The sequence below is a fragment of the Mustela lutreola genome, chromosome 3, assembly GCF_030435805.1.
Source record: "Mustela lutreola isolate mMusLut2 chromosome 3, mMusLut2.pri, whole genome shotgun sequence".
Classification (NCBI taxonomy): Eukaryota; Metazoa; Chordata; class Mammalia; order Carnivora; family Mustelidae; genus Mustela; species Mustela lutreola.
In genome coordinates this window covers 8385405-8527383 of record NC_081292.1, presented here as the reverse complement: position 1 = coordinate 8527383, position 141979 = coordinate 8385405, and the positions used below count along the sequence as shown (strand labels likewise).

At 52.6% G+C, this 141979-nt stretch overlaps 1 protein-coding gene and 1 long non-coding RNA gene across 6 annotated transcripts; one reads left to right on the top strand and one right to left on the bottom strand.

Moving 5' to 3' along the window:
- The first annotated feature begins 26513 nt into the window (after positions 1 to 26513).
- Positions 26514 to 33698, top strand: LOC131827994 (uncharacterized). 2 transcript variants are annotated; one of them, XR_009352169.1, is made up of 4 exons: positions 26514 to 26644; positions 29674 to 29753; positions 32361 to 32514; positions 33417 to 33698. It is a non-coding gene; the product is annotated as an uncharacterized LOC131827994 (long non-coding RNA). The 2 variants fall into 2 exon arrangements; XR_009352168.1 differs by lacking the exon at positions 26514 to 26644 and adding an exon at positions 29224 to 29377.
- Positions 33699 to 45638: 11940 nt separating this feature from the next.
- On the bottom strand, positions 45639 to 135160 carry ST3GAL1 (ST3 beta-galactoside alpha-2,3-sialyltransferase 1). 4 transcript variants are annotated; one of them, XM_059165563.1, is made up of 10 exons: positions 134840 to 135160; positions 116998 to 117151; positions 84017 to 84071; positions 63608 to 63850; positions 62940 to 63521; positions 55070 to 55266; positions 53980 to 54159; positions 52721 to 52766; positions 51181 to 51300; positions 45639 to 49977 (listed from the first exon to the last, which is right to left on the bottom strand). In XM_059165563.1, exons 5-10 carry the CDS (start codon positions 63249 to 63251, stop codon positions 49804 to 49806), a joined length of 1029 nt encoding a protein of 342 aa, XP_059021546.1. In that variant the 5' UTR covers positions 63252 to 63521; positions 63608 to 63850; positions 84017 to 84071; positions 116998 to 117151; positions 134840 to 135160; the 3' UTR covers positions 45639 to 49803. The 4 variants fall into 4 exon arrangements, with proteins under 4 accessions (XP_059021546.1, XP_059021550.1, XP_059021548.1 ...); XM_059165567.1 differs by having other exon boundaries at positions 117077 to 117151; XM_059165565.1 differs by lacking the exon at positions 134840 to 135160 and adding an exon at positions 134175 to 134810.
- Between the last annotated feature and the right edge of the window lie 6819 nt (positions 135161 to 141979).

Sequence of the window (141979 nt, the reverse complement as noted above, 5' to 3'; positions counted from 1 at the left end):
GGACAGCATCTTGGCTCTAGTGGGGTGTTATTCTGTAGGTTCCCCTCCATGATTCCCTCATAAATTCACATCGATGAAAATCTGGGAGGAGCCCAGTGTTTGTGTAAGACTCTGACCTCGTCCTCCTCACTCTTACGAAAGTAGACTTGTTAAGAAACAGAGGGAAAAATGAAAATACCTCCTTCAGTTTTCACCTCTTTTTCTTTGTCTGAATGTTTGCGTGAAAATTAACAAGAGCAACAAAAAGGAAAGAGAAGATGAGAAAAATTCATGGTGCTGGGAAATGAATGCTTCCTAGAAGGAAAAACAGGTTCGTGCTGTAAGTCTGTCTGTAGGATAACATTCATCAGTGATCAGACAGTTCGGGAAATGTCAGTGTTCACTGTCTTGTCCTTGTCCTAATGATTTGGCTGGGCAACACTGTCCCTTTCAAATCAAGCATTCTAGAATTATACATGAGTTGTTTTTCCTGTTGTTGTTATTGTTTTTTTTTAGTTTGTTTGCTTAATCTTCTTTCCGGAAAATGGCCTTAGAGATTGTAGTACAGAATTTATTCTAATCCCGACTCTGCTCCTCGGTAACAATGTGATCTTTGGCAATTTGTGCCTTCCTTCTGCGTCTGGGACTTCTCCCTTTGCGAAAGGTAAGGGTAGTCACCCTCCACCTCAGGGCCACCGTGAGGATGAAATGAGCTTACATGTGAAATGCCAGATTGGCTCATGGTGTGTGCTAAGAAAAGTTAGTTCCTTCCCTCTCTTTTAAAAACCTTTCTCAATTAGATTTTTTAAATCGTAAAGCAATGAATTCTCATTATGTTTCACCAGATAATACAGAAGTCTATTTTTTTTAAGTTAATCATCTTTTGGCAATGACCACTACTTGACTACCCAATATCCATTCTCCATATCCTTCTTGGTATTTTCTTATGTTATTGGAGCAGCCCAATATAATAACATATATTTTGATGCAATATAATATAATGCAACTATTGTGACTAGCTGAAAGACTACATTTCCCAGCCTCCTTTGCAATTAGGTATAGTTTCCAGGACTTCCAAGATAGCATCCTGAAAGAAGCAAAAACAGCGTCCTCCATGTTCCTTCCTGGACATGACCGCTCCAGCACCAGCCGCCATCTTTGACCACAAGTGGTGTTGAGGATAGACCTCTAGTCAAGGATGGTAAAGCAGAAAGATAGAGCCTACATTGATGACCATCTAGTTACTGCCACATTAGTTCTGCATCATCTATTTCTGGACTTCCTTTTGTGAGAGAAAACTAAACCTCTGATTTACTTATGTCCCTCTTTGCTGTGGTGGTGGTGGTTAGTTGTGTTTTCTGTTGGATGGTCCTTGGTCTCATTACAATGGATAATGCCTCCTCCCCTTCCTGTCTCACCTCTTGACATCACTGGTATTCAAAATCGCACCTTCCCACAAGTTTCTTTATGCTCATAGCAAAGATAGATTTACCTGCCTTTGTGCATGCATACAATCAGTGTCATGCTTATGCCACACTTAGGAATTGCTTATCACTATATATCAAGGTCAAATTCCCAGGCCAGGGTAAACAAATCTCTAACATAATCTTTCCAATACAAGGCTCTTAAACTGTAGTATGGACATACTGTAATTTATTTAACAATTCTCTCACTGATGTACTGAGGAGGATTCTAGTTGTTGTTTTTCAAGTAATATAAATTCTGGTGCAAAGGGCATTGGGTATAAATATCTTTACACTAATGCTTTTCAGAAAAGATTGCCACAGTGGGATGGCAAGGTCCTGACCTTTCTAAGGCTCCCATGCTTCTTCCTTTTATAGATGAAGCAAGAGAGACTCTGAAACTTGATGTTCCAGAGATAACAAAGATGCAGTACTTCTAGAATCCTCCCAAAACTAACCCAAACCTTGCATTCCTATTTATCCAGTGTTTGGTGGCAGCAAATATTTGTTGAAGGAATATCCAAATAATCTTTGTAGAAATAGTTCTCACCAGTTTCTTTTTGAAAGTCTCTGGTGACAGGGAACTCACTATCTTTCTTTTCATCTTTGGAGAGCACCAGCAACTAAAATATTCTTTCTTACCTTGTGTTGCAATCTGATTCCATGAAAAAAAAGTTTTCTTTTTTGAAAATGACACTTTTTAAAAAATTTGTTTAAAGATTTTATTTATTTATTTGAGAGAGAGATCACAAGTAGGCAGAGAGGTGGGCAGAGAGAGAGGGGGAAGCTGGATCCCTGCTGAGCAGAGAACCAGATGCGGGGTCCAATGCCGGGACCTTGAGATCATGACCTGAGCTGAAGGCAGAGGCTTTAACCCATTGAACCATCCAGGCACCCCTGAAAATGACACTTTTAATCATGACCTCTGGTAATCACGACTATGAAACTTCTATCTCCTGGCCTCAGGTCTAACTCCTGGTGTCCTGGAGAGCTGGTCTAGTTCCTCAAAAGACAGATGGGGCTCACCAAGGCAGGCACAAGAAAGGCATTCAGTGTTATCTATCTGGGGCTCTTGACACTTAGCTATGGAGAATATACCATCTATCAGGCAAGGGGCATGGCTTTGAGCATACAAAGAAGAGTAGCCATTGTTCCTGACCCAAAGAGGGACATCTCACAGCAGTCTGGCTCCTCCCCTGACAAATTCAGCTTTGAGGGACACAAAAACCCCAGTGACGGCCAAACAGTTATAGTTGGGAATGTCTGGAGTTAGAAGAGGAGCACAGGCAGATGGGGTTGGGGACTCATTTGGGAGAAGTAACTGGGAATAGTCGGCTAAGTAAGTGGGCAGCCTGTTTTCAACCAATGAAGAAATCACTTCCTCTATAATTGTTGATTTATTTTTTCTGGAAAGACTCCTTACTCACAAACACATACATTCTCATGAGAATCTTCCCCACCTCTTCTTTTTCTTTTTCTGTCTCTCATATAGAGACCATATGTAGAAAAACAGACCAAAAGAAAATAATCTCCAGGAGCTTTGTCTCTCCTGATGGTCCAATGAACACTGCTTGACTTGGTCACCACTAAGTGGGATCATAGCAAGTAAATCTCACTCTTATAAATACCAGGTATTTCAGTAGCCAAAGAAAAGTTAAAATTAGTGGTTGAAATCTATAGGAATGAAAGTTTAGGCAACAAAGAGGTCAGGCAGTCCTTTGGAGTAGAAAGAGCATAAAGCTAATAGGCTTTGTATTGCAATCTTGTTCTCATGGCTGGAGGGACTCCTGTATCACTTTTCTTAGTCTCATTTCCTCGTGTGGAAGGAGGATAGGAGGGAAACTACATAAGTCTCCAAGAGAGTAAACACAATAAAATCAGTAAAATAACCTCCATGAAGTGCTTGGTCCACTGGCAGTGATCAGTGCCTGCAGATCCTTTTCTCTGTTTGTATTTTCACTTGGCACAGCATGTGCATGTACCCTGAGCCTTGCCCTCTTTTTTTTGCTGGGTGACTGAGAACGTGCAATACTCTTCAGAAGGTAAGATGTAAAGAAAGTGTATCAGAAAAGGCACAAGTCTACACACAGCCTCAGAGGTCCAACACTTCCCTTGAGGCTTTGTTCAAATTCAATGATGCCTAGATGCACTATGAAGTTACCAAGCCAATGATCATGGTCATAGGAGCATGGTCCAACCCAACCTTTGAATGGCTGCCTTGCTATAAGCCAGGAGATGGTGGGACAAGCGTAATCAACGAAGAGGAGAGGAATCTAAACTCTTCTTAGCTCTGCCTCTAACCACTCTGTGGCCTGGGCTGACTCCTTTAAACTCTCTGAGCATTTAGAGTCTCTCTTGGAGTTCTAAAGTCCTCTGTACCTCTGGGAAGAATTCTTGTGCTATCCAACCTAGATGTAAAATGCTTCATAACATGGAGGCAAGGGTTTTTTGGGGGACAATTCTGCAGGCAGTGAGAATACCCAGTCAGGGGGCCACCTCGGGACTTGAGGTTTACATCGTTGCTTCAGATGGGGTGAGGATGCAGGCAGCCATGTAGATGGCACCAGGTTGGGGCTGGACTGCAGGTGGACTCCAGCTCACATCAGGCTGTGCCTTTGCCTTCCAAGGTCTTGGTCTTATATTGGACCAAAATCCCGAGGTCATGGGGCAGGTCTATCCCATGTCAGTGGTCAGTCACAAACAGCCTGACCCCTGCTTTGGTCAGGGTTGTTATTATCTTTGCTCACTTCAGTGAGTGTGGGTGACCAATGACCTCCTCAGTAATCAGCTGATGTCTGTCATAACAGCTCCCCAACCAAGACAGCAGCCCATGACCTTTGACTAAGAAGGCCTGTTACTACCAAGACATTTTGTGAATTCCTGCACAGTACCAGTTATTGATTGGGAAACAATCTAACTGAGCCTAAGAAGCTGCAAGACAGCAGAACTAGTGATTGCAAAGTGTGTCAGTCTGGCTGTTTTAAGTGATAGCCCTTAAATAATAATGACTTAAAACAAAAATTTAAATTTAATGATCATTCCTATATAAATATCACCAGGTTAGGTGGTCCAGGGCTTGTACAGCAACACTACAGTAATCAGATCTTGGGCTTCTTCTACCTCATTGCCCTGCCATTCTCCATAAAAACTTACATCTCATGTTCCAAGAAGGCTGCTTCGGTTCCACCCATCACATTCTCATTCCATCTCATTGTGGGGAAAGAAGTTACACATAATATTTCCTCTCATATCCTGTTTATTTTTAAAGAAGGAGACACAGCAGAGAGGGAACACAAGCAGGGGGAGTGGGAAAGGGAGAAGCAGGCTTCCCACAGAGTGGGGAACCCAAAGTGAGGTTCAATTCCAAATCCCTGGGATCATGACCACCAGGCACCCCTCCTCACATATCTTATTAACCAGCATTTAGTCACATGACCTAACAGCAAAAGACTCCAGGAAATGCACATTTTAGATGAGTGTTCTTGTAGCAGATTAAAAAGTCTATCACTCCAAAAGGAGAGAAGAGTGGATACAGGAGGACAACTTGTATCTGTCACAGAGGTTAAGAACATGGACTTGAAGTGCTATCAACTTGACCTTAAACCCCAGCTCCATCCCTTCCCAGCTGTGTGGGCTAAAGAAAGAGAATTAGTCATCTATCACCATGTAACAAATTATTCAAAAACTTATCCACTGAAAAACAACTGATGTTTGTTATTTCAGGATTCCTATGAATCAAGAATTTGATGGGGCAGGGGTGGGTGGTGGGGAGGGCAGCTTATCTGGGTGATTCTGGCTCAAAGTCCCTGATGAGGTGTGGCCAAGACATTGGCTGGAGCTGTAATCAGGAGGAGGTTTTAACCAGGGCTTCCAAAATGGCTTGCTCCCATGATTGCAAGTGGGAGGTGGGAGCCCTCAGGTCCTTGTCATGTGCTTACTGTCCTCATGACATGCCAGTTGGCCCTCCCCAGAAAGAGTGACCCAACAGAGTAAACAACGAGGAGGTCATGGTGCCTTTTAGGATCTACTCTTGGAAATCTAACACCATCACTTCTGCCAGATTCTATTCATTAGATTCACTAAGCACAGCCCACACTCAAACATTGGAAAATGATGCCCCACCTTTGAAGGAACAGAGATAAAAGAATTTATGGACATATTTTTAAATTACAACAGCAAGTTAATCATCTCTGCTAGCCAAAATGGAATTTCCCCATTTATAAAATAAGAGTAACATTCAACTCATAGAGCTGCAAGGGGATTTAAAAGACAATGCATGGAAAGCTCTGGACACTTAGTAAGCATTTACTAGTATTGTCATTCCCTGACCTTCCCTCCTCTCCCCGGCAGATGTAACCCTGTTCTCCCTTGGGACCATCAGTGGCCTGTGTAACACAGATACTTCTGCAGTACCTACTGTCAAGATCATTAGAGGAATGTGCTGCTGAAGATTGCCCATGATTGTGAACGTGTGTAATTAATGTAAGACCAATTCCACCAAGGGTTGTGAAGAACATTTCTTTTCTCCAGCTAAAGTAGCACAGGTATATACCAAGAGCATAAACACAATTTGAAGCTCACTCCATCTGCCAACTGGGAAATTCTGAGATTGATATGTGTTTGAATGGGGGTGAGGAATTTGAATTATTTCACATCTGGCACATTGACGGAAAATGTTTTGTGTTTTTACATTGCCCATCTTCAAAATCACAGAGTTCATGTTTACTTAGAATGTGACAATGTTGTCGGTGTTTATGGATTTGTTTCTGTCTACTAGATGAGTTTCTTCAGGACAAAGATTGGGAGCCTTAGTAAGGCAGTTCAATTATGGAATCTTCAGTTTTCTTCATCTGCAAAATGTGGGTGCTATGCCCACTCACAGAAAGTCTGTCCTGAAGCTCATCCAGGGCTCAGTGGACACAAAGCCCAGGTGGCCCAATATATGAGAAGTCAAGGGCAAAGGACAGAACTGAAGGGCAGAAAGAATGGAGAAACCCTTCAGATAGGGAATCAGAAACTGGGGTCATGCAAGACCTCAGTGTTCCAGCTGGTAATGAGTGTGAGCAAGACCAGGAAGCAAAAGGACCCCCTAGAGACGGGCTGGAGATGGAGACCCTGCTTGGCTTGAGCTGGAGGTTACCCATCTTCCAGCTACTGGCAAGACACAGAGCTTTGTTTGTCATGGCCAAGAAGCCAGAGGCAAGTAGCAACCATAAAACCTCCTTTGGAAGTAGCTGACTATGCTTTCTTGAGCTTTGGGTACAGGTGTTGGCTCAGGTTTGGACATCTCCTTCTGGAACGTTCTGCAGGTGCTGCTGCAAACCCAGCATGCCCCAAATGGGCCTCCTCAGTCTCACTCCTGCACAAAACTGCCTGTAGGACTGGCTTTGTCCTGTGTTATTTTCATGATCAGCTGCTGTGACCCCTCTCCCTGCATTTTTACCCCTCATCCAACCAGATGTCACATCCTATCCAAACTCTTTGTGCCTTGTCTCCTGAATTGGCCCTATTTCCCTTCTCTGGCAGTCTTTCTGGCTTTGGCACCTCATGCTCCAGCTCAACCCCCCAAAGATTTCTCTTAAAGGCAGCTTGGAACACACCCATTCCCCTGCTCTAGGGTCTTCTATGGCTTCCTCTGGCACAGAGCCAAAAAAACATGACAAATCAAGAGGAAAATCAGTTCTCAATTTATATTCCATGTCACAGATTGATCTGTACCTAGACTTATATCATTTTGAACTCTATAGGCCAACTTCTAAGGATTCCCCTCTTACACCCCCATTCAGCTCCATGTCCTGCTAAAGTCCAGCTGGGATTAACCGTCTCCCCAGTAACCTTCCAAAAGCCCACACTCCAAATTCACCCTCCTTTCCCAGGTCTTGGGAGCCCTTTGAACCTCTCTCATATACCTTATCACTACTCTCCTGATAAATGGTTATTCATGTATCGATTTCTTTCCTCTTGACTAGAGATCAAGGACTCTGGCTTCCTTAATTACATACACAGGATAGGTGTCAGGGCAGATAGTCAAAATATGTAGCCATCTTTGGGAATGTCCCAGCTAGAGAGAAGCCTTGGCCACTGAACTAATCATTCTTCCCCGTCATATAGCAGAAATACAATAGGCCTTTAATTAATTTTAAGAAATGATTCATGTACAACTCAATAGCAAAAAATCCAAACAATCCCCTTAAAAAATGGGCAGAGAATCTGAATAGAGATTTCTGCAGACATACGGATGGCTGACAGGTACCTGGATAGATGCTCCACATCAGTCATAATCAGGGAAATGCAAATCAAAACCACAATGAGATATTGCTTTACACCTGTCAGAATGGGGACTTTAGGATGGGGATGTTAGAATTATCAAAAAGACAGGAAATAACACGTGTTGGCGAGGATGTGGAGAAAAGGGACCCCTGCAAAGCAGGGTTAGGAATGTAAATTGGTGCAGCCATGATGAAAAGCAGGATGGAGGTTCCTCAGAAATGTAAAATACAACCATTGTCTGGTCCAGCAATTTCACTTCTGGATATTTATTGTAAGGAAACAAAAAACAAAATTGAAAAGATATCTACACTCTCATGTTTGTTGCAGGTTATTTACTGTAGCCAAGATTTGGACACCACCTAAACTTCCTTTGGTGAATGAACGGAGGAAGAGAATGTGGTCTGTGTACACGGCGGGATATCATTCAGCCATCACAAGAAAGAAACACGGCCTTATGACGACACGGGTGGAACTTGAGGGCATTACTCTAAGTGAAATAAGACAGAGAAACTCAAATACTTTGTGATCTCACGTAGATGTGCAATCTGAAAAGAGAACCCAAAACTCACAGATACAGAGAACAGATTGGTGGTTGCCAGAGGTAAGGTGGGGGTTGGGGTGGTGGATAAAATGGGTGGAGGTGGTCAAAAGGTACAAAGTTAGGAGGAAAAAGAGAGTTTATGAATTGGATTAGATTCCTGACTTTGAATGTATTTATCTATTTAGCCTACTTTATTTCCCCTTCTAGCAAGTTCTTTTCAGTTCCCTCCCTTCTAGGAAAAAAGCAGATCTTCCACACACAATTCCTTCATTTGTTCAACAAAAATCTATGGGTAGGGATAACTGCATAGCTCAGTCCATTGAGCGTCTGGCTATTTCAGCTCAGGTCATGATCTTAGGGTCATGGGATCGAGCCCCACGCCAGGCTCCATGCTCTGCAGAGAGTCTGCTTAAGATTCACTCTTCCTCATCTCCTCCCCCCTCAAATAAATAAATAAATAAATCTAAAAAAAAAATAAAAAGAAATGTCTATGGGCATCTGCGAGGGGCCTGGCACCATGCTGGTTGGTGGGGATACACTGGTGAGCCGAAATATGCAAGGTCTCTGATTTCAAGGAACTTGGAGCCAGACCACATCTAGTAAGAACAACAAGAAAAGAAAAGCAGTCACAGAATTCACAGTGACCCGAAGGCCAAGCAGGAGTCTGCAGAGGGCAGTGGTGAGGATGTGGATGAAGCCTGCTGGGCCTGCATGGTGGCTGAAATCTTAGGTGGACAAGGACTCATCCCTGGAAAGTCAGGGGCAGCATTTCAGGCAGGAGGAGGATAACCGAAGGTCTTCAGCTGAAAGGAGCTGACCTGCTCAGAGGAAGTAAGAGAAGGCCCTTGAGGTGGGGCCCAGGAATCTGTGAGAGTCAGAAGAGGAGCAGCAGAGACAGTGATCCCTGGAGGCCGCAGGACTGTCAACGATTCTGGGACGCTACTGAAAATCAAGCTTTCTTAAATGCTGTTAAATAGGCACGTGCCATTGTGTGTATGATCTTCCTCATTCCTTGGCTTCCATAGAAGCAGCTAACTACTGTTATTTCTCCTGATCTGAGCCCAGATCTCCTTCAAAAACTGCTCTAGGCTCTTGAAAATCTTCCCAGAAACTCCAAGGAGGCATGCAGGTCCCTGCAGGAAATGGGCCTGAGGCTCCCCACTGTGGTGACACCACGCCCCCCAGCACTCACCTCACTCTGGTATAACAACCCCAAGGGCACGGGAGTCAGGGACTGGCAAACCTGCCTGTCTCTTCTTTCTCTGCATAAAAGTCTCTCCTTCCTACAGGGTCCACCTCCCAGGTTGCCTTGTCCTAAGCTCCGACTCCTCCTCTTCCTCTTCTTCTTTTAATCTGTTCATTTGATAGACAGAGAGAGCACGTGCAGAAGCAGGGGGAGCGGCAGGCAGAGGGAGAAGCAGGCCTCTGGTGAATGGGGAATCCAATATGGGGCTGGATTCTAGGACCCTGAGATCATGACCCGAGCCAAAGGCAAACGCCTACTGACTGAGCCACCCAGGTCCTGTCCTGTGCTCTTTTCAGAGTGAGGTCAGAATCCAGAGCCTGCCCCCAGAGAGGATCTTTCTCCACTCTTGCTTTGATGTTCTCCTCCTCTGCCCCATGATCTCCACCCACAGCTTTCTCTGATCTAACCCTGAATCTCCTCCCAGGCTCTCAGAGCCCCATCTCCTTGGTGGGTGATTGTCCATTGAGCCCACAGTTTTCCCTCTAGACACCATGGGACTTCACACCATGAGACAGGAAGAGACACTGATGGCCAACTGCAACCTCAGGAACTGCTATGCTCTTACACAAATAACGTTATTGAAACTTGAAGGCTCCTTAATCCCAATGTTCAGAGAGGAAAACTGAGGCTAGGAGAGCTGGAGTGAGCTGTTCAGGGCTGTTCAGTGCTCGACAGAGCACACACTGACTCTGTGGGTTGGCCCTGCATTAGGGCTTCTCCTTGCTCCCTGAGTATCAACTTCCTTCAGTATTTCCAGTGAAGGTGGTTCAGTGAGTCATAAATACTGAGCCCGGCCCTGTCCCAATTCCTTGGGACACAGAGATGAGTAAGGCATGATCGCAGACTCTATGGAGAGACCATGGAGAAGAGTGGGACAGAGTTCATGCTTTGGAGTCACATGGATGCATTGAGGCTGTATGTGACTGAGCAAGTAATGAACCACCCTGTTCCTCAGTTTCAATTCCATAGCTGGGGCAGGAACTGCATCCACCTGCCCTCTCCTGTAGGGTCTTAGCAGGACTAACTCAGAAATAATTAATAAGGAACTCCTAGTTGTCCCTGACTAGAGACCAAAGAGTGAAACTAAACTTGGCCCTCCATCAGGCAGGACCCCCACCATTCTTCACTGCAGTGGTATCTGAAAAAGCCAAGCAAAATGGATGGTATACATGAGATCCAGAGGCTCCATAACATAATACACAAAGTGTCCAGTGTTTAACTGGAAGTCCCTCATGTCAAGAATCAGGATGAACCAAGAAGCTCTCAAACTGAACAAGAGAAGGTTATCCATCGATTCCAATACCATGAACACAGAGGTTTTAGAATTATCTGAAAAATCTTAAGGCTGAAATCTTAAGCATACTTCAGCGAGTAACTATGAACACACTTGAAACAAATGAAAAAAAGAAAAAAAATAGAAAGCCTCATCAAAGAACATAAAATCTCAGAAAAATAAAAAAAAAAAAAAAAAAGGAGGGGAAGGAGATAGAAAAGAAGCCAATGGAATGTTTAGAACCAAAAACTACAATATATGGAATAAAAAGCCCAGTGGATGGGCTCCACAGAAGAACTGAAATATAATCCTAATTCCAGGTACAGTCCTCTCTGCCTCTTGCATACACCAAGGGTTCATGGAAGTCTGGGAGGCTGGGAAGACCATCTCTGTACCCTGTGGGTTCAGTAGAGGGGCTTGCTTAAGTGGCAGTGGGTTCTGATTTGGGCTGTGAGCTTTTGAGGGGCAGAGGAAACCCTCAAGGAATTAGAAATCTTCCCTGTCTCTCCCCTGTCTTCCCCATACTCAAGGGCAACACAGACCCATCTCCCTTGATTGGTGCCATGGTTTCCAGTTCAATCCAGTTGCCCTGAGACACCACTGGGAAGCAGCTGAATCTCGTTTTCCCTCAGTGGTCTCTGTCTTCCAGGAGTTCAAGCCCGCAGGGTTGGTGGAGCCGTTGGAAAACAAGTCAAGCCCCTCACTTTCCTTCTAGGGAAACTAAGACACAAGGAAGAAGAACTCAGCCAATGACCCACTCAAGGGAATGGCAGAGTTAGAATGTAATCCAGACCTTCCAGTAAATCTCACCACCAACTCACAAAAGACTTGCCATTTTAGGTCAGGATTCCCAGTTCCTAGAAGCCCAGTCTGGACTTGGCAGAGCAAGCAAGGGAGGGAAAGAGGCTGCTTTGCTCTCCCTCTTTCATTCAACAAATATTTACCAAACGCCATATTGTCATTAGGGTTTCTAACAGTTTGCTGCTGCTGTGTAACAAAGCACCCACAAATCAGTGGCTTGAAACAATAAAGCATTTATTACTGCTTGTAAGCTGATGGGTCAGGAGGTAGTGGTGATCATCAGGTCAGGCGTCAGCTGAACTTGGCTGGGATCTCTGGCAGATTTTCTGGAGGCTGGCTGGTATTCCAAGGACCCCCTCATATATCCAGGCTTTGGCTTGCTGCTGTGACTGGGCCATGTGTCTTTTCCCAGCAGGGTGGCGAAAGTTCTGAGAGAACACGTGTAAGGGGTGGAGGCATCTGAGCCTCTACAGTATGACTTCTGCCACATTCTGTTCCCCATAGCGTGTCATAGGTGTTCCCAGAGGCCAGGAGGGAGACACGGGCTCCATGTCCTGATGGCAACGTTGCAAAATCCCGGTGGGAGGGTCATGGATGCAGAATGTCTGGACAACTTGGGCCATTTCTGCCATTTTCCTTGGGGCTGTTCTGAAATATTCTGCTTCCATTTCCTCCTCATTCTTTAGGACTGTATGAGCAGCGTGGGTCAGTGATAGGAAGTGAGGGATGTCATTTCTGGGTGAACATTTGAAACTCCAGTGTCTGATTCCACACATTCCCCTCTTTCTGCTATGGAAAGCAGAAAGTTAAGGTCAGCGCTCTTACCAGCCTGAACCACTGAGTGTTGTTGCTTTAAGTCCTGGTGCTCTGGGGATATTTGTCCCTGCAGTATAACCTAATTTTTCCTGACTGACATGAGTCTCTGCTACCTATCAGAAACTACTCACTCAGTCTAGATTTGTGGACAGGAAAGAAGGATCGGTGCCCTGGGTGAGCTTGTGGTCTTGTGAGGGCTAAACACAATATCGACGTGAACTCACAAATGAGTGCGGAATGAATACAGAGACACGGTGCATGAAGCAAAGGCCGCACGGCAGTGAAAGCAGGGCATTTCAGGGGGGGGTCACAGGTGAGAGGTTGGAGGAGGAAAGGAGCTTGGCTGGAAGGTTTGGAAAGAGGGCCGGTGTGGCAGGAGAGAAGTGGCCAGGGGAGTGTGGGGGTGCTGAGAATGAAGAGGGCCAGAAGGCCAGCCTGCTGGGGCCCCAGGGCTGGCGGGGAAGAACAGAGCTTTGATTTGGGGCATCTGCAAGCCCCCAGTGTGGGTGGGACTGTGGGACTGAACCCTAAGCTGGAGGGGGTCGGGGCCGGTCACAGCCCTTATCTCCTGGGCATAAGCCCTGAGACTCAGAAGCTCAGGTCAGGCCTCTCAGCTGTAACCACGAAAGGGAAGTGTGATTCCCTGCAATATTTTTAACAACATAACCACCAGTCCTCTCCTTCTACAGGGCAAGGCCCTGGGGCAAGTCGGGGCAGTCATCAGGCCCCTCCCTGACCCCCTGGCCCAGCCCTGGGCAGGGGGGGACCTGGGGGTAAGGAGTGGCCAGGACACCAAGCACCTGCTCCTCCCACCTGCTGCCAGATCCGCTGGAAGGACACAGATGTCCTTGGGAGAGACCCTGAGCAGGGACAGGCCAGACCTCCGGGAACCATGATGGCATCTTCCTCAAAGGGCTGTGAGCGAGGTGGTGTGGTGCCCATGGAGACACAGGGCAGCGGGGCTCAGTGCCTATGATGGGGCTGTGAGGACTCATCATTTCCTCCACCGGCCCCAGCCTCTATTTTGCCCCTTGTGACAACTACTGATTGGTGACAATGGCCTGGCCCTGGGTTTACGGAGACTGCTTTGACTCCCAGATGCTGGGTATATGGGGGCAGGGAGAGGTAGGAGAAACACAGAGGGAGCAAAAGCTGGGCTCACCTTCAGAGGCCTTTCTTCTCAGTTCTATGCACATACCCACACCTAGAGCATCTGTACACACCACACACACATCTCACACACACACACCCCACACCATGCATATACATACCACACAGGTCACACACACATACACACACGGTACTCACCCATACACACTGTAGAGGTGCCTACCACACTCACACCATGCACACACACATACACACCACCCATACCACAAACAGTATATATACACACACATCACACACACACCACATATCACACATCTCTGTCTCACACACACACACACACACACACACACACACACCCCTCCTCTTTAGCCTCAGGGTTGCAGCAGGGGATACAGGAATTACCAGGGCACCACAAGGGAGGCATGCGGAAATTTCTTACATCTGGCTTCCTTTGTCCTCCAAGGCATCTGATGGCCTGTTTTGGCTGACTTCAGATGAGGGGTCTGCCTTAGTTTCCCAGGGCTATCTACCATAACACGTGCCGCAAACCCGGTGGCTTAAAGCAAGCGTGTTCTCGCCTAGTTCTGGAGGCTGGAGCATGACGCAGAGTATGGGCAGGGTTGGTCCTTCCTGGAGGCTCCTCCGGAGAATCCATGCCACGCCTCCCACTCACCTCCTGGGCTGCCTGCACCCCCTCCCAGGTGCTGTATGGTTTTTAGACACACCACTCCAGCATATGCCCCGGTCTTCATGTGCCTCTTCCTATATCTCTGTGTTGCAAACCCCCCTCTTCTTCTAAGAACAACCGACATAAGATTCAGTGCCATGTCTCTCATCTAGAAATCCTTAATTACACATAGGAAGACCTTCCTCCAAACAAGGTCCCATTCCCAGGTTCCTGGTGGATGGATCGCTTGGGTGTGGGCAACACCATTCAACCCACCACAGGGTCCCTGGGCTTCCCCAGCTCCTCAAGGGAGTCTTTGAACATGGGCAGTGTGACTTTGGCTCACATCTCTGACAACCCGCCCACCCCTCTAACAGGAGCAGAACAGTCAGTCTCCCCTTCCCAGAGCCCTAGGAGATGCCAAGCAGAAGGGACAGATGGCCCTCAGCCAACTCAGCAGCGATGACAATGCTCTCTTGTGCCTCCTCCCCTTGGGTGATGGGGTCCTCCAACTGGAGGATAGAGGGGTCTTAGTTGCAGCAGCCCCCTGGAAGCAGAAGAGGAAACTGAGGCTCCAGTGCAGTTAGCTCAAGGCATGTAGGGAGTCACTGACCAAGCTAAGAGCCTGGTCAGGGGCTTGGGTTCTAGACCTTTGCATCATGGAAGAAAGGACCCAGAAGTGAGGAGGGAGTTGCCTGGTTTGAGAAACTGAAAGGAGGCCAGTGTGGCCCGGGGGGCCGTGGGCGTTGAGGGAGTCTGCAGGCAGGCCAGGCGAAAGGCTGCTACAGGGAAACATGTCTGTACCCAGGGGGAGAGGAGGAGCCCCTGTTCCAGGACGGGCTTCCTGCCCTGTGATCTGCCCTGGGGCTGACCCTGCCCACCTTCCTGGATCAGAGGCTGCTTCTGCTGGAGATGCCAGGAACTTCTTCACACCAAGGCACAAAGGGTGATGGGGAAGGTCATGGTTGACCTCTTCACAGAAACATTTTTCTTTAGGTGAGGACTCTGAGACCACTGGTGTCACCTGTAGCAAACTCCTGACCCTCCTCCTATCCCTTTCCTCCAACAGACAAGGCATCTGGAGCCAGAGAAGGGACCCACTTGCCTGAAGTCACACTGCCCAGAGTGGCCTCCAGGTGCCCTGAGCTCCTTGAGCACAGGTTCAGCCTTTCCCCGGAATCCTCCCAGCCCCGAAATTCTCCTTTTACAGATGAGCAAGCTGGCGCTGCCCGCAGAGGGCTGGGAACAAAACAATAAAAACAACATGTAATGTAGACTCTGGTCTAGCTCCCAAGCTGATTTCTCCTGGGACAGAGTCTGCTGGGTCCGTCCGAGTTCCTGATTCTGGGCATGAAGTTCCTGTTTGGAACTTCAGGTCTCTGAAAACCAGAGAAAAGGAGAAACATGTTTCTTCTCTGGGTCCAGGTTAGAATGCGAGTGTGTTCCTCCAGCCCCTGAGGAGGTATCCTTGGCTCGTGAGCCTTGATTCCAAAGCTACTTCTATTCCCAGAGTCGCTTCAGAGGGGCGGGTCATGGGTGCTGTGCGGTCTGGCAGAATCTGTACCTGAGCAGCCTCCTCCCTGCTGTGTGACCTCAGGCAGGTTGCTTGACCTCTCTCTGCTCTGTATCTCAGGCAGGTTCAGCCCAGGGATGCACAGGAGTGAGGTCGCATCCTGCCTTCCATGAGAGCTAGTCGCTCCCTCTCCTCTGACCACAAGGCAGTCCTCTGCCAGAGCTACAAACAGGAACTGAGCCGCCAGAGCCGCTGTTGAAAAGAACTCTCGGACTAGAGGGTGTGTCTGTTCAATTTGGTTCTCTGCCCTCAAGGATCTGGGAAAAGTTCCAGGCCTGAGCAAGTTTATCCGATTCCTTTCTTTACCACCCAGCCTTGAATTTCATGGAAAACAAAACAGAGTTTTTCCTCCCCAAAAACCAAAAAACAAAGTCAGCTACCACTCATTCAATTATTGCAGGGAATGTCACGTCTCCTAAGGTTGGGTTTCTGCACTTGACCACCTACTCCGTGGGTGCCCGGGGGCAAGATATTTTAATGTCTCTGAGCCCCAGTTTCCTTGCTTCTTGTGTATAAAAAGGATATTGTAATGAAGGCTCTGTAGTATGTTGGAGAACGAGAGGTCAGTCCTGGAGAATGGTCCTTGGCACGGGACGAGAGCGTGACAGGGATGGCCAGTGTCTCCCTGGGTGACCCTTCCCCAGCCTCAGCTTCACACCCCAGCAAAGATGTCCGTATTCCTCATCCAGGAACCTGGCCCTGTGTGCTTTTCAATGGCAAAAGGAACTTTGTAGGTGGGATTAGGTTAAGGACCTCAGAATGGGCGGATATAATCATAGGATTCCTTTAGAGAAGGGGGCAGGGGTGGAAGGAGATGATGTTATGGGGATGAAAAGGGAGATAAGGCAGCGAGACACCGGGCAACGAGCCAAGGAATGTGGGCGGCCCCTGGAAAGTGGAAGGGGCAGAAATTAGATTTTTCCCCTGGAAACTCTAGAAGAAACAGTCTGCCGACACCTTGATTTTAGACTTCTGACCTGCAGAGCCCTAGGACAGTGAACATGAATTGCCTCAATATACTGAGTTTGAGGCAAGTTGTGATGGCAGCCCCAGGACCCTGGCATGAGCCCTGAGGAGACGCCCACGATGAGCCCCGGGAGCTCCCTGGCTTCCTGACTCCCTCATCCTGACTCTGCACCTCCTGGCTTCTTGTCTGTCTCTTCTGAGAGCTTCCTGACAGTCTGCGCTTCCCACGCTCTCGGCGACCAGCCCAGGCTCCCCTGGGCTCCCAGTGGGACGTGCTCTCTGCCACGTGTGGGGCTGTTTACTCCACGGGCGGATGCTCCTCTGGCCGTTTATTCCCCACCTCGGTTGGCAGTTCTGACTCACAAGAGCTGGTAACACATGTGCAGATGATGGTCTGTTTGGACTTGCCAGAAATGAACAGAGGAAGAGAATAGGTCCCTATGTCCCCCTTGCTCGGGCCACCTGGAATACCACCTTGCCATATTTAGGTGTCTGTGCCTTTCCTTCCACACTCCCCCCCCCCCCCCCGACTCTGCCTGCCACGCCAGCCTGTGTAGGTGTGGAGGGCAGTGGTTGTGGGGTGGGTTCCGACGGGGTCCTAATGCCAGTTCTTCTACCTCCTAATCGTGTGGCCATGAGCACATGGCCCAGCCTCTCTAAGCTTCTGTTTTCCTCATTGGTCTGGTGGGAAAATCAGATGCCTCCTTCTGAAGGGCACTGGGATGATTTAATGAATTTTTACAGGTAGAGTTTAGGGAAAAGTGCTTGGTATAGGTGTGACATGCTGGGGTGCCTGGCTGGCTCAGTCAGCAGAGCATAGGAGTCTAAGCCCCTTGTTGGACATAGGGCTTACGACAAAACATATGAAAAAATGCTCAGCAGCAGTGGGCATCAGGGAAATACAAATCAAAACCACAATGAGCTATCATCTCACACTTGTCGGAATGGCTAAAATTAACCAGTCAGGAAACGACAGATGTTTTTGAGAATGCAGAGAAAGGGGAACCCTCCTACACTGTTGGTGGGAATGCAAGCTGGTGCAGTCACTCTGGAAAACAGTATGAAGGTTCCTCAGAAAGTTAAAAACAGAGCTGCCCTATGACCCAGCAATTGCACTACTGGGTATTTGCCCCAAAGATACAGATGTAGTGAAAAGAAGGGGCACCTGTCTCCCAGTGTTCATAGCAGCAAAGGCCACAATTGCCAAACTATGGAAAGAGCCCTGATGCTCAACAACAGATGAATGGATAAAGAAAATATGGTCCATATATACAATGGAATATTACTCAGCCATCAAAAACAATTAGCTCTTGCCATTTGCAACGATGTGGCTGGAACAAGAGGGTATTGTGTGAAGTGAAATAAGTCAGTCAGAGAAAAGTGAATTCCACTCATAAGTGGAATTTAGGAAGCAAAACAGCTGAACAGAGGGGAAAGGAAGGAAAAATAAAATAAGCAAAAAAAAAAAAAAAAAAAAAGAAGCGGGGGAGGCAAACCATAGGAGACTCTTAACTCTAGGAAACACACTGAGGGTTGCTGGGGGAGGGGTGGGTAGGAGATGGGCTAGGTGGGGGATGGGCATGAAGGAAGGCGCTGGATGGAATGAGCACTGGGTATCATATACAATGATGAATCACTAAACTCCACCTCTGAAGCTAATTTAAAAACCAATCATAAAATAAAAATTAAAAAATACACCAAAAAAAAAGAAAATCAACTGGTAGCCTTAAGAAAATAAGCCCCATCTCATTTCTTTAGCTGAGAGAAACTTTTCTGGTATTTCACATCTCAGCTCCAGTGTTAATCCTCCCATGGAGCCTTCTTTGAAATCTCCTACTCCTTTTGTGTGGCTGTTTCTTCTTCAATTCTGTCAGATATTTAGGAACTCTGGTGTTGGGTGCATCAACATTTACAACTGTTCTTTCTCCCTGGTGAATTAATCCAGATGTCGTCAGTTTGGACTTAAAGTCTCTCTTGTCTGATATTAGTGCGGCCGATCCAGGTCTCCTTCAGCTCCCATCTGCACAGAATATCTTTTTCCTTCCTTTCATTATCAAGTTACATGTGTCTCATATCAAGAATGAGTCTCTGGGGGCGCCTGGGTGGTAAGTTGGCTCAGCATCTGCCTTGGGCTCAGGTCATGATCCCAGGGTCCTGGATTCAATCCGGGCTGAACAGGGAGCCCGCTTCTCCCTCTCTGGCTGCCTTCCCCCACCCCCACTAATGCTCTCTGGCTCTCTCCCCCTGTCAAATAAGTAATAAGATCTTTAAAAAAAAATAAAATAAAGTGAGTCTTTGTAGGCAGCACATCCTTAGAAAACTGTTGGTTTGTTTATGTATTCAGCAATCTACATCTTTTAATGCAGGAATTTAATCTATCATGGGGCTGCTTTGAGTAGTCCTTTCTACAAGGAGGGTTGGTGCCTCCTCCTTGGTCCCGGGAAGCCTGTATCTCCCCGGCGTGGCACTCGACTGCTCACATTCACTTGTATCTTAATATTTCACTAATGCCCGCAGGCCATTAGGAAACAGGGATTTTGCTCTTCTCTGCCACCTGCACGATGCCTTTAGCGAGCATTATATGCATCTCGTTGAGTGAATAATATGGCCGAGAATAGTAATAGCTAACATTTTTTGAATACTTACATGGAACCAGGTGCTGTGTTAAGCTCTTTACTCGTGTCCTTTTAAATAAACCATGAAGTAGGGACTATGCTTATCTGCATTTTGCAGATGGGAGAATCCAGAGGAGTAAAGAAAATTTCAGACTCCCCCGCATGGAAATAGCAGACCAGGCTTCAAGTCCTGGTTGGTCAGCTCCAAGTCTGGGTCATTACCCACTGTATTTCTGCATCAGTTAGACTTAGGTCTGGCTGCATGGGCCAGAAAGTCCCAAGTGACAGTGGCTTAAATAGGAGGGCAGTTATCTCTCTCTCATAAAAGAAGGCCAGACGCAGGCAGCCTGGGCCAGCAAGGCACTGAAGCAGTCTCCCCAGAAACTCAGGGTTCTGATTTCTCTGCTCCATCCTCAGCACACAGCTTCAATCTCAAGGTCTCATAGCCCAGGAGGGTTGCTGCAGCTCCGGCCACAGCACCACTCAAATTCTAAGTCACCAGCAGGAAGAGGTGGGTCAGAAGAAGACAATTCTCTCTTCAAGACAATTCCTGCAAGTGTCATGCTTGTATTACTAAAATGTTACCTCCTTGAAACACCATGCATCTATCACTCCAGAGTTTCTGTGGGTCGGGAGCCTAGGCATAGCTTAGCTGTGTTTTCTACTTCAGGGTCTCATGACCCCTCTAACTAGGAGCTGCTAAGGGCTACCTTTTCATTGTAGGCTCAACTAGGGAACAACCCACTTCCAAGCTAAGGGGGCTTTGTTGATAGAATTCCAATCCTGTGGCTGTAGGATAGAGGGCCTCCGCTTCTTTCTGGCTTCCCTCAACTCCTAGAAACCACCCATAGTTTCTTGTCATGTGGGCTTCTTTAACTGGCATATTTACTTCATCAAATGAGCGAGGAAGAGACTCCTCATAAGACAGACATTATCATCTTATGTACGTAAATATGTGCATGTGTACATGTGATCCCACACACGATCAAGGACATCCTATGACCTTTGCTGCATTCTCCATGTCTAGAAGCAAGTCAGAGTTCTGCCCTTCTCCAGGGGAAGGGATCACCACAGGTGCGAACCCCAGGATTGCAAGGGTTCGCCACCATGACATGACAGTCTGTCGACCACGTCGCCTATAACACTTGTACTAGCGTCCCACAGGCTAAAACCTGGTCCCATAGTCACCATAGTGCAAAGGAACGCCGAGAATGTAGTTTCCTAACTGCTCAGCAATGTGTCCACGTAAAGACTGGGGACATATCTTCAAAGGGATGGATATTAGCAGCTAGAAGTCATTTCCAGCCTCTCCTTCTATTACCCATAAGAGAACATGCAAAAAAAAAAAAATTTGTTGATAGCTCATTTTCCTCTTTCCCTCAGCATGCTTTGTACCTAATAATATTAATTTAATATTTTATTTTAAGATTTTGTTCATTTATTTGATAGAGAGAGCGAGAGTGCAAGCACGGGTTGGGGGGAGGGGCAGAGGGAAGCAGGAAATAATCTGAGATGCAATAATAGCTCCCGGCACAAGGAGAGGCAGCCGAGTGTTTGCTAGAATGCAAATATTTGGTACAACCCTGATGACCATCTATTACTTGTCGAAAGGACAAGATAACGATAAACCACACGGCGGGCTGATAGGCAGTCATAAAAGTCATGTTTGCAAATGCTTATCTAACTAGGAGAAAATAAAAAGCTCAGGATATGTTAGGTTTCAAAAAAGCAGGATGGATAATTATGTATATACAATGATGACTTCCATCCTCTAAAAATTGTGTCATAGGAACAATCTGAAAGGAAATGACAAAAACGTTAAAAATGTTTGTCCCCAGTGGATGGGATTTCGGGTGTCCTTCATTTCCTTCTTTCCACATTTCTGTATTTCCCAGATGCTAGTTAATGTCAAAGTGCTGCTCCTAGAGTCAGAAAAAGGGGAGAGAAGCGCACGTGTCTGCCACATTGGCAGGAGACAGGGCTTTGGGCTGAATTGCCTGGATGGGGCGTGGTTGGGGGGTGGGTTTAGGTTCTCATGCTCAAGCTGAGATGAGACATGCTTTGGGCCTTTTGGTGCCTGCGTGGCTCAGTTGGTTAAGCTTCTGCCTTCCGCTCAGGTCATGACCTCAGGGTCCTGGGATCGAGCCCCACATCAGACTCTCTGCTCAGCAGGGAGCTGCTTCCCCCTCTCTTTCTGCCTGCTGCTCTGCCTACTTGTGATCTCTCTCTCTGCTAAATAAATTTAAAAAAAAAATTAAAAGGAATGTCTTTTCCAGAAAACTGTATACAGTGGAGGGAGTGGTACTCTGGGCCCCTTAGACCAGAGTTAATCTCCCTCAGCTTCCCATGATGATCAGGAGTTAAAAAGAGGGCCAGGGTTTGGCGCCGGGCTGTATGCATCCTACAGAGCCCACGTGGTTTCCCCCATGATGGCTTCTTTTCCCGGGACCTGCTGAGCCCCCTGAGCAAAAGCAGGCTCAGCCTGTGCTTGAGGAAAGCTGGGGAGGAGCCGGGGAGGTCCAGGAGCCACCCCACAACCATGACGGCTGGTAGGTGATGTCCCACCATCTCACCCCTCTGTGAGATGGTGCCAGTTGCTCTTTACAGTCTCTCGGGGGAACCCCAGTCCCAGTGAGCCCCAGGTGCCCGCTGCGGTAGGCTGCTCATGGATGAACCCGACATCCGCCCTCTTCCCTGCCTCAACTTCCCAGTCCCTGGGGCTTCCTGAGGTTGCTTCCCCCGTAAAGTACCCACACATAAATCCTTGTGTTAAGGTCTGATTCTGGGAAACTCAATGGCTCTGCTATGGCATTTTGAACATCCTGGGCTCCTCCTACATTTTACGCCAGGGGCCCAGCACAGGCAGCCATCTTGTCCCACTCACTCTTGTCCCATGTCTCTGGCCTGGCCTGCCTTCAGGTCTCCAGCTCCCAGCACGAGCGCCCATTTCCCCCATGGCCCTAATCTTTGTGCAAATACCTGCCTGCGTTGTCTTGTCCAGTTTTGCCAAATTGGCGGCCATCGTACCCAGCTTCTCTGCTCCAGCCACTTCCCGGAGGCCAGACATCCTCACTTTGCACCAGAGATCCTCAGATGCTGCCCTCCACCCCTCCTCTGCCTCCCTACACTCCCTCTTCCTTTAAGCCGAGTCATGAGATTGGATGCTTGCAACGAGTTTGCTGGAACATTCAAGAAGATAATGGATGGGCCAGCCAAGCACAGGGCCAGTGCGACCAGGTGCCCACTAGTTGGATTGAGTCCAGCTGCTTACTCGGGATGGGGGACTGGAAGGGGGGTTGTGGAGGCATCACAGCTTGGCTTTTATGGGCGAAGGGTTACGACCCAAGATCCATTAACAGATGTCATACCATTGGATGGATTCCCCGTAGCCCCCAGATAGGGTCATGTTTAACTCAACCAGACAGCCAACAGTCAACTTGGAGTGGTCCACGATAGAGCACCATTTTGCTGACAACAACAACAAAGACAGCAGTAATCATAACAGTTGTTTCTTGACCTTCTAATGGCTTTCCATCTCGCTCAAAGGGAAAGCCAAAAACCAGTGGCTACAAAGTGATGTGCGCTGGCGTTCTTTTCTTGCTGATCCTATCTTCTCCCCTCTTTCCTGGCTTCAGCAGAGAAACATAAGGTCACGCAGGGGAGAGAGAAAGGAGGAAGACAAACAGAAGACAGCCAGCATCCTGTAATTAGGGTTTCTGAGAAGAAAAACAGAAAAACAGGAGAAAAATTACTCACATATGTATTAGAGAAACTTTCCTAAAAAAAATATGCAGATTCTATGGGCAAAGTCCCCCCAACTCCCACTTCCTGCCCTGCCCCACCAACACACATAAAGCCTGCAAAATAATCCATGCCAAGATACAGTTCCTGAACTTTCCTGATAAGCAAAGGACCTTGGAGACATTCAGGTAGAAAAAGCAGTTAAGTAAAAGAGAGACAAAGCCAGGCTGACTCTCAAGTTTTCTCCAGCACTTTTAGTTGCTAGAAACAATGGCAGTGAAATTTTGAAGGAAGGAAGGGAGGCCCAAACATGTAAATTCCAGCCAAGCTGACCTTCAGGTAGGAAGGCAACGGACAGACCTTTGCAGCCAAGCAAGAAATTAGGAACCAGAGTGTCCATGAGCTCTCCGTAGGGAAGGAAAATGAGAACAAGAGAAAACTTAGCTGATAGGAATTCCTGTCTTCTGAGAGAGATCCATCGGGAGATGAACAAGCTGGTAAGAACAGACTGATGATGAGCATTGAGTCCATTTCAATGTCAAAGTAGTTCAAAACAAAGGTGGGAGTTATGGTTCTAAAATAGAAAGCAAGTTGGGTGCCTCGGTGGCTCAGTGGGTTAAGACGCTGCCTTCAGCTCAGGTCATGATCTCAGGGTCCTGGGATCGAGTCCCGCATCGGGCTCTCTGCTCAGCGGAGACACTGCTTCCCTCTCTCTCTCGCTGCCTGCCTTTCCATCTACTTGTGGTTTCTCTCTGTCAAATAAATAAATAAAATCTTTAAACAAAAAAAAATAAAAAATAAAAAATAAATAAAATAGAAAGCAAGTTGTAGGAAACTTACTATTGAAAACTGGTAAGAGTGATGGCCAGCTGGTGACAATGGAGGAATGTTGGAAACATACCTAAGGGCACACATATCCTTTTCATCGTTAACTCATTCATCATTCCTTTAATCAATAAATATTAGTCAAGCCCTTACTATGTGTCAGACCCTTTTCTAGCTTCAGGGGATAGAGAATGGGTCAAGGTAAAACTGCGGTCCTTGGGCACCTCACATCCTGCTGGACATTGGGACAATAATTCCCATGACCCGCTGAGTTCAGGACCTTGTTCATTCAGGGAGCTTCAGAACCCACCAAGCCTGTTTGTGCTTTTAAGTGTCCTCTCTGCCAAGAATGCTAGTCCCAAACTTCTGGTTTGCTGTGTTAATGTCCACTCAACTTTAAATACTCAGTTTAAGCACTACCTCTTCCAGGAAGACCTCCCTGATCTCATACTCGGGCAGGATTCGGTATCCTTCTAATGTGCCCTCTTCAGCCACCTCTCCTCCCCACCCTGAGAACTTTTGCAATCTTGATATTTATCACATTTATCGTCCTTGGCTTCTGTCCCAGCATTCTGAGCACAGTGCTGGGCAGAAAAATAGGTGTTAAATACATTTAATGGATGGGCGGGTAAATGGTGGGCTGGCTGCGGGGAAGGAAGGATGGTGGCAGGTGGGCTCATCCCCCTGGGGCACTTGCTCATCCCCCTTGGGCACTTGCTCATCCCCCTTGGGCACTTACCACCCTCGGCAGTTCACACTCCGTCTCATTACTGTAAACTAGAAGCCTAACCGTGTCACGTGAGCTAGATCTTTCTTCTCTCCCACTCAATAAAGTCCAAGCCCTTCACCGTGACATGCATGCACTCTGTGATCTAGTGTCTTCTTTCTCTCTAGGCTCAAGTCTCAGAGCCATTTCAGCCTCTGATTCAACACGGTCTACAGGCTTGAAACTAGAATTACAGCAAACCCCTTGATGTGGCCTTTTCTCGGCTTTCTGTGTTTGCTTATCTTGCTCCCTCCGCGCGTGGGATTTATCTCTCCGCGAGATCTTCTTCTCCTCCCTTGGCCCTCCCTTCCCTGTATAATGGTGCATCTTTCCATCTCCAGCTCTTTAGTTTGGTTTTGTGTTTACTTATAGGTCCCCGGCCCCAGCCTGTGGGTTCCTGGAGAAAATTGTCCTAAATCTTAGAGCAGAGCAAGATGCTATGCCCAACACAGAGTAGGTACTAGGTACTCAACAATGCCCCTTAAAGATGTCCATATCCTAATCCCCCTAGCCTCTGACCGTCTGACTTCTCCTGGCAAAAAGAGACTTCCCAGATGCAATTAAGTTGAGGGTTTTAAGATAAAGAGATTTCCTGGGAGATCTGGGCTGGACCTAGGCAATCAATCACATGGGTCCTTAACTGCTGGAAGAGGGAGGCACCCCAGCCAGGCCTGTGAGGATGGGACCAGGGCTTAGAGGGCTGAGGCTGTGGGCTCTGAAGATGGAGGAAGGGCCAGAAGGAACCCAGCCCTGCCTTTAGCTCATCGAGCCCCATTTAGGACTTTGTATCCCAGGGACTATAAGATCCTAAGTTTTTGTTTTTTTAAAGATTGTATTTATTTATTGGAAAGAGAGAGAGAGAGAGAAAGCACAGAGAAAGAATGAAAGGGAGAAGCAGACTCCCTGACGCGGGGCTCGGTCCCAGGACCCTGAGATCATGACCTGAGCTGAAGACAGACGCCCAACTGACTGAGCCACCCAGCCCCTAGGAGATTCTAACTTTGAAGGCACTAACTTGTCTGTCGTTTGTCACAGCCGCGATAGGACTCTGGTGTAGGAGTAGCAGCTAACACTTCTGGGTCTCTTTCCCCGTCTGCCTCCGCTGTGCTCAGCCCGCCACGGCTGCTGTCTCATGGAGGGCCTGAGGGCTGCGAGAAGTGACTGTCACGCGGGCAGCAAGTGGCAGGCGGGGACTGCAGCCCAGGCAGTCCGGCTCCAGTGCCTGGTGTGTAGCTGCTCCCCTGGGAGAACACGGTGCAAGGGACCTTTGTCACTGTGCTCCAGAGCTGCCCTGGCTGACTGGTTCAGTGTTCTCAGGGAGAATCTAAAATGGTTCAGGTTCCTTCCTAACACAGACGCTAGAGGCATGAACTTCTCCTCGCCTCTACCACTTCGTATCTTCTTCCCACAGAGGAAGCCGGCAGCCCGGAGCTGTGGCCGCCTGTCCCTGCTGGGAGCCAAGTGAGCCTGGAGACAGGTCACAGAGCCCATCAGACTGCACCCTCACCCCTGCGTTGGGCCCCCCTGCGCCCCAGGCCTGGCCTCCCACCGAGGAGCGGAGGCGTTAGGGTGCCAAGTTGGCCCCGGGCACTGGCCAGGTGGGCTGTGTGGCTTTTCCCAGAAATTTTCACACTGTGCCAATCTTCTCCGGGAATCCGGGCTGCCCACTGTGCCAGACAACGTGGTAATTCTGCTGCTCTGATCAGCCTCTGTGAGAGCCGGCAGCCCCTGGGGCCTCGGAGTAGGAGGGGGCCACCGGGAAGCACCTGCCCATACCTGCCCCAGAGCCAGTGATGGAGACCTGCATCCGCAGCGCGCGGGAGCATGGTGGACCGGGAGGAAGGGTGACGGGCTCACGAACACAAGGACAATGGGGTCTCCCTGCTCCAGCAATCAAAGAAACACACATCGGTTACCCACTGGATTCGTTAAGTTCAAAATGCTAGGACTCACAGCTGTTGAACGTCCTGGAACACATTTTCTAGAGATCAAGTTAGTATTGATTTATTCTATATTATTTTTAAAATGTATTTATTATGTAACACTCACATATTATTTTGAAAGCTTCTTACTCTCTGACCCACTAATTCCACCTCCAGGGAATCATAATAAAAAGGGAAGCAAAACCAAAATAGGCATCTGGATAATGATTTATGTAGAAGAATCATCACCACAGTGTGATTTATAAGAATAAAAAAAGGGGGGCGCCTGGGTGGTTCAGTGGGTTAAAGTCTCTGCCTTTGGCTCAGGTCATGATCCCAGGGTCCTGGAATCGAGTCCTGAATCAGGCTCTCTGCTCGGCAGGAAACTTGCTTCCTCCTCTCTCTCTTCCTGCCTCTCTGCCTGCTTGTGATCTTTGTCTGTCAAATAAATAAATAAAATCTTAAAAAAAAAGAATAAAAAAAGGAACAAAAGAAATGTCAAAAATTAAGGGCTCAGTTACATAAATCCGGGTAATCTCAGTATGCTCTAGTGCAGATTTTTATAGGACTTTATTATTTTTTACTTTATTATTTATTCCTTTTTTTTTTTTTTTAGATTTTATTTATTTATTTGACAGGCAGAGATCACAAGTAGGCAGAGAGGCAGACAGAGAGAGAGGAAGAAGCAGGCTCCCTGCTGAGCAGAGAGCCCGATGTGGGGCTCGATCCCAGGACCCTGGGATCATGACCTGAGCCGAAGGCAGCGGCTTTAACCCACTGAGCCACCCAGGCGCCCCTCCTTTTTTTTTTTTTTTAAAGAGAAAGATTCCTCACGTGTGGGACAGGCAAAAGAAGGAGAGAGAGAGAGAGAGAGAGAGAGAGAGAGAATCTCAACCAGTGTCTACCCCCTAGCTGGGATCCCGACCTGAGATCTTGACCCTGAGATCATGACCTGAGCCAAAATCAATATTTAATTTTTTTTTTTAAGTAGACACCATGCCCAGTGGGGAGCCCAACACAGAGCTTGAACTCACGACCCTGAGATTAAGACCTGAGCTGAAACCAAAAGTTGGATGCTTGACTGACTAAGCCACCCAGGTGCCCCAAAGTTTATGCTACTTATAACCAGAGTAAACAGGTATTATTAACTTAACCCATGTTAGAGATGCACAATCTCATTCGTTGACAACATCTACCAAATGCATCCAGTGTGATGAACACTGATCAGGTCAGGAGCCAGTCAGAGGCGAAACCCTAGTATGAACCCCTTCCAGAAGCTCTTGGGTTTTTGGAGGAGGCAGCAGCTACAGTGGACCTGGTGACCTGGAACCTTTAATGAATGTTTTTTCTGATAAAAAGGAACAGGTCTGGGGGCGCCTGGGTGGCTCAGTGGTTTAAGCCTCTGCCTTCAGCTCAGGTCATGATCTCAGGGTCCTGGGATCGAGCCCCACATTGGGCTCTCTGCTCAGCGGGGAGCCTGCTTCCCCCTCTCTCTCTGCCTGCCTCTCTGCCTACTTGTGATCTCTCTCTGTCTATCAAATAAATAAATAAATAAAAATCTTAAAAAAAAAAAAAAAAGGAACAGGTCTGAGCTCTGCCAACAGCAGCCCATTAAGCAACTAGCCCTGGGGTGGGCCAGCTGACCTCCCCTTGGAATGCGCCTCAGACATGGCTTCCCAGGAAGGAATCCAGGCCCCTAGGGTGGGCCTTTATATTTTTGGAAACAAAACCCATCAACAACAGGCAAAAGCATTTTCTGCCTCTGCTCTTCAGGGGACCTGGTCCTGACTTTTAGAAACCTGGCTCTGATCTCATAAGTCTCCATCACGGACGCCTCCCTCGCCTACCTGGGCAGCCCTAGGCGTCCCACCACCAGGCCCTCCTCCTGTCCCCTGCTCCTTCAGTGTGATGGCTTTCTTTTCCTGGAAGGCCCAGCCCTGCCCGTGGAAGGCTCAGCCCTGCCTGTGGAAGGCTGAGAGCCGGCTGTAGAATCTGGAGACCCGAGTCTGAATCCAGCCTCGCTGCCTGCAAGCTCTACGGTCTTTGAGCAAATTACTCACCCCTTTAAAGCTCAGTTTCCTTGTCTGAAAAATGGGTATAATCCATGCTTCTTTCAAGGAAAGGAATTTGTGAGTGCTCACTAATTTGAGTATTTCCCGATTTTTACTATGTGCGGCCAGCAAGACACAGAAGAGGCTGTGCCCATAAATGACACTTGGTAAAAGAAAAAAAAAAAAAACTCTAATCCATGTCCCTTGCCAGTTTCCGTGGTGTGAATATTCCACCGTCATCGATTTCAGGCTATGAACAGTTGAGCGGGTTGGCAAGACTCCTGCATATTTAACCAGTGGCTTTCAGGATCTTATGAGCTTTGCTTGTGGCCACAGAAAGAGCCTCTGGCCAGAACACACAGACTAGACCCCTGTGTCCTGCTAGAAGACAGGTTTGAGGCAGGGGGAGGTCCTCCCAACCCTACCATCTCTCTTACTTTTCCCCCCAATGCTCCCCATCTCACCTATGTTCAGCCTCCCCTGAGCACACTGCCCCCTCCAAGCGGCTCCCAGCACACCTCAAGCCACTGAGCAAGCCCCTATACACCAATCTTTTTTTTTTTTTTTTTAAGATTTATTTGTTTATTTTAGAGAAAGAGTATAAGCGGGAGGGCCAGAGGGAGAGAGAATCTGAAGCAGACTCTGTGCTGAGTGTGGAGCTGAGGCCGAGCTCGATCCCAGGACCCTGAGATCATCACCTGGGCTGAAGTCAGATGCTGCATGGACTGAGCCTTCCAGGGTCCCCGACATCGGTATTTTCTTACTACCCAGTGTGTAGAAGTCCTGTCTCTGCTGGACGACACCGACCTGTGGGCAGCTCCCTACCTTACAGGGTATCCCCCATTGTTGGGGAACACTGAGCACAGGGGGTGAGGTCGTGGAGCTGGACAGCAGAGCCGGGAGCCAACCTGTCCTGAACACTTCCTCTGTGCCGGCTACATGGATACAGATTTTTAGAAAAATCATCTCCTGGCTTGGGGAGGCATGGCAAATTATTATTCTCATATAATATAATATTATCACACAATAATAATTATTCTCACTTTAGACACAAGGAAACTGATGCTTTGGGACCAGAGACACTTGTTTGAGGACACACAGATGCTTGGTGCATCTGTCACCACCGAGGTAACATTCCCTGGGCCACATCTACCTTGAATGGACCGCTCTTCCCACCTGCACACCTCTCTTAGAGGCTCCGGGCCTTTGGGAAACCTGAGGGCACACTCACGCCACTTTTGTTGTCCTGAGACTAAGGGGAAGGGACTCTCCAGTTTACGGGGTACTTCTTAGGCACCCCGAGTTCTCGCCACTGCTCTCTTTCCATTGTATCACATACCCCTTGCTCATCGCAGGCCCTAGAGTTAATGGGTAAGAAGCATTTGTTGAAAGGACAAAGGCACGTCCCTTGCAGACACAGACCGGGAGGCTCTGAGAGGCGGGGTGACCCACAGCAGGCAAGGGAGCGCTGGGCTCTGACCCCGAGGCCAGCAGGCTCAGGGCTCAGGCCTGTCTCCACAGAGGGCTGCCTGTTCTCAACAATGTCCGATTCGCCCCCAGCCCCAAGTCGCTGGGGAGACCGGGGCCAGTCGGCTGTGTTTGGAAAAAGCAGGCGTGGAAGCCTCAGGACCATGGTTACTCATTACCTTTTATTAAGTGCTGATATCGCAAATCCTCATAGATAGACCAAGGGGTGCTAAGTCACCAAAAGTCCAGGCCAGACAAACAAAAACCTTACTGATTAACCAGCCCAGCTTTCCAGGCCTACCAGCTGCTCAGTCGCCCCGGGAGAGGCCAAAACTGCCACCTCGGCCAAGGGGGCCAAGGCTCAAAGGGGGGGCTTGTTTTTAGGCCCAGCTGTCAGGAATCATGAAAACCAGCAATGTCACGGGTCCCTTGACTTCAGTGCCAACTCCTGGAGCCTCTAAATGTCCCCACTGAGGGTGTTTTCCAGGGAAGGCTTGGAGTCCTGCTTCTTCTGACTCCAGGAGACTCTCCCTGTGGGGAAACCGGCTTTCCTCCCTGAGCGGGTGGGGGCTTGGCTGTCTCAGCCACCAGGTCCACCCCAGCATTCAAGCTGGATGGAGTCAGGGACACCGGCCAACGACCTCTTGGGTGCCCATCATGAGCCCACAAGTCTCGGCTTCAAAGTTTTCGTGCATCCTGTGTGTGGAGAAAAGGAAAAAGGGGAGGAAACTGATTATCGGGAGAAGGGAACAACCACTGAGCAGTGCTGGGAACTTCGGTGTCCCCACGGCTCTGTCTTAGCTAACGCGTGCGCCCATGTCCTGCGGCTGCTGTAACAAAGCGCCACACTTAGGAGCTTCACACAACGTGAATTTGTTGCTGGGGAGTCAGGAGATTGAAATGGGTTTTCTGGGCTAAAATCAGGACGTCAGCAGGACACCCTTCCTTCTGGGGGGCGGCAGGGGAGAACGCATTCGGCTGCTGTCTCCAGCTTCCAAAGGATGTCTGCTACTGCTGAGCTCAGGGTGACCTCACTGTGGGGTCACCTCTGTGTCTGGGACTCGCACTTGCCTATGTCCCTCCTATATGTGCCCTTGTGACTCCACTGGGCCCATCTGGGTCAGGTGGGGTGATCTTCCCATCTCAAGATCCTGAGCTTTATCATTTCTGCAAAAGCCCCTTTCCACGAACGGTAACAAGGTCCCAGTTTCTGGGGGTTAAGACACGGATATCTCTGGGGAAGAGTCTGTTTTTCCACTGAGCCTGGTGAGTTTGGACGCTCTTTGACATGTTCCCTGACAGACACTATGCCCTACGGTCACCAAGCTTCCTTCCCCCTGACGCACAGGTACCGGCATTCTGAGCTGCTTCTTCCATAGGCCCATTCGTGAGGGTGACTGAGATGCACCTGCCAGTTTTCTGGGGTGGGGGGAGGGCTTCCTCACCCTTGGGTGCTAACTGAGCTTGGGCTTCTACTGTCCACCATGACTCCTCTCTCAGCCTCAGGTTTGGAACTAGACTTGGCTAGACCAGGGTCACAAGGGACCTTGGAAAAATCTACTGCTGCCTTTGACCGGTTTCCCCTTGCACAAAGGGTCAACGCCATCTCCTCCCCAAAGCGATCCTGAGGATGGGCTGAAACGGTAAACTATAACTCAGATAACTCAGATACCCACAGAGCCCTCCTTGCCCTTTGGAATGAAGATAAGATTCCCGGAGAAAGAAGCCCAGAGTCTTGGCACTTCCCGGCTTATACCCACCAGGGGCTTGGCAGCACTTCCGGCAGAGCTCAGCCGCCCTCCCGATGCCCGCAGACACGGCACTGTCCGGCCCCGGGCACCTCACAACCCTCACCCCAGCTTGTCCACACTGGCTGCTCCAGTTCCTTGAACACCCAGCCAGGGCCGCCTTCTGGGATCTGTGCTTGCTTTCCTTCCTGTGCAGAGCACGTGTCACCTGCGGTGTGGACCCAGCGGTGTGGACCCAGCAGTGTGGACCCACCCGTGTCGACCTTCTTGCCCTATAGATCTTAGCTCTGGTCCCATCACTTCAGACAAGCCCGACTTGCCCAGACAGTGTGATCGGCTTCCCACATATTCCCTGTATCCATCACCACACCTCGCTTCGTTCCTTTGTCCCCTTTGTCACGTTCCTCCTCCTCCTGGACACCCAACTGACCACGACTGCCCACTTCCCAGCCCTGGGGTGTGGCCATGTGACTGTGCCCTCGATAATGGCGCAGGCAGGGGTGATGTGCTCTGTTTGCAGGGCCGGCTGAGAAGAAGCTCCCTCTGTGTTCCCCCGTCCCTCTCTGTAAGGCCGGTAGATCCTAGCCCATGGGGAGCCCCATCGCGTGACTGTAAGCCTGGGCCCGCAGATCTGGGAAGAGCTCAGAAATTACCCACGCTGGATTTCTCTGGAAGTAAGAAATGCGTTTCTACTGTGTGAGGTGCTGGGATTGTGGAGTTGTCTACCAAGGCTGACGTGTTTGTATTTATGGGTTTACTGTCCATCTCGCTAAAAGGCCCGCTCCGTGAGGCAGAGCCTGGGCCTGTCTGGGTCTCCCTTGACACCTCAGCTCCTGGCACCATCTCTGGCACAAGGTGGTGCACGACCGAAGCCTGCTGAGCAAAGGAAGAGATGAGTGAATAAATAAAATTGGCCTGAGTCCCCTTTCTACACTCTAGAAAAATCCAAAGCTAACCTCAAGTTTTTGCAAATCCCCAGGCCCCTGGGATCCAGGGCTCAGAATTGTGGCATTTTGCCGCCTTCTCTGCCGGGTTCCTTATGTCTAGGCATCTCCATTCCGTCTTGCTCAACATTAGGACAGGTCACACGGGGAAGCCCATCCCCTTCTGTGAGCCCGTGTGACACACGCACACGCAGCCCGAGGCCTTCACTGAGGTCTGCGGAACGCAGAGGTCGGCATTCACCCCACAGCCAGGCGCCCCGCTCCCAGAGGGAGTCAACACCTGGTTTCAGTTTCTACCCTCCCGCCACCCCCATCTCCATCCAGACATTTCCACAGCCATTTCAGCCTCCTGTCCCCACTGTCTGTGATTTCCTGGTTTCTGTTTCCTCTTCCTCTTCTTCTCTCTGCCTGCCGCACGCTGTCCTTTTACCGCAGTTGCGACAATATCTCCCATTGTGCACACTCTTCTACTCTGTGACCTTGTCACCCTCCCGTCCAGAGGAGCATGGGGTCTCTGCTCCCTGACTCCAGGCAGGCCCGTGACTGCATCCCCCAGGGAGAGCCAGGAAGGAGTAGTAGTCTTTTCTGAGCCAGGAGCATCAAAGGCAAGATGGCTTCTCCCTCTCCTGCAGGGACCCTTGGCTCCTGGGCGACAAGTCCGGCTCTCTCGAGGCCAGCATCCCGAGAAGAAGCCAAGACCACCTAACGAAGCTTGCCCGAGGCTCTGGTCTCAGCCCCAGCTGAAGCCACCAAGCTGGCTTGTGCAGATGCCTTTTGATGTTTCCAGCTCCCCGATGGTGTGACATTCCACTGAGACTTCCCAGCGGAGGCCCAGGCATCGTGGATCCGGCCCAAGCCACCCTAGCTGGGCTCCGTCCCAATTCCCGACTCACAGAATTACGGAGCATAATAAAATTGGGGGTTTCCACCACCAGGTTTGGGGGTGTTTTGCCATCCAGTAATGTAGAAACTGGAATGGCTCTTTCCTGCTCACAGGCAAAAAAAAAAAAAAAAAAAAAAAAAAAAGTTTCCCCTGATTTTCTTAAGTCTGGCAAGTTAGTCATTTCTTTTGTTGCTTGTCTCTGGCCTCAGAGTCTCAGATTCCACCCCAAGTGGCTTGTTAAGGTATTTTTCTAAACAAAACTTCTCTCTGAGAGGTGTTCTGATGCCAGCAATTAAGATAGCAAAGCGTTTTATCTCTGCCAAGCGTCTGAGTGCTTGGCGCATACATTTGCTCAATTAATGTTAGTTTGAAATTCGGTATTCTTTATTGAATTCCCGAGGAGCTGGAAGGTGAAGAAAAGCCTGGGGTAAGGGAGTAACTTTTGGATTCTAGATATAGGCGTTTGGCTCGTGCATTTGGCCCTGGCATTGTAGGACGCAGGATCTCACAACAAAAGAGCCCTTATCAGAAAGTTTAAGAGAGACAATTAATACAGAGAAACAGGCACAATGCTGTCTGAAGAGTTGAGAAGACTTCCAAGGAGGACTGCCAGATAAAAGACAAGAAGTCCAGTTAAATTTGCATTTCAGATAAATAATGATTTTTTTTTCTTGTAAGAATGTCCCCTGCATATTTGGGAATACTGATTCTTAAGGATACGTCGTTTATCTGAAATGAACATTGAACTGGACATCCTGCGTCTTTATTGACTAATCCTGGGGCTCTTGGATGCATCTTGGAGCTTAGCAACAAGGAAAGCATCTCCTCCTGCGGTTGGGGCAAGGGAGGAGGGGCTGACACCGGGATCCAGGAGCTGAGGCTACCCCTGGAGCTGGCATCCTGTCAGGGACCTCCAGGCTAGGGCTGAGACCAGGATATGAGAAGCTGCCTGGAGCAGAGGGAGAAACGCCCTAGCTCCTTCCTTGCTCCTGCTCTCTTTCCCCTGCCAGGACCTCCCATGGCCAAACCCATCCAGAAACACTGGCCAGGGAGCCTGGGAAATGTAGTTTGCAAGGGTCAGCCATCGGGGACAGGGTAGACAAAGTGTTTGCGCTACACGTTCCGTCATACATATAAAAAATATAGCAGACTTTTTCAACCATTTCTTGAGCCCTCACAATGTTTGTGGCACCATATTGAGCAATTCGAAGGCATTTTGTCATTCGATCCTTAACCAGACTATAAGGAAGGCGCGATTCTTTCCTACATTTTACCAATGAGGATGTGGATCCTCAGAGAGATGAAGAAATGCGCCCACATGTTGCCCAGGAAGTATGTGTCAGGCTGTCGTCTTTCCTACAGCAGCAGGAGGGGCTTCAGCCCTCCAGGCTGGTAGGGAGAAGGGCAGAAGTGAGAGAACGAACGAGGCGGGGTGGGAGGCCAACATCCATTCACCCAGCCTGCTGGGTCTGGGAGGGCCACCATCTTGATCCGTGTCCACATGCTTCTGCTAATGCCTGAAATGCCTTCTCATTCTCGCTCTTCCCAAAGGCATCTGATCTGTTTGCTCTTTCCGTCCGACACCCAAAACATACATGTTGGCAGCCACACAGGGGAGAAAACAGCAGAATATAATCATTAAACACCTGAGCCCTGTAAGGTGGCGCGTTCAAATCCTGGCTCTGGCATTGACTAGCTCTGTAACTTTGGGCAAGTTCTTGAAGCTCTCTCTGCCTGTTAGTCTTCATTTACGCAAGGGAGCTGATGGCAACCACGGAGATGATGATCTCCCTGACGGCGATGGGGAGGTCTACGGGACCGTCACGCAGACTGCTCATTGCTCTAGACTGCTTCTGCGTGTACTGGGCCAGCAGGAACCCTGCCTGTGGATGTGAATGTCGAGGGAATTCATCCATGGGGAGCACTGGTACAAAGCCTGGCCTGTAGTCGGTACCCTGTTATTCTATACATTCCAGAATCAGCTAAGCATGGGACAGTGTGCAAAGTTAACAGTCTCTGCATATTGAACAATAGGGAGATGAGGGGGACAGGCAAGCACATTATTTGAGGAGGAGTCGGTCTTGTAGAGAACACAGCAAGGGCATCAAAGAGTCAGGACAAGGGCAAGGGGAAGAGCAGATCCACACTTGGAGGCCATGGTGAGATGTTGGGGACAGAGAGGCGTGTGGCAGAGGGAAAGAAGGGAGAAGGGGTATTTTGAGACAAAAAAGGCTGGAGAGGTTGGCCAGAGGCCAATACCATGGGTCTCACTAGCAACTCTGCTGTCGTGGTTGGCACGGAAGATTTTAAAGTCAGGGGCTGGTTGTACAGAGCTGATGTGTGGGCCTCTCACAGGGGCCAGGGAGCGCGGGAGGGAGCTGGCTGGAGAGAATCGCCCTCCACCAGGAGAAGCCAGTCTTAGCCCAGCGACACCAACCTCACCCCTCTCCCACCACCACTGCCACCCACCCACCCGTCACTTCCGTGGGCCCAGGCTGGCACGCCAGGTAACGAGCGCTTCCCGAGCACCCCCACAATGGTGACCCTTGCACTGGGTCAGTCTTGTATTTGGGCAGAGACTTGTGCAAGAGCTATAAGCAGCAGATATGACTGTGGGCATAGATGTGGAAGGGAAAAAGCAGATCAGGCACGGCGCTCGTGATTTCTGGGCATGCCTGAACCCTATCCCAGAGTGCCCACTGTTCTAGGCTGACGCCATGTGAGGCCCTGGTCCAAAGATCTGCTGACCTGAGTGACCTTGGGAGGGTCTGTCTCCTCCATTCGACCCAAGACCACATGCTCCAAGCCCCACAGAGGAGCTGAACAAGAAAGTCATGGGGCATCAGATCACCTAGATTTCTTATTTTATAGATGAAAAAATGGGGGCTGGTGAAGGGACAGGGTATTCCTCGCGCCGGGGGGGTGGGTATGACAGGGAGGGCTCTCTGATCTCCCGACCTAGGGCCCTGCCCTTGCCTTCACACTCTGCAACATCACTTCCCTTCACCCTGCTGCCCAACCATCCAGTATTTTTTTTTTTTTTCTCCACTCAGCTCGCATGATAGAGCACCTGCTCGCTGCCAGGTACCACGCTGGACACGGAGAACACAAGAACTCACCAATGTCTGATTAAGAGCTCCCCGTGGAACAAGGTAGACAGGAAGGCAGAGGAATAATGCTAATAGAATAGTCATGCCAGCTCCTGGGGGCTCTGGAAGCCTAATAGGCCACCGGAGGGGGATGGCAGGTGGGGTGGGGTGATCCGTCCTCCAGCCAAGGTTGAGAGGGCAGCAGATGGCTCTCCAGTGGTCCAGAGGGCTGCTCCGTCCCAGTCTAGCCAGCGAGCCTAATAGCAAGCGAGAAGGCAAGCCATGTGTGGCCCAAGCTGGAAATTGGAGGTAGGGGCAGGAGCTGGGACTCGGTTTTCCAGGGAGCCGGGTTTAGGGAAGAGCGTGACCAGAGGCATCACCTGCCCAGCCCTGCTTCTTCTGACACTCCCGCTCAGCCGGGCCTCCGCGCAGCAGACCAGGACACGGCCACCGCCTTGTAGCACCGAGCCGGGGAGGTCATGCACGCATTTGCCATCTTTAATAAGAAAGTTCAGCTGGTAAAGGGAAGCCACGTTTATGTAACAGGAAGCCTGATTTCCAGGATGTGCAATGCAATCACAGCCCTATTTCTGGAACAATTCTACGGGTTCCAATTTCCTTAGAGAACTCCAGCAAAAACCCGCAGGCCAGCAGACAACAGAAGGGTTCAGCTTTTCTCATTTGTTGCTCTTGGTCCTTTTATCCCAAAGGCCAGACTGTGGGGAACGTGTAACCCACACCCCTGAGTTCGGGGCTTCCAGAGGAATCCCCATCCGTCAGACACGGGGCTGGACAACTGCCCCGAGACCTGTCCCAGAGGGTGCTCATGCCTCTCTGACCTCTGGCCATGACCCCAAGAGTATACAGACACTGGCCCCTAGATTTTTGCCGAAGCAGGACAATCTGCTCTTTCCCCTGATGCTAAGACCCTAGAGACTGAGCAAGTCATCTAGTCACCCTGAGCCCTAGTTTCCACATCCATAAAAAGGGATTATTATTAATAGACATTTTGCCATCTCCTAGAGCTCCTCTGATCAGATGAGAAGATACAGAGGAAAAAATTATGTCTTAGTATTTTAATTTTTTTAGCTTTTAAAACATTTAAGTGAAATCCATGTAACAAATAATCAACATTTTAAGAGGTATTACCCATGCAGCCACCACTTCTATATGGTTCCAGAACCTTTGCATCAGCCCAGAATCTAACCCTGGGCCCATGAAGCTGTTACTCCCATGGCCCACCCGTGGGCCTCACAGAGCCCGCCAGCCCTGGCCACCGCTGCTCGGCTTTCTGTCTCTGTGGATTCACAAATTCTGGCTATTTCACATAAGTAGAATCCTATAGCATGTGGCCTTTTGTGTCTGGCTGTGTTCACTTCAGATGATGTTTAACTATGGGGTGTATCCATATCAGAACGTTTATCAGTGCGTCATTCCTTCTGACGGCTGAAGAATATTCTGTTGTATGGACGTACCGTAGTCTATCCACTCTGCTGTTGAGAGACACTTGGGCGGCTTGGGCCTTTTGGCCCTTGTGATTAGTGCTTCTGGGAACACTCATGTCCACGGGTCTGAATATGCTTTCAGTTATTTGGGGGTATATACCTATGAGAAGGATTCCTGGGCCCTACGGTAATTTCGTGGAACTTTCTGAGAAACCACGAAGCTTTACTACACGGCAGTTCTGCTTCCAACTGTCGGGGACAAGCGTTCTGTTTCCTCCACATCTTTGCCCACGTTTGCCGTTTTCTGTCTTTTTGATTACAGCGGTCCGAGTGGGCATCCAGCCAAATCTCCTCAAAATCGTCACTGAAGATGCTGAGCGTCTTTTCCTGAGCACGATGTCCGTTCATATAACTTCTCTGGGTAAATAATCTGTTCAAATCCTTTGACCGTTTTTAAATGGATGATCGGGTTGTTTGCCTTTTAGTTGTTGAGTGGTAGGAGTTCTTTATATATTCTGGAAATTATCAGGTAGATGATTTGGAAATAATTTCTTCCATTAGGACTAGTTAGAAATAATTTAGAAGAAACATTTTATGTACTTAGAGCTTTAACCTTGTCTCATCTGTCTTTCTCCTTTCCTTCCCCTTTTCCCTCCTTGTGTTTCTCCTTCCTCCTCCTCCTCCTCCTTCTTCTTCTTCTCTCTCTCTCTCCCTCTCTCTCCCCCTTCCCCCACCTCTCTCCACAGAGAAAGAGAAATGACTTTACACTCCAGTAAGAGATTCCAGTCATAACCTTCAGAACTTTTCAACTCCTTTGGGATGCCTGGAGGGTTCACAGAGGAGCATCCCAAACTGTTCTTCGGTAGAACGATGGAGCTGGTCATCCTTGGAGCGATCCTTGCCTCCCACACACTCGGAGGACCCCGTGCCTGGGAGTGCAGAAAAGCCCTAGACGGGGTCTTGGCCAGGAGCGGGCCCCGGCCGTGGAAAGCCGGGCCTTACTGTCACAGACCCTTTCCATTCAAACCAGGTGGTTCCTCACACATGCATCGTGGGACTGCTGGGTGGTCCCAGTCACAGGGGGCTCACCGGGCAACTGGGGAGATGCTGGTGGGACTGTGCACGGAGCTGTGGAGCACAGAGGGGCATTGTTAAGCTGGGCTCCGCAGTCCCAAGTCCCTCCCCATCTGTCTCTGTCTCAGCCAGATTTGTCACTAGTCAGCTCGACTTGGATTACCTGTTCCTGGCTCAGAGCTGCTCAAGGACAGCGAGGACGTGAAGCCCCTTACAAAATGTGCATTTTGTGTGAATGTACGCTGGACCACCACACCCCGTATTGTTTGGGTGAGATGGCACTTTAGATTTCCCTGCTCACCCAAGTCTACACCCTCCAGTGCTCTACATTTTCCTGAGGGGAAAGCCCAATGCCACCCAGATTCCCCAAAGAATGGGATCCTGCTGCCCTGCCTCAGTGTCACAACACCTTCCGCTTTGTGATTGTGCCACGCCTGCCTCACCTCAGGGCCTTTGCACCTGCTTGTCCCTCTGTCTGGCACACCCCTCCCACCCCTTCCTTGCTTGAGTCACGATCTTTACCCCTCCATCTCAGCCGAGTGGCCTCTTCCTCCAGGACGTCTCTCTTGATCTCCCTAGACAAGCTTAGCCCCAAGATGCTACAGAACTCTGAGCCTCTGTAGCCACGTGTCACACTGTTTTCCAATGGCTGGTTTGACCATGTCCACTAGAAAAACAAGACGGTTACATCAGGGAAGTAAAGGAATGTCCTCCTTTGTCTGTCACGGTGCTTTATACTCCACAAACATGGATGGATGAATCACTATGGTCCCTGCCCCCAGGCTTGCTGGAACATCTGTGCCCCCAGGCAGGGGCCAGACTGAGGTATGATGCTAAAGGGGCCAGCTGGCAGGAGCCGAATCTGGCCCTCTTCTCATCTGACCGCCCTGGAGCCCTCCTGCCTGTACTCTGCGCTCACGCCCGTGTGCCCTGGCCTGCTCAGTCTGTCACACGGGGCCAGGGTCAGGATCCCCTGGACACTGTCTGCCCCTCCTCTGGCCAGGCCAGGCCCCGAAGGAAGCATGCAGCCCATCTCCCCTGCCTGCTCTGTTGTGTATATTAAATGTGTACTAATCTCAATGGCCGGCCGGCCTTCGATCCTGGCTTTCCAGGTCACGTCGCGTGTGGGCTCCAGAAAGAGGGAATTCAAGTCACGCCTCTGTCCAAGGAACTATCCGTCTCTGAGCCTCATGCAGAGGGTACTACTATCTTTTTCACGTGGCTGTGGGGAGACTTCGAGGAGAAAATGCCTGATAAATGCCGGGCAAACAGAGAGGACTCAGAAAACAGTAGCGGGGCCCTGTTTGCCTTCTAGGCACGCTTTCGCTCATATACACACATGCCCATTTTACAGATTAAGAAACGAAGGTTCCCAGAAATCAGGTTTTCACCCAGCTCACAAAGCTAACGAGTCACGGAGAAGGGCCGCCGCGGGAAGCCAGGAAAATTCCAAGATCTGGAGGTCTGTCTGGCGCGCCAGGCCAGCAATGTCCTGTGCAGTGACCGCGCAGAACCCTTCCAGCCACTCCACGCTGGCTTGGGGGTTTTGACCTTTTCCAGCTGCGCCGCCAAGGCTCTTCCTCCTGACCCACTTCTCTTGGCCAAGCACAGAGATATTCTTTTCCTTATCTGGAGGGCGGTGGAATTGATACTGAATGCCATTTTTTTTTGAAGTTCTGACCTTATACAGGGGCGTGTGTGTTTTCTCCTGCAGTTTTCATCTGCTTTCCCCCGGCCTGAGCAAACCCTGCAGAGAGCGAGCTCTGGTGGCAGGTGGGTCCGTTGCGCCCTCTAGTGGCCACCACTGCTAGGCGGCTGGTCTGTGCTCTTAGTGGAGGTCAGAATAGGAACCTTTTGGGGGGCTTGGGCTTTCCCAGGGCAGGACCTGTTCTACCACCTGGAAGCAGCCTGCGGGGGGGCTCATCTCCAAATTGCTTCAGTCTGGAGCAAAGCTGGCAATGTCCTGGCCCCAGACTTTTGTGGGACTCCGCCAGGACTCAGGAACTCAGTACCTTTCTTTTAAGTCCTGGGCACACCCCTTCCTTGTGGGGACGTTACTCCACCTCCTAGAGGTTCAGGCTCCTCATTACATTCTCCTCCAGTGGGGGAGTGTCTTGGCAGGATTGTTGAATAATTAAATGAGATTAAGGTAGCCAAACCCGTTGGCCCATGTGGACCCTGGTGCAGAAGGAACCCAAGGTCATTATTGTCAATCTCCCATTCTTCTTCCTGGTGTTGCTGCTGTCTGGCTACCTGCCTGAAGCCCCTTGTCTTGCCCCACCTCAGCCCCCAGGGGCCCTTGCTGAGTATTTATCAAATGAAATGTATGTAAACATCAAGTGTATTCGTTTTCCCCAGTATCCCATGGGGCAGGCAGATCAGGAATCATTCCCATTTTGCAGAGAAGCCCCATGCCTGGATCTAGGTCGGCCTCTAAAGGCATGTGAGGGCCCATGATCCAACCAAGCCCTCCTCATGGGAGGCCTCCCGGGGGAAGAAAGCTTCCAGCAATTTACAGACCTACACTAACCGGAGCTCCCTGTTTTGAATAAAGGCTCTGGAAAGCCAGTCCAGAGGCTATAGAACATGGAAGGGGAGGCGTTCTCAGAAGTCACGAGCCACCACGGGAAGTTGAAGCTGGACGTCTGGGGCTCCGCAAACCCTCAGGCACTCAGCTTTCTGGTTTATACAATCTGTAAACTTCTGGAAGGCTGAGAAAAGAGGTTCTCAGTTGGTAGCACTCCCAGCCCCTGGCTTCAGTCTTCTGTGCTCCAGGAAGTGTACCAGGCACACGCAGGGAGCTCCCTGGCCGTGCCAAGGGCAGGCTCGCTGCCCGGACCTTGGAGGTCTGCCTGGGGGTCCGGAGCCATCCGAGCCTCTGCCATCCGAGCCTCTGGCCGCTTCTCTCTGGCTCCCAGAGCAGCAGCTGGGGTGAGGACCACATCCCGAGGGGCCCACACTCCTGCTTCTGGACTTCAGCCCCCGCCCTTTCTCCCCAAACCTTTCTCTTGCCGCACCTGCCATCTGCTTATACCACGTCCCTTTGCGCCCTGGCATCTGCCATCTTGGTGCCTACTTTCCCTCATTCCTGGCGGACTTTTCAAATTTGTTAAGTGTGGTTCTATCCAATTTTGTTTGTATCCCAGTGACTTCCCTGTCCCTGTGGAGCTCATGTATAGAACCTGCCCTTCAGGGCCGTGGATGTCTACTCTCCGCCCACTTCCTTCCTCCACCTTCTGGCTCGCCATCACCTGGAGCTCTTCCATCCTGAAGGCCACTCAGATACCTCGTGCCTCATTCCTCCCTGAAGTCATCTTGGCCCTAGCCTTGGTGGGGGGGGGGGGCACAGCCCCATGGACCTGTGGCTTCTTCACTCACTCCTTCAAGCCTCCTTGTCCTGTTCCTCCTCCTGAGACTGTCCCCATTCACCTCCTGCAGTTTCTCATCCAGACCCACAGCCTCCTTGGTCTATAACCTGGCAAGGTCCAAGTCTCTGTGTCTAAGTGGTGGGGGTCCTCGGGCCACAATCCTGCCTTCTTGCCATGAGCTCTGAGCTAACAGAGAGACTGATTTGGGAGCCTGTTGCTACTTGCACTTTGGGTCCGGCTGAACTGGAGGAAGAGGCTGAGAATTGCAGCAAAATATCCCGTTGGCTCTTGCTTATCTCATCCAGCTGAACTAACTTTTCTCTCCCTGGCTGTGACCTCCTCCCTGCTGGTGGCAGGCCGGCCTGGAGTGAGCGCCGTGGAGACCCAGAGGTGGGAGACGTTGGGGAACACTGCACTTCCCAGAACCAATATGGCGGTGGCTTCCTGAGCTCCTGGTGGTTGTGTTCCCCTGGTAGTGGAGGCGGCGGTTTCTGTTGTGTCTTCTTAGGACAGCACTAATCTCATCCAGGGTCCTACCTTCACGACCTGCTCTAAACCTGATCACCTCCCAAAGACTCCCCTCCAAGTAGCATTAACATATGAATTTGGGCTAGGGCTCCAACAAAGGAATCTAGGGGACACAATTCGGTCTGTAGCAGCGGGTTGGAGTTGAGTACAGCCAGTCTCTGGATCCTTCCATGGCTCGCAGAATGTCAGGTGTGGCCCGCATTTCTGAGAAGCAGGTTACCTGGTATTCACCCCTCCTGGGAGGACCCAGTGTTTCCGCTGGAGACGGCCAGGAGGGCCTCTATTGTTCTGCGGGGCTCCAGGGCGTGGCCGGGTCCAGGGTGGGCTTCAGAGGAAACAGAGCGACAGGGGCACACGAATACATCAGTATCGTCCTACAGATGGATATTGTGAAGTAGTGGTTTCAGAACCGGAGCCCCTCATGTTTTAAACCCTCATGTTTTAAAACAAGAGGCAATTAGAACACTTCTTCCCGGAAACTTCTTTTGGATTCCATGAGCTCTTTGCTGAACAGTCAGGTGTGTGTTTGAAGCAGCCTGAGGGGGGCGCCTGGGAGGACTTTCCTAGGGTTCCCACAACCAGATCCTGGAGGACCTGCGTTTGTGGGATGCATGGGGAGGAGGGGGGTGTGGGGGGTGGGGTTGGGGGCGGGGAACGCTGGCTCTTGGCAGGTGCCAGAGGGTCCTAAAGAAATATCTTTAGGTCCTCAGGTCTCTCTGTGGAGGGCCCTGGCTAGTTCTTTTTCCTTCCCAGGCTCCTTCCTGCGTGGGGCCGGGTCGTCGGGGGCCCACCCGGCTGAGCCTTCCCAATGGGGTCTGCTTGCATGCGTCGCCACCTGGTGGCCGCTTCCCCATCTTGGGGCCGTAATGAGAGCTCCCCCCGGAGGGAATTTGGGGGAAGCTGGGTCTCTATTGGAGGGGGATGGCGGGAGAGGAGTGTGCTAACACTGTCTGAGAGCAGGCACCGAGAGCGGGAGGATAATGAAGTGATGACGTCGAAGAGGAAAGGGAAAGCTAAGAGTTGAAGAAACCACTTGGGAAGCAATCAGAAGTAACACCAAAGCCCCCAGCAAAGGGAGTAGGCGCCAGGGAAGAGGTGCCAGAAAGGGAGGGGGCGAACGAAATCAGCCTGGGTGCCCCAGCGGGCCTCACGGTTTGCTATCATCTCCTTCTTCATGCCTGAATTTGGTTTAATAACAGCTAACATCCACTGGGGGCTTCTTGGTCACCAGAGTCTTCTTAGCCTGTGGTGTGTGTTAACACACTCCACCTTCAAGCATGTTTCTAAGGGGCGTACCCCAGGCCCCTGACTGTCCAAAAGGAGCTCAGGCACAGAGAGGTTAAGGAACTTCCTTAAACTCACAGAGCTAATAAGAAGGAACACAGGCGGCGTGACTCCAGGGCGCCTATGTTCCTCTCTGCCCCCCTCCGCTCTGAGGGCTGCCCTCACAGGGTCACCACAGACCAGCTTCCCAGATGAGCCTGGGAGATGTCCTCTTGGGAGGCAGCAGAGGGACAGGGAGCCCCGGATCTGCCGAGGGGAGGCTTGCTTTGAACCCCACCTCTGCCCTCAGCTGGCTTTAATTCTCCACTCCTTTGCACACCTGGAAACCCAGGTGGCCCTCCTAAGGCTGCTTTGAGAATTCAAGATCGTTGTCTAGGGAGGCATCGTGCAAAGTGCGACCGGCCACACAGATTGGGGGGTGGTACTATATCCACCAAATGCACATTGCAGAACCCCAGTCCTGGATTTCTGGATCTTCTCACAAGAGATCTGTGCCCACTTTGGATCAAACTTGGATTCATCCACGGATGTACCCATTTATTGGAGGAAAAGCTGAACCCTAATTCAGCCCACATGGGGCCCTGGACAAGGCTATTTCACTCAGCAAAAGCTTGGAGCAGCTGGCGCACATCTCCTGGGGCGGGTCTCCTGAGTTGCCTTTTTTTTTTTTTTTTTTTTAAAGATTTTACTTACTTATTTGAGATCCAGTAAGTATGAACTTGGGGGGAGGCAGGGAGGCAGACGGAGAGGGAGAAGAAGGCTTCCTGCTGAGCAGGGAGCCCGATGCGAGACTCCATCCCAGGAAGCCAGAACCGTGGCCTGAGCCCAAAGCAGACAATTCCCCACCGACCGAGCCCCCAGGCTCCCTGAGCTTCTTTTCTTCTTGATCTCACACCCCCTCTGACGGCCGGTACCATCGTGTCCCGTTTGGCAGAGGGGGCAGCCGAGATCCAGAGAGGTTTGGGGACCCATCGGAGTCACACAGCCGCAAGGGGCGCTGCGGTATCTGAGAGGCTCATGCTCTGAACCTCTGGGCCTGTGGTCGGGGCAGACACTAACCGAGGTGGCCCCCTAGCAGGTGAGCCATTGGGGGCCTTTTTTTAGGACTGAGAGTAAGCCCACTGGAAGCTGTGAGGGGAAGGAGGAAGGCGCGACCCTCGCAGAAAGACGACGACCACCCCCGAACGATAAAATAGCATTGTTTTAATTCACTCTGATTTAAATCATTGGAAATATTCCACAATAAATAAAACAGAGCAGAGGCTGGGGCAGGCCGACTCTTGCTACCTTCCTTCAAAATGCACCCCGGTCGGCGTTCGGCTACCACACGGACACGGGAACGAGGCAAGAGGGAAAAGAAAGTAAATTTCTTAAAAACACCAACAAGGAACCAAACATGATTGCAAAGAACAGAAAGTGCTCAAGAAACTTTGGCTTTGAGGTGAATCTGGTGAGGGCCAGGCGCCGGTGGGCAGCCGTGTCTGTCCCCCAGGGCGGCCCCTCCTGATACGAACCCAGGGGGAAGCTGGTGTCTGGCTCAGGGCTGCCCACAGGAGGGCACAGAGGGCAGTCCTGCCCTTTGAGAGAAGGGAGCAGCGGGGTCAAGTTCAACACCAGGGCCGGTGAAAGCAGACTCTCTCTTGAAACCCGTCAGCCTAGACCACAGGAGAGGATGACCAGCTGGTGGCCCATGGGCACGTTTGCTTCCAACCAGAGGTCCATGATGGACATGACAATGACCTTGAGCTCTGCAGAGGGGCAAGGGCAGCGGCTCGTCCCCGATGGCCCGCGGCCAGCCATCTTTGGCTTGCGCTTCCCTGGAGAAAGTGGACGGACGGTGAGTTCTTTTCTGTTTTCCATTTTTGTGTTCAGGCTGCCTCGAAGAGAATTGTTAGACGCAAACATCACGGTTCTAATATTCCCTGTGATTCCACTGCACCCCGGAGCCAGAGGCCCTGTCCTTCTGGTAAGTTCTAACTTGCAAGGATCGTTCTCCCCACCTTCTTGTCTGGCTTCTCCATTTTCAGTCCTATTTTCTTCAACCTGGCTTCTCCCACTAAGCGCATGCCCGGAAAAGCATCGCTTTAAGAACTTTCTTGTCTGCCCTATGGCTCTGGAAGGCAGACGCTACAAACCAAACCCTCCCTGCTCTCTGCCCTGGCAGGTAGATGGGGGGGGGGGAGGGAGTGATGGCGTGGGGGATGGGGATGGGAGTGGGGATGTGGACCCAGGTGCTGATTTTGCAAAGGTGACTGCAGCTCAAGAAAAATCAGTCTCCTGGCCCCACAGGGTTGGGGAGGGTGCTGTGATCTCTCTTTCTTCTTGGCTCCAGTCTTTCTGGCTTCAGGCTCACACTGACCACAGGTAGGGACACCTCTGCTCTCTGCCTCCGGCCCAGGACTGGTCTCCAGGGAGCTCTGGACCTGAGGAGCAGATGGAGAGCCTTGGGCTCGGAGCCCAGCACTGCAGTGGGCCCTTGAGAGCCTTCCCTGGGGACTTCCCACCAAGTGCTCCGTGGGAAATACTCTGGCTGGATTCTCAGACGCCCGGGGAGGACACCAGTGGTCTTAAGCCCACCCACGCCTTCAGTCCCAGCCATGATGATGGGCGCTCTTCGGTGAAGACCCTGCCCCCTGGCTAAGCCAAGGAACACAAAGAGGTGTGTGCTGGGGCGGGGGTGGGGTGGAGAGCAAGCCTGTCTCCCCCACGGGAGGGATGGCGGGAGGGGCAGACCCTGGAGCTGGCCAGGGCCACCACCACCAGCAGCCTCAGGAGGAGCCCAGCGGTGAGAGGCTGAGCTACCAGAAACCTCCACCAGGTCACCGTTCTCAGAGATGCTGGGCGGAACCCAGCAGGGAAAGGCCACCCTGGGATGCCTCAAACAGAGAGCAACGACATTGTATTTCTGCTCCAAGTGTTTGACTTGTGCTTTCCGTCCCAACCGGTTCACTTTTGCAAGTCACATTCCTTCTCTGGGCCTTGCTTTTCTCAAACTCTGTGAAATGGGAAGCCGGGAAGGCCTCTCAACAGCTCGAAGGGCCCAGCGGGAGGGAGGGAGAGACGGCCAGGATCAGGCAGCTGAGCCGGACCCCTCCTCGCTCTGGGGACCCGTTCTGACTCCGCCAAGCCCAGAGGCAGATGGCACGTTCTGAACGTGTCGTCTCTGAGTGGACTCAGCTCCCGGGACTCGGGGAGGGGCTCAGGAGTCCTTTCTGCTCCCTGTCTTAGGGGACACTTTTCTCAAGGGATGAATCAGCCAACCAGCAGACACCTGCTTTAGTCTTTGGGGACTTATGATCAGAACGATGACCTCATCATGACGTAGGAGCCTTGATCGGTCAGGAGAGTCTTACATTTTGGAGGATTTTCAAGCTGGAACGGGTTTTTGTTTGTCGGCTCGCTGTTACTTTGCTTTTTGTAAACAACTGCCTGGATTCTGCATCTTTGAGAATCTAGTGAAAACTACAGAGCCTCTCCCCAGGAAAATGCTCCTACGCACAGGCTTGGGGGAAACACATAAATGGGGCATGCTATTTCTGGGGGCACCTGTGAACTGCCTGACACCCTCTGTGGCCCCTGAGTTCCCCAGATGCCTCCCTCCCTGTTTACAGAAGGACAGACGGCAGCCGGGAGAACAGAGCTTGCCAGAGGACAGCAAGGAGCTCAGGAGACAGGCCCCATGGCTCCAGAGACCGGCCCGCTTCCCTCTCCCCGGGGACACTGTCACGCGTCCTCAAAGTCACAGTGGCCTAGTAGGAAAAGCTCTCGACAAGAAAAGTGCTTTCTCTGATTCAACATCAGTAGCGGGAGCCGACCGACCATCACCGTCCTCCAGCAGGTGCGACCCCACTCCCCACCTGGCCCTAAGGGAATCCCACTGCGTTTTGGAGACTCTTCGCCTGAGACTGAACCCAGTCCGCAAGGACAGGGAAAGAAGGCGGAGCTGAAGGGAAGGAGGTGCAGAGCCTCCATGAACCTACCAACCCGGAACCCCGGGATCTGCCCAGGGGCAAACCCCCAAGCCCTAGATGCCTCCCACCCCAAAGCTGAGGATTCCCATGAGAATAGATTTAAGCTCCCTGTGCCCCGGCTGCCAGCTGAAGCAAGAGCAAGCTTAATTAAAACATCAGGACCAGCCACAGAGCCCCAAAGTGCACACAATCTCAGCTGAATTAAAAAAAATAAAAGAATCAATAAATAATCAGGTAGGCTGATGAGGACGAACCAGAGCAGCGCTGGGGTGAGAGGGTGAGGTATGTCTTCTCCCGCTCTGAGGGTCACGTTCCCAGGATGGCCCTGCCTCCCCCAGGACACTGTGCAGGTGGCCAGGAGGGACTTGGCCCAGAGCGTGGGCTCCAGGGGAAAGTGCTGGCTGATGGAGGTTCTGGGCGTGGAAGGTCATGGGCACCGAATCCAACCATCAGTGAACGTAAGAATGACCTCCTGCGGAGGATGTCTCTCTGGACAGTGTCGAGTGTCATCCTAACTTTGTTCCAGATCCGGCACCACCCCAGGAAACTAGAAAAGATATCCCTGGCTCTGGAGCAGGGGGTTATGAGACCAGGGGTCCCCCAGTTCCCGAGTCAAGGCTTTTGCCTCATTTCAGCCAATGCGCACATTTCTCCCCCAAACACAAAGGCACATGGAAGTAGTCAGATCTGCTGTCAGCCATGATGATCGCAACCAAGATCGATCACTCCAGGAGATGTCAGCTTGGGAAGAAGTCCTCTGCGGAGTCTGCAGCACTTGGCCATGAAGACCTTCGGGCTGGGGAGCCCCTCCCGGCCACCAGAAACGAGCTCGGGGAAGACAGCACAGGTGGGGTGGTCGTGCCAAGTGAGGGAGGGGGCAGGCAGCGTGCAAAGAAAGGCGCCGTCTCGCCCCCAGGGTCCATGTGGTCCGATGGGGCTCTGTCCCGAGGTCCTCCTCACTCGGGAAGATCCCAGAGAGAATCAGAATCTGGGACTCAGCCCCGGACCCTGGGCAGAGGAAAGTCTCTGGGAAACTCTCTCCCTGGGAAACTGTCCTTCACTTGGGAGCTTGGAGTCTTTGGTGTCTGCCCCCACCTCCACCAGAAAACAAAATGACTTGAGCATTTAGAGACTGGACCTCCCCCGCGTCTCCCCACCTTCTGCCAGCTCCAGGACAGCCCTGGGGTGGGGTCTCCCCATCGAGGACCAGTCCTGAGACTCGCTCTGCAGATGCTGCCAAATGCTGGGTGCGAGAGGCCATGAGGGGCCCCGGAACACACCTCCGAGAATGGCCCTCAAAGCCCCCTGGGCAGAACGGTTCCAGCGCGAGGCTGGGGCTGGCCACGGAGAGGCGGGTTCCGGGGCTTCTCGGCAGCATCATCTCCCCTTAAATATCCGGATTTTATTGATGGACGCCAAGGTGGCCGTCACGTTGGACTCGAAGTCTCCATCGTGCACCCCGGTCTTGCGAAAAGCCCCCGCCGAAGGGTTGTTCTCCCAGTAGTGATGCCAGTTCCCCTTACTGTCCGCCCCGAAGCCGTACAAGTCCACCTGCGGGGGCAAAGCATGGGTCAGAACCAGACAGCAGTGAGACAGGTGGCACCTCTAAGAAGGGGTGCCCGTGGGTAACCCCCAAATCTGCAAACACAGCATCCGGAGAGTCACATAAACCCCTCTACCCGTACACCCTTCCAGTTCCTTCCTGGACCTGCAGGGGCTTTCTGAAGTAACAGCAAGCTCTGGGAAAGTCTAGTGTGATGCCAGAAGGCACGACGGGAGGCCCTGAGGGAGCTGGGGCTGGGGGACCGCCACCCCAGGGCTCCAGAAGGTGGGGGCAGGGGGAGGAGAGCGGGAAGGGGGGCGGAAGGGGGGGGTGGTGAGAGCAAGGCTCCCAGCTCTGTCCTACTCGCTGGTAGAGCCTGAAACTGCCAAACCCCTGCTCGGAGCCTCACTTCCCTCATCTGGAAAATGGGGCCGAGAGGACCGACCCCATGGAGGCAGGTGGTAGGTGCGGGTCGTCTTCTTCCCTGAGGCTAATTTCCTCGTGGTCCAGGGGCCCTCCCTGGCCAGTGGGCGGGGGTGGGGGGCTTTCCAGGATGTGACAAGCATGTACTGAGCACTTCCTCCGTGCCCAGCACTGCGCAAAGTACATCAGAGCTCAGGCAGACCTTCATCGGGGCCACCTGGGGGACGCAGGAGTCCGGGGTCAGACCTCGGAGCTCTGACTGACCTTGAGCACCAGGGAGGGGAGGGGGGGGGCGAACCTCCGGGCTCCCGCCCACACAGGAAGGTGGAGGCCAAGGACTCCAGGCATCTGTGAGAGCTGGTGCCACTTGAACTGGGTCTCGGGAGATGAGAGGAAGATGTGCAGGAAGGAATATTCGAGGGCCCTCCAGGGTAGGATCTGCCCCGTGATTCGTGATTCTGCCCCCATGTCTGAGATTCCACCCACTGGTTCTGCCTCTGCCTCGGGAGCCCGCGTGGAGGGACCCGGGACCCTCGTTCCCGAGAACGTATCCAGCGAACACTGCTACCCCGTGCAGCCCACTCTGAGAGCAGCACTGGAGAGTCACGGCAGCATCCAGCGTGGTGATCGGCATCGGAGCTTCTGGAACAAGAGCTGTGTCAGGGCCCCAGCAGGGGGATGGAGGTCAGCCTGATGGCAGAGGCTCTCACGGACGCTCTAGGAAACGTGGCAGGAGAAGCCCTCATGGGTGGCTGGGCAGGCACGGGGCCGGGGCCGGGGGGGCGTACCTCATCGCAGATGTGCAGCGAGAAGATGACGGAGAGGATGCCCGTGGACGGGTACCGCCCGTGGCCCTGCAGCCAGCTGTCGAAGACGTACTTGATGAAGGCCGGGTGGTAGATCAGGATCTGCCGGAGGACACAGCCCTTCGTGAGCTGCTGCGAAGGACCCCTGTGCGCCTGCGAGTGTCCCCCCCCACCCCGCAATGTTGTGGCCTTGGGGGACGGAGCCGTGCCCAGGATGAGCGCCCCCGAACTCTGAGCCTGGCACGTAGTGGGAAGGACAGGCAGTAACCTCATCACCGGGCCCGGGAGGCTCAACCACAACTGTGAGACGGAGAGAAATGAAGCAGCGAGACAGTACAGCCCCCCAAGAGAGAAGCCTCGCTGAGAAGGAGACATCCGGGTAACATTCCAGTCAGGCCATGAAGGTTCCAGGGAACAGCATGAGGTAGGGACAGAGATAGCCCTGTCACCCAGCAGGAAACACAGGCACGGGGACACCCGTTCTGCCAGCGATGGGACTGAACGGTCTCCACGCCGTAACAGGGCCCCATGTGCGAGGAAACTGAACTCAGAGAGGCTAGCGAGGTGCCCAGAGCGACACAGTCAGGCTGGCTGAGCCAGGAGGGGTCTGGTATCAGACCAGACCTTAACACCACGCTCCCCACCCCCAGCGCTGCCAGGAGGTCAGGGAAGGAGACCTCAGGCAGTAGATGGTGCACATGTGTGTCCACGAAGCCCAGTGCCAGACCCTAGGAAGAGACCGGAGCAGAGGACCGTGAGGGCTCTGCCGAACTGTTCCTCTCAGCCTGGCCTTCAGCCACGGGCATCTGGGAGGCTCTCCCCTCTTCCCACTCAGCCCTCCAGGGATTCCCACGTGGCTCCTCCCCAGGGCCATGCGCCGGGCATGAAGGGCAGGGGCTGGAGGCGCGGGGAGTGCTCCAACTCCAGACACACCGTGAAAGAGCTGTGTGTTCCCGAGCAAGTCACTTGGCCTCTCTGACCCTGATCTCACCAGGTGAAAAGCACACAGGGTATGCCAAGAACAGTGTGGTAGACACTTCACACTTCTTTCCTCCTTCTGCCTTTTGCCCAGGTCCTGGCCAGCCCCATCCTAGGGGTGCCACTGGGGAAGATGGAGTTGGGGGCCGAGAGGTGAGGTCTGGCCTTGAGAAGCGCACACCGTATGTACAGCACCGGTGTGTACTGTAAGGCCACGGGCACCCGCATCGCTGGAAGGCTGGAAGAAGCCCGCGTGGCTGGGCCACCCCCTCCCTGCAGAGTTTCTGACACAGCAGGTCTGGGCTGGGCCCGAGGGTCTGAGGCTAGGGCTGTATCCTAGCAAGGCTGCTGGGCCGGGGTCCCCCATGGAGAACTGTCCCAGGATCTGTCTGTGGATCAGGGAAGCTGCCTAGGGGCTCCGGCATCCACCAGCCCATGGGCCCCGGGGGCTCTTGGCAGCCAGGTGCCGGCGGAAGGGAGATGGGGCTCTCCGCCGTGGAACTGAGCCTCAGCTCAGAGGACAAGGGCCTGAGCCTCGACTTACCTTATTCTTTTTTACTTTGATCTTTGCGGGGACAGGAACGTAGGTGCTGCAGGTGGAGAAAGAGGGGGTGGTCAATGTGGCTAGGGGCCCAGGCTGCCCGCATGCCCCTGGGGGGATGGATCCTGGACAGGGCATAGGGACGCCACTTCCTCCTGTAGCAGTAGCCCATCATGGACACGAGAGGGCGCTCTTGGCTAACTCGAGAAAATTTTCAAACTGCTGCTTCCCCCTCCACACCCCCCAAGAAATTGAGGACTGGGGGACTTGCTCCTAGCAAGCCTGAAGAAGCACAGCTCAGGGCTGCAGCGCTGAATGATGAGCCCTACAAAGACCCCCTTTCCATCTGCGAGGTTACATGTGCCCCAAGACGAAGGTGCAAATGCCCAGCCCCCTGGCCTTAAGTCCGATCTATGGGGGCAATTCCCGCTCCTGATCCTGGGGTGGGAGGGGTGAGCAGCCGAGCGCAGGCGTGGCCCCCTCACCCCTGCCCAAGCCCACTTCCCTCACTGCCTTCCGGAGAGGGCGGCCCCCAGCTTCCCGCACCCCAGTCCGTCAGGCTTGCTGGCCTCAGACTGGGAGGCGTCTGGCCATTTGGACGGCAAAGCCCCTTCTTTCCAGGAAGAGTAGGGAACTAGGAATATGGCCCAGATGCCAGCCTGGCTCCCAGGTAGGGCTGCGTGCTGGGGCAGGCCTCTGGGTCCCCCTGGGGGAAGGGAGGCGAAGGAATGAGCAGTGTGGGAACTCGAGTAGACAGCCAGAGCCCAGGGTGCAGGGCACTGCCTGGGACAAAAAAGCCACTCGGATATGAGCCCCAGGATGGGCCGGCACGCTGCCTCCCAGCCTGCCCCCACCGCCACCCATGGCTACTTTGATAGCTTCAAAAGCAGGGGCGCTGTCCCCCTCAGGGTGCAAGGCAGAGGCAGGAAGGGGCAGAACAGGACTCTCATGTGTGGGGAGTTCTTTCCAAGTTCTTCCCAGGGGGGCCCCTCCTCCCCAGGGGTTTCCAGGAAGCCTTGGAGGCCTGTCCCGGAGTCGTGACCAGGGGGATCGTGGGTACCCATGGGTGTTTGGAGCTCAGAGAGAGAAGGGACCAGGAGCTGCTGCAGGCTGGGTGCATTCCAGAAGCAAGTCTGGTGATGGGGGTGGGGGGTGTTCTGGTGTAGGAACAGCATGGTGGGGGAAACTGAGGGTCCATGGGGGTGTAGACAACGGCTTCCACGCCCCCCCCTCCCCTCCCCCTTGGGAGCCTTGGGACTCACTGAGAGATGGTGCCCGTGGTGGTGGCACTGACCACCCACTCCAGGTCGGTGGTCTTGAAGGGGACCAGGACCATGCTGACATTCTCCGCCAGCTCCCTGAAGCTCTCGGGGTACACCAGATGGTGAGTGGTCTTGCTCCCAACGTCCATCTCAAAGCCCACCGTGGGGGCCTTGTTCATCCTGGGGGAGAAGGGACAGAGGGACACGCATCGCATCGCACGGGCGCTGCTTCGGGGGCCCAGCTCCCTCAGCTGTGAAACAGAGATGATTAAGAGGCAGCTGGAAAGCTTTTGCTATCTCTGTCTCTTCCAGGATCTCCAGCGAGCCCGATCATTGCCACTGTCGCGGACCTACCGTGCACAAGGCACCCTTCCGACCCAGGAAGGCACCGTGTTGCACCTTAATGACAACCACGCCCGGGAGGTATCCTGTGCTCCTATTCCATGATGGAAGAAACCGGAATGCCAAGAATTTGTCCCAGGACACAGAACTAGCAGGTGGCAGCCTTGATCGCGGGTCTGTCTGACCCGGAACCCAAGGGTGCACGCCAGGCTCACCGAGGCTCCGAGAAGCCAGGCTCATGCTCTGAGCACATAAATGCAGAGAGCCCAGGAACAGGGGATGATTCTAGAAGGTGGCTTGGGAACGGCAGCCCCACTGCCAAGTGAACAGTGGGGTGGAGATTACAAGAAACCCAGGATACACATCTTCCTGGAGGATCTATTTTATTTGGAGATAAGGAAACGTATTTGTTAAAAGTGTATAGTTTTATTATGGCTTAGATTCCAAAATGGGGCTGAATTTTAGAGATTAAACCAGTCTTCATAGAAATCTTGCCCTCTCTCCAGGCCCCTATGAGCCAACCTCCTGGCCTGCTGGCTTCCTCCCTTGTAGGATTTCCCAGCTGGGTCCAGAGAGGCATGGTCGGTCCGCCTCCTTCCTACGATGCACTACCGGGGAAACTGAGGACTATGGGAGGCAGTGGGGGTGCTGGGTCCATGGGGAAGTCTGGGCATGCTAGCACGGGAGTCCTGACCTCCTGGTCCTGAGCCGAGGTGTCTCTAGTGGCTCCGAGGGTCCAGGCACTCACCTGAGCACGAAGTCGTGGCTGTCGATCTGAGGCCCATACCACGATTCCTTCAGGTTGCCGGAGTTGCCCACCACGGCACAGCGCCGGCAGCCCACAGACCTCTTCTCCAGCAGGGGGTCCACGTTCCCCGGCACCACCTGGAACAGCTCCCTGATGGTATCGTTCAAGTTATTGGGCTGCTTCTCCCGCTGGAGCTTCTGTGGGCCGAGAACAGAGGAGAAAGGTCAGCCCGTCTGTGCTGCTTCTGACTGGGGCCACTCAGCCGCCCCCATGCTGGGCCCCAAGCCCCCCACTTGCGCTCAATGGACCCTTCCTTGGTACCTTCCTTTCTCCTGGGCACCTGGAGACCCACCAGAAGCCCAGGAGCCGCTCAAGGGAACGGGAAAGAGATCACTCCCTCGTTCTGCAAATGCTTTCTGAGTACCAGCTACGTGCCCGTGACTCCACTGGCCACTTAGTCAATGACACTGGGTGAGAGGAGAAGGGTCAGGTGACCCTCCAAGGCCACCTCCCTGGCCTTGGCTCCCTTCATCATCCTGCCCACCGCCGGGGGACCACTGGGCTCCAGCAAGACCAAAAAACCAGCCCTTTGCTGGATGCATCAAGGCTTTCGACGTCTGTCTAGCACATTGTTGGCATCTTCTGAGACCGAGCTCCGCGTTTCCTGACTTCCTCACTCATGGTAAAACCTGGAGACCTTTCCTGATTAAGCAGTGTCTTCTCTGACCCTGTGACCAACCTCAGGCACACCGCATCCCATCTGAACAGCAGACGAGGAGGACACTGTGGGGCCCAGACTGGGTGAATCATGTGTCCCACATCCAAAGCAGGATTTGAACCCAGGCTTTCAGAAACCCACTTAAAAGTCCCTCCCACAATACTGCTCCTGTCTCAGACCATTGGAACCTTGACCTTCAGAAAGTTCAGTCCCTGGAGCTGCAGGGGCTGGGGCGGGGGTGTGTTGGGCAGGAGAGGGGCTGTGGGGTGAGTCCCACCAGCCTCTCCCAGCCCCAGCCCCAGCCCCAGGGTAGTGGATGGGAGAGAAAAGAGGTTACAACTCGCTGTGGCCATTGTCCAGGGGATTCGTGGCGGGGCCCATGGGGGGATACAGGCATGCAGCCCCTGCCCTGAGATGGAAGGAATCAGATCTCCAAAGGAGGGGCACACCAGGGGTGTGGTTCCTGTAGTGAAAACCTTCAGCATCTCCTCAGACAAGCCGCGGGAGAGCTGCAGGCAACAGGGTCTGGGCCACTCGCCACACCCCCAGGAAGGTACAGTAAATGAGAGAAAGTGAAACAAGTGTTGGAGAGGATGTGGAGAAAGGGGCACACTCGGGCATTGCTGGTAGGCATGGAAAATGGTGTGGCCACGTGGAGAACCCACATAGAACACCATGGAAGCCACAGTTTCCGCTCCCAAGTCTACACCCGAAAGGACTGGAAGCAGGGTCCCGCACAGAGCCCCGCACACCCACGTTCACGGCGGCATTATTTACCAGAGCCAAAAGCTGGAAAGCGACCCACATGTCCACTGGCAGGGGACCGGATGAAATAGGTGTGGCACGTCGCGCAGTCATGAACAAGAAGGGAATTCAGCTCATGAGCTGACTCAGTGGGAGTCTGTGCTTCTCGCTCTGTCTCTGCCCCTCCCTCTGCTTGTGACTCCTCTTTCTCACAAATACATAAAATCTCAAAAAAGAAAAAAAATAATAAAGGAACCGCTGGGACTTGGAAACACGCTTACTGACGTACGCCAGACACAGGAGGACAAATACGGTAGGATTCCACTGTATGAGGTCCCCTAGGGGAGCCAAATGCATAGTATGGAAGGTGGAAAGGCAGTTAGCTTGGGGGGGGGGGGGAGTTTGCGTTGAACAGGGGCGGGGTTTGCAGGCACAACAGAAGAAACGCTGGCTCTGGGAGTCGGGGTTGGTTGTGTAACAGTGGAAACATCCTCAATGCCACTGAGCTGTACACGTACAAATGGTCACAACGGTCAACATTATGTTATGTACATTTCAACACAATAAAACAGAACAATCCCCAGATTAAACACCTGCTTGCGGTAAGATCTCCTGGGGCAGCTCCAAGCTCCCAGATGGGCAGCCACCCAGGATCTTGCTAATTCAAATGGCCTGACTCAGTGGGACTGGGCTGAACCCAGGATCCCACACTTCCAACAGGCTCCCGGGTGGTGCTGCCGGTGCAGGTGGAGGACCCCGTCCACACTGTCCTGGAGGCACGTCCCCGTGGTCTGAAGTGTTGAGGCCCTGGGAGATGGGACTTAGGGAGCACAGCACTGCGGTGTCTTAACCCGGCTACGGCTGTCTTACTCATTTTTAATGGCTCACTTCAAGAAAAAAAAAAAAAAAAAAGTTCATTTTAAAAAGAAATCTCCCATCCCTACCGCAAGTGGAAAGCAAGGATTACTTGGCAGAAGTTAAAAAAAGTAATCACACCAAACAATGTTATCTGATTCCCGCTCAGACTGTCACTGGCCCGGGCCCGCTGCCCACGCTTCGCTGGAAGGAAGGCTGCACGGGACTGGACAAGTGCGTCCCCAAGCACGGGGGCGGATTAAAGTCCTTGCAACTGCACAGCAGGAGAACCACTGCAGACTCCGTGGACTCCCTTCCTCGTGCTGGGATGTGAGGGTCTTGAATGCCCGGCCCCGCCATCACCTGGAATCTCGAGGCCGGCTACATCCCGTCGGCGACCTCGAATCTGCTGTAGTGCTTTGCCGTCAGGAGCGGAGACGGAGGCCCAGAGGGGAGAAGGGTGAGGCCATCGGGCACGTGCACCCACACGTCCGCAGCAGAACCAGCCAGAGCTTGGGTGGGAAACTTCTGCAGGAGAATCCTAACTTGTGCACCTGCCCGCGAGGTCAGATGGGGCAGGGCCCTCAGTGCTCATCTGTGTCCCTGTGCCCGTTTCCCTTGGGAAGGGATACTCCAATTTCCCTCTCGTCAGGGACAGCAAAGGGACCATTAGGCTGCTAACTCGCCCGCAGGAGGGAATACTGAGAAGTTCAAAGACAACCTCTCTGTCTCACTCACTCCTCTGCAGGAACTTCCAAGTATCCTTCTTGGTCAGCACCCCACAGGAGCCTGCCCGCTGGGGGTCAGCGCCCCGCAGGAGCCTGCCTGCTGGGGTCAGGGCTCCTGGAGGCCGCCCTGTGACTTCAGGCAGGGCTGGGAAGCAGACGCTGGAGTCAGGGCTGCAGCTGCATGGGGCGACTGCATCAAGGGACGGGGTAGGGCGGGGGACATGATCTCCATGGCAGGGTCCACTTCAGCGGGCAGGGGCCAGGGAGGCACACGTCCTGGCACACTCACACTCGGGCCACAGATGGGGAAGGACTATAGGGGAGCCTCGAGGCATGATGTCTGGCCTTCTGCACCTCCTGTCCCAACCCCCCAACCGAGTGTGTTGGAAGGACGTATCCTGCCCCCACCCCTGTCCTGCCTTTCTGCTCCGCCAGTGAACCTTGCTCCTCCTTCCCAATCCAGCTCGCCCTGCGGCACCTGTGAGGCTTCCCACAGTCCCCCAAAATACTGGTCTCTGCCTTACGCATGTGCTCGGCATGCAGGACCCTCGCCACAGGCATCGTGTAATGTCCGGCTGCTGTGGGCTTGTCTGTCCGGCCCTGGGCGTCTGAGCAGCAAGCACAGACAGACAGACAGACACCCACTCAGGGTGCTGAGCTCCGCCGGGGTTGACACCCACCAGACCCAACACAGCAGAGCACCCCCCCCCCCATGCTCTAGATGCCATGTGCATGCGGTGGGCAAGTTACAGCAGGCTCGTGTGCCCGCCTGTGAGCCCTCGTCATAGGTGGAAGCCTGTGTTCTGTGGTTCTTCTTCTTCCTCTTCTTCTTCTTTTTCTTATTTTTTTTTTTTTAAGATTTTGTGTTTTTATTCAAGAGGGAGGGAGAGTGAGAGAGAAAGAGAGCACAAAGAGGAAGGGAGAAGCAGACCCTGGCTGAGCAGGGAGCCTGACGTGGGGCTCGAACCCAGGACCCTGGGATCATGACCTGAGTAGAAGCCACCCAGGAGCCTCCCGTGGTCCTTCCATACCAGGCCCCACTCAAAGAACTTCACAGGCATTTCCTCATTCACTCCCCAGAACTGTCCTATAAGCAAGGTGGTATGATGTACCCATTTTACAGCTGAGCAAACTGAGGATCAGCGAGGTGGAGTGGATGGCCCAGAGGCCCCAAGATAGCCTGAATCCCCCGGCCTGACTCCAGAGCTTGTCTCTGCACTGGAACGTGATCCGACTGTGCCCCTCACCAGTGAGGCAAGCCTGACCAGTGGAAAACGAGGTGAGGGGTCCTCACAGGGTGTGGTGAAGCTGGGGGGGTGGGAGGGCGGTGCCTGGAAGCGAGGCCTGGGCCCTGAACAGAGCGGCACCTGGCGTCAGGCGGGGGGTATTACTGTCTTGTGCACTGAGCACTGTGCTTGGGGCAGGAAGACGTGGGCGGGGCAGAAGGCAGGGGCAGACGGAGCGGGTGGGTCCAACAGTGTGTGGAAATGTGGCTGCGGCAGAGGGGACCCTTGTCCTCGTGACTGGGACACAGGCGGGAGGAGAGGGTCATGGGCAGGTTGGGGCCAGCCCAGGGGTGGCCCCGTGTGATTGCTCCTGTCCTCCCGCTCCCGCTGGAGCTTACACCTGCCCTGTCTCCTTTGCCTACCGGGACTGTGATGCCCATTGATGGCAACCTTGAAGCTCAGAGGCAGGGTGGGAGCTCAAGACCCCGCAGTTCTGGCCGCAGACTCCTCCTGGCTCAGCGGGCTGGCCGGTCTCCCTGACACTGCAGCCACCTGTTTCCCACAGAAAGCACCCCTCCTTCACTGGGCTGGGGCTCCCTCGCACGGTCCTAGTAGGAGAGCACGACTCTGGTCATCTGCTCTACCCCAGGGCTCCCAGGGGCCTAGCGCAGAGTGAGCCTAGGGAGAGTGTGAGCTTGCCTCCTGGGCCCCGTGGCACCAGCCACCTGCCGCTGGCTCTCTGCCAGCTGAGTGCCCTACAGCGGGGCTCCCGGTGGGCTCCCGCCAGGCTCCGAATGTGTGAAAGGCAGGGGCTCTATGGTTGGGGTCCTGGGTCTGGATCTGTCCATAAGATTGTCCCGGTTCCCTGGGGTGGGGGTGGGGGGTGGCTGCAGGCAGAGCTGTGATGCATCTTGGAATTCCCAGGGTGGTTTTGATTTCAAATATTCTGTGTCTCCACCTGGAGAACAGGAGATCTTGTCCGATGTGGTATCCTGATTCTCCACTCAGGACGTTTGGTCTCTGTGTCATCTAGGCACCCAGAAGCTTTAAAGCCCTACTCCTTTCTATCAATTTCTGTTCCCAAGGGCTCTCTATCCCCACCACACACCCCTTCCAAGCGGCCACCGGCGCTGAGCTCCAGGAGAGAGGGGCTACCGAGGAGGGCTGGGGTTGGGACGTGGGAGACAAGTTGATAAAATACCAACAGTCACTTGGAAAAATGTTCAGCCTTGATAAGTGCTGGGGCAGGGGGAAGCAAATTCATTATCACTTGCCCATTCCGCCAGCAAGAATAAATACAAGTGTTACAAACTAATGTTCGTGACGCAGCTGTTAGAGCCTGCATCTGAGGACTCAGATGAAGAGGTTCCTCAAGAGCCCTCTTGATGAGACCAAGAAAGTCGGGAGCAAAAGCCAGGAACGGTGAGGGCACATCCCACTTCCTAAGTCTAGAAGGCACAGAGCAGTTTCTGCAAAGATACACAGATTATAGCAGGAAATTGATTTTTTTTAATATATATACTTTTTTTATCCATCACAGCCTAAGTCAGCCTGAGAGCGTTAGAAGCGGCTCTCCCCAAGGACCTTTGGGAGGGGAGTAGATGAAGTTGTCCTGGCTACCCACTCTAGAAGTTTCTCACCAGTACCTCCAGGTACAGAAGGCTGGATGGCACGTGCTGTTTGGAGCAAGTCACCTTTCTTTTCTGGGTTTTCACTTTCCTTCCCCACCCACGGAGGTTATGGGGGCAATTCTGCAGCCCCTTGTCTCCTGCCAGGGTCAGCGGGCAATATCTGGAGACATTCTGGGGCTCACAGCAGGGGGGTGGGTGACGCCAGCATCTCGTCGGTAGAAACTGAGGATGCTGCTAGACATCTCACGATGGGCGGGACAGCCCCAGGAACAGAGATGTAGCCACCCCAGAGTCACCAGTGCGAGGTGGAAATCCCACCCAAATCTTCGTCAAGCCTGGTCCGCTGCCTCCCAGAGCAGACACTGGAATCTTCGAGGGAGTGAAGACCCTGCCTATTCTCTCTCCCACCTCCCCAGGACCCACCCCAGGACCTGCACACCGAGGGGCTCAACACAGTTCAGCGAACCAAGACTGGGCCTGCGCATTCCGACTCCCATCTTCTGAGTCACTGCAGACTCTTCCATCTGCTCAAAAAGACGGGAAGCTCCCCAGAGTGCGAGAAATTGCTTAGAGTTGCTGACTGGGAAAGCCAGCCTCCTGCAGGAAGCCCCCCCCTGATTTTCTCAGCCTACACACAATTCTAACTTCTTAACACAACCTTGTTCACATTGCCAGGCTGATGCACAGCTGGTCCCTCGGCCTAGAGAGCCCTTCCTGTGCTCCCCACTGGGACAACCTCTCTGAGTCCTTTAGGAGGAGCTCCACCACTGTCCCTTCTGGGAAGCTTTCTCTGAGAGCTCCCACTCCAGCCCTAAGGTAGGGTTTGGAGCCCCTGCTCTGCGCCTCTGGATCCCCTCTTCCCTTCCAAAGCAACACCTATGACCCCAGCCTGTGGCTGGCTGTCTCCTCCTCTCTAGCCACCCTGGCAACCCAAGAAAGGGAAGACTATTTTTTCAATTTCATTATATTGACACTTGGCATATAGTAAGTGCCCAATAAATCCGCAAGGAGTTAATTCTTTCTCACCCCCTTCACTCTATTTTGGAGTTCAACCCCCTAAATAATCTTTCAAACCCCTCAATCGGATCCTGGGACTCCCCTCAGATTCACAGCAGCTTCCTGTTGCACAAAAAACAAACCAGAAACCCTACTGTGGGGGTTGCCCACTGCCGGGGCCCTGCTCCTCCAATAGAACCCCGCGGAGGCCTCCCTAGGGCTCCTATGCTGGCTGCTGCCATGACCCGGAGCACATTCTCTGGATCCTTCTATGCCCAGTGCCTTCTACCTCCAGGGTCTTAGCTCAAGTCCTGCTTCCTCAGAGCCCTTCCCTGATGACCCCATTTACAGAGGCCCGGGGCCCCCAGGCTCTATCACAAACCTCATGTGACCTCCATCAGGGCATTTCCAACTGAGTCAGTCTTCGAGGTTTTTCATCTATCTCCCTCAGCCAGGAAACAGTTCCCTGAGAATGAGGACCTGGTCTCTTTTCTGCATCTCGGAATCTGTAGTGCAGGGAACCAGTGGTCTCCACAAAGGTATGTCCAAGCCCCAACTCCCCGTGAACGGGACCTGGTGGGAACGGGTCTTTACCGCGTTAAGTTAAAACATCATGAGATGGATCATCCCGGATTTAGGGGGCCCTGAATGGAGGAACAGGTGGTCCTGCCGACATAGGTGGAGAGAGACCCAGAGGAGGGGTCAGGTGGAGAGGGAGGCAGAGCCTGGCGTGGTCTGTCTGTTGTTTTAAGTCACCCAGTTGGTGGCCGGCCATCTGCTCCAGCAGACATGGGGAACGCATAGGGACGCTCGGCTCTGATTTACACAGAGTGGGTCTTCCATGAACAGCTGTCGCACGAACAAACGATGCCTCCATCCCGACCCCTGCTAAGCACCCTGCCCTCACCCCCCGTGCAGCCCACAGCCGCGCCCCACTGGGCCCCCAGACGCACCCCCCAGCCCGGCTCTCACCAGCCACCAGCTGTAGGTGTCCTCCTCCAGGAGCGCGTTTTGCGCGGTCAGCAGCGGCTGCATGGACCGGTTGAACCTCTCGTCGAACCAGGCCGACACCCTCTCCTGACCCACGCAGTGGGCGCAGGAGCAAGGCCTGTGCGTGTACTTCATGAACTTCTTGAAGTTCTCCGAGAGCTCTACGACCATCTGCTTGGGAAACCAGGTGGCAGTCACCATGGTGTGGGAGTAGTTCAGGAAGAAGGAGGTGAGGAAGATGAGGAGGATGAGGAAGGTGAGCACTTTGAGCGTCCTCTTTCTCAGGGTCACCATTTCTGCTGTCCGGACTGGCACCTCCCGGGGCTGGCGGGGCTGGAGGAAATCACGCTTGGTTGAGGGGGAATTCGGAAGAAAGTCCCAGAGATGGAGGCCCGCTCACAAGGCGAGACAGGGATTCCCAGGGGGGCCTCCAGGCCTGCGAGGGCTAACTTCACTCCTGCCCGGCGATGGCCACCCCAGGGTGTGGGACATCACCCCGTGACAGTCAGAGGCTAAGTGGACCCCTCTGGGGGGTTGCGGCTTCTTGCATATAATTTGTCCTTTCTGGAAAAAAAGTAGGCGGCTTTGTCAGCAGTCCTGAAACAGCCGACAATATCTCTTAAAGCTTTAATCCAACTTAGTAAAATTACCTCCTTTCACATCCACAGGGTTGAGGGGTAATTAATCTTGGAGACAGTGCAAGGACTCTTTGGGGTGAAGACCTCGGAGGAAGGGTCACGGTGCGGGACAGATGGATGCTGTCTTTGCCACTGTGTTCCAGAAAGGGTGATGGGTGATGATGCTTAATCAGAACCGGGTCTTTCCCCTGCTGTGACCAGAGATGTGGCCATGCAGCAGCACGCCGGAGGGAGGCACTGAGGCTTGTCCGTCATCTGCACAGAAAAGGAGGAAGAAAACAGAATGAAATTCTATTACCTTGGTATATTGCCTTTCTGTCTCCCCACCTCCTCCAGGATGAACTCCGTGATCTCCTCTGGAGTCAAGCCAACGGGGCAGGTGGCTCTGGACCATTTCTTCACCCTCTTGAGCCTTGGTCTGTGCATGTGTATGATGGGATGTTAACACCCATTCTTCAAGGTTTGCTAAGGGACACAGGGGCCACCCCACCATCTTTCCCGCAACCAGAACCAGGTCCATTTAAAGCAGTCCATCAAAATCCGTGCAACGGGTCAATGATGCACGCCCAGTGGAATGGACACAGCGGCTGCTGAGTACCCGCCAAGGATGTGCTAGTCCCTCCTTCACTCTCCTTCAGATTCTGAATTTCAGTGGGAATTGTAGGCTTCTGCCCCCTTGGCATTCAAGCTTTGCCTATTAGCCTCAGCCCTACAGAGTGGTCTTTAGCCGGCTCAGGTTCAAGTTGCAAAGGTCGTCAGTCAGCCCGGCCCTCAGCCTCCTCTTCTGTAAAATGGGAAAACAACACCTCCACTTACCAGGGGTTACAAAGATAAAGTAAAATGCTACGGGTGAGCTGCTGGGATGTACTGGGCAATTGCTAAGCTGCTTCTTTTTCAATGCACACATGAGTGAGGGTTCTTGGATGATTCACTCAAAGCCAGACACGATGGGCCACGCATGTGTCTCCTTCTTTCAGCAGTCCTCAAAGTACACTGCCAGCCAGAGAGGGGGTCCCTGTTTTGTCCTCAGAATAAACTGAGATTCAACGAGATTAAATGACTTGCCCAAGGTCCCGGGGAAAGGAGGAAGCAGGATCTGAATCCAGCTCCACAGGCCTCTGATTCCATGTGCATGGAGGGGCGGGGCACCAGGAATGGGGCGAGGGGGGTGGATCGTCTGCTCTGGAAGCAACATCCTCTCTCTCTACTGGTCTTTAGTTGGAAAACATAAAGGGGGAGTCCACTTCCACCAAAGAGAGCAAACAGGGACTCCTCAGATGTCCCTACACAAGACCCCAGAATGCATTGCCCTTGTGCTGGTCACATCTCTTCACTTGAGCGTGATGACTTTGGTCTTTGCTTGGAATGTGTCCCCTCTCCCCCAACTCAGTCTCTGTCTGGCCCGTTCATCCCCACCCTCGATGTATAAATGTCAACGAGCAGGATGCCTTTTTTTTTTCCAAGAAAGCGACATGTGAAGGGTTATTGATTACCTTTTGGTAGAAAAGAGGGGGGTGCTCAAAAATCCGGTTAAATCCAAAAGGCCTTCCTGGAAACATCCAAGGCTAACATGTGCTAGAACTCCCTCAACTCTTCAGCTCGGTTGGCAAAGCCATTTCGACTCTCCTACTTCTCCATTCCTCAGTGTTCAAGACGACCTGACTCATATTTATAACCCAGGGGTGCCCAGAGTCATCCCTTCCAGCTACCCCTGCTCCTCTAGCAGGAAGCAGCTCCATCACTAGAGTGAGATTGACCTGGTTATCTTCCAGGCTGGCCGCTGACTGAATGTGTCTGGCAGAAGATTCCCAGCCCTCTGGGTCCTGGGATGGGCACGTGTCCTAAGTCAACTGATCACACTAAACTTCCTGACTTGTAGGGAGGGAAGAAACTTTATTTTGTTCTGGCTGTTTGATTTTTGCATATAAAAGTCAGGATCATGCTGCCCATTTTCTATTTTTATTATTATTATTATTTTTACTGTGTAATTTGTTTTTATTTAAATTCAATTAGCCAACATATAATATGTACTGGCCATTTTAATAGTTCATGTGGAAGAGGGCCAAGATAAGTGGTGCTCACTCCCTGATCTAGCCATACCTGCAGCCCACCCCACATCTCAACAGTTTAATGACATGAGATAATAAATCCCCTTTATTGTGTAAAGCAGACTACTTATATAAAACTTGAAGCAATATGACTGACCCACAGGTCACAGCTGCTCCTGCCCAGGCTGACCCCACAGTGCGGAAAGTTCAACTCACCCAGACTGCTCTTTCTCATTCCTCAGGGATCAGCTGGTGCTGACTCCCGGAGAAAGGCCTGCTCTCTCCTGGCAGGAGAAGGGTCCTCTCCTGGCCTCCACAGTGTGGTGGCTCCATCCCACCAGTACTGTTCACTTATCTGCCTCCTCCCTGGGCTGGGAGACCCGTGAGGATAGGAGCTCACTCTCATTCATTGCTGGGGCCCTGTCACCTGGTATCCAGAGGGCATGAAGGAATCCAGAACCGAATGAAGGGAAAGGCAAGGGCCAACGATTCAGAGCAGAGATGTAAGCCTGCCCTCTCTGAACCATTTCTTCAATTGAGAAATGAGGAAATACCAATTCTGTCCACTTTTCTGGGCTTTCAACCAGGTAAACTCTGTCCAGTCATCTGATTCACTCACTACCTATTTTCTAGGGGCCTGTGATGGGTCAGCCTCTGGGACAGGTGGTTGGGACACATCATGGCCATTTTAATAGTTCATGTGGAAGAGGTGACTGCTGAACAGGGCCAAGATAAGTGGTGCTGACTCCCTGATCTAGCCATACCTGCAGCCCACCTCACATCTCAACAGTTTAATGACATGAGATAATAAATCCCCTTTATTGTCGTAGAATCATGGAAGATTCTACATTGGGAGAAGATGCCTAGGAGTAGGCATCTTCAGAAGGATGCCTTTGGGAGAAACGAGGGCGGTACCCTTGGATCAATGGGAAGAAGAAAAATAGGTGTGTGGGGCGTGGGGCAGAGAACATGGGGCTATGGAAGTCATTACGCAAGACCAAGTTTGCTCTGTGTGACCCAGGGACCCGAGGAAGGGTCTGAGCAGAAGAGCAACACAGTCTTCCTGCATCTGTCTCAGTAACGAGCATGGCCCCAGACGCTTTCGATGACTCTGAATCCTGAAGCCAAAGGCAGAGACAAGGTCACTCAAATAAATGACTGTTCTTGAACCACACGGACCAAATACAATTCTGAATGAGGGGTTCCTGATAATGTCCTGGCTCCTCGAGGGAGGTATTCATGGTCTAAGCTGGTGCTGGGGTGGGGTGAGAGTAGAGACAGAGGGCAAGCCTGGGCTGCAGAGGCAAGGAAACCGCGACACCCCACTCCTGTCCACTCAGCACATGCTGGGAGCCGCATCTCCGAGACCAGAGCATGCCCTCGGATCCCACTGGCCATCAGAGGCTTCTGAGCTGGAATCCATTAGTGTTTTCCAAAGCCTTGAAATAAGCTGCAGTGGAAAAGCAACAACACCCTTCCACCCTCTTTTCCGGCCCCTGGGGAGAAACGAGGAATTCATGACTTCCCTGCGCTCCAGTAACTGAGGCAGCCTGTAGCACCAGAGGCAACACCAGCCCTGGTTCCCTGAAACGGAACTGAGTCCAGGATGCCCAGTGCACGGGGAGGGAGGACAGACACGCCCCCGCAAAACAAAGCTGGGGAAGGACACGGCTCCCTGTCCCGCCAGCAGAGTGGCTGAAGTCTCGCAGCCACATCCTGGAGGACAAGCATATCCTGTTTGTCCTGCTCTGTGGATTGGGGCTTTTTACAGACAGATTTGAGGCAACCCTACCTGTGTCGTGCACATCTACCGGCAGCATTTTCCCAATATGCCCACTTGGCGTCTCCACGTGGTATCTGGTAATTCTCGCAGTATTTCTGAGGTTTTCATTACTGTATTTGTGAAGATGATCTGTGACTGGTGATGATGACAGGCTTTAAGCTCAGGGGATGGTAAACACTTTTCAGCAATAAAGTATTTTCAAAGTAAGGTACCCATCTTTGATTTTTTTTTTTTTTTAAAGATTTTTATTTATTTATTTGACAGAGAGAGATCACAAGTAGGCAGAGAGGCAGGCAGAGAGAGGAGGAAGCAGGCTCCCCGCCGAGCAGAGAGCCCGATGCGGGACTCGATCCCAGGACCCTGAGATCATGACCTGAGCCGAAGGCAGCGGCTTAACCCACTGAGCCACCCAGGCGCCCCTCCATCTTTGATTTTTAAAGATATAATGCTATTGCACATTTAATAGATTCCTACCATATAAACACAACTTCTGTAGGCACTGGGAAACCAGAAAATTCTTCTAACTCACTTCGTTACAATATCCACTTTATTGCAGTGGTCTGGAACTGAACCCAGCATTATCTCCAAGGTCCACCTGTCCTGGAGTGGGCACCGAGAATGCATCTGTGACCATCTACAGGGGTCGCCGGAACAATGTTAAATACACATCAGCACCCTTTCAAGAGTCCAGAAAGTCAAGGTTTCTCTAAAGAAGGTCCCTAACAAAGATAAGCCTACCTGGTCACAAGGAGATGCTGGCAATGGCCAGCCACTGACAGATGAACTGTTTCAAATGCTTGGGGAATGAGGTGAATGAACAGTATGGGTTTCTGAATGTTCACACCTGCTGAGGTGCACAATTCTCCCCAGGCTGGGATGCCCTCCTAGCTCTCTGCAGAGTCTCCTGCAGGAGGGCTGCTAGTAACATCAGCACATCCAATAAGGAGGGGCCTCAACTGTCCTCCACGTGATCTTCACATCAACTGGGCAAAATGGATAATCATGTTTACTTCCCTGACATTGGAAATGGAAGCACAGAGAAGGCAAGTGACTTGTCTCAGGTCACACAGTGAGACGGTGGCGGAGCCAGCACTTTGACCCAGCCTTCTACCTCTTCCCGGATCTTTCTGTGTAGCCACAGCCAACCCTGTAATTCATTAATACCTGGTCTCATCTTCATTGTCTCCCTGTCATTCCTTTGGGCAATCTTTCCAGTTTCTTGAGATGGACCCTACCTGTTCACATCCTCTTCTGTTGTTTGAATTAGGGTGTTGTTAATTTTGGTTACTGTATTGCTCACTTCTAGAATTTCCATCTGAGCAAAATTTTTATAAGCTCTGTTCTTTTCAGGTAAAATTCCCCACCTTGTCCCTCTTCCTGCAGTTATGCACTCCAGTTATTTCAAAGACTCTGTCTGCACCTTGTGACATCTGGGGAACATGTAGGTCTATTTCTGTTGTCTGCTTTCTCTCTTTACCTCCCTTTGGTCATTTGGTTCTGTCCCGTGGCATGACTGGCAATGGTGCATACTGTGTGCCAAAAGTCCAGAGATTCCCGAGCAGGCTGGCCTTATTCAGAGAGGAAGGTGCTTTCTCCTGGTCAGCAGGTGGAGCAGGGACATGGGACTTTGTTCCAGGTGGTGAGCAGGTGCCTTGGGACCATGTTTCAGTTTTCACAGCGACTGGTTATTTCCGGTTTACCCCCACTTGTTTCTGGTTTACCCCCACTTACAGACTACGGCCCTTCTCAAAGGCTCTCTGGGATGTCTACCAAGGCCTGTCTTCCTTGCATGCTCTCACCTCTGTCTCCCCTGCCCCGCGAGGTTATCCAAAGCCGGGTCTAGCCTTTTAGTCGCTCAGCTGCTATTTGCAGCTTGGTCTCTCAGGCTCTGGTCCCAGGCACCTGAACTACTGACAGATGCTTGGAAGGAAGAAAGGATGCAGAGTATTTCTTCTTTTCTCTGTCATTCCCTTTGCTCCAGGTTCTTGGTCGCTTAAGTTTAGGCTGACCTGGCGGTCCTGAGTTCTATTTTTAATTGAATTTAATTTGTTTTACTCCCAGTTTGTGAGATGGCCCAACACGGAGCTGCTGCTGCTGCTTTCCACTTGCTTCTGGAGCCTTTTCTGAGCCGGCACAGCCCTCCCGCAGGAAGGGAGCTGGAGTACCAGGCTCCCTCCCCCCACTCATCTCCTTCCTCTCCGGGATCTTCGCCTCTCACCACCTGGCTGCTGTAGCTGTCCTCTTCATGAGCTGGGTTTCTAGCTCATTCCACCGCTGGACATGGAGGCAACAGGGTCTTTCCAGTGCCCTGCCTGGAGTCCTGGGTGTGGTGGGAGCTCAGAAAATCTGGAGAAGAGGGCAGGCCCAGAGAAGCCCCACAGGTGCCAAACAAATGGCCTCATAGCGGCCGAGCGAGCAGATGGAGGGAAAGAGGGTGGCAAATCCGCAGGCAGAGGGTGGCAGCTGCAGCCTCGCTCCTCTGCCACGACCTCCCCGCCCCCGCCCCGGCTCCATCTGCTTTCACGCGGCGTCCACACACACCAGCTTCAGGACACACAGCGAGGATGACTTCCCAGCTCAACGCTGCTCATCGTGTGCTCAGGATCCGACATCCAGGAGTCTTCCGGTTCTTGAAAACGGGGTCCCCTCTGTCCTGGCTTTGGGTGCCCTGACTGCTGCACATGGTGGCCCAGGGTGGCATGGGATAAGAACTGACTGGAAGGGCCTTAAGCCTTCTGTCAAAGAAGAGCCATTCTTTCCTGCACAGCTACCCAGCCCCGACCTCTTCTCTGGACATGTGGCATCTGCCTAGTCCAGTTGCGTAAGGCACCTGCTATCGGGTCATGGTCAACAGCTGACGGAAGAGAAAATGGCACAGACAGACCAGGGTTTAAATCCTGATTCCGTCCATTCCCAGCTGTGGGCTCGTGGGAAAGGCACTCCGTCGCTCCGATATCAGTTTCTGAATTCAAGAAGTGGGATGAAAAGCGCCCACCCCTGAGGGTCCCGGTAGATTGAAAGGATTTGCACAGAAGCGACCAGCCAGTCTTCGGCACAGGGTTGGTTATAAATGTCAATTCTCAACCCTCCCCCAGGCCCAAGCCCTCATTTGGGGCTCAGAGTGCCTACTGTGTCTGCATGGGGGGCACTGGGACGTCCCGTTTCTTGCAGCTTACAAGGCCCCTTAGGTTGGATACAGTCTGGGGGTGTGAGGACTCTTCCCTCCCTCCTCTGGGTCCTCTCTCCTACTGCAGGGCCTGAAAGTCTGCAAACCACATTTCCCAGCTTCCCCTGCCTGTAGGGCTCTGGATACTGCTGCGATTTGGCCAGTAATAGCTGGGCAGGCAAAAGACAGTGTGGAGATTCCTCAAGAAATTAAAAATAGAGCTTCCCTATGACCCTGCCATTGCACTCCTGGGTATTTACCCCAAAGATACAGATGTCGTGAAAAGAAGGGCCATCTGTACCCCAATGTTTATAGCAGCAATGGCCAGTCACCAAACTGTGGAAAGAACAAAGATGCCCTTCAACGGACGAATGGATAAGGAAGCTGTGGTCCATATACACTATGGAGTATTGTGCCTCCATCAGAAAGGACGAATACCCAACTTTTGTAGCAACATAGACGGGACTGGAAGAGATTATGCTGAGTGAAATAAGTCAAGCAGAGAGAGTCAATTATCATATGGTTTCACTTATTTGTGGAGCATAACAAATAGCATGGAGGACATGGGGAGTTAGAGAGGAGAAGGGAGTTGAGTTGAGGGAAACTGGAAGGGGAGGTGAACCACGAGAGACTATGGACTCTGAAAAACAATCTGAGGGGTTGGAAGGGGCAGGGGGTGGGAAGTTGGGGTACCAGGTGGTGGGTATTAGAGAGGGCACGGATTGCATGGAGCACTGGGTGTGGTGAAAAAGCAATGAATACTGTTATGCCGAAAATAAATAAAAAATAAAGAATAAAAAAAAAAAAAAAAAAAGGGAGGCAGGGCCGTCCTCCCTCCCACAGCGGTGGAGGCTGCTTCGTGGTCTGAGCCCTGGACCCAGAAGCACCTGCCTCCCTCACCCCCGGGCTGGCTTCCTGTAGTTTCCTGGCCTCTGGACCTCGGCCTGGAGCCATGGGACAAGAACTCCGCTCTTGTTACCTTTCCAATAAATTTGCAAGCACCGGATCCCCGGAATCTAATCCTTTTGCTACAAGTTTCTGTTTCTGTTTCTTCATCCATAGCCTGGGGATAAATATGATACCTACTTCCCGGGGTTGGATCGAGAAAAACATGAGTCAAGGTAGGTCAGTGGCACAGAGAGGTGCATGGCACTCCCTGAGTGCTCCCTGAATTTTGTGTGTTATTAGCACCGTGGGTTCAGTGTCCTGCACGGAGCACCAACACGCCCACCCCTATGCTTCTGTCCCATTTTTGCTAACAGATGTGGAAGCCGAGCTCAGAGAGGGGAAGTGACTCCTCCGATGACCCAGAGATAAGGCGCCAGAGTTGAGAGGGGAACCAGGCCCCAGAGTCCAAGTGCATGCCTGTTCTCAGAGATGGAACCTCTCTGGTCACACAGCTGCCCCTAGCCCGGCAGTTTCTACACTTCCCCAGGAAGGAGCTCGGAAGGTGCCTCCAACTAAGCTGAAACGGAGCAAGAACCAGCAGAGGCCGAGGTGACGAGGTCGGAGAGCTGGTCCAGCTGCTTCTGCCAGGGGTGAGGCCCTGTAGGAAATTCCAAAGTCCCTGAGCCCCTGGCAGTGTGACCCCAGGGACGAAACCTGGGCCGCCTAAGCTTCGAGTCCCTCATCTATAAATGGGGGGTAAACACCGCCCTTGCCTCTGAAGGGGCCATAGGGCAAGAGGTGATCTTTTAACAGCAAGGAGGGGTTCTCTCTGGTGGACCCTATTCTAAGCAGGACAGTGGATCAGAGCCCGGAGCCCACAACAATCATGATGCTGGAACCGGGAATCACCTCCATCGTTTGGAGGCGGGAACAGAGGTTCCAGTAGTCAAGTTCCCTGCCCAAAACCCTCCACTGGTAAGTGATGAAGAGGGGTGGCAGGTGAGGTCGAGCCCAGTGGGGGGTGTCCAGGGGTCTGCCATGCCCTGAGCCTGGCATCTGAACCTCAAGCGAGGTGAGGGGCCCCACAGGGCAGTCCCAATGGGGTGAGCGTGAGCCCTCCCTGCTTGTCTGGTTCTCTCCCAGTGCGCTCACTCCAGCTCAGCTCCACCCGCTCCAAGTTAGCCCCAAAGCTGGCAGCCGGATGCCCACAGCCCGGCCCAGACCTGGACACCCTCAATGTCTTACTCTTCCCCTGGGCCAGGAAGGAACAGCCACGCTGCAACCGGACCCTGTAGCTGGCACAAAACATCACCTGAGAGGAGCCTGGTCACACTGAGGGGATGCCTGAGAGGGGCCCCGGACATGCAGAGGTGAAGAGGAATGACAGGCTCCCCGACACTGTAGAGTGGGGAGTGGCTGCTTCTCTCCTTCCAGAGTAAAAACCAGGTCTCTAATTAACGCAGCCAGCAGCTGTGCTGACCCTAAGGCCTCTCTCCTCCCTGTGCCTCCCAGGGCATGGACAGCCTCCTCCCTGGGGCAGCAACCCTCTGGTCCTACAGGGACACAGCACCACCTCAGGACGTTAGGCCAGTCCACATCTCTGGGCCTCAGTTCATCCTCCGTACAATGGGACAGCGAGGCCAGCCCCTGCTTACCCCAGACTCTATTCAGAGAAAAAAACGAATGCATACAATGTGGTTAGCGCTGATGGTCAGTTTCCAAACGGACTACAACAGGCAGCCCCCGCATTATAAAAGCGTTATCTAGCATATGGAATATATAACATGTTTCGGGATCAATGCGAAGGGTTTATGGATCTAGGAAAGTGTCTAGAGTGATCCTTCAGTCAAAGATAGCTGACGTCAACACGGATGTTGGGGGAATTTCACCTTGCCCTGGTGTCACCGTACATTTGAGGAACTAAAATGCAGGTGTGTCCACTGCGGGGGGGAGAAGGTGGGGTGCAGCAGGAAGGCGCAGCCTATGCAAAGCGAAGCGCTCACCACACACGGTTACCGCGCCCCAGACAGACACGTCACTCTGATCCGTGCCCTGCCACTGCCCCCGCAGATCCTCTCTCTCCCCGTGGTTCTCTCACCCAACCATTGCAGGGCACAGCCAGGCAGCAGCCGCTCTGTCCAGTGCTGGGCCCTCCTGAAACCTAACCTTACAGAGTGGGGCCGAGGCTGAGGTTATTAAGGAATCACGCGAAGACTTGAGAAAGGCCGTGATGGATCAGTTCTATGCGTCGACTCAGCAAGGCCATGGTGCCCTGTTGTTTGGTCCAACACTAGTTTAGGTGTGGCTGTGAAGGCATTTAATAGATCTGGTGGCCACTTATAATCAGCTGACTTTAAGTGAAAGAGATGATCTGCCAAAATGTGAGTGGGCCCCATCTAATCAGTTGACGGCGTAAGGGCAAAAACCAAGGCTTCCCGGAGAAAGAATTTTCTCTCAAAACTGTAACAGAGAGGGGCGCCTGGGTGGCTCAGTGGGTTAAGCCACTGCCTTTGGCTCAGGTCATGATCTCAGGGTCCTGGGATCGAGTCCCACATCGGGCTCTCTGCTCAGTGGGGAGCCTGCTTCCTCCTCTCTCTCTCTCTGCCTGCCTCTCTGCCTGCTTGTGATTTCTCTCTGTCAAATAAATAAATAAAATCTTAAAAAAAAAAACAAACTGTAACAGAGAAATCAAATCCTGCCTGAGTCTACAGCCTGCTGTCCTGCCCTATGGATTTTGAAGTTGCCCGTTCCACAAAACATAAGCCAGTTCCTGAAACGTGTGTATACCTGTACTCTATGTGAACTTTTCCCCTAGAGAATCCTGACTGGTACAACCATCTTCAGCATTACAGAGAAGTGGGCATCAAGTGCAGCTAGCAGGTATCCCTAGGAAGTGGTAATGGCCTGAGGCCTGCATGGCAGACGGGTAACTAGGCAGAGAAGACAAGAGCCTCTGGGCTGGGGAAGCTTCAGGGGCAAGAGGTCTGCAGGAAACAGCAGGTGAGTCTGAAGGAACTGAAAGAGAGACCAAGCCAAGCAGAACGCCCGAGAGAGCGATGCAAGATGGAGCCGGCAGGCGAGCTGGGGCCACATCCTGGGAGCCTCAGGCAGCCCCAGCGGGGTTTGACACAGTGATATTTCCAGATTAGGCTCAGGGAGGTCGAGGCTTGCCCAAGCCACACTGGTAGGACGCAAAGTCAGGCCTGAGGAGATGGCACCTCCCCGCGCCATCCCTGCTTCCCTGCCTGTCGGGGCTGCTGGGTGGGTGCACCCAAGTCTTCCGGGGGGCTAGGCGGGGAGCTGGGCATCTGGTATTCCCTCCGCCTGTCCCACCTTGCTCCGTGCCCAGGGGCTGGCCTTGGGGCCTGCACAGGCTCCCACTCTGCCAGGCTTCCTGTGGGTCTGGCCCGTGGGAACGCAGGTGGGAGGCTGGAGAGAAAGGGGGCAGACACTGGGGGCTCTGGCCGCTCCCCGCCTCCACTGGCTCTGTCTCGGGGTCTCAGCAACATCTCTGATCTCATCCTCTTGCCTCCTTAGCCCTCGAGCTCAAAACATTCCACAGTCTCCATCCCTAGGGATGGTCCGGTCCCCGTGGCTTCTCTGCCCAACTACATCCTTATAAACAGCCCTTTCACAAGCTGCCACCAGCGCCCACCACCACCCCCAACACCATGTGCGTCTTACTGGGCAGCACCGGTGGCCCCAGGGCCCTGCCCCGCACCTCGAGGAACGGCCCTGGCGGCATCAGAGGATTCTGGCGAAGAGCTGGTTTGGGCCAGCTGGACGCCCAGAGCCCTGGCTCCTCTCCCGCCTTGGGTAGCTGATCATTCTGGAAACTTCCCAGCCCCGCTGCCCAGGAACTCACCCATCAGGAGGTCTCCCACTGAAATGGCCCGTGCCAGCCCCAGAGCCAGAGGCTCCTCCTGGGCTCTCTTCAGGCTCCAGGCTCCCCACATTCCAGCTCCCACTAGGGGGCGCTCTATGGGCCGGGCCCCAGGCCCCCTGGTGAAAACCGGAGCCACCTCCCGGCCCCGCCCCCCACAGGAAGCAGCAGCTGGTGTGGGCAAGCCACAGGGCCAGGCCCCTACAGCCCACGGCTGCCCCCAGTGCTGGCTGCTGCCTGACCCCCAGCCACCGTGCAGCCCCTCCCTGTCACTGACTCACCCGCCTCTGCCATTCGCCGGCCCTCTGACTCCTGCTCGGCTTCAGTATGGAGCTGTCAGAGAGAATCCTCATGGTTCTGTCGTCGGACAAAAGCCCACAGAACATCTCTAACACTGGCGGGGTCTCCTCCTTATCTCGATAATGGCTTGTCAGCCTCAACAGCCTCCCCATCTTCCCCACACGCAGTCTGCCCATCTGGCAGTTCAGTATCTGGCACCTTTTTGTGCTGGGTTCCTGGAAGGGGCCCAGAGGATCTTTAGGACAGGTACCCGTCCCTCTGCTGTGCAGTGGGGAGGTCTTTGGGCTCGGAGACGACACAACTTCTTAGGCACTAGCCAGGGCGTGAGAGAGGCGGTCGCAGGTCTTATGGGGAAGGTGGTACCGATCAGTCCCATTTTATAGATGGGAAAGCTGAGGCTCACGGTCTCAGGATACTTTCTCAGGGTCACAGGGCTAGGAAGGGCTGGGCTGATTCCCGAGTCTGCTCTTCAGTGCTGCTCTGGCTGGCCCCTCATCTAGGCATCTCTTACCTGGCCCTTACCTCTCACCTGTGGGGACACCTGTACTGCCCTGCACACCCCAGTGATGTGTCTCTCCTCGCCTCGAAGGAAGCCAGACTGGGCCAGCTCCAGGATCCAGCACATGACAGTTCACACACGGACCTGCCTTCTCCCAAGTCACATGCACCTCCAAGGCGTGAACACTGGCTAAGAGCCCCAGCAACTTAGAAGGAAGATGGAAGGCTCCGTGGAGGAGGTGTTTGTGGAGACTAAGTGGGGTGGAGAGGGTAGAGTAGAGCAGAGAGCTCCGTAAAATGCAGGGTCGTGGTGGCTGATGGGGACGCCTGGCACAGCTAGGGAAATCAGGGTGCCCTGAGTGGGGGGGGCCAGCTCTCGGAGTCTTTAGGAACATGGGCTTTGGGCTAAAGGCACTGGGGAGCCACTGCTAATGGTCTGTGAGCAGCACACAGTAGTGTTGCAACCAGCATCAAGAAGCCAGACTGGGGTGCACATGCGGCCCCTGAAGCCTGAGACCAGCCCTGTCTCCATCCTCGTGCCTTGGGAAGCCCATCTCCATCGGGATCAGTTTCCCCACTCCTTCCTGTGCTGACTTGACCATCTGTCTGCCCAGGTCCCCCACACCCAGGCGGCGCTGACAGCTGGAGAGAGCCCCTTTCTTGGGCTCGACAGTCCTCCTCTCCTTACCCGGGTACTTCATGCTCGCTGGAAGGGAAAACAGAGCGAGGTTCAGAGCGGGCGCTTTGGGGAAGCACGTCTGAGAAACGTGATTAAGCAGGATTAGGGTCATATGAGAAGCAGTGGATATATTTTCATATTTTGAGCCGCACAAAAGGAATTTAAATCCGCAAATCTTCTTATGTGTGTAGATTGAGCTGTGCTAAATTCAGAGTCGGAAGACATCCACACAATATGCGAGGCAGGTAATGTGGTCAGGGGTCAGGACCGCATCTGCACAGACTGACCCCACCTCTGCCCGCAGAAAAAAGGGGGGGGGTTCCCCTGATTTGGGTGGTGCTGAAGTCATGGCAAAGGAAAGACTATTTTGCCTGCTGAGGGACCCCACGAAGACTTCCTTGTCTTTGTGTGTCCTGGGCCAATGCAGGGAGCACACGGGCTCCCTGTGTGGGAGGGACACTGAGATAAGCCACTGCTCCCTCTAGATATACAGCACGGGCTGGGATGAGGAACCAGATCCCGAGAAAGGGCATCCCACATGCTTCCTTCTGCTCCTTTCTTTGGACTTCTGGGGTCCTGCCCCTTCACACCTTCTCCTTCCCTGCCTTAGTGAGTGACCAACAGCATCTTTCACCAGGAAGATACTGGCGGGTGGTCAGGGTGTGAGTGTCTGTCTGTCTGTCTGTGTGTGTCTGTGTCTGTGTGTGTGTGTGCACCAGAGCTACATATCAAACATTGCTATGTTCTGCCAAGAAAAGGAATAATCAAAAACCTAGAACAGGGGCGCTGGGTGGCTCAGTGGGTTAGGCCTCTGCCTTTGGCTCAGGTCATGATCTCAGGGTCCTGGGATCGAGCCCCGCATCAGGCTGTCTGCTCAGCAGGAAGCCTGCATCCCCCTCTCTCTTTGCCTACCTCTCTGTCTACTTGTGATCTTTCTCTATGTCAAATAAATAAAATCTTTAAAAAAAAAAAAAAAAAAAGAAAGAAAAGAAAACAAAAACCTAGAACAGTGACCATCGGGCTGAGCTTGCTTCCTCTTCGCTGCGTGTTGGTTTGTTAGAATTTCAACTGCACTTCTTTAAGACTTCAGCAAAGTTGCTCTGATCTCAGGGTGAGCTACTTCCAGAGGAAGCTACATCAGGATGTGTCAGGGTATCGCCACGAACATCTGTTTCCATGAGCACTCGGGGGCCCCGGGGCTGGTGGCCACGTTACCGGGGACGTGGCGATAAGGACACGTAGAGTGGCAGCTGTGACATAGTGGACATTTGAACTTTAAATACCAAGAATTGGGAGGACTCACGGAGTGTTTGCTCTGGGTGAGGCTTCTCTTTGCTGCCCTAAATCGCTCTCCGGAAACCGTGGGACACTTGCTCCTGCCTTGGCCAGGCCATTTCCTGTTGGCAGTGCTGTTAAACCACTCAGCGGTCTTGGGAGAAGGGCCCATGTTCCTGCCTTGGTGAGCCTTTCCCCTGCCAGGGGCACTAATCTTCAGGGGCACCTCACTTGCCTGTCAACGCTAGTCCTGTGGCCTGCTAGCTACGTGCCCCAGCATCGAGGGACCCAAGCCAGCAGCTTTTGCTTGGAGGGACTGACTCCATAGACCCCCGGCTCGCAGAACGGTACACCTCAACTAAATCTGGACTTCACTCTGCCTGGAACAACAGTGGAATCGATCATTGGTTTGGAGCATGTTATCTCTTTAATGGCTTATTAAGAGACATTATCCTATAGACTGCTGCCTTGTGAAATATTACTATTATAAATTATCATTCCTGCAGTGAACCTGTGTTAAATTATTGCCAAAGACCAGCTCAGTCTCTCAGTATAATTTGCCTCAAGTAAAATATTCTGGCTAATGCAGATAATAAACACACTGTCTTCAGACTCAACTTGTATTTACGAGGTTCACAGCTCTGCCTGGATGCCAATTTTCTCCGTGTGACAGGTAGACATAGAGAGATGAGGGCCTCCCGATAAGCCATGACCTGGGGCCGGCCCCCAAAACCTTCACTCCTTCCTGTTTCCAGAGCTCTGAATTTGCGAGTGTTGGCTGAGTTGCCATCTTCCCCCAGATTTAGAAGGGGTAACTCAGAGCCCTAGCTCCGGGCATGAGATCTCCGCCACAACCTGCTCTTCACAACAGCCCTTGCCCGCATCCCAGAGCCTCACGGCACCTGCCAGGATCCGTGACACACCAACAGGCTAGCTTCTCAGTCAGCAAAAGGGGAACAGGATAAACTCAGTCAGGACTGTAGTTTTCTAGCCCCTCCATGGTCCTCTCCAAGCATGCCTCCCACTACCCAAAAGTCTCCAGCGGTTCCCTTCATGCCGGAAATGAAATCCAAGGCTCTACCCAGCCCTGCAAGATCCTTCTAGACCTGGTCCTTGGCTACTTTGACTCCACTCTCCACGCCTTTTCTTTGGTCACTCTACTCACCAGCCACGTGTCCTCCGCAAGACGACAAGCACAGGACCTGTGGGCAGGCTGGAGACTAGCCATCACTTAGGATGCTGGGTCCCAAGTCAACTCCTCGGAGAGACTATCCCTGCACTGTCTGCACCCTGAATCATGATGTTTGTCACACTCTGCATTTCACCCAGCTGTTTTCCAACATGATATACTTAGGAACAGCTGAGAAGATTCTCCATACAACTAGGTTCCTTGAATGCAGACTCTGTTCCCCACCGTGTTCCTGGAATAGCGATCTTATATAATCTTGAATAATCATCTGAAAGGTAGGTACTATCCCATTTCACAGGTAACAAAACTGAGGCTAAAAGACATTGAGCAATTGCAAATTTACCTCATCTCACGATTAGTAGGTGACAGACCTAGGATTCAAATCCTGGCATTTTCAATACCACCCTATTGTCAAGAGTGCTACTTACTCTATGTGTCTCTGACACTCCCAGGTGTCTTACTGGGCAGGCTAAGCATGCAAGGCCCCACCAGTCCTTTATCTGGATCATTCTTCATCATTGTGCCTGCAGCAAATGACTGTAAAACATGAGGTAATGTCTTTCTGGGACCAAAAGATGGCTCACTTATTGTCTGCTACAAAACGCTGTATTTTATCATCAGGATAATGCCCTTGCTGATGGAGCGATTTTTCTGGCCCACAGGTCCCCCAGCAGGTGAACTGTGTGTCTCAAGTGCCACCTGCCCAGGAACGCTTCCCTGGGTTCCTCCCCTTCCTCCCCCACCTAATCCTTGTGAGATGAGAATGTACTGGAAGGAAGGAAGCAAAAGAGAATTTGATGTGATTGAAGAAAGCCAAGCCAATGCATTTGGGGCAGACACTACAGAAGACAGATTAACACAGAGAGAAGAACGTTTCTGAATGTTTATGTTTTTGTGACCTTGATAATCAGCTCAGCCATGAACTCTCTGGAGTTTGACCAAACCAGGAAGGTGGACAGGCAGAGCCTGACTTGCCACTGAGAGCATAGGCTGTGTCTCATTTAGTTCAAGTTCCCTGGTACTGTACCCACATGGGGGCCTGCTTAATGGGTAGATGGACAGAGGGATGCACCAATGATGCTGACTCACGATGGGCTTGCTGGTCGACCCCCACGCTGCCTGCCCCTCGGGGAGATTGCAGGAAGGCCTGGGCTGTCTTATGTATGGGAGCTTTTTGGAGCATTCCTTCTGGGAAACTTTCAAGGGGTTCACAGGCCAGTAACCAGGCAGAACAGCTTTCTGATTATTCTTTTTTCCAGCTGAATGAGATTCAGTTAATGGAACACTTAATAAGTCCTTCTGGGCCCCAAGCAAAGAGAGACATTCCTCTGCTCCTGGAAATGAATTTCTGGTGCCACAGCCACAGAGCCCAGATCAGGGAGAGGTGACGGCTGCTTGAATTTCTTAACTGAATGCCTGAGGCAGGACCTCCAAGGTCATGCCCCTGGCATTGGGCATCCCGCTGCTGAGAGCCCCAGGCCTACATGATCAAAGGGGAGCTGCTGGAAGGCTCTATCTCGACGTCTGGCTGCCGCCTACCTCAGAGGCAAAGGCTTGCGGTGTTTCAGGATCACATAGGAACATAGGGAGGACCACGTCTCTCTGCTTCCTTTTTCAGGTGGGGAAACTAAGGCTCAGGGAGGGGACGTGACTTGCCCAAAACTGTGTATGAGTTCTGTGTTGGCTCTAAGACTAGAACCAGGAGTCCCTAACTCTCCAAATATGTTCCTTCCAGCACACCTGCTCCATGAGCTGTTCCAGCAGGTGCCAGACAGGGGTCAGTATCCTCACAGATCGCAGCAGAAGTAACCCCTAGGCAGGATGAGTCGGCCCGAGATCACAGCCCACTAATGGCTCTGGCGGGACACCCGTGTGCCTTCCTTGGCCCTTGCCCTAGCCCCACCCCCACCCCAGGCTCTGCCTGATGGGACTTCCCTCTCCTGAGATCAGATTGGGGTCTGTGGTACAGCCCCAGCACAATTTCTTGCTCTATGTCTGTTGTTTTGAAATCCAGGCTCCTGTCCGGCTTAGAAAAACAAGCCTGAAGTAGTGGAACAGAGTCTGGCTCAAACATGTGGTTTGAGAAGAAATACAAAGCAAGGAACAATTGGAGGTATGGAACTATTTCAAATGTCACCCAAGAGTGGACAGTGCAATGATTAAGGAACAGGACAAGTAGTTTCCTATTAGATACACACCTTCCTTCTGCCCCGTTCAGTTCCGTTCGATTTTTCTCACTACACAGCAACCACCCGCCTCACCCCTGCAGACACATGGAGGGAGGCAGATGGAGAAGATAATCGAGGCTTTGTTGGTCCCAGGGCCTTTGCACATGCTGTTCTCTCCTGCATAGAATGTTCTTACCCTAGAATCCACGCCGTTTGCTCCCTGGCTATATTTATGGTTCTGCCCAAAAACGCTCCTTGGAGGGACCTTCCCTGATCACCCTAAAATAGCATACCTGTTACTGTCCCCAGGTTCGACTACACTTCCCATCACGGACTTAATCACAAGATGACACTTCATTGTATACAGAATTCCTTCTTTCTGGCTTTGTCTCCCTGCACCAGGAGGGCAGAAATGTCACCTATGACCCTGCCTGCTGCGTCTCCCATGCAGGGGACAACAGTGGGCTCCTACAATATGTGCGAGCCAGCGGTAGGGTGAAAGTGCTCAGAGCTCAGAAAGCAGAGATTCCTGTGGGTTTGTGCATAGGGAGAGGTGGAAGGAGGTGGTCCTTGATCATTGTGGGGTCTCGGGGTCCTCATACGGGAAATGGGATGGCGACGCTGAGAACCTCAAGGCAGCCCCGCGCACGGATGGCCCAGGGCAGCGTGCAGCTCGGGGCAGGGGCCCTCTCAACACTGACCCTTGTCTTGGGGGCCTCTTTGTCTCCAACTGGGCAGATCAGCCACCCTTAAGAAGGGAAGGCTGAGCTCGGCCTACAGACTTCCGTTGGCTTTTGAAAAAAACAACAAAACCAAAAATACCATAAAACCACACGGTGCCTCTGTGCATCTGTCGAGAGCTGCGGCCTGCAGGCATGCGTCCTGCCCCGGGGAGTTGGTCCTCTGTGGGGCATACGGCGTGGGACGGGGACACCAGGCTCTGCTCGGTGGGGCACACGGGCCTGGTTCCCAGACAGTCTGGAGCCTTGCAGTGACTTCCAGAGAAGGGGGGAATGTCATCCATGGGGATGGAGGGGCTCAGTGTCCCACAGGTGTGTGTGTGTGTGTGGCTCCGGGTCTGCCCCGACCAGGGTACCCACGGAGGATGGGGGTGTTTTATCAAACACCACCCCCTTCTCAGTTCCCTGTCCTGATGGCTTTTCTTTGTCAACTCAGGAACAGGAGCATCTGTGTGAGTATCATCAAAACCTCACTGCCGCTCTGGCTGGGAAACCACAGCCAAGCATCCCCACTGTACAGAAGGACAAACTGAGGCCCAACAATGGGAACACACTTAGCAAAAAAAAAAAAAAAAAAAAAAAAAAAAAAAAAAAAAAAATTAGAGAAATAAAAATATGCATGCATGCAATAAAATAAAATAATAATACAAAATAAAATAGAAAATATTTTTTTTTCTTTTTTAAATTCACACAGTGTCACGTGGTAGAGCCATGCCTAGAACCAGCTCTCCAGACTTCAGGACGAGGACATTTTTTTAGCTAGTGGATTTCAAATTTTCTTGAAACTCGAGTCTTCCCCAAGCAGAAACTTGCTACTTCAACCGCTTTTCCCGGCAAGGTGGTCGGGGAGATCCCCGAGGCCGGGCCTTTGGGTCTCACCACCCCGGAAGCTAGTTTGCAAAGCCAAGTCACTCCCACTCCGCCCCCTGCCCCGAAGTGCTCTCTGAGAGCTCCAGAGGCCTAATCAGGCAGTCAATCTGCGGTCGCGTTACTAAATGGGGCTTGTTCGTTCTCAAAGCGTTTTCACAAACAGGTTCTAGGAAAACTTGTGAAAACAACCGAGTGGGTTTCAAGGTTGAGGAAGTGGGGATTGGCACTCTCAGGACGGGAGGGAGGGGGCAGGAGAAGCAGGGGGACCAGGAGAAAACAGGGCCGGTCCGAGCCACGAGCCACAGTGAGGTTGCAGAAGAGGCTGCGGGGGTGGGTTAGCCCCCGGCAGGCCACCAAGGGCATGTGTGGAGGAGGGCGCTGGGGGCCCGGGCTGGCGTCAGGCCCACGTTGGACTCCACCTCCGCCACCTTCCCTCCCCTCTTCCCACTGAGAAGTCAAGCGTCCTACTTTCTGAATCACAAAGACACGTCCACTGTCAAAATAATCTGTCCGGATGGTCTGCCTGTACGACAGGAGACAGGCTTTATAATCAGGCACAGAGTGCATTTCCCGTGCCGTACGTGTTGGCGACCTGTTGATGTGTTTGAATGTGGCAAAAAGGGAAGGCACTTGGTTAAGCAGAACTTTCTGAAGATGAGAGGAATGTCCCATCCCCTGAACACTGCCCCACCGCCTGGGGTTAGAAAGGACCGCCTTCGAAAAATCCTGGATGTCTGGAGAGCCTACTGGGTCCTGGATACCGCAGGAGGCATAGCGAGAGATACAAAACCCAGGTCACAGGTCTCCCCCACTTGTCTGGTGGGGGGACAACCATTTCAACACAGTTCAAGGCAGAGAGAGCAGGCAGTTAAGAGCACAGATTCTGAAGTCAAGTCACAAAGAGCAGGGTTTGAATCCCAGCTTTGCCACTTACCAGCTGTGCCACCTCGGGGGAATTCCTTAACCTCTCTGAGACCCCGTTTCTTTATCTGAAAAATAGGAAAAAAAGAATACTCAGACTTATGACAGCGGGAAGGCATGAAGATCTCCCTAGAGAGCGCCAGCCATGTACACATGAAGTACTCTTATGAGGGCAGAGCCCTGTCTGACCCTGCTGAGGGGAGAGAACAATAGTCACCTTCAGAGTGCTGGGTCAGAGTCAGAGGAGCGAGTGGCAAGGCTCTGTGCTCCAAACCCTGAAGTGAAAGCCTCGGACCTCCTGATCTCTGAGACCACTTCCTGCCCGAGACCCATACCGGGGGTGGGGGTGCGCTCTTTCCGGGATCCCTCATGCGCCTGGCAGGATTAGCCACTCTACCCCCACAGCCTTTCATGGCAGCCCAAGGCAGTTCCAGCCTCCTGTCAGACCGGGGAGGAAACTGAGGCTCACGCAGAGTGTCCTGGTTGGGCCTCAGGAGCAGCGAGCAGCAGAGCGCCGGGGCTGGAAGCCATTCTGCCCCAACGGCAGAGGACAGAGGACTTTTCAGGTACACTTGCAACAGGGCTAGTGGTGAGTCCCATATCACACAGAGGTGGGGCAAGAGTCTGATTCTAGAACATTCTAACTGGCAGGAATCAGACAGCTGGGCATTTTGCGAAGGGAGAGTTTACGTGAATCTGAGAATTAGGGAAGTGTTGTTATTGCTTTACCTTTTTTTCCCCTAGATGCTGGGGGGGGGCTTTCTAAACAGTAATAAGGATGGATGAAAATGCCCCCCGTCCGCCCGTGGCATGAATAACAACCCCCAGCTTGTAGAGCTTCAGTCGCTTGCTGTCTTGGCTCTTATCACCTGTGAGGCATGCAAAATGCTTTCCCCCTGGGAGTGGGGATGCAGAGAAGTTTCTGTAGCATTCCAATTTTAGCATGTGTGCTGCCAAGGCAGAAAGAAAAGAAATTTCTGAATAGTCAAGACCACCTGGGCTTCTTTCCCTCCCTCTCACCTGAGCGTACCTGCGCCCGAGGACCCGAGCTTGCTGACCTCTGCACGTCAATAATGGATGACCCAGAGGCCCATGGGTGCTAATATTACATAGAGGCCACCCCAGCCAGCAGGAGGGACGCAGTGCTCAGGACGGGATGGCCTGCCTCCGAATCTCCATGGGAACAACATAAAAGGAGAAATTTTTGAGAAGTATAAAGTAGTTTAATTAATTAAAGTAATAACTTCCAGAATAAGCAGCATGGGTTGCAGGCACCCTCTCTCCCACTGCCTGCATGGGAGCATGAAGGGCGACATAGTCCTGTGTTACTAACATGGGCTGAGCCTCAAGGCCATCGCAGCCATGGCTGGGAAACCACCAGCATGTCACTCCTGGCTGTGCATCTTCTGTGTGCCTCAGTCTCGTCATCTGTAAGGTGGGGAGGATGATAATGCCTAGTTCCCAGGTTGCTGAGGCAATTAAAGTCAACATATGTGAAGTGTTTAAGGAATGCCTGGCAGATAGTAAGCGCTCTCTAAGGGCTAAGCAACTATCGTCACCATCACTACCACCACCACCATCTCCATCATCATCTTCATCTTCATCACCATCACCATCATCATCATTTCCATCATCATCATCATCATCACTGTCTTCATCATCATCATCATCATCATCCTCACCAACACCATCATCCTCACTGTCTCTATCAACATCATCACCGTATTGTCACCATAAGCACCATACCACCATCACTATCATCATATCATCACCACCATCATCATCACCACCACCATCAGCATCATTGTTGTCATCATCTCCATCACCATCATCATCACCATCATCTCCATCACCATCATCATCCTCATCATCCTCACCATCAACACCATCATCACTGCCATCACCGTCATTACCATCACCATCATCCTCACCATCTCAACCAACATTATCATATCCATACCATACCATACCATATCATCACCATCATCACCAAACACCATCACTATCATCATATCACCAACATCATCATATCGTCACCATCATCACCATCACCATCGTCATCATCTACTCCAGCCCAGATATGACACATCTTATGGAAAGTATCATTTTGGTCCCATTGCCCAGATGAGGAACTTGAGCCTGTGAGAGCCCAAATGCACTGAATTATTCATCGTGCCAATAATTAACTAGCAGTGAGCTGGGAGGAGGCCCAGAATGTGTATATGGTGCCACCACTCCAGACACTGTTGACCTGAGATGAACCACATCAGGCGGTGACTACGAAAGGCAGGCTGTCCCTATGTCCCCAATCTTTTTCTCCTTAGCTGGTGGATCCCTTTGCTAAACAAACACCCTCAGGCACATCCCTTCCTAAGCAAGGCCAGATGTGATTGAGAAAAAGAAACAAACATGGAGTTTGGAGGGTCACCACCGAATCCCACCACTGGCTCTGAGCCTGATTGTTCTGAGTGGCCATTTGAGCTGAACACCCAGACTCATGAGCAAGACCCAGAACCTTTCCCAGACACAAGGCAGTAGGAGTGAGTTCTCCTGATACCCACCCACACCCAGCCGTGTCAGGTGGGGTCATCACGGTGCTTTACTGGTGGAGACAGTACATGTGGGAGGGGGTTTGGAGAATCACTTCCACTTCGGACTTCCATATAGCATCTTTGTAAAAAGATCTCTTGGAGTCGATTTTGGTTCTCAATATTGCCCAATTACCTTGGCATCAGCATGTAAGGCCCTGAGCAAGTGAAATCTGCTGAGATTTTGCTGGCACAATTTTTGGCCTTTTTCTTTTCTTCCTTCCTTCCTTCCTCCCTTCCTTCCTTCCTTTCTTTCTTTCTTTCTTTCTTTCTTCTTTTTTTAATTTCAGTGTAGTTACCACCCAGTGTTTTATCAGTTTCAGGTGTACAATGTTGTGATTCAACAATTCTCTACATTACTCCGTACAGCGTTATTTACAATAGCCAAATTATGGGAGCAGCCCAAGGGTCCCTCAATAGAAGATTGGAGAAAGATGCGGTGCATACACACTAGGGAATACTCGTCAGCCATACAGTGAATGAAATCTTGCCATTGCAAAATACTTGTCCTGAACTGATGGACCCTGGTGATGTGACTTTAGTCACAGCAGGTTAGCAATGTCCAGGGCTCCCCAAACCCGGTTGGCCCCCCTTAACTGCCTCCTGCTTTGCTTTGGGATTCCAAAAACATACTTTCTGAGCACCTGGTCTGCACCAAGGGGTAGGTGCCAAAGACTTAGAGATAAATGTTTTGAGGAATCACCACTATAGGGAAATACTCAAGTCTAATGTGGGACAAGCTACAACCAAGTACTAAGAGCAGCCTAGCTGCTGTTCAGCATGTCCTTGTGAAGCCCTACTCCCCAACATCACTGCGTTTGGAGACAGGGCCCATGGGGAGGTAACTGAGGTTAGATGAAGTCATAAGGGGGGGGTCCTAAGCCCACAGACTGGCAGCCTTGTAAGAAAGAGAAGAGATACAGAAGAGCACTCAGAGCACACCCATGCAAGAAAGGCCAGCGAGGACACAGTGGGAAGGTAGCGGTCCGCAAGCCAGGACGAGAAGTCTCAGGAGACACCAACTTGGAGCACCTTGACCTTGGACTTCTGCCTTCCAGGACTGGGAGTAAATAAGCTTCTGTTTTTTAAGTCAACCATCTAGAACTTTGGGATGGAAGCCCCAGAAGACTGATGCAGTGCTGTAATTACCATCCTCATTTTACAGATGAAGAGACTGAGCCACCAGGAGGAGACGTACCTTCCTGAAGGCCAAGCAGTTTCTAAGTGGTAGACCCAGGGGATCAGACCCATGCATCTGGCTGCAGAACCCAACACTTGATGGCTGACTGCATTATGCAACTATGTAGTTTCTCCCTCCCTGACCCCTCCCTTTCACTGTGAGAGAGCTATCCCTCCCTGCTCCATTGATGTTGGCTTTGGCCCTCCTGTCTCTTTCTTTGCCCAGCAGGATGTGAACAGGTACAATGTGTACCATCTCTAAGCAGAAGATTTAAATTTGATTATGTGGGGTTTTTTTTAATGGGGATTTTTCAGCTCTGGAGTAAGTAAGTGTGTGATGTCCTAGATAATGATTCCCTTAGCCTGGGCCTTAGAGATGACTCAAGGCATATCATTGGCCTGCACTTGGCCCACAGTTTACTGCACTTGGCCCACAGTTTACTTGTCATACAAAAAAGAATTACACATTTGTGGTAAGTCACCAAGATTTGGGGATTGTTTGTTATGCAGCAGAGTGGACACAAGTAGGGCTCATTTTGTAATGATCCTATCTCCAAACAACCAACCAACGAGCCCACATTCTGTCTATAAGAATGGAGTAGGTGCTCAGGAGATCTGACTTCCAGAACCGGCTCTGTCCTTCACCAGCTCCCCATGGCTTTCATTTCTCTGGGCCTTGGTTTCTTCATCTGTGAAAATAGGAATCATAACAGCACTGCATTCTGGGTTCTCGCAAGGATTCCATGAGAGGTGATAGGAAGTTCTCAGCATGGTGCCTAACATAGTAAAGGCCTACTATGCCCATGGTTGCCACCTAGGATGATGATGCGATGTGTTGAAGCTGTAAGAGTTCAAATCAAGTGCTCCTTTTTCAGCCCATCTTATAGCTAGTGCTCCCTCGGCCAGTCAGTGTGGAGGTCCACATTTTATAGGAGGAGGCCCAGAGGCTGGTCCTGCTCGGGGAGGCAGCAGGAAGTAGGATGAGCGAGGAGGCGGGAGGCACTTGATTCTTGTGAAGGGGAAGATGGGCTTCCGTAGGCCCAGAGCTGTGGAAGCACAGTCTACAAAGAAGGGTGGGAAGAAGGTACCTTGAGGGGCTGGTTCCCCTTCTCCCATTCCTGTCCCACTTCACAGATGAGAAACTGAGGCCTGGAAAGGGGAGTGTCTTCCCCAAGGTCACACAGCTGGTTATCATCAGAACTTGGACTAGAACCTTGATCTCCCAAGACCAACTCAGGCAACATTACACTGCCTCTTGCTCACTGATGATGAAATGAGACTCATTCTTCAGGCTACCTAGGAAGGCAAAGGTCAAGTTTCTCTATCTTTGTGGGTAGATTTACCAAAACTCCACAATTCAACAAGCTTTCCTTTGAGTCACTTCAAAACACCCCCTTCTCTTTCTGGGAAACTCAGTCCTAGTCACACACCCTGGCTCCTGGAGTGGGCAGTGGGGTAATGTGCTGTGTGAATACAGTTCAGGGCACAAAGTCAGGGTTAATGGTTGCAAGATTTGGGGGTTCCCTGTTTATTGGTCCACTTTTGCCCAAACCTTCCAACAGGCACTGTGTGAGGAAATTCAGCACGAAGGTAAGGCTCTGCCTTCCAGAGCTGCCAGTCGGGAAAATGAGTCTGGAGGCTCTATTTTAGAGAAGAAACAAACCGTGCCGAACAGGGAGGGCTTCAGGGAGGAGGCGACCCTGTGCCGGCTCTAGAAATACGGGAAGAAGCTGATAAGGCAGAAAAGAAGAAGAATTTCAGAGTCTTGGAGGGTGAAGTTGTGAAAAGGATCCAAGAGGACAAAGGTCTCAAGTTTTTGTTTTCATTTTTATTTTGCAGGGTATGGGGCAGAACTGACACTGAGTGACAGGTAGAACAGTTCACAATTTCAACTTTCAGAAAGCGTAACTGAAGGAAGCTTCAGTTTATTCATCTGAAAAACGGGGGAAAACTGAGGCCAACTCCAAGATGTAGAGAGAGCGGAAAGTAGAGGTAGTGGGTCCCCCTGGAGCAGAATTCAGATCTGCTTACCATCCAAGATCATAATGTCTCCCTCCAGGGAAAAGCTGGGGAGGTCTTCTTGTGGTCCATTATAAAAGACCACAGTCCCTCAGATGTGAAGCAAAGCCACGGGACAAGGGCTACAAGTCGAAATGATGCAAACATGAAGCGCAGGCTGCCCAGCTGTGCTGGGAGTGATAAAGTCCTTTGTCTCTGACCCAGGAAACTCGTGTTTTCTGCCAGCATCTGCCATCAGGCTAATTGCTAGCTAACCTCATGACCACTCTCCCAGCTAGCAAGTAGAGTAGCACCTGAAGACTTCCTCAGTCCTGCAGGGCCGCTGGCCACATGTGACAACTTTTGATTAAAATTAAATACAATGTAAACATAGCTCCTCAGTTGTATCAACCAAATTTCTAGCACTTAAAGGCTTTAGGTGGTTGGTGGCTACGGGTTTGGACAGTACAGATATGGACCATTCCCCTCACTGGGGAGGTTCTCTTGGCAAGACCTGATCTAGGAGATATGAGCACAGGGTGTGGGTTCCATCCTTCCTCCTAACACGTACTGGCTCCGAGAATGTGAGCAAGTTACTTCCTCTTCAAGTTCCTCTTCCTCATCTCTAAGAACAGGAAAACGGCTGACCTTGTAGGTTCTTATGAGGATTCCACAATAACCCATACAAAGTATATCTAGTCTGGCCCTGGGGGAAGGGCTCCCCAAACAAAAGTTAACATTTTTAGGCCCCGAGCAAATGCTAATTCCCCCCTTCACACCGCAGGGAGGGTGGCGGGCATCATCAGGGATGCTCCGGAACAGGAAGGGAGCAAAACACAGAGGGGCACAGTAGGAAGCCGGGCCTAGAGGTTCGGCCTTACCCCAAAGGCAAGTGGGAGCCTTCGAAGACCATAGGCAGAGGGATGCCTCGTCTCCCGCTACCCAAGCTCACAGAGACAGCGTGGGGAGAAGGAAGATCACAGGCTTTGGGACAGAAGACATGGGTGAGATTCTCCCCCTGCCGCCTACGAGTCGTGAGGCCCTGGGCAAGGCGTTGGGCCTCGAGAGCCCGAGCTGACACCTTGCAGACGCCGGCATCATGAGACCCACCTCACAGGGTTATTGAGAGGGTTAAGTGAGGTAACACGTGCAAAGCTCCCAGAACAGTTCCTGGCACACGGTAGGGAAGCTAAGGGAAGCAGCTCCATTCCTTTTTCTCCTCTCCGGAAAGGAAGGCTGGCCCAGAGGACGAGCAGGAAACCTGAGTGGCTCGGAGGGGCAGGCATTGGTAATCAAGAAGTGCTGGGCTTTCCTTAGGTAGCAGATTACTCCCAGTGACCTACGGACCTTCACCTGGAGAGGCAGGTTTCAGGTTTTCATTTTCTTAGCTGGGGTCAGGCTACTTGGAAGGCTCTGGGTCCCTGTAGAACAGAGATGCTGTGGGCACCCAGCCTGGATGGCCGTTCCCCCTTAGCTGCTGTGGCTTTTGGCTCCAGAGGACTGCCCTGGCTAGACAGGAGCCATCTTGCAGGGAAGGAGCCCACAGCCTGGCCCCCAGCCCCTCCCGGAATGACTGAGGTGCCTGGGATTACATGATCCTGGCATCCTTTGCCTCCCTGTGAAGCCAGCCTTGTCACGGGCACGCTTTGTGCTCCAGGTACCCATGAAGTCAGCTGAGGGTTGACTATAGCTGGAGGCACATCTCTGCTTAGCTTCTCTCCTCCCCCTGCCCACCCTGTCTCCCTCACTCCCGCCCCATTCTTCTGGAGCGCCTCCTTAGTAATCCACACACACCAAATGCCTGCCTCAGGCTCTGTTAGCCAGGAACAGAGATCCCTGCGTGGGGCTGGTCTGCGCAGGGACTGCCAGTTAGAGAAGTCCTCAGGAATGCTCTCAAGTGCAGAGAACTCTTCAAGAGCAAGGCATGTCTTCAGCAACCCCCTGGCCCAAACCCTTGGCTCCACATGAGTGAGCGGCCAGGGACCACCAGTCATTTAACAAGGACTCCTCGGGGCCCAGATCGTGCTAGGCCCTGTTTAGATCCTGGTGATACAATGGTGAACACTCACTAACAGGCCAAGGTCCCCTCCTCTTGAAGCTCATGCATCAAATCAAACAGCAGAGCATGGCGAACACTTCTGCAGAGAAAAAAGTGGGCAGGGAGACTGCGGGACGATAGCCCTGTTTGGAGGCGACCCTGGCGTGACCTCTCAGCCAAGCCACCAAATGAGTCACCCATACAAAGGCAGGGGTGAGGGAAGCAGAGTTCAGCCCAAGGGGAGAGGCAGAGCGAGATCAAAGGGCAGAGAAAAGTGGGTCGTCAAATGGGCCGAGGTGACTCTTCTGGATTCCCTTTCCCAGTCACTTCCCCCGGGGTTGGCTCCATCCTTGGGAAGCCAGGCGACACACCTGTTCCCACCCGAGCTCCCAGGTCAAGACCACATCTCACATCGGGTTTTCAATACCAATACCAGAGATCAAGCTTCGCGAATGAACCGAAGAGTGGCCTTTTGAGCACCAGCTCCATGTTCCAAACTGCTGGCTTCTCTGTGCTTCCCCGGGAAGGCGCCCATCAGACACGAGGCCGATAAATATTTCATCGTCCTTCATTTCATCCCACATCAAATGAGACCCAGCTGCAAGAGGGGTTGGGCAGATGGGCGGGAGGTCGTCAGAGAGGAGCTGAGGCAGAGGGTGGGCTTTTGGGGGGGCCAAGGCTCTCAGGAGGCAGCTCGCTGGACCTCCTGCCACGTGCTCACCAGGCAACCTGAAACCAGTGCCGTGAGTGTCAGGAGCCTCAGTCTCCTCCTCTGGAAAATGGGTGCGCCTGCGGCCATGAGAGAGGGAGTGAAGGCAGCTCTGGGACTTGGCACACGGGCACAGGTGTCTGGTCTCAGCACCACTGACAGCGTCGCCTGCCTGGGCCCGGGGTATGGGGATGGAGGGTCCTCCTCCTCCCGGGGTGGCCACTGTGGCTGGGAGCAGCTTGGGGACACAGGGTGAAATCCCTTATGACGGAACACGGGGAATGTAGAAGGACTGTGAGGAGGCCAGGCTTTGGCTCTTTCTCCCTAAGTCCTTACGCTGCGCTATTCTTCCATAATAACCAGTGACCTTTTCAAACAGGATTTTAAGTGATCGACAGAGGGGCTTGTGGCCAGAGCGGATAGAGGGCAAGGAAGGAAAACCTTGTCATTCTCCCTCCTTCGGTCTCCAGTACGATTATCCCATGCCCGAATTAAATCCTTGTGATATACTTGCCCATTCTGGTAGTAAATACTCATCTTGGGGGTTTTAAAAGATCAGCAGACACAGTCTGGAAATTTTCATCGAGCCAAAGCCTGCTAAGGACAGAGAAGCAAGGTTATCTGGGGGTATGCGGAGGTGGATGCACAGGGGATCGGAAATCCTAGGGGAGGTGGCAAAGATGAATATGATGGAAACGTCCCGGCACATCTGATAATACAGAAGGGTGACTGTCTTTAGTGAACAGCTACTATGTGCCCAGTAGGTCGCATCCAACAGCTGCTATTCACTAACCAGGCACACGTGCACTGTTAAAAAAACCCTGATGTGGACTAAGCCATCTCATCCCGCAAACAACCCCGCATTAGGGGCCTAGTGGCACCCCACACCTAGGCAAGCGCAGAGAAGGGAAGTCCCGGTCCAAGGTCACACAGCCAGAAGGTAGCAGAGTCAGTGCCTGAATCCAGATTGTCAGGTTCTGGGGCTGAGGCTGGGAGTGACACACTCCGTCCGTTCATCTCCCTTCCCTTGGTCTCCAGACCTTGAGCATTCCACGGGACCACATGAACTCTTAGGGAGCACCCACTGAGGTTCAGGAAGGGGAAGGGTCTGTCTGTGTGTCCTTGGAGACTCAGCCCAAGTCTCGCATCTGCAGGGGACCTTGAGGCTAAGCAAGCCGGGAAGGAGGACCGGGCGCGCAGACCCAGAGAAGGAAAGCCATCTCCCCGCTTGCCCTTCGCAGCACCAGGTGGGGTTTATGAGTTTTTAATTAAAATTTTTGACAGACAAGCTGCATCCTACACGCCGCACTGGGTATGAGAACACCTGCGAGAAGGGATCGGAAGAGGCCCGAGGGGTCAGTCAGTCTCCTCTGGCTTGGTACAAAATTCACACGCGACTCTTTAACATTGAGCTGACAGCCCGGTCCATGCAAGGGTCCAGAGCTGGGGGGGGGCGGGGGGAGGGCGCAAAGAGGGGGGCAAAGGTGGTTCCATGGAAGTTGGGGGTCCTGGTTTAGGGTCCCATGGGGGCTGCCTGGGACTAGCTGGTTGACTGCACAGGTCTTTCAAGTGTTTCCTGAGAACACAGCTTTCAAGGTCAGCAGTGAGAACACAGGTCAGAGAGGAGGGCACGGTGCAGCGGACACCCCCTCTGGAATGCCACCCTCTATTCTAGGCCACCATGTTCGGCGTCCCGATGCCTCTGGCCTTGACCCCGTCCTGTGCCTCTCCCTGCAGCAGCGCCCTCTCTCACTTCTCCTGCAGGGGACTTGGGACCTACCAAGGTGCAGGGCGGCGGCGGCGGCACGTCCAGGATGCCCCGTCTAGAACCAACTGGCAGAATTAATCACTCGTGGGGGCATTTTGCTCACGCTACTTTTGAGTACTTTTTTCTTATTCTAGCTTCCCCCCCCCTTTCCCACTTAATCTTGGAGTGGGAAAGTCCTCTTTTGAGCATAAAATTCTGTATTTACATAAAGGAAAAGACAGAACACATTAGAAACGCAAACTTTCCTAAAGCAGGAGCTGGGAAACTCGAGTCCGGCCCCCGATTTTTGTAAATAAAGTTTTACTGGAGCAGAGTCGTGCACACTTATTTCCATACTGCCTGCAGTGGCTTTTGGGCTACGATGACAGGCAAGTAGCTGCGACACAAAGGCTGTGGCTCTCAGAGCCTTAAGTATCCACGACCAACCCTCAAGGAAACAGGTGTCTGACGCCAGCTGGATGGGATCAAATATCCTGAGCGACAGTGAAAAATCAAGGTGAACTAAGAAGCAGATGTGCAGCATGCCAGGCACCTAGTAGCCACAATATATAAAGAGCACTTATAAAATAAGGACACACACACACTTAATTTCTAAAAATGGTTAACAACAAAAAAGGCAAATCAACGGAGAAGAAATGCAAGTCACCAACTAGCTATAAAGAGTGGCTCCAGGTCACTGATAATCGAAGTGATACACAGGACAAAGAGATGTCATTTCTTCCCTATTGGAATCTCAGGGGTTGAAGAAGGAACCACAGGACTGACCGACCCATAGTTCGTCCTTCTGCCTCTCTCCCACCAGATGTAGCATGTTCCCAGGCCAAGGGGAATGGGTGGGCTTTGCTGTGGTTTCGGGGTCACCAGGAAGCTCAGAGTACCCCAGAGCCACATACCCTGGCTGTCTATCGTGTCATCAGCATGGCGTACAGAGCAGACCCCATGCCTTTCAGGGTAATCTGCTCCCTCACCCTACTGTCGTCTCCATTTTCTGGAATTCTCTGTTCTCCTGCCCAGCAGGCCTTGGTAGAAATATATGCCTCTGAGCGGTGAGTTCTTCCTCCACCCTCTTGGGGAACAAAACCTTCCCACAAGACACCACCAGCCAGCTGGCCCACCCTCCACAGACCGCACCCTGCTTTGCCTCCCTGGGCAACCTCTTTCTGCTTTGCCTCCCACATTCTCTCTTGTTCTCTCTGTTCTCATCCTACTAACGCCACATCTGGTCTTGAATTCTCCAAGCTCGTTCCTGCCTCAGGGCCTTTGCACCTGCTGAATGCCGACCCCTCCCCATCATTCCTGCTTTAGTTCAAGAGGAGTTTAAGGCCAAAAGTAATTCCCATTTCTCTAACATTTTCTTTGGCAATCTGGATCCATCTGCCGGAATACACCCTCACAATAAATAGCTCTGTGAAGGCTAGCAGCACAATTACTAAAATGGCCAGCCAGTGTCATGGCTAGGACATCATGAACTGGAACAGCTCAGACTCTCGTAATTTCAAGCCCAGGTTCATTTTCCTAGGCCACAAGGTTGACCACAAGGGAGAATAAACATCCCCCACTCGGTCTGAGATGTCACAAGCAGTCTCTTTTAAGAACGCTGGTTCAAGGGTAAGGACATGTCCTTCAATCAGACTCCAGGCACTCAGTGGGCGGGACCCTCTGGCAAGAGGCCAAAGGTGTTCTCTGCACCATCGGGCTGAGATTTATTAGGTCAGCGAGCTTATGGACTGCCCACAAGCTGCCCTCCCGGCAGCAGGGGGCCTTGCCATTACTGGCCACGGGTGGGCCAGCCATTTCCTGTGGACTGGCTGCCACTCAGAATGTACCCTGTGCCAAGCACCCAGCCAGGCTTTTGCTGAAACCATTCCAGGGTCACTTCTGGCAGCACAGTAGCTGGGCAATCCCATGCAGGAGGGCTCAGAAACCCCATCTGTCATTACAAAGATGTGTGACTTAGAGAAAGGCCCTAACCCTCTCTGGGCTTTAGTTCCTACTTTGGAGAAAGGCAGTACCAAGGAGCCCCTCAGGGTGGTGGACAACATGCCATACCAAGCCACAAAGAACTTCGGATCACCAGTCCCTGGGGGACCCTTGACAAGTTCCAAATTCTTAGCCTTGGTTTCCCGATCTGTCTAAGCTGGTGTGAAATCAGAGGGGGTTGAAACTGCTGCCTCATGGGCCTGTTTTGTCTGTGCCAAAACTCTGAATTAGATAACACTTTTAAAATCAGAAAACCTTCACATGAAAATCTGAACCTCTGGCTTCCTTTGCTGGAGGAACAGATGATCCAGGAACCCGGGGCTCACATTCCCCTGGGGCTAGGCAATAGCCACATCCTTTGGTCAGGACCTGGCCAGTCTGCCGGTCTGCTGCAGACCCCACTATTCCTGGCCTCTTTATCACACCTGCACTCCCCGCAAGGCCCCTGTAGATCCAGGAAATGGTGACCCCTGGACTCGATATTCTAAGGGCCCCCTCTGCTCTGGCTTTCCATGACTTTCCTGATATTCACACGCCATTAGAGGCCGCCCTGCCATCCCCTGGGGTAGGGAGTGGAGGGCTGCCTCTCCTGGCTCTGTGAAGGGAGAGGCCCTGCCTTTGCCAGGGTTCCGATCCGGTCAGCGGAAAGATGATAGCTCCTGGGGGGTACTGAGCAGCCACCAGGCCACACTGAGCTTGCACCGCCCTCCGTAATGACCTGCAGTGTGTAATCTAGCCCCATGGAGAAACCTAAGGAAGGAGGGCTTTTTCCCCAGGCAATTTCCTGATCGTACAATTTCAGGGTTGGAAGGGACTTTAAAATGGCATCTAGACCAACCCATCATTACTGTCTTGCTGTTGGCCCAGCACTGCTGGGAACTGAAAATACAAGACGTCAAAAGCAGCCCCACCAGGGCGTCCTCCCAGGCTGCGGAGGCCAGGGGAGGAAGCAGGTAATGACAACGCAGGATCGCAAGGGCTCCGGGACCCCACAGCTACTGGCACTCAGCTGTAAGAGGGGCTGAGTAAACAGCGTGTAAATAATCTTCCCTAATTCTCCGGACAACTCTCCCAGGAGGTGCTGTTTCTCATACCGTTTGCAAAGGAGGACTCTAAGGCTCAGAGAGGTTAAGGCCCTTGGAGGAAGTTGCACAGCCCGTAGGATGCTGGGGCAGACTTTGATCCTGGAGAGGCCTGGGACCAGAGCCTGCTGAAGGGGCAAATGCCTACCTTTCTCTTGAGGGATAAGCAGAAGAGAGAGCGAGCCTGGGGTTGGGGAGGGCAGGACAGGCACAGAAGTCTGGGGCCTCCTTAGCAATCCAAGAAATGCACATGCAAACAGGAGGAGGCATCCCTTGACCCCGATAAGCCTGGCACAAATTCGCAGGCACCATGATGCCAAGTGTCCGGTATACGTGTAGTCTCAGAACCTCACGCTGTGCTAAGGCAAAGTAGACTTGTCAGCCATACGAGGAACCACCGGAAGTACTGGGGCAAGAGACATATAGGCAGGCTCCATGCCCCACCAACACTACTCCAAGGCGAACACCAGAGCCATCCAAAGTTATCAAGGAAAGTACGGAGCGCCTTCCAGAATGTTCTTATATGTGCGAGAGGAAGAAAAATCCCGGCTCGTATTAATTTTTTTAAAAAATGAGGGAACTGTTTCTGTTATAATGTCAAGGTGCAAGGAGTCAGGAAACGGGCTGATTAGCAGGACGGCCCGGGAGGAGTCCGGGATTAGAGAGCAGCACAGATGAAGAACTCGGGAAAGGAATGCAGGCCAGAATCGCTACTGCCAGCGATCCTGCTTTGGGACCTGCGAGAAGCTCTTTCTATTTGCCCCCACTCAGCATTCATTCATTCAGCGTGTCTGCCTTGAACACCTGCCGCGCGCCCCGTAACCCGCTGGGCCGAAGGCCGAGGCAGGGAGCCACGCGGAGGAAGCCGCTGCGGTCCGAGGTGCTCCAGGGAATCAGCAAAGCACGAACCGCGTTCTCGGTGAGAGGTGCAGAGGCCCGTGATGAAGAGTGGAGAGGAGGGCCCTGAAGGAGCCGGCAGCAGAGGTGTGCATGCCATGCCCGGCATATCCTAACAGGGAGCCCCTAGGGCAAGCCAGTGCCAGGATCACAGAACCTTCCATGTCCTGACGCTTCTGCGTTCCAACGGCTGCCAGTTGTCGCAGCTTCAGGAGGACCTTAACCTAGACTACCATGACGCGCCTAGACGCCCAGTGCGACTTTGAGAAAAGAGGTTGAGCCTGGCCCACCTGGAACCTTCCCTGGGAGCTCTTGGATTCTGCCCATTTCAGGGGCAACAAGAGACCCCCTCCCCACCACCCCGCAAAGGAGGCCGGCTGTGCGGGGCTACAGCCTTCTAGAACGAAAGGATATTCCTGTGGGGCATCGAAGGCCTCAAACAGTAACTTTGCTTCCACTCTGCAATCCCCCTCCAGGAGTCCCTACTCCAGGAAATGGCTTGCCACACGGTTTTGTGCCTGAAGAGGTTTATCACCGTGTTATTTTGAATAGCAAGATGCAAGAGAGCTGCAGCGTGCCCCACCTTAAGGAGGGTATTAAGAACAGCGAGGTGTGTTCAAGCAGCCATTCTATGACGAAGAAGTCTCCATCGTTAGTAAAGCCCTTGAAGAATTTAAGATAACACGGGGAAACATCTGCTGTACTGTTAAATTGGAAAAAAAACAAACCAAAGAAACAATACCAGAATCAAAACTACAGTCTTAACAATACAGGAATCAAAAATGCAGAGAAAGGAAATACTCTAAAATGCTAAAATCAGTACTTTCCAGGACGATTTTTGTTTTTTTTTTGTTTTGTTTTGTTTTGTTTTTTTAGTTTTTTTTGCTCTGTTTTGTTTCCTCCGGGTCATTATACTTTTTCTCTGTTTTCAGGATTTTCTTCAGAGGTCATGGTCACTTTCGTGGTAGTCAAATAAGACAATTAAAAACAAAACAAACCCTAAACCAGTAATGGCACCTTTAAAATTTTCTCTTGCGGCCCAGTGCTGGGCTGGCTGGGTTGGCGTCTCCCCAGAACCTTGACCTAGTGATCTCTCCGGGGCTGTATGTAACGAGAGAGTCTCCCAGGATTGGGGATTTTCACTTCCAGAGGCTTAGGCCTCTGGAAAGGAGGAAAATAGGGAGCAATAAAGAAGACCAACAGGGACTGCAGGTAAGGATAGTGTAAGCGTGCAGACCCAGCAAAATATGTAAATTGGAAAAAAAAATAAACAAATGGCTCCCAGGAATGATGGCTTGGAAAGACTGTCCTGGACCCCCATGCTCCCGAAGGCCTCACCAGGCCCACACTCCTCTCCTGGAAAGCCTGTGGATGGTGGCAATGTCACTCAGGAACATAGACAGGTCCTTCCTGGACTCAGAAAGCTGTGGCCCAGGCTCACTGTGGCTCTATCTCCTCCTACCCCTCCCGGTGGGAAGGTAACACAATGTCTTGTATCATATACATCAGGGCTGAAGGTCCGGCTCAGAGAGGTCATCCACTTGCCCGAGGCCACACAGCTGGTCAGGGACATAGCAGGGAGTGGGACTCAGGCCTCCAGATCTGCAGCGCTCTACCCCAGAGCACAGCTGGCCCAGGAGCCATGTGCTGGCATCCAAAAGTCTGGGTTCCAATCCACGTCAGAGAGTCACTCGGCCGCTGCGGGTCTCGACGGTCAGCCGGAGGAGATCAGGTTTCATCTGTGAACTGGAGGTCCCCCCCAGCGTCCCTGCCTCATCCAGCACAGACAAGGTGCCAGGCAAACGGGCGTTAGAGCAAAGAGATCAGCATGGACTCCCAGGAGGAGAGCTGGCTCTGCTTAGACATTTGGCAGAATGTTTCCACACTGCTTTCTGGCCCAAGAGAGCCAGTTTCTGGCCAACTGTGCTCAATGTCTGTCTAATTCCAAACAGATGGGTCTGCGCCCTGCCCCCCACTCTTCCTCCACAGCCTCCTGCCCACCCCCCTCCCCTTGCTTCAGGGGCCTCCTGCCTCTGACAGGGCCAGAGGGAGGAGCTGAGGGCTTGCTGGTTCTTCCTAACACCACAGAGGCAGAGACTGGGCGTCTAGACCCACACTAGCCAGAGGAGGGACAGACCCCATCCCCTGGGGACACCTCTGTCCCAGCACACGTCAGTCACAACCACCGGAGTCTGATTCTGGCTCTGTCAAATCTTGGCTGGGACCACTGGGCAAAGGTCTTCCCCTCTCTGTGTCCCTTGTAAAGCAGGCATAGCCAGGCTGAACCAAAGCCACATTTTAATGGACCCGAGGGTTCACGCAAAGACTTAAAAAAGCCACATTTTAATGGACCCGAGAGTTCATGCAAAGACTTAAAAAAGCCACATTTTAATGGACCTAAGGGTTCATGCAAAGACTTAAAAGAGGCAAGCCACGGGGGGCAGAGATGGGCTCTGCTGTCGCCTCTCCTGCTCTGTGTCATATGCACAGTCCAGTCCCCTGGGATCCCCAGGATCTCCCTAAGGCGGGCAGCATGGTAGGCACTTTACCCATGGACTGTGGATCGCTCCCAAAATACTGATCTTTAACGAGGGCCAAAGAAGTCGTAATCATCCCAGTTTTTCAGATGAGACTTGGAAACACAAAGAAGTGAAGAACTCATCCAAGGTCACCTGGCCTGGACGAGGCCCAGCCAGGACTCAGGAGGCTCCCCCCAGGAGAGAGCCCTTAACCACCAGGCAGCGCGCCTGCCTCCAGCAGACAGCACCATTCCGCAGGCGAACAGATTTTGTAGCTTCTCCCAAAGGCAGCGCTGAGTGGGAAGGCCGGTCTGGAATCTGGGGAGCCTGCAGCCAGATGAGCTCCAGAGCGGAGGACCCCCTCCTGGCTTCACACGTGCCAACTTGCCCCAGTCCCGGAGAGATGCCGGAAACCCTCGCCCCCTGCGGTTCCCTCTCCCGTCATCCACTTCGCAGCCAGCACCCAGGGGATGTGCCCCTGTACATTGTTCTAGATCAGGAGGAAGACAGCCTCGAGGAAGAACTTTAAGGTCCCCCACATCCAGAGCCGGCCAATTTGTGTGGAGTTCTCACTAAAAGGGTCTGTCTTATCATAGTGTTTGCTTCAAGCAGTGAATGTCTTCCTTTTTACCCAGCCATTTGTTTCCAGAGAAAAAGGCTTCCACGGAGGGGCCAGGAGCCTCGCTACTGTTGGGCTCCTGAGATAGATTACATGTCGGAGAGAAATGAGAGAAGACTGGGACTTTCGGGCAATTGTAAAACCCTGCCAATTAGAGGGCTCAACCAAAAAAAAAAAAAAAAAAAAAAAAATTGGAGCTGCCAGGCTTCCGGGGTGGAGGGAGCTCAACGTGTTTTCCTAGACTTGCAACACCACCCAGCACGAAGTTGGAGGGGGAGCTCCCAAGGAGTCCGTGCGTGAAGTTCTGCAGCCGAGGGCAGTGGACGGGAGGTGCTGTGGTTCCCGGGAGCACTACGGGTGGGAAGGAGTTAGGACGTGGGGACAAGGGACCACATCTCCTGAGAACCCAGGGCGTGGGGATGGCGGGACACTCAGGTACATGGCTGGACTGAATTCTCAGGACCCTTCAGGCAAGCTGGGCCTGGAAGTCCCAGGAGCCAGAAGAGAAAACAGAGGGTCAGAGAGGCAAGCAGACCTGCCCAAGCCCACCTGAGTACTGATTCTTGAACTCAGATCTGGCTAATCCCAGCACACCCATCCATGACCGCTAAGGCTCATGTTTGCTCAGTCACCCCCAGGAGAAGGGGCTGCTTTCTAACAAAGGAGGAGGTGAGGTGTTGTTTTACTCCAGGTGGAGAAAGGGAGTTTGCCTCTATTTATTTATAGGTCAAAAGTCCAAGAAGGGGTTTGAGAGTGTGGATAAAGCATTGGATTGGGAACTGAATCACCCAGGTTTAAATCTTGCCTCTACAATGAGGGGTGTCGGGGGGGGGGGGCTCAGCCATTTAAGTGTCTGCCTTCCACTGAGGTCACACTCTCAGGGTCCTGGTATCGAGTCCCAGGTTGGGCTCCCTGCTCAGCGGAGGGTCTGCTTCTCTCTCTCCCCCTGCTCATGCTCTCTCTCCCTCTCCAATAAATAGATAAAACCTTAAAAAAAAAAATCTTGCCTCTCCTATGAATGCTGTGTGATCTTGGGGAGATGACTTCAGTTCTCTGTGCAATGGTATCCTCAGCTGGGAAGAGGGGCTGGGGTGGTAGCTTGTTTGATCCACGTGCTTCCCTCCAGCTCTGGATCGGACTGCCACATGTCAGCTCAGCATGGGGGTTAGGAGCAAAGCCTCCAGCACAGGATTGCTAGGTTCGAGTCTCAATGCGGTCCTGCATTCCATGAACTCAGGCATGTCTGTTTTCTGTGACTCATGCTGCCCTGCATAAAATGAGGATAATGATACCAGGGCATAGGCTCCTATGACAATTAAGTGCAAATAATGTGTGTGGAGCACGTTGGGGGGTGCTCTGCCTCAGTGGATATCAAGACTCAAGCCATAGCCATGCAGAGGGCAAGACAACCTCACTGCGAGAAGGAAACAGCTTTCCTGCTTTGGGCAGGGGTAGTCTCGCTCCTCAGTGCCTTCTTTCTGGAGGACTAACGGCAGCCAGGAAGCTCCACATGCCCCAACCTCCACCCCAGCTCACACACACGTCAATCCCGGTGGGCCCTGGTCATGATTGGGTGCTTAGAAATCTGTGGGGTTGCCCACTGGCTTCCAGAAGGGAGGCATTCGCAGGATGTCAGCATCTAGAGGGCTGTGCCGAATCCTCCCATAGGACCCTAGAGGGGACGGTGCCCACCCCCACCCTGAGCTCATTAAACTCATTCCAGAAAGGTCCATCTGGAGGAGGGGATGGTGTCTATTATCCCCGGGGTGGAAGAGGGTGGTGCTCCACTTAGATGCTTAGAGGGAAGGCACGGGTCTAGTCCAGAAGACCAGGCTCAGCAGCTGTGGAAAGGTCATCCCTGCGCTCACTGACCCATCCCCTGGCTCACTGTGCTGGGCTCCAGGCTAGTCACGAGGGCGCAGAGCTGAATGTAGCACAATGGGACCCCCCAAGAGCCGCTGTCCTGCAAGGGGCCGTGGGAATCAGTAGACAGTGCGTACATGTGCTAACCCAGCTCTTTCCCTCTACAGCCTAGGAGGAGTCGAGACCAAGGGTCAGTAAACAACAGCCCACGGGTCAAAGCTGGCCTGCCTCTAGTTTTTGTAAACGAAGTTCTGCAGGAACACACCTGCACCCGTCACTGAAGCACAGCCCGTGGCTGTTTTCGCTCCACGATGGCAGAGACCAACAGTCAAACCGAGACCCACAAAACTGATCATATTTACGATCTGGCCCTTTAGAGATCAAGTGGGCTGCCCCTGCAAGCCCGGGGCCACCTGGATCCCTCTGGCACACTCAGTGGTGGTGAGATGAGAATGTCCCACGGGGATAGGGACAAGGGCAGAGGCCAGCATGAAAGCAGATGGGGCACGGGGGACAGTTGCCCAGGGTGGTGGCCCTCCTGCTGAGGTGATAAGGGCTTGGCAGAACTCCCTGCTTGGTGAAGAAATAGGAGTGGGTGTTCTCGGCGGACGGACGGCATGTGTGACGACACACGGAGAGTGAAACACTGAGCTGGTCGTACGTGCAGTGCAGGTGGAGGGGGGCACACGGGGGACACCAAGGCTTCTGGGGCAAATCCGTAGCCATCGGTCCCAATCCGGATGGAACAGAGCAGCCAGTGAAGGACTTCCTAGTTCTCTAGCCTGGTACAGGTGACACGCCTGGAGTTCAGGTCATCTTTTCAGAGGTTCTCCCAGTCCTTGAGCCATAGAATTTAGCATCTAGCAGGGGAATCTGACAGGCAAACACCAGGTCGGATGAGCTGAGTGCCCGGGAAGGGCACAGACAGGACGGGAGCGGGGTTCTGTGGAAGGAGGAGATGGGTCCCTCTGGGAAAAGGCTGAAAAGGGTCCCAGGGGAAAGCCAGCATTTTTGGAGAGCCCTAGGAGCTCACATGTTGGGAACGGGTGCTCCTGAACAAAGAGAAGAGGTCACAAAACTCAGGACCGGTGGACGGTCCCACTTGGCAGGTAGAAAAGTGAGAGACCCAGCTACAGGGAGAAAGGTGGGCAGGCAGGTAACCTTGAAGTTGGAGGCCTACGCAGGATGACACGGGCTCCCAGAGGAGGGATAAGGCCAGTGAGGGGTGCAGGCGTGGTTTCCCAGAGGAGGGAACATTGTCACTGGAGGGGCTTAGGGAATTAGCCGTAGGATGTCACTACTGTCCATTGAGAGGCACAATGTCACACTTGGGAAATGTCTGTTACCTCAAGGCCAAGGAGGCTACCACGACAGGCCTTCCCCTTGCTCCCTGACCATCTGCTGGCCCCTCACTTCCTCTGTAGGGGTCCCCCTCTGTCTGCTGCTCAGATGCCCCAGGCATGCTCCTGCCCACTTAGGGTGTGGTGACAGCTGTCCCCCAGGTAACACAAGGACAAGGCTGTCACCTCCTCCAAGTCTCCTGAGGGCAGCCAGCCCCAGCCACCCTCCACTGGCCGCTCTAACTCTCACCACTTCTCACCCTCCTATGAATGCCGGACTCCATTTGCTAACTTCGGAGTTAACCAGAAGCCCCCCCAACCCGGAGGTATAATTCACGAGGGATGGCTTGTGAGTTACCGAGGCATTGCCAGCTCTCTGAAGTCCACTGGTAAAAAGAGGCATTCATTCAATACTTGTCAATTGATTTAAGGAATCAGCCGGAGTGGGGAGCCACAGTCCCCACCGGAGCAGCAGGAAGGGGAGCCTGCATTTCAGCGAGACATCTCCCAGATTCCTTCACGCGGGTCCCATGCTAGTGACCGAATCGAAGCCAACCTTTTGTCTTTTTATTTTTTGAACTTCTGTGTCTTTTCAAAGGCTAAGAGGATGCATGTGCCTTTGTAGTGTTCATACCACCGGCTTCCAGACAGAAGTATTTCAGGACAAGGCTCCCAGCCTGAGCGTCATCCCTGACAGACACAGTGCAGCCCGTCCCATGCAGCCAGGGTTTCAGGAAATCCCTGGGCCCAGGCGCTGTGGGCTCCTTCTTTGATATCGGCCCTGCCTAAGGGGCCAGATGTTCTCGCTCTGGTGGCTAAATGAAGATGGTTACGTCACCAGCAAACATAGGAAGGAAAAATGAGGAGCGTAGTCCAAACTCGTCACCCAGCCCTTGATCTGGTTTCCAGGGAAGTGAGGGGGGGGCAGTGTCCTCTCATATGTGTCCCGGGCTTAAGGTCCTGCTCCATGAGGCACTCCCTGTACACAACCCTAGCTGTGTCCAAAGGTTCCCCCACCTGGCAGGAGGACAGATATGCCGGCTTAAGTCATGGCGGTATTGAAAATTCAATTTCGTAGAAATGATGTATAGTGGGTGACTTCTGTGGCAGTAACTTTAAAAAATATTTTATTGGCATTAGAATATGCATAGTATATGTGATAGGAAGTATATATACACACAAATATATGCACATTCACATAGGGTATGTGCATATATGCGCACAAAGAGCACACATCAGCATATGTGCGCACAGACAGCACAAATAGCATTTAATACATGCCTGGCACTGTTCTGAGCGTTGCGCATATCCACTCATTTAATGCCCATAGGAATCTTATGTAGTGGGTTCTATTATCCCATTCCATAGAGGATGGAAATGAGGCAGAGAAAAGTCAAGTCTCTAGTCCAAGGCCACTCAGCTGGTGGCAGGTGGACCTGGGATGTGAGCTCACTTCTCCCTTAGGCAGCCTGTTAGAAAAGCCATCTTCTCAAACACTGCACCTACACTCCTGAAATTGTGTTCCCTGGACCCCCGGGGGTCACTGAGGTCCTTCCAGGGAGTTCATGATGCAAACCAGTTTCATACTACTCCTAAGACATCATTTCCTTTTCCCTGTCTTACGAAGGCACGGGCGGGTGTCCCAGAGGCAAGGGACGAGAGATGTCAGCACCAATCAAAGGCAGAAGCAGACGGGAGACCCTGCCTGTTTTCATTTAAGCCAGACACCAGAGAGATCTGTAAAACCAACACGAGTCTTCTCTCTCATGTTCTATTCTGGCATGTAGTCGGTCCTCGTCATCCGTATGTGACCAGGTGATTCACCTATTATTGTTATTTTTCAAAGAAGGCACATATCTGAAAAGCACTTCTCAGGGTTCATGACTAACATGACACATGTTACAAGAGAGAAGCCATGTACAGGAAAGATGTTTGGGGCCATGGGTAATGTTTAAGACGGCAAAGGAGTGAGGAACACAAGCAGCTTGAGAACCACAGCAAGCCACCAGGCAACGCGGCTCCACAGCCCAACCGCAGGGTCCTGGGGAGGGTCTGGCAGTTTGGTCAGGACTCCTTCTGCATGGTACAGGAGGTAGAGCACTCCAGGCCCCGACCTGCAAAATGCTCAAAGATTCCCCAGGCACCATGCCAGCCAATATGCCTCTCCCCACTGTGTGTGTGTGTGTGTGTGCATGTGTGTGTGTGTGTTCACTGATGTTCACGTGTGTGCGTTCACCGGTGCTCACGTGTGTGGTCACCAGTGCTTACGTCGTGGGGAGCTGGGAAGCACAGCTTTGGAAGGCCATCTTCTCTTCCTCATATCCATCCGTTCAAACCACCGAGGAACTAATTAAGAGCCGGGTAGGACCTGGTGCCGCTGCTGTCAATTAATCTGCCGCTCCCGACCATTTTTATTGTGGAGGGATAACTTCCAAGCCACAGCTCTCTGGCTTCCCCCTGGATGCCGGAATGCTGGGGACACCTAAAGTTCCATAGGATGTGGGCATCCTATGCCCCTCAGGGTCCCAGGGCGCTCTGAGTTCCAAGGAAGCCCATGGGACTTGCAAACCCTGGAGTTCTGCAAAATTCCTGCAGCCTATAGGATCCAGGAACCAGAGCAAAGGATTTGCAGATATTGCCAACACCCAGAATGTCAGCATCCCGGTTCGTGCTGCAGGAATATAGTCTTCCCCGTGAATTACCAATATCCCAGTTTTACAGATGAGCATGAACTGGGTGTGAACTGGGACTCCAGCTCCAGTCCCAACCGCACACAGCTGAGAGCACCTGCTTCCCCTGTCATGCCGCTCGCTGCTCCCTAGAAGGGGAGGGCTGAGGACCAGCTCCCTCTCCTAACAGAGGCACGTGTCTCTGTCCCAACTTCCTGTCCCATCTGCCGCTCCCGCTCCCGGGCCTGGACTCAGGGCCCCGCTGACAGCAGACCAACTGCCTTGCTAAGGTTAGACCCCGCCTGCTGCTGCCTCCACGTCCTGGCCCCGTCTTCCCCTGAGTCCCAGCAGGGATGGCCTTCCAGTCTGCCTTCCTGCCTTTGTCCCACAACAAAGTCACAGGCAGCCAAAACATTTTCAGGGTAGTTCAAATGAAGGAAAATCCTAAAGCATAAAGATGTTCAACAGAGCGCTGTTTATAACGATAATGATACCTATATCATGTGCCTGTATAACAGAGAAATACGTAGTAACGGAAATGGCTAAGTCACTCGGTACCACCACCTGACGGAACAGCACACCGCCGTGACGCGCCAGTCCTTCACATAGCCTCCAGAAGCGCTCCCTGAGAGAGTCCCCAGTCAGGTACTGGGGACGCAAATGGGGAATGACCCGGCCCAACCCTCATGGGGATTTCGGTTAACTGTCCCTCTGCCTGTCTCTGAAGTAACGAGAGCCAATTCCATTCTATTCAACCGACAGAAGACAGAAGCCAATCCCTGGCTCCTGCCCCCAAAGCCTTCCCTCCCTTCTTGTTTTCCGCTAGCCAATCCCCCAACACAGGGGGCATTTTTAGCACCTGGTGGAGGCCATTGAGCAACACAGCGACATGGCCCTGGGACATTGTCAACCGGCTGGCTTTGATTCCCGGTCACACCTTTCTTCCTTCTCCCCATTATCCAGATCAGAGGGGTGGCTTGCTCTCTCAGCAGGTGCACTTGCTTTACTTAACCTGAGGCAGGCACATGGTCAACAGCTCTTTAAGGAGCCTCCGGGCTGAGCAGTGAGCAGCAAGGGGACAGTAGGTAGTCCCAAAGTGAAAGGACCACGAGCCCCCAGAAATGGGATTCCCCCCCCCCCCCATTTCCAGTTCTTCAGAAGCTGGAGGCAGAAGTCACAAGAGGTGTGGAAGGCTGGCTGATGCTCCGGGGAACTGAAGATGAGAGAAATAGTCCCCAAGGGGGCCCAAGCCTGCACCTAGCCCCGCAGAGCCATCAGCTGGCTGGACAACATGGGTATCAGCCCAGCGGCTGGGGCTGGTCCTGTGTGGCCGCGACAGGCGGTCAGCTGTGCCTGCCTTCATGCATCCGTGTCCTTGCAGATGCAGAGTGGGACCCGGCACAGGCGGATTTTCAGTAAGTCCCCGTGAAGAGTGAGCCCCACTCTTGCTCCCCAAGGAGCTGCCAGTCGAACAAGGAAAACACACACAGGCCCCGCCTGACGGGTCAAGTGTGGTCAAGCCACACACAGGGGTGCTCTGGAGGATCCAGCGGGGAAGCCGGGGAAGGGGGCGCGTCGGGGGAAGGGACTCCCAGAAAAGGTGACACTTGAGTTTTGAAGAGGGATGATTTCAACAGGAAGGTACGAAGAGGAGGGTGTCCGGGTGGAGGGACGAGCTCGTTCCGAGTCCTGGAGACGTGAAACGTACTCCATTTAGAATGAATGGCTATTCCTGATAAACACAGGACGATCGAGATCTACACAGGCGTATCTAGAACCCCCGCAGAAGCCACATCCGTACGGACGACCTGTAGCTCCGGTGCCTGACGATTAGTTTTTTCAACTGTGATATAACGAAGTCCCTGACATCAAACTTCTGATTGCCAAAATATTCACTTTGAAGATATCTCTCTCTCTCTCTCTGGCTAGACGGGTGATGGGCATTCAGGAGGGCCTGCTGCGGTGAGCATCGGACATAGTAGGGAATGGTTGAGCCCCTGAATTCTACTCCAGAAACCAATATTGCCCTGTATGGCAACTAAGTAAAATTTACATTATAAATAAATAAATAAATACATAAATAACAAAGACATCTGTCTCCAAGACAAGCATCACCAGCGACACTAGGTAAACAGCATGCCCCCCCCCCCACAGAAGTCCCCTTTTAGAAAGCCGGGGGGTGGGGGGATAACTCGAAGTGACCCCACTCTTCCCTTCCCAAGGCCTCATTCTTGCTTTTACGTTTTCAGTTCACCAATAAAGAGGAAGCCTGCCAAAGCCCGGCACCCCACCCCTCAACCCCAGGAAAGGCGGGACCCCAGTATCCTCACTGGCTCAGATCTGGGTCCCGAGGGCTCAGCATAAGAAGCCAGGAAGGGGGGTGTTCCTAGGGTGTGTCCCTGGAAGTCGTCCCAGGGCGAAGCCCGACCCAGAACAGTATTTGCAACTCAGCGCTGGAGGTCCGGACTGCTCTGAGTCCACAGGGTCCTAAGCACCCTCACGTAAAGCAGCACATCTGACCCGCATGACTTCCGGATGAGGATGTCACTACTGCTGTCTTTGGTGCATTTTGCCCACGAGAAAACACGGATCAAGGCAGGCCCAGCACCTTGCCCGACATGGTACATACAGTGGGCCACAGAAGTGTGATCTGAACTCAGGCCTTCTGCTTACACTCTTCATCCTGCTCTTAAAACTCCTCCGTGGCTCGCAGGAGAGTGGTGTTAAGGCCAGGATCCTGGGTGGGCCTTGTCCTGTCCTGCTGTGGCGTTTGGACTCTGTCCCAGGGCCAGGAGAGGCATGGACACTGAAGACAGGAACGACATGACTGGACGCCCTTCGGGAACAAAGTTTATTGGCCAATGTCCAAACGCTTCTCATCCAGACATGACTGGAATAAAAATTAGTCATTTGAGGCCGACTCAGTCTGTGGGCTTGGCTTCCCAAGCACAAAGGAAACTTCCATGCTTCTGGTGGTCTGGTGCCCACCCTCCCTGCCTCTTGGGGCACGAGTGTCACCAAGGCCTCTGGGCCCGGCCACCGTGGTTATTCCGAACGTGCGTCCTCCTGTGGAGGAAAGATCTCCGCCTCAGCCGGACACCTGTCCCAAGCCGGCAGGGAGGCCAGTGTGGCTTGGCTAGGAATAACAACGCGGTGACGTGTCACACTGACTACCGGCCAGGCACCGGGCCTGGCTTTGTGCGCCGCATCTCACCCTGACAGGCCCTCACGGGAGACAGTCTCCCTTATGGCTGGGAATCTGGGAGGCAGAGCTAGAGAGACACAGACGGAGGAACCCCCAGACCCACCTCAGGCAAGACCTATTATGATGAACCCTCAGAGCCTGTAGATCCCGGAGGGTCCCCCACCCCTGCTGGGTGGGACTGGCCCCATCTTCCCAGGGGAACGAGGCTCAGCAGGTTAGGGACTGCGCCGATGCTTGCTGCTTCCCCGCTTCCAGCCGGGTTGTCAGCCAGGGCTGGACCTTTGAGTCCCTTAGGGAGGGCATGCACCACTGCCCACTGCCCCGGTCTCAGGTGGGTGCCGGACCTTTCTGGAAGATGCTAATCTCCTGCAACCACGGTGAAGAGCATGTGATTTGACGTCCAGATCATCTGTGAGTTCCCCACTCTGTTCTACAGATGAGGCAACAGGTACAGGGAGCCTGGGGCTCCGAGGGCACTGGGACCAGTGAGGGACAGAGAAAGGCTGCTGCTGGAAGACATGGCTCTGCAGCCGGGTGAGAGAAGGTGCGAGCAAAGGGAGCAGGCAGAAACCTGCGCTGTCACCAGGTCTCCATTCCTCACCGCTGGCTCTCCTGTGCCGGCTCTCGGACACCGCTTGCAAATGATGTGTGGACAGATGAGCCTGGGGGACTGTCTGGGACTGGCGAGGTGGGGGGGCCTCAAACACTGTGACCACGCAGTTGCCATCTCCTCTGGTTTCTTTGTGTCCACCTCCACCTGCTAGTGAGCCCAGGTAAAGCTCGTACAGAGCAGTCCTGGGTTGTCCCGTGCTGGCGATGTCCTTTGGCCCTTCTGACCTTGGCCACTCGGGCTGTCTCCGACTCACTGCTCTAAAAGAATCAGGCAGCAAGGATCACGGACAGGCAGTATGGCCAGGGGCCTGGGTGCCAGAGGCAGACCACATGCCTGGAGATCCCGGCTCCTCTGCTTACTGATGGCTGAGCAATCTGTGGCTGAGTTACTTAACCTCTCTGTGCCTCCACCGGCGACAAAACACGGAGCATGACAGCAGCCGACTCCCAGGGTGGCTGGGCTGGAGGGGAGGGGGGACGGGCTAAATGTGTTGATGCTTGGGGCTCTAAGAAGAGCACGTGGCCCACAGGCAGACCTTTGTAATTGTTGGCGAATGCTCTGCCAGCACCTGCACTCCCGAAGTTTGTGTGATTGCTCAGAACACACTCCCGGGAGTGGGATCACAAGGTAGAACTCTTGTGGAATGGCCAGGAAAGTGCCTTTCAAAGTCCCAGCAGCACTAAGAAGAGCAAAAGTCTTTAGGTCTCATCGGTTAGTCCAAGAACAAGGGCTCATAGAGCTCGGAGGAACCGGAGGGCAAGTCCACCCTCCTAGAGCCCCAGGATCCCCGCTGCCAGCCTTCCCGCCAAGTCTCCATCCTCAGCCTCCTGCTGTAATGAAGCCCTGGTGCCCAGTCACCCCTGCGGCCCTAGGGTCCCCAGGAGAGAAGGCATTCTTCCCGACCCCGCAGGAAGCCTGGCCCAGCCCAGGGAGGCTTAAGTTCCAGCCCTGGGCTGCAAGCCACTTTCCTAGGGCTGGTCTGGTCTGGTCTTGTCTTTCCTTTTCCTTTTTCCTTTCTTTTTTCTTTTCTTTTCCTTTTCTTCCTTCCTTCCTTTCTTTCTTTCTGACTTTATTTATTTGACAGAGAGAGAGCACAAGAAAGGGGAGCAGCAGGCAGAGGGAGAGGGAGAAGCAGGCTCTCCGCTGAGCAGGGAGCCCGATGTGGGGCTTGATCCCAGGACCCCAGGAACATGACCTGAGCCAACGGCAGATCCTCAAGCAACTGAGCCACCCAGGTGCCCCTAGGGCTCATCTTTCATTTTAAATCCATAACTCGTATCATTATTTCTTAAAGAGAATGCCCAAACTGCATTAGCTATAGGCCTTCCTGTAGTTCAGAGGCGCATCTGTGCCTAGCACCGATCTGTTTATTTGTCTGTTTCTCCCACTGAATTACCACCGTCTTGAGGACAGAGCTCTTGTCTCACTCGGTTTTATCCCGTCCTCGGCACGGTGCCAGGGACCCAGGAGTGTCTGCTGCCTGAGCGAACGAATGAATGCTTGAGTGGATGAGAAGGCAGGCAGGAACCCCACGGCCCCAACCGAGACCTCTCTGTGAATTCCACTTGCTCCCATGGATTCCCTCCTTCAAATCGCCCGGTGCAGGCTCGCCCTTCTGCACCTGCCAGCCATGCAGCTCCTCGAAGCTGGCTCCCCGGTCTCTCTCCCAGGGCCCCTGTGCCCACAACTGTTGCTCTTTCTTTAAGGTTATCAGCAACAGAAATCCCACCCTGCGGCCCATTTCCATATCTGTGACCTAAGACCGCCTCTTATCCACTGAGTGCCTTGGCCTCCAGTTCGCCTCTGGGCCAGCTGATAACATTTACATTTTTTGGAGGAAATGCTTGAGTTCTGAGGGAGAGAGAGCCCATGTGTGTGACTCCTCAGGCCTGAAAAGATGCACAGGAGCAGACAGGCTTCGCTTTCCAGGGTGAAGCCCCTCGGGGAGGGTAATGAGTCCCCCGTGCGTGATCTGATCAGCAGCCCGGGCTCTCTGTCTTTGCTGCTGTGCTCTCTCCTCTGGGCAGTGTGACGGGATTCCACCCAGGGCTCCTCCGAGTGCCCCTCCAGGACCAGCACGCCACACAGGCTCTCCGTCCCACCCCGCCCCACCCTACTGATGTTTATTTACGTCCTGGCTTCCTGTCCATCTCTTCCCCTTGCCCTTCTCAAGCTTCCCGCTAACGCGTGAGCTCCCTGGGGCTCTGTCTGCCCAGGACAGTGCCTGGCACACAGAAAGAGCTCAGAAACAGCTACTGATGCAGGATCAGAAGTAGCATTTATCAAGTTCACCTCCTACAAGTGCTCTGCTGGGAGCCGGGACACAAATGTGTTTCCAGTTAAAGCCTCCGGGCTGTAGCAGCTCAGCCTGGAATGCCCCACAGCAAGAGAGGAAATGCCCTCTCCCCAGAGAGGCCCACTTCTGCTTTTATGCCCGCAACCTGAACCTGATCGAGGGCTTGAAAGCACGGGACCGCAGCCGCCCAACCCTGCCAGGAAAAGGCTCGAGCACACACAGCCCCATGCAGATGCCCGAGAGGCAGCCGGTAAACACCTGCCGGGAGTGACGGACGTGGGCCTCACCAACGCGCCATCTCCTTCCTGCCGCTAGGAGCCTCAGCCGTCTCGGGTCTGTGGGACAAACGCTCCCCGTCACCCTTGGCTTGGGTTTTTCTCTGGGGCACTGGCCTCCCCACAGGCCATCGGCTCTGACGCCAACAGGCCAACGGGCACTCAGGGTACGTTTGCCTCACTGGCTCGTTGTACAACGTTGCAGAAGTTAATTATCTTTTTGGAGTCTTGTTTCCTCATTGGTACTTGGGCTGCTTGAGGAGCAGTAGCAGCAAGGGAAGGGTATGGAATAGGGTCTGACCCGTGGTTTAATAAATGTGGTGCTCGGTGGTATTGGCCATGAGACTGGGCCAACATCATTGAGACAGACGTGGATTTCAAGAATGTTGCGGCTAGCTTCGCCAGTGTGCGCTCACCGTGGTTTTAATATGCATGTGTGCTGCTTTAGAAACGATCTAGACGACGGGCCTCTATAGGCATATTCACACATATATATGATGGGTACACACGTATATGCTGATACATATACACAGGTCTATAAATACAGATATGTGTATACGCATAATATATATGCACACACGGAAGCATGCACACACACCCACACTCCCTATTTCCCAGCTCTGTCTGCTCAGAGGGCCCAGGGGGAGGCTATCTCAGCAGCCACGGACATATCCATGACCAGATGGTATTTCTAGACACCATTCTCCACTGAAAGGAGCCAGGCCCCTTGACCATTGGCTGATGCCATCATTAACCAAGGAATAAGGCCAACACTACAGTAATGGGACAGACCAGCCCCGGCCCTCCACTTATGAGGCATGGAGGACACCCCCTGAATTCTGTGGGATGCCGGGCAAAAGCAGGAATGTAAATGGAATCACGAGGGAGCATCAGGCAAGCACCAACCAAGGGACACTCTGAAAAATGACTGGCTTAACATGTCAAAAACATGAACGTCACGAAATACAAGAGTGAAGAAGTTTTCCAAAAAGGCCGTGTGCCCAGTAGGTTTTCTTTTGCTGGATAGGACCTCACTTGGGGGCCTCTGGTGAAATCAGAAGAAGTTCCGAGGCTCAGATAACAGCCGCGGACCCGTGCTAAGTTTCTGACTTGGTTGTATCACAGTTTTAAGAATCTTTGGGTTTCAGAAAAAATAGAGAGAGGACAGGATAGAACAAATATAGTAAAATGTTAGGACTTAAGGAATCCAAGTGAGGGGTATCCAGGAATTTTTTGGTTCTTCTTGCAACTTATCTGTAAATCTGTAATTATATCAAACTTGAGCAATTGGAAAAAATGTAATTGAAAAACATGCTCTGGGTTCATGTGCTGAGAAAAAGTGACTATAGTGCTTAGCACAATAATCTGAAGCTAGTATAATAACAATTATTATTACCAGAATGGTGTATGTGGCACACAATGAGCTTGAAATGGATGGACGATATCATCGCTGTTAACATCATCGTCACCACCACCTCTGTTGTCCCTGGTGTGCTCGATACTATGTAGCAAAAACAAGTATCTTTTCTAATTGTTACTTCTAATTACTTCATATCTGCTTAAACTCCACTGTTTGAAAGTCTGCTGTGGAAACACCTGTTTCAAGTGACTCCAACACTCATAGGCAATGGTGAAAACTTAAAACCCAACCAAGAGGAGAGAGGCAGGGCCCATTTCCAATCCAGAGGTACAGATACACATCAGTTCAATTCTTTTCCATCATCTGAAACTCTGCTTCGTTCTTGCTAGTTCTGGGGGAACCCGAGGCCAAAAAAAGCCCAGATCCTAAAGACACAACGTGGGGCCTTTGCCTATAGTCCTCCTGGCCACCTAGAGTTTCTTTTCTGACCTGTCCATAAGCACCGTGCAGCTCAGTGACTGGCCCTCTTCTTCAGCACTGCACATTCCCTTATTCAGCAAGTAAAATCTTCGATTATGCTTCCAGTCCTGACCCACCCAAGATGGTGGGACTATTGCCAAGTCCAAGCTTCTCCCCATGGGTCTGCTGTATAGAACTGGCTGTACTCAGCCTGATTCTGAGGTGGGATAAGTTCCCAATCGTCATGATTCTGTTTAACACATTCTTTGAGAGTAAATCCATGGTGTCTCCCTGTCATCTTTTGTCTCTAGCATTCCTCCTTCTTCCAAGACTCACAGGCCCTGTATCTTTAGCTCACTTTCTTCCTCTCACTGTTTCTTATCTCTCTTGCTCCATCTTCAGCCGATGGGGAACACTATGGCCATTGCTTCATTCCCTTTACAGGAGACCCAATACTGTGTCTGATCTTCCTGTGACCATGGGAAGGCTCATATTTGTATCAAGGTACCTGCATATGTAAAACTGATAAATCTCAAGGTCCAAGTGGCTTAGTTTTTACACAGACTCACATACAGTGGCCATAAGTTGGCTGGCCAAAGAAATTCTAGAAGTAATTCCATTTTTATGGATAGGTAAGTAGATAAATAAATAGATGTACTCACCAATAATCCTATAGAACAGTCATACATACACATAGATGGACCAACCCTCCTTTTTCTACAATGGCCGCAATTATATCCAAGCTGAGTCAGACACTCAGAGCAAAGAGAGACACCCCAGGATGACCATAGTTTTCCCAAGACAGCTTTCTAAAGCTGATGGAAACATTCTCAATGTACACTGTTCAAAAGGGAGCCACCAGTCACATACGGTTATTGAGCACTTGAAATACGGTGAGTGTGACTGAGGGCTGCATTTCTCCTTGTGACTAATTTCAATGAATTAAAATTTAAATAGCCACACATAGAGTGGCCTCATGTGGACAGCTTAGCTCTAGATCAGGAGCAGGCACACTCTTCCCATGAAGGACCAGACCGTGAGTATTTTCGGCTTTCAGGGCACACAGCCCTCTGTCACCACTGCCGTTGTGATGTGACACATATCTGAAGAGAGGAGTGTGGCTGGGTACCAATAAAACTTTATTTATAAAAAAAATGACTGGGCCACTTTTGTCCTATGGGTCAGAGTTGTTTACTGACAGTCACTACAGTATGGTGTCATTTCAGACTTCTCTGGGATGGCAGGCACTGGTCACAAGAGGCTGTTTCTAATCCAGGTTTTACTTACTTGTTTAATGAGAACACAGAAGGCCTTCCTCTTAAGAAAATGAGGCTGTTTGATATGCTAATGACCCTGCATTTTTCCTGAGTAGAAAGTGTCCCCTCTTAATGGCATATCCCTGGGAAAGAAGGCCAAATTACAAAGATACCAAGATACGAGGGAACACCTCTCCCCGCCTACTCAAAGTTAATCTATGGAAGAAACCAGAAAAGACAACACATCTCACTCATGCTGGAGGGAGAGGGTGGTCCTTTACCTCAGGAGGCTGAGGGACTGTCTATCTCTGGCACTCAGAGGAAACTGTCCTGGTCACAAAGCTCAAAGTGTTTGCTCACCACAGCTCCTGGCGATGATTATGACTTCTATTGGCATTTCCGGGTCAGAAAAGTTGATCCTGAAAGTGGTCCCAGCTGGAAGGGAAGGAGAAAAGTTCAAGTCAGTTTTGACATTTAGTTCATCCACTGCCTTTTGATGATTTTATTTACTTATTTGAGAGAGAAAGGGAGAACGAGAAGGGGAGGGTCAGAGGGGGAAGCAGGCTCCCTGCTGAGCAGAGAGCCCAATGCGGGACTCGATCCCAGGACTCCAGGATCATGACCTGCGTCGAAGGCAGTCGCTTAACCCGCTGAGCCACCCAGGCGCCCCATCCACTGCATTTTGAAGATGACGAAAGACAATTCGAAGGCATTCGCCCATCACTCCACTCACTCACCCAGTGATTTACACGTCAAGGTTTTTTTTTTTTTTTTTTTTCAATAAACACCTATCCTGTTCCATGCATGCAGCCAAGTACCAGAGACAGAAAGATGAGGAGACCATAGTTCAGACCCTCAAGAAGCTCAGCCTCGTGGAGAAAACAGACAGACAAACGAATAACTCAGGGCAATGTGACACGAGGATGGGAGTGATATTTGGGAGAGCTAAAGGAGGAATGACCAAGCCAGTAGGAGAAGAGCACGTGGGTTTTTAGTTGTTCTTCGCTCAAGGGAAATGCTGTGTGGCAAAAAGAAAAGGTTTGGAGAAAGTGTCTCTGAGGGGCGTCCGGGTGGCTCAGTCGGTTAAGCATCTGCCTTTGGCTCAGGTCATGATTCCGGGGTCCTGAGATCGAGTCCCGCATCATGGCCCCTGCCCCATGGGAAGCCTGCTTCTCCCTCTGCCTCTGCCTCCCCCTCTCTCTCTCTGTATCTCACGAATAAATAAATAAAATATTTTTTTAAAAAAAGAAAATGGAACTAGTGAACATGTGAGATCAGGGCTAGGAAGCACAACCAGGCCGAGGCCGGGTGGGAGAAGGCTCTGGAAGGCCCCACCTGAAGCGTGAAAACAGAGACCCCCGGTTCAGCTCTTAACTACGTCCCACACACTGAGGGATATCCTGACGCACGTTTCCTCACGAAATCCCTGAGGTGGTCTCAATGACTAGTCCCGCTTTATGGAGGAACCACCCGGGGCCTGGACGCGTTCTGTCCAGCTCCGCAGTCCTCATCTTAGCCCCTGGGGCAGGTGCAGGCAGTAACGGCCCCCACCGGCTTGGGCCACCTCAGCAACATGGCTTTGCTCTGCCTCCCCACAGGGATTGAGGTCCACTTCTCCACCCTCTGAATCTGAACTTGGCCACATAACCTGCTTTGGCCAGTGGGTCAATAACAAAAGACACAAATAAAAGCTTCGACAATGCTTAGGCACAGAATATCCTCCTTTCTCGAGCCTGGAATCTTCTGCAGCCGCATCACCGCAGCTAAGCTGGTCCCCAGGAGGCACGGGCCACACCCCTGAGCCCCAGCCATGCTTCCCAGACACAAGAAGTGTCCGATCAACCCAGAGAATCAGGAGAAATAATGAACGCTTGTTATTGAAGGCACTAAGGCCCGGAGCTACCTGTTATGCAGTGAAAGCTCACTGATATCACCGCCAAGGAATCCTTACATGGCCAACAATGGTGATAAAACACAATAAACTTGCAACCTAGAAAGATCTGCCAGGAGCTGATGATAGCCCTGAGATGTGGAGAGCCAGGACCGAGGCAGGGTGGCTGTGGATGGCGGAGAGATGGAAGATTCAAGAGCTATTTTATTGTATTTAAATATTTTACTTATTTATTTGAGAGAGAGAGACAGAGAGAGCAGAAGCAGGGGGAGCAGCAGGCAGAGGGAGAAGCAGGCTCCCCACTGAGCAGGGAGCCTGGTGCTGGACTCGATACCCAGGACCCTGGATCATGACCTGAGCTGACGGCAGACGCTTCACTGACTGAGCCACCCAGGCGTCCCTCAAGAGCTATTTTAGATATAAAATCAACAGGATTTAGTTACAGACTGACCCAAGATTTGTCTAAGGTGCCTGTTGTCGACAATAAATAGATTCTATTTGGAGCTCGCCGGCAGGTGGGGTGCAGGATGTTTCCACAGGAGACACACAACGTGACCTGAGCTGGAGAAGTCAGGGCTCAGTGTCACGGCAAAGGCAAGCTCCCGAATGAAACTTTCTTTTCAGTCCCTGACATCTGAAAGAAGAATTAAGGTGGAGTGCTCACTGCCCCAGCCTCGGACCTGCCGTCACCTCCTCTGAGGCCAGCGTCTGCTCGTAGCAGCCCGCGGAGGGACCCTTGTAAGCTGTAACCCAGACCTTCCTCCCTCCCCTCCCCAGCTCACACTGTCCCCTTTCCCTGTGCACTGCCTCCTCACGCATTAGATTTCACTAGTGATGGCCCTTCCCAGGGACATCGTCACGGACTGCCCAGATGAGGCCAGGCAGCGTCACTACCCAGGATTCCTTGCACTCCCAGAGAGCAGGTGTCACCGGCCTGATAGCCACCTGGGAGCACAAGGGTACCTGTCCCACACCGCATGCTGCCACCACACTGCCTGCCGCGCACCGCCGGCCACGCGGGAGAAAGTCAGTTTCTAGCTCCTGAATGAGAGAATGAACAAAACAATCCGTTCACCTATCACTCGTCCCAGATGTTTCCTTCCACCTGCTCCGTTCCACACGCCAAGCCGAGTTACCACCTTCCCTTCAGCTGCCCAAGGCTTCCTGTGTGTCTCTCCGTTCCTTTGCGCTGGGATTCCCAGCCCCGACTGGCACACTGGCAACTAGGGGACTTCCACGAGCTAGAACCGTTCCCCAGGTGTCACCCACCCTCCAGGCCCTGGTGCCCTGGCTCCTGACACAAAGCTGGGGTGCTAAATACACAGAAAACATACTTATCTCATATTCCGTATCTGCTTAACGATCTACCAAGACCCTCCTTGGCTTTTATGTTTCTTTTTTCTTTTTCTTAAGATTTTATTTATTTATTTGCGAGAGAGAGAGAGAGAGAGAGAGAGAGAGAGAGAGACAGCACAAGCAGGAAGAAGAGGGAGAAGCAGACTACCTTTTGAGCAGGGAGCCTGATCCCCAGGACCCTGAGACCATGACCTGAGCCAAAGGCCAAAGCTTAACTGACTGAGCCACTCAGATGCCCCTGCCTTTTGCTTTTTAACCTGCACCCTGAAAATTTCTTCTGGAATGTGACACCGCGGCTCTCTTCCCACGCTCTGCTATCCTGCCCTGTCTCCCTGGATCCCACCTGCTTCCCCCCCCTCCCCCTGCCCCTGGGCATTGACCCCTTCCTTTCTATCCGGAGGACTGGCAGCCACCAGGTACTGGTCCAAGCCCCCAGCAGCCAACTGCTGGGCTAAACCAGGAGACTAAGCCGCAGGAAACACGTCCACCAGCTCTACCTACCGCACAGGAGGTGAGGGCCCATAAGCCACTCCTTCGCCCCTAACAGAACGTCACCATCGGCAGCCCCTGCACCATCATGCATGAGAACGTGATAAATCTCCTGAGAGAGGCTGTTCTCCGATTTTGGTTCTTTGGGGAGCAGAGCAGAGGACCGGACCCGAAATTCCTCACCACTTCTACATTGCTTAAGAAATCCCGGCCTTTCCCTCTGCTTGAGAAGCGATCATCTGGAGAATTGTGAACGCAGGGCCCCGCTGAATAATAGTGCTGCCCCTTCAATACAAGGACGTCTCCTCTCAGAGGCCTGTGGCCACGTATTATCTTGAAACAGGGTGCCCCGCGGCTGCTGTGTCGACCAGGAGACACTGTGTAAGCCAGGATGTGTGACGGCAAACAGTCTTCCTCGGAGTCTGAGTTGGCTCCTTGTTAACACAGGCACCGTTCCGGCTTCAACTATTTTGCAAGGTGTACCGAACAAAAGTGGACAAAACCAACATGGGATCACTTAAAAACAAAAAAAGCAAAGTAAAACTAGTAGTAGAAATTGGGGCAGATACCACTTTAAAGGGCTGGCTGGCACTTTCCCAAACTAAGCCCTTTGTCCTCAAAATCTCTGCTCTTCTTCACAGTGATGTGACGCCAGCTGTCATGTGTATCATTTTGCGGATGAGCAAGTGGAGGCTTGAGGAGGGTAAGCAACTTGCTCAAGGTCACGGTCAAGATCGGAGCCTTGGATGATAAACCAATTCCTCCCAGGACGAGCGCAGTGTACTTCACATGGGCGCTCACTGAGCCCCTCTGCGGTGCCCTGCCCTGGTGGGACAACAGCACACTCTCAGGGGTCAGTTGGTGAGGAGCCCACCGTGTGGGGAGGGGTGCGGGCACACGAGCCAGCAGCTGCACCACCCTGCGCAGGGGTCAGGGCGGAGACGGTCAGCACACAGGTGGGTGGTTTCTTAATCTGAATTCCTGTCCAGAACACAGTGATCTCGGAGAGTGAGCTCAGCACGGAGACTGTCTGGCAGATCTGTCTGCGGAGGGGACAGGTGGCCCAGATGTAGGCAGGTGCAGGGGCCAATCAGAACCCGGTGGTGAGATGACCCAGAAAGACCTGGAGTAGGAGCTGGCATGCCTGGAGCAGGGCTGCTGGCCAGGCTCGGTGAGGGGCGCAGGGCGAGGGAGCCACGGTGCTGGGGCTGACGGAGGGTGCAGGGCCTGAGCGGCCCCTTCTTGATGGGGCTGCATCTCCCCTCCTGGCCCCGACAGCTGATGGGAAACACGCCAGATGGGGCAGGGAACACAGCTGCTTGCTGGTGGGAACAGTCCTCCAACGCGGACCCGCCCCCACCGGGAGGGCTTCAACTGGGAGCAGCCCTCGGAGTGAGGGGGTTTCTGAACGCGGAGGGCAGGTGCTTCTCTGGGAGAGGTTATCACTACCAAGGGCGAATGGATGAGCGCACAAGGACGCCAGCCCGGAGCTAAGCATCTCGTGCACCTGACTTCACGCAGCCTTTGCAGCAGTCCTCTGGTGGGGGCAGATCCCCATTTCACAGATGTGCAAACTGCGGCTCTGCAAGAGTCGGGTCTTCTGCCCAAGGCCACGGGGCAGGAAAGCTGCCGAGGAGCTGTTCAAAGTCAGGGCCACCTCCTACAAGTCCATAGCCGTTTTCCTCCTTCTCCAGCCTGACTGGGCCCTAGAAGGTCTTCAGTCCGTGTTCCCTCCCGCACCCCCCCCCCCCCACAGATCCACGAGTGGGGGGCGGCGCAGTTTACTAGTTTGTATCTGTGCTCTGAGTTCCCAGCTCTTTCCAAGCAGCTTCAGCTTTGGGTTCCCAGCACCGAGCGTGGTCAGCTCTCAGAGCCCAGAGAGACAAAGACATGGGTGCTGCTCACATGGGGGACACCCCGACATGGCTGGTGATCTCCCCCACATGTCCCAGTTGCGGGGCTCCGGCCACTCCCTCCTGGCCGCTGCCAGCCTCCATCCGCTGGGGTTCCTCCCACGTGGGTCTGGCTGAACCCCTCCTACGGGGAGACCTGCGCCGCCCCTCATTACTGAAACAATGCAGGCCGTGCAGGGCTCCCAAACCGCAGCCTTGGCCATTTCCTCTCTTGACACCCCCTTCCTCTGAGCACATGACAGGGAGGGGCCCGGTTCCATCTCAGGGTTCCTCCAGAGAGGGCGCTGGGCCTCTCTACCCTGACCGCCACTGTCACCAGGTCTTTCAGCAGGAACCTGTCTGTTCTCTGGGGCTCCCCCTCATCCTCTCCTGTTTTATTTCTCTCAACTCCCAACCAGAATACTGGATGGTTTTACCCCAGAGCACAAGTGGGGAGACTGAGGCTCTGACATGGAAGTCACCTGCCCCAGTCCCACAGCTGCCCCAGAGCCCATGTTCTGCGGGCCCTGCCCTCCTCCTCTGCCCGCAGGCCTTCCCCGCTGGGGAAACGGAACGTGCCTTCAGAGCAGGGAGACGCAGGTCTCTGGGCTGCCTCCGCCTCCTCTGGGCCCACGGGTTCCTCGGTGCTGCCCAGAACCACACACAGAGCTGGGAGGAACGGGGAACCGCGACGCGCGGGTTTGTTTGCCAGGCAAGCACCGGCCTAATTCCGGAGGCCTGACTACGGACTTTCGAACAAGATTCTGTGGATGAGAGGGAGGAGGAAAGCTTGTGCTGAACAAGGGAAACCTCGAGCCAGAGGACGGGGCTGGCCTCACACAAAATCTGTCCATGCCGAATGTGACCTGGGACACCACCCTGAACCGTCCTATTTATAGTCCTTTGAAATATGGCTTGGGAAGGGGGGACTTTGTTCTTTTGGCTTCTTATCTGATTCTCAAGAACAAAGGGGAGGGAGGTGTAGGAGGGAGGCTCTGACCAGCTGTTGGCGTGGGCAGTGGGAGCAGACACACTGGACCCAGGAAACTTCTGGCCCATGTGCCCATGGGGAGACAGTCGTGGTGGGGTGGGAGGGGTCGTCCCAGCCCCCGACTCGACCCAACCTGGGGGACCTTAGGTCAAACGGCCAATGCCAATGAACTTCGGTTTTCCCAACTGTCAAAACACCAATAAGAGGAATGACCACAGAGCCCTGTTGAGGTTAAAGGAGTCCAAAACGTCCAGTACATGGTATTTCCTGGGCAGAAACTCAGGAAGGAGAAAAGGGCAGACAGCAGCCAGAATTCACAAAACCCGGCGCGGGCTTGCTCGGAGGGAGGTCTGCAGGACCCTGTGGGCACCAGCGGTCTGGGACGTGGGGGTGTAAGAGCCCACCAGCAGCCCGGTACAGGGGGTCTGTGGGAGACCCAGCTGCTGGGGTCCCTGGCTGCCGGCCTGGGGAGGGAGCGGGCGTCTCGCTCTCTAGGACATCCTGAGCTTCCCAAGCGGAGAGGAAACCCAGCGGGGAGGCAGGGCTTGGCAGCTTGAAACTGCAGGCTGGCTTCCAGCCCTGGCTCTGCCTATTAACAGGCTGAGGAACCGCACAGGTCCGGCCTCTGTCTGAGCCGTCTGCTCAGCTATGAAACAGGGGGCAGGGAATACCCACAATGCCTTGTCCTAGGTGTGCTCACCTGACCCTAGGGTCCAATGGGCACATCACAGCCCAGCCCACGCTTTCAGCCTTAAATTCAGATATCCCCGAAAGTTGCACCCTACCACCTTCTCCGGGAAGCCCTCCATGGTTGGAAGCTCTGTGTAAGGAAGAGCTGCCTCATCCACAGAGGTATCCAGAGGACAAAGGGTCACTGTGCGGGGCACAGATCTAGTGATCAAGTGGACAGAAAAACCACCACATAGGAGAGTGCAAGTGAGGAGCCAATTCGTGGGAGATCAAGCAAGAGGCCTCTAAACGTGCATGATGTTGCAGATGATGGGAGCACGCACTTAGAAAGCCCTTAGGGTGGACACCCTGCAGGGCACAGAGAGGTAAAGCAGCTCCCTCAAGGTCACACAGCTAAGGAGGGGCAGAGCCAGTGTTTTTTATTGGGCAAATCAATGAGTGAGTCAGAGAATGAATAATTGAAATCTTGGACTAGGGGAAGGTTGAAACAAGGGCACCGCTAAGCCTCTTTGCAAATGCTGGGATTCTACGATTCTTTCTTGTTTCGTGCTCTGCAAATACGCCACCTCTGTCACTTGGTTATCATTCAGTCTACTCACACACCCCTTCCCTCCACCCACTCCTGTAAAGGTCACAGCTTTTGACACCACGGCCCCCCACTCAGAGAATAAGAGAAACTTCCTTTACTTCATCCCCGGGGCAGGTCCGCAAGGAGGCAGACATACTCATACCCAAAACTGTTGTTTGGTTTGGGAGAGACATCGGCTTAATTTTTCTAATCCTAGAGTTCCCAGATCGGTTTTCTTCGGCTCAGTTTGTTCCCGGCCACAGGTAGAGAAGGAAAACTAACAGCAGACCTTCTGTTGGCACGAATTCTTCAAACAACTCCGAGAGGCTTGTTTTTCATTTGAAATTTCTCTTAGGCGGTGGTGCATGATCTCACGGGCTTCTCAAGTCCTCTTTTGATTTAATTTCCTTTTTCACCAAAAGACTGAGGTTTGAAATTTCAGATTTTTGCTTTAGGAACGACCAGGAACACTGCCCTACCCCCCCCCCCCCCCAACAAGGACATTCTTGTTTGTGGTAGCGCCTGTGTTTCCCAAGCAACCGTCTTTCTTCATCACACTCTCCACCAGGTGGTAGGAAACAAACGGAGGGTTTCGGAGGGAGGGGAGGGGGTGATGGGTGAGCTTGGAGGTGGGTATTAGGGAGGGCACGTATTGCATGGAGCACTGGGTGTGGTGCATAAACAATGAATCTTGGAACACTAAAAAACTGAAATTTAAAAAAAAAACACAAAAACCAAAAAACAGTGTTTTCAAGGAGGAACAACAAGCAGACCTTTCTCTCCATTGTGACGATGTTATTAAAAGGGAATTTTTCAATGTTGCCAGAGCAACTTTTACTCATCACTTTACTCGGAGCAGGCGCTGGAGGTGGGTGGGTTTACACGTCTGGTGAAGAACAGACTGAGCCTTCCTGCTCACAGCCCTGTCTGTGCTCTGCGACTGGCTCCCAGCCCTTTCTCAATCCCCAGGCACCGTGGGGCTCTCTGAATTCCATGTATGACAACAACGCAGAGGGTGAGGGTTTCCAACCAGCAACACGGGGACTCCGCGCAGATTTAAACTCCCGTCAGACAGCCACGGGTTAGCTAAAGAAACCCATCCAACCAGCACAAGTGGGGAATATGGGAAGAGGCTTGGAGCCCCACCCGTGGACTGGGACGGATACCCGGTGTGATGTGTTCTCCATCCGCACCCCTTAGGGAAGCTGCCTCACCCTTCCCAGTCTCCCTGATGTAGAGATATGCGATGATCCCAGGAATTACACGGGTGGAGATCTGGCCGTTAGGAATTTGGGCTCTGCCAACTTTCTAGCTATGTGACTTGGGGCAAGTGGCTTCGCTTCTCTGAGCCTCAGTTTCCGCATCTGTAAAATGGGATTAGGGACAAAGTATGAGCAGCAATTTTATAGGGCTGTTATGGAGACTAGGAAAGTCCTATTAGAGGAAAGGTCAAGTCTGCTGATGGAAAGCACGCCTCCTGGCCCAGCCCCATGTGGAGATGCTGAGAGTAGACCCCAGCCACAGGTAACCCAAGATAGCCATCACTCTAGCCTCTACAGTTCAACTCTTGGGGTTTTCTAGGAAATCCACCAATGGAAAGGATATTCTTTGAACTCCGTGTCAAGGACAGAATGCACACAACCTCCCAGCTCCCTGCCAGTTCACCAGTTCACCTGCAAAAGACTTAGAAGCAAGACTCCCGGTTCCCAGGATCTGCCAGTTGTGTCTCTCCCTTTCTCTTTTAAATTCTGTTTCTGCCTTTATTCCTTGCATTTGACTTCGCGTGCTTGCTGACTTCCTCACCTTAACAAGATTATTTACATACAAAATAACTACAGGGTTGGGAAATCAACTAACCAAATGTCCATGTCCGAGTTATTTGTTGACAGCTTCTTTCGGGGGCTTCTGGGGTGATCTGCCTCCCTGGGCCCACACCCCTTCACCAGCAGAACCTTCCCTGGGCCCCTCCCCGCCAGGCCTCCCCTGGGGATGGGGCCATCTGACTTCCTAATGCCAAAGCTGGTTCTCAGCCAAGTCGGCTTCTGGTTCCGGTTCATGCGGACCTACTCGAGGGGAACGGTAAACTGTAGGGACAGTTCAAGGTGAGAAGGTGGGGGCTGGGAGGGGGGAGCTGAAGAAGACGAATTGGAAGCATGGGCTTTTTGCCCTCTCACTCAACAGAGACGTAATTTTGGGCACACAGAAGGAAAATCTGCATGCGGGGACCCTGTGATCTTGGGCTCGTCACTTCCACTGCAACATGGGGAAGACCCTCATCCTAGCCCAGCACTTAGACGAGCTGGAGTCCAAGCAGAGTCAGGGTTGCAGATGCCGGTGGCTGTGAACGCCAACTCAGGGGTTTCCGTTCTCAGACCATGGGCGGCTCTCTGAGGACGTGACACTCAAGAAAGGCAAGGGGGGGGGGGACACAGCCCTTCGTCACCAGGCTAAGCCACTCGTGGGCTTTATTTTGGGCTCCAGTCGAGCCTTCCAAGGAAAGAGGTTTTCTTCTTTCCTTTTCCTTCCTTTCCGCTGAGCCTTTTATCTCTGAAAAGGTAAATGCCCAATTAGATGGATTTTCATCTGTCATGTGGAGTTGTTTTAGGCTCTTTGAGCATGAAACAATATTTTGGAGTCATTCCACCCTCTCATTTAGAGAGGAAGCTGGGTTTGCTCTCGTTGTGGTTCTTCTCTCTCTCTCTCTCTCTTTTTTTTTTTTTTTTTTTGGTTGAGTTTTTCTCAAGAGCCCTCTGCTAAGTAAATATTCATGAAGGGAATTTTTAGCCACTCTAGTTTGTTAGTTCAATGTGGACTCAAATGGATTTTTTTTAAATGTAGCATAATCTATCACAATGATATCTATTTGAGTTTTGAAGCTTTTGAAGGTAGCTGGTGAAATTCAAAGAAAGAATTTTCTTTGCAGACCCACATGGGGACCTACCCAAAGTCATCTGAAACCCCTTTTTTAATTTCGCCAATAATTTGGAATGTATGTTCTTTCCTTCTCGACTTCTCTGGATTACTGAGATTTTTAACTTATATTTCATATTCTTTTAAGGGCTTCTGGTTAGATAACTTTTACATATTTTAGAGGAGGAAAAAAAAGTACACACATACACACATGTACACAGACACACACACAAAGAGAGTCAGAAGAAATGGTCCAAACATCCCCAGGTATCTTTGGAAGGAAAAGCTTTTAAGATCAAAATATTCAAACAGTACTATCTGATTACGGAATAGGCCAGAAGGACAAGAGGGGGTACAGCCAGCCCCCACACCCAAGTTGGAACCTTGGTCCTCTCGGGAAAAAAAGCTAATGTCTATTGAGTGACTCGTTCATTTTCCACATCAACTGTACAGAGTATCATCCCCATGACAAAAGAGGATACTGAGATCCAGGGAAGGTAGGTGATATGATCACTGAGCAGTAAGTGATAAGCCTCAGACTGCAAAACCTTAATACTGAAGTTTTCTGCTTCTCAAAGATGCTTCCTAAAATGTAAAGGTCTTTTTTTTTTTTTAATTTTTAAAAGATTTTTTTTATTTATTTGGGGTGGAGGAAGCACTAACGGGGGAGGGGCAGAGGCAGAGGCAGAGGGAGAAACAGACTCCCCGCTGAGCAGGGAGCCTGGTGATCCAGGACCCAGGAGCAGGACCTGAGCCAAAGGCAGAAGCTGACCTGACTGGGCCACCCCCATGCCCTGAAAACATAAAGGTCTTAGTAATAGCATCTTCCTCTTGATTCTTGCATCTTACTAGGGGAACAGAACACAAGGGTTCAAACTTGGGCTCTGACCAGTGGTGTGGCCCTGAGCAAGGGAGCTCCTTCCCACCTCCAGCTCTGTTCTTCCAGGATCCTGGGGCCAGCCAGGCCCCTGGCTGCTGAAGGATCAAACAAGATGACAGGTGAGTGCAAGGTGAGTGCAGACCTGTCCAGCTGCTGAGAGACTCCAACAAAGGAACTCCCTGGCTTCTGGCAGCTGGGTGAGTGACTGCAGCTCTTGGTGGCACAAGATAGTGAAAAGCAGGCAGGACACAGCAAGGGGGCAGCCTATTCTTAGGGCTGTTACCTGCCAGGCTGAGGACAGAGGCTTTCCTCAGAGGCTTTGATGAGCTCTAATTGCCACCCTCCTGGTTCCCCCCACCCATCCCTCCATCTGCCTCATGGGGGCTTTGGTGGTTGAGGGTGGGAACCTGCTCAGGTCCTGCTACATTCCTGGCTGCTCTGGAGACATTCCCTTTTTTAAAGTCTCTGCTCCGTTTGTTTCCTCCCAGAACCCGGAATGAGTCAATTTTTTAAAATACTTGCTCCTGTTCTGGGCATACCCTAAATACTTAATAAAAATTAGAAGCTCCTGAATTTATTACCAATGAGGCAGGTTCATGGCCTCATCCTATGGGCCCCTCCCAAGCCCCCCGGGGCAGGGTGGGAATTGTACGGTGCCATCTACCAACTGAGGAAACGGGAGATTCTGAAGAAGTTCAGGGACTTGAGGGACACAGCCAAGGTCCTTGGCCAGGAGCAGGCGGAGTGGGACAGGACCAGGAGCGAGGAGTTCTGAGTCCGAGGCCAGTGGTGGCCCTGCCTGGATCCACTGGACTCAGAAGGAAGTATCCTGACCCCAGCGACTTATCTGACAGTATTTCCAGTGTAAACCATGATAGATGGTTCCTGACTATAGATATAGATATAAATATAGGTATAGATTGAAGTTCATGTAGAGAGCAGTATTCTGACGCCAATGTCTTATCTAACGCTTGTCCCAGTGTAAACCATGATAGATAGTTCCCTCCTAGTGCCTCCAACTTGGTCACAGATCACACCTGTTACTCAGTCAACAAGACCATGCAGGAGGGGCCCGGGGCATGCCGCACCCTCACCTGTGTACTCCCCTCAGAACCCAGACATCTCTGTTCCTAGTAATTCCCTGTGCTGTGCCCTAGAGATAACCTTTGAGTTTCTTTATCAATCCTCAGCAATGAGAAAAACAAGCTGTACTCTAATCCCGTCATTAGGCTCTTTCCAGTGGGGGTTATTGACAACCATTTAACATTAACACCAGCCTTGTATGTCAAGTGGAAGCATTCTAGAACATTCCACCTTCTGTCAACTTCTCTATTTCTCACATGCTCTGTTTGGATACCGTGCCTCAAGCATTGAGCACTTTCCATGCCAACTCTCGTGCACAGGCTCTTAGCTGGGCTATGAGGAGGCCCCTCCAGGGGCAGGCTCCTGAGCAGGATCTTTGATCCTCACTGAGCATCCAGAGAAAATGACCCACCGGCACTTCAGCCCCAGCCCCAGAGGTGCAAGGCTTGCTGAGCTCACACAGTTAGATGCGGTCCTGTGCCTGAAAACTTGGGCACTGTCCCCGCACACGCTGCCCGCCATCCTTTAACCCCATCTCCCGAGACGGCCATTTAAATCTGAGATCAAGCATAAGGACAAGGATTAGAGATAAAGCACCAAATTTTATTTTTCTTAAAGCATAGCAAAGCAGGTAGTCTCTATCGTACATGCTATCACTGTGATGCCCATGACCCTGGGAAGATCCCAATTCAAGGTCCTGTACTCTGGCTGAGAACCATGAAGAACAGACAGACCTATGCCTGGTCTGTTATTTTATTTTACTTTATTTTTCTGGGGCACGTGGGGCATACACCACTTTAATTAGATACCGGTTCAGTGCATGGAAGAAAATACCTTTGCTTTCGAAAGTCTGGTTCTCCTAGGTATTCAGACTCTACCTTCTCAGTGAGTCCTCCCGTGGGTCTCATGAGGCAAATAAATCCGTTCCCTTCTCTGTCCTAGCCTCTCACTGCACACGCACGTGTTCCACCTGTACAAACCACTGCAACATACTCTTCACGCCCCTGGGTGCCTCTGCAGCACATGGTGACGTCTGGGGGCAGGCAGGGGTCAGGGGTTGGGGGGAAGGATGGATCACATGTTCTTTCAACCCTGTATTTTCAGCATCTTGCATGCATGATGACCAGAACATAATTAATACCTAATAAATATTGGTTCAACTGAAATGAAAACAAAGAAACCAATAACAAGACCCAAGAAACCATAAAACCCCAGGACTCCCAAGGAATGCTGGTTTCCAATGAGGAAACTGAGATGTAAACCTGCAGAAAAGAATATGGATGTGGGGAGGGGAAACAGAGAGGGCTCACCTAGTTGGGAGCTTAGGAGACCGGGGAGCGTTCCAGGTTAGCTCTGTCACCCAGTGTCCCATGGTTTTCCCTCTGGGCCTCAGTATTGTTTTCATTAATATGAAAGATTGAATAAAATGATTTCTATGAAAATTTTCAGCTCCTGGAGTGGGAGTAAAATTGGTCCTAGTGAGGGCATCAAAGCTCCTCTTGGCCACATGCATCACTGGGAGTCTCCACAAACGTCACCTCAGCTCTGCCCAAGTTCAGAACCCAGACTCTGAAACTTCTGGGCCAACTCAATGTCCAGTGCTGAGAATTGCCGGTGAATGACTTCACTGATTGGGCGTGGGCTCTGGAGTCTGGAGCACTCTCTGTAAGGGAAGAGAGGAGGCCCCGCATGGATGGCTCTGTTTCTGGGACACCAGGAATATCTGGACGGTTCTGAGGATGGAGCTGGAGCAAAAGCAAGCAGGGTGCAGGCTGTCTTCATGAAGAAAGGCTTTAATGGCCCCAAGGCCATGTCAGCAGAACTGCAAACCTCTCATTTTGCAGAGAGTGAAACTGAGACCAGAGCCTGGAACAGTGTGGGTGCCAAGTTACAAAGCATTTGAGTGCTGGCCCTAGGGGACTAGAGCAGGCTTCCTCTGGGGCCCAAGGCTGGTCTTGTGTGCCCAAATTAGAGGAGAGAGCTTTCAGATCCTTGGGTCTGCAAGGGGGGTATGAAGTTTCCACACATGCTCCACAACTGAACAAAATGCCTGTGAAACTTATTCCAGAATTTTCTGTGACTGGGCCAAGCAACAACTCCAGTGGCCAGTTGCATCCATCCTTGGTGCATATAGGATTTACTGTGAAGCAGGATAAGGAGATGACTGGTAGATTCTTTTATTTTCTTTTCTTTTCCTCTTCTTCTTCTTCTTCTTCTTTTTTTTTTTTTTTTTTTTTTAACTTTGGTTGCTTTACATGGTGTGGGAGGGAGCTTGGAGAGAGGGTTAGGGTTTAGCTCCCCTAAGACAAAAAGCCCTGTCCAAATATAACTCCTCTGAGTCAGCAACCACAAAGTATGGGACTCAAGCAAGGTGAACTGACCAGGTGATTCAAAGAAGCCCTTTCCTGGGGGTTGGGGAGGGAGGGCTGCTGAGAGTTTGCTTCCAGAAGCTATCCTAGCCTGGGGGGCTGCTTGGTGCAGAGGGCCACAGAGACCCACCTGGCACAAAGCCATACAGACCCCTGAAGCTCCAGGACCCAAAAGGATCCCTCAAGGCCAGAACCACAGATGGATCCAGCCCTCATACCTTGGGGACCAAAGGCTCCGGATAGCCAATTCTGTGGAGGTCCCCAACTTCAGCAGGGTGCTGGTAAACCCAGCTGGGGGAATGGCCAGTCTGTGCCTCCAAGAGGGAACCCAGCCCTGAGGTCAGCGAGAAGGCTGGTCAGAAGTCAGCCTCCTCGGCTGCTGAGGCAGAGCCTGGAGCAACAGAATCCACGCCCCCAGAGAGCCCTTGGCCCTCACTGCTGGCAACACTTCCTGTTTCCATTCTCAGGGCAGCATTCAAGAGGCACCCTGTGGCCTGCCAACCCAGTAAGTGGGAGCAAGAGCCTGCTTCTGTCCAGGGGTAAAGCCTGGATGGTAAATGCGGGACTAGGAGAAGGCAGAGGCAGCACATTTCCAGGCTCGTGGGGTCGTCCAAAGACAGAGGAGGGTCGTCCAAAGACAGTAGCGGCCGCCCTACTCATTCTGTTATTTATTTATTCAGCAAAAACAAATTCTTTGTAAGATGAGATTCCGTTTCCCAGATTTGAAGTCAAAGGTCACGCGGACATGCACGTGGAGGGTGAGTGTGTAAACGTGCATATCCCTACATGCACACACATTCACACAATTACATGTAACACTCTGTGCCACACATCTGGAAGGTAACAATAAGGACCCGGTTTTACAGACACCGAAACTGAGATTCAGAGAGTTCGAGTCCGCTGCGGGAACATCAGAGAGGGAGACGGTGGGGGACCCGGATCTGGGCAAGGGCGGCGGAGGCTGGAATGGTGAACTCTGGTGGGTATTTTTAGTCCACCACGGGATTTCAGAACACGTCCGGGCCGCGGTGTCTGGGGCAGGAGGGGAAGGTGCAGGATCTTGAGGGAGACCAGACACCCTGCCTCTGGGGCCCCCTCCCCACCTCCGAGCCAAGCGGCAGTTTCCAAAACAGCCGGCAGGGGGCAGTGCTCCTTGCCTTTTGCGAAAGTCCCGGCACCCCAACGCAGCTCCCGGGGGCAAGACCACCAGGCGACTCCGCCCTCAGCTTCTAAGAAAGCGCAGCTTTGAACCCCGCACGTAGTAGGTGCGCAAGGCGCGTCTAGAAACCTGAAGGGCTGGATTAGGTGGATGAACATGGATTCCGTAGAGGCAGTAGGGAGGACACGGAGAGAAGGGACCGTCCGGCCCCTGCCTGCGCGTTTCATCCACAGGCCTTTGCCAACAGCCTTTCCCTACTGTGTGTCAGGCGCGGCGGCGACGACTCCTGGACAACCTAATTCCCTGCTAATCTCGCTCTCCCCGCGCTCCCCCCTCCCCGCCCCAACACACACACTCGGCCTCAGAGCAGGGGTGGGCGCTCGCTGTCTCCCTGGGGGACCGTCTCAGCCCAAATCTGCGGGGCCTGCGAGGAGGGTGAGTCAGAAGAGGCGAGGAGTCCCCAGAGGTGGGCACGTGAAAGCCAGGGGGATGCCTGAGGCGGCCCCGGGGCAAGGGGGTCACTGCCCTCAGAGACGGGGCTGTCTCCGGCTGCGGGTCACGCAGAACCCGCGAGACGCAGTGACCCGCCCAGCCCCCACCACCCGCTCACTTCTGGGCGCGCACGTGTCCACCCGCCGAGCGCCCCCAGCAAGCCCCGCGAGCGGCCGGCGCTGGCCAGGACCTTCGGGCGGCAGGCTGGAGGGACTCCCGGCCCCGCCGCCGCGCAGAACCCAGACTCTGCAGACGCCGTTCCCCAGACACCGGGCCTGGGGCAAGGAGAAGGCAGACCGGGCGCAGTCTCAACCCCCATCTCAAGTTCAGCCGCACTTCCTCCCGCAAGGTCACGCTCAAACACACTCACGCTGGGCAAAAGGAGGAGCTCAAAGTTGCGCCACGGTCCCGATTCCGAATCTAGCGGTGGTCCCATCCGGGGGCTCTGCCCCAGAGCAGCGGCCGCCCGCCCCCGCGCTCTGGCAAAGAGCGGCCCCTGCCCCACGCGGGTCACACACCCGAGAGACGCAGACAAGTTGCTAACTTTTGTCAGATTATTCGCTGCAGCTGCGGCGCCTAACGGGGTTGGGGCGGACTCAAGAGTTTCCAGTTGCCACCAGCACCACCCCCGCCCCGCTGCCCTGCGCCCACCCAACCCCTCCCTGCCCAGCGCGCCACGTCCAGCTACCGCGCCAACTTCTCCACCGTCTCCGGAGCAACGTGGGCCGGCGGCGTCCCCGGGGGCGATGGCCACCTCCCGGATGTGCTCCTGCTCGCAGCGGATTTGGAGGCTCGATCGCAACACCGTCCCGCTGCCGCTGGACCCGATCACCCGCAGCCTCCTCGCGCCCCCGCGCCCCTCGCTCCCACTCGGAGGCGCCGGAGCGGGCCGCCCAGAAGAGACTCATCCCAGCCGCGGCCCCGCTGGCCGCTTCGCCCTCTGGCGGCCCCGACCCGGGAGATTCCAGCCTGGCGCCGGTGCAGTGCCACCCCGGGGACCGCTGCCCCGGACCGGCGCAGGCTCCCCGCTGAGGTCCCAGCAGCTCTTCTAATAACGGCTGAAGATCCCGGAGCCCCAGTCTCCTCTGGGGCCTCCTCCTTCTCCCAAAGACCCCAGTGACGCCGTGGCTGGGGAAGGGGTCTCCCTACGTCTGTCTTCCTCCAGGCGCCGGGGGTCTTCAGTCCCACTTCCACTGTCACAGCCTCCTAGACCCCTCCCGACCACTTCAGTTCCCGGCTCCGGGCAATCACCCCTCCACTCGGAGAACACACTCGAAACTGCCCGAGCCCCAACTCCGGCGGACGCAGCCGCCCGCGCACCCCGGCAGCGCTGGGCTCGGCGCGCTCACTCACCGCAGCTGAAGACACGCGGGAGTTTCCGCGGCTTTGGGGATGAGGGGCTCCGAGGAGAATAAGAGGGGGGTGTCCCGAACACTCGACCCCCTTCCAGCTCACAGCGCTCCGTCCTCCTCTCCCTCCTCGTCCTCCTCTTCCTCCTCCCTCTGGTCTTTGTCTTTGCAAAGTGTCGAAACTGTCTGGCATAGTGGAGCTCCGCCGGCAGAGGCTGGAGCCGGGGAAGCGGGGAAGCGGGTGAGGATGGGAGCGGTCTCGGGAACACCTTCCCCCGGGTGTAACGGGAGGGGCGGGCGGGCGGCCGGGGAGGGGCCGCTTCCCTGGCCGGCCGGGGCCGGGAGCGGGGCGCGCCGGAGGGGGGCGGGCGCCTCGGCGGCGCGCGGCCCTCCCCTTCCTCCGCCCAGCGCCCGCCCCCCGGGCCCGCGCTCCCCCCGCGCCCCCTCCGCCCGCTCTCGGCTCGGCTTTCCGCTCGCTCTGGGCTTCCAGCGAGCTCCGGAGCCACGTGGACCGCAGCCGGCTAGCGGAGGCCAGGCTGGGGAGACGCCGGAGGCGGCGCGGGGACAGGATCGCCGCCCAGAGAGGGCTCTGCAGGGACAGCTCCGCCACTCTCCGCGGCGAGGCCGCCGCCCACAGGCTGGCGAGACAAGGGAAGAACCGCCGGGGGACCTGTGGGGTCAGCCCCGGGGAGGAGGCGACGGGCGCCCACCGAGAGGACGTGGCGGTGCCCCCGAAGAGCCCGAGATGGGCGCGCACCGTAGCAAGAAGAGGCCGATCCCCCGCTGGCGACCGGGCAAAGCCGCCGACTTCCTCTAAGGGCGCGGGACTCGAGGTGGGATTCGGGGAGGGGAGGACCGCGGCGGGGCTGGGGCCCGGGTCAGGGCCGAGCCCTGGCCCCGTTCCGAGCCGCAGAGCGGCCCCCGCCCCGGCTCGCCTGCCCGCCGCGGGTTTTTCCTCCTAGATGCGGAGGCTGCACCGCCGCGGTCCAGAGGAGGGCGAGCGCCAGGTAGCGGGACTCCAGGCAGGGGCCGGACCCGGGGAGGCCTGGTGCTGGGGTTCCTGAGACCGGACCCCTTTTCTGGCTCAGGTTTGGGGCTCGGGTTTGCCCTTTCTCCGTTAGTGGGAAGTGGGGGCATTGGAGACATCTTGCTCAATGGCAGAATGCCAGGCTTAGAGATTGAATGCTGGACACAAGGTTTAAGAGGCATTAAAAAAATGTGGCTGTACAGCTTTTATCCCCTCACAGGGATTGTACCTCTTTTACAAGTTTTTCTGAGCAGTGCTAAGAGGAAAAAGGCACAGTGTGGCCTCAGGGACATTGAATTCTTCCAGCTTCCATTGCTTACCTTGGAGAGGTCAGTCTTTTGCCGTGGAAGGGGGATAGCTCCCTAGCCCATCGTTCTTCAGAGGGACGCTGTAGTGTGTGCTTCAGATTAGGGCCAGCTGGATGGGACTTTCTGCCTCTGATCCTGCCTTGCCTTCGTTGGATGTGTGATCTTAGACTAGATAAGGTAGCCCTCTGCCCCAGTTTCCTCTTCTGTGAAATCGGGCCTAATAATTGTCTAGCCCGGAAGGTGGTTGTAATAATCAACTGAATCTATACATGTTGAACCTTAAAACTATGCCAGTCATATAATAAGTACCGAGTGGAAGTTAGCTGTTTCGATGGTGGGCCTCCTGCCTGCGCCTCCACCCCTGGGCAGGGAGGTGGCCTGCCCCAGGGAATGGGTAAAGGTTGGTCCAGGAGAGCTCTTGGCTTTGGAAGGAAACAGGAGCTCTTCAGAGCAAAGAGAAGTAGAAAGGAGCAGATTGAAAAAGAGGGGGAGGAGAGAGGGAGAAATTCACCGCTAGGAAATTAACTACTTAGTAGTTAGGACTGTACCATCATATCCTAGCAGTCTGGAGAAGAGACCAGATTGGGCAAGTAAGTGGCCCCGATCAACCAGCTGTTTTTTCCACTTGCAGCCAAGAACCAAAGTCAGCACTTAATTTCAGCCCCAGGTTCTTGGCAGTTCCCCTAGGTGACTCCACAGTGACATGGGAATTCCTAATTAAATGACTCTGTGGTGAAGCATGCATAAATCATCACCGTCTCTGTAAAGATGAGCATCCCAGGCTCCGATGGGGTAACCTGGCAAGGCTTTTTTTCTGGCCCACATCCTTTCTGTTGTAATATAGTTCTTGGGAAGTAGGAGAGAAGGCTCCCCCACCCTCCTGTTTACTCTAGGGTTGTGATAGGCCATGGGGACAGCGCCTCCAAGGCCCCTGGACCTTTCCGGGAGCCCACATCGAGGACTGTGTGTCACAGCATTCCCCGTTGTCACGCTGAGTGTGTCTCCCGACATGCCCTGCCCAAGAACAGCCGTCCTAGTCATTGCTGGGAGTGTCTGCACAGTGAGTGCCCCCAGGGAGCCCCGACATCGATTTAATGCTCACACACACACCCTCCCCCACGTACTATGAGCAACTGCAAATCTGTCAGTAATAATGGCGAAGGAAATTGATCTCGTCCTCCCCCAACCCCCTTTCTTCACGCATCAGATGGAAGGATCCTAATGGGCCCTGATGCCATCTGGGTGATTAGGCAGAAAGGGGCCGCCTCGTTCGTCAGTGGTTAAGTTCAGAGCTGCTGTGTACTTGGTGGCTTGTTTGGGGGCAGTGTTTTCCTTACCATGGTTTGGGAGGCCCCACTTTTCCTTAGATAAAAGGAGTAACAGAGGGATGTACTGAGGGAAGCTGGAAGGAGAAAGACAGCCAGTCTTTCTCACTCTAGCTCTGGCTCCGTAGCTCACCTTCTCTCCCTCATCTTTCTCCTCTTCCTCTCGCCCTCTCTCTGCTCTGCTCTCTCCCTGCCCACAGTCATTCTCTGTTAAGCCCTGGGGTCTGCCCTACTATTTTCCTGGTGGTTGCAGCCGCAGCCCTTCTAAGTCCTGATGACTGTCAGAACGCTCCTTCCAGTTTCACTTCCCACTGTTCATTTATTTCGGGTTTTAGTTTTTCCAGGAGAGGAGTCTGATTGGCAGGGCTCCCTGGATCATGGGTCATCAACAATCCCAACCATGAACAGGCTGCCCAGGCAGCATGTGCCCATCTCAAGAGTAAGCATGTGGAAGGAGAGCTGTACATTTTACATCACAGGGAATGCGGGACGCCGGACCCTTCCATCCCTGGGAATCTTGGGGGCATTTGAGCCAGCAGAACAGACACACAACCACACTCTACACTAATGTATATTATACCCCCCATCCATACTAAAGCAGCTGATTAATCTTGTCCAATCATGAATGCCCTCTCTTTTGCGCCAGAATTCAGCTCAGGAAAACGTAGATTTAATCTCTGTTTGGATCAACAAGATAAAGAGAGAAATATGCTGTGTCTTCTAGGAAAGGAGTCCTCTTGAATCTTGGGAATCTTCTCTTTACTTCCAACCGTACATGAACATGCAAGTATTTTTAACTCAGTAACTCAGTTCCTCTGGAAAACATCTTGTGCTGATGAGAGGAGCCAAATCAAAGCTTAGTAGATCCAGAGCCCTGATCACACCATACCTGAAGCATACTTCTAGGCTTTCTGTTGTATGAGTCAGTACAGTTCTTTTGTTTAAGCCACTTTGGGTCACAGTCCTGTTACTTGCTGCCAGATGCTTGAAAACTGATACGGAAGATCTGACTATAGCCAGATTCATTTTTCCTGAAGCCACAAGGCATTCCCAAGCTCAAAATCCTTAAAACTTCAATGGTTCCTAATGGCTGAGGATGAAAATCCAAACTTCTGAGCCTAGCAGTGAAGGTCCTCCTTGATGTGGTCCCAGTGTAGGTTTCTCATTTCGTTTCCTCCCAGTATTTTTCTTTTTGAGTCCTGTATAGCAGACATGATTCAGTCCAGGAGCTCTGGTTAAATGACATTTGTTATGTCCTTGAAATCAACATGGATCTCCATCTTGCTGGGTCCTGAAGATTTCACTAATAGCCATCATGGGGCTCCCCAGCCCCTGCAGTATATAAAGATCTAGGGGTCTCATGCAAGCCCTGTTGTCTCTGCTTCCTAGCCATCCTCACTATATCAGCTGAGCCTCTTTGTTCTGGACTATGGGACCCATAGAGGATCCTGACTCCTAAACATGTTTGTCCCTGGGTTCAGTCTTCTTGGATGTGATCATTTCCTAGCACTGTGATAACAAATTATTACAAACTGGGGGACCCAAACCAGCAGAAATGTGTTTGCTCACAGTTCAGGAGGCCAGATGTCTGAAATCAAGGTGCCTCCAGACTTGGCTCTTTCTGGGAGCTCAGATAGAGAGAAATCTCTGAGAGAGAATCCGAGCCTCTCTCCCAGTTTCTGGTGGCTCCCGGCAGTCCTTGGCTTTCTTTGGCTTGTAGATGATCTCTTTGATATCTGGCTCCCTCTTCACATGGTTGCATGTGTGTGTGTGTGTGTCTGTCTGTCTGTCTGTCTTTCCGTCTATCTGTCTTCTGTGGTGAGGACAGCAGTCATTGGATACTTTGGGCCCACCATAACCCACCAGACACTGTGCTAAGTGTTGGGGACACGGAGGTGGACACAACATAGTCCCCAGCCTCCAGGAGCCAACAATCTGTCAGGGGACCGGAGTTGCGGGGAATTCCAACACATTCGGGCTGCGCTGTGATAGGCTAACAGGTGGGCACTTACAGGGTGTTGGTTCACAAGATCGAGAGCATTTGGGGTGAAATCTGAAACTGGCCCCATGCACAGAAGCCAGGGACAGACGAAAGAAAGAGGCTGGTGAGTGTCGGGTTTAATAAGCAAGAGAATTTACTTGTAAATCTTATCTTGGGGGCCTTGAGATGAGTAGACCTCTGAACCTACCTTCTAGAATCTTAGAAGTCTATAAACTTCTTTAATGAGGGCTTTAATGAGGTTCAGTGATGGACACTGTCCAGGTGGTCTCAGCAATACCTCGGACGGCTGTGCCCCGGAAAAGAGCTCTCATTATGGGAACAGGGTGTGGTTGAGGCGCGGTGTACATTCCGAGGACAAGGGCGGGGATGAAGATCCTCCACCTGTCCTGGGCCAGCTGTCCTTTCAGCTGGCGGTCATGTCCCCTGGATGACCTCCTCCACCCGGGGGTAGCTCCTGGAGACAGGTGTTCTGAGATCTCCGGGTGAACTAGGGTGTATGCGGTGTGCGGAACGCATAAGCTCCTCCAGTCACCCACAGCCTTGCAAACCAGGCGGGGTCGTCTGGGCTTTATCCAGAGAGCCATTGGCATCTCGGAGACTTCACGTTTGGAAAGAGGCGCTGAGGACACAGTGATGTCAGCATGCCGGCCAGACCACTCGGGCAGCCTTGTTCAGACTGGAGGAAAAGTTCCAATAATCCAGGTGTCCGGCCTCTGACCTGAGAAGGTGCAAAAGCCTGGGCAGAGGCAGATACGTTTCAGAGGAGAGAAAACAAGCAGGACACTCCCACGACAGGTCAGGGGCCACGAGAAGAGAGGAATACTTTCATCTCTGCGTTGGCGACAAATCCGGCAGGGACAGTACGCTCTCCCAACGTCCATCCCCTACTTCTTTCTCGCAACAGAGTTACATAGTTAACACACACACACACACGGAGGGGCACAGGACATCTGAAGAGATGACAGCCATCTTTCATGGCAAGACCAGCATGCATGTGTTAGGGCTAAAAGCTAGAAAAAAATCTCTGGTCCCTGAAGGCAATGCTGAGGAACGGATTCAGTGCTGGCAACATTTTCTTCCCTCGGATCCCTCGGTCTATGAAAGGAAAACACACAGCAATCCCGGCCCTATTTCTTGAAAGTACCATAGTGAGATTTGTGGATGGTGGATGGCAGCCATCTCCAAAACACTGCACTCAGGGAGGAGAAAGGAGTACTTTTCCCACCTGTCACATTTCCGTGTTTGTGGGACCTTCCTTTGTGGTTTGTTCTGCTCACCTATCCTGCAAAAATCGTCCCCCAAACCAGAGGCATGAAACGGTAGAAGCACTGCATTGGATCTTAGGGTTCGGGGGGGTCAGGAGTTTGGATGGAACCGCACAGGGTGGGCTAACCTCTGCCCCACGTGTCTGGGAAGCTGAGGTTAACTGGAATGGCTGAGGCTGTTAGATTCGCAGGCAACAGGTGGTGGTGGAAACCAGATATGAATGGGAGATCACCTGGGGACGTTGAGGAAAAGGAAAAGGGACAAGGTCGGAGGCCTGAGGACGGGGTGCTTGTCAGTAAATGGTTATGGAATCAGTAATTCATTCAAGAACATACCTTTATAGATAGCCCCCCAGGTCAGTGGCTCTTCCTTCTGACCCCAAGCAGGAGAAGGATCACAGCTAAGGGAGTCTCCAGTTACTTCCCGGAGCCAGAAAAGGAATCCTTCGAGTCTACTTCTCAAACTTCAGTGTGCACAAGGATGCCTCCAGCAGGCTTATTCTAAACAAAGAGTCCTGCGTCTCACTCACAGTGATTTGAAACTCACTAGACCTGCGGTGGGGTCCAGGACTCTGACTTTTTAAACAAATCCCTTTTGTAATAATGTCCACAGGGGCTGGGGGACAGCACTCAACCGGCGACATCCCAACAGAGCTGCGGACCAAGCGTTTTTGATAAGACGTTCTGGTCCCAAGTGTCGGCTCTGCTACTTTGTAACCATCTGACTTTGGACACTTTCCTTTTTCTGATGACTTTCTTATCTGTACCATTAGGAGATTGAGTTGGAGCAATGTTTTCTTTCTTTCTTTTTTTTTCTTTTTAAGATTTTATTTATTTGACAGAGATCACAAGTAGGTATAGAGGCAGGTAGAGAGAGAGGAAGAGAAGCAGGCTCCCCGCTGAGCAGAGAGCCCAATGTGGGGCTCGATCCCAGGACCCTGAGATCATGACCTGAGCAGAAGGCAGAGGCTTTAACCCACTGAGCCACCTAGGTGCCCGGAGCAATGTTTTCAATTCCTGCTCTGTCGGACCCAAGGGGATTGTATGCTGGGTATCCACCTCCATTAATCCATTTAGCAAATATTTATTGACTGGCTGGATCCTGGAAATATTATAGTACCCATGATTAATTATCATTATGGTAGTTATTTCCAAAGAGAAGCACAAGACGGGCTGAAAGAGGGAGCTGACAAAGATGACTTAAATTGTGCGTGCCC

Coding starts and splice junctions, on each gene's coding strand:
- ST3GAL1 (XM_059165564.1), bottom strand. CDS start 63,251: ATGGTGACCCTGAGAAAGAGGACGCTCAAAGTGCTCACCTTCCTCATC. Junction 55,267..62,939: donor ACACCTACAGCTGGTGGCTG/GTGAGAGCCGGG, acceptor CTCGGCCCACAG/AAGCTCCAGCGGGAGAAGCA. Junction 49,978..51,180: donor CGCTGCACATCTGCGATGAG/GTACGCCCCCCC, acceptor TTGCCCCCGCAG/GTGGACTTGTACGGCTTCGG.